At 40.4% G+C, this 144,179-nt stretch overlaps 1 protein-coding gene across 1 annotated transcript; it reads right to left on the bottom strand.

The window, feature by feature from the left end:
- Positions 1-29,664: 29,664 nt before the first annotated feature.
- LOC124616536 (GPI ethanolamine phosphate transferase 2) lies at positions 29,665-121,399 on the bottom strand. The gene is made up of 14 exons (XM_047144853.1): positions 121,030-121,399; positions 120,634-120,832; positions 92,861-93,070; positions 92,593-92,781; positions 92,338-92,483; positions 84,750-84,964; positions 84,444-84,643; positions 84,190-84,346; positions 62,374-62,642; positions 50,683-51,043; positions 35,138-35,306; positions 31,299-31,632; positions 30,924-31,102; positions 29,665-29,928 (listed from the first exon to the last, which is right to left on the bottom strand). The coding sequence occupies exons 1-14, from the start codon at positions 121,200-121,202 to the stop codon at positions 29,688-29,690; spliced, it is 3,042 nt and encodes a 1,013-aa protein (XP_047000809.1). The 5' UTR covers positions 121,203-121,399; the 3' UTR covers positions 29,665-29,687.
- Positions 121,400-144,179: the final 22,780 nt, after the last annotated feature.

Below are 144,179 nucleotides of genomic sequence, written 5' to 3'. Positions count from 1 at the left end.
TTAAATAAATGAATAAACTATATTCCAAACACCACCTCGCATCTCATAAACTGTTTAAATAAACAATATTCCATACACTGCAATCAGTTTCCGCCAAATCAGCAGTCAGTTGAGTCTCCCCCCCCCCCCCCCCCCACCCCATCTGGAAAGATGGTGTGGTGAGCTGGGGGGTTCCCAGAGAGGGAAGGGTTCATTAACTGATCAATTCAATTGATTAGTCAATCAAATTGGTGAGGGGGAGGGGGAGGGGGAGAAGGAGGGGGAGGGAGTGACGGGTGGGGTTGACATGGATAACCACATAACCAAACAATAGGTTAAGGACCTGTCAATAAAAAGGACGGATTATTCCTTGAGGGGTCATAATCCACTTAGCAGAACAATAGGTTAAGGACCTGTCAATCAAAAGAGGACAATAGGTTTGCCTCCGAATGTAAATTTGCCTCTGATGTAGGCAACCTGCGATGTCTGCTGATCTCTCTTTGCTCCCCTGCTACAGCTTTTATGCGTGTCACTTATAAAGATTGTCAGTAGGCGGCACCTTCTATATTATTTTTATAAAAATGTTTTCAATGTAAATTTTTTTCACTAAAACATTAACTTTAAACCATTTGTATATCTTTTGTTATTAGTGGTGCACGAAAACTTGAAAATGATGTCTCAACCTTTAATTCTGATAAAGTAATACCGGAGATATGGCGTACGGACAAAAACCACCGTTGTGAAATTGTTTATGATTTCCAAGTGTCGTAGTTTTAGTAGCCAGCCTTGTAATTCAGGGCATTCGGGCTCCTTTCCATAGAATGGGGAATGTACTCTCTCAGGAGACAGTGAGAGCCTTAAACCTTCTCTAGTAGTGTGGGTGGTGTCCATTAGCCAGCACTCAAAGTATCTTACTAGTACCTAATATTAGCTGAGTTGACATTTCTTTGATATCCAGTGTCTTCTTCCCAATCGGCCGAGTCGTCCGGAACGTTAGACAAGACGTCCGCGCATTCATCGTAAATAATCGCATCGTCTCTTTCGTCTGCCATGATGAAAGGGCACAAGTACTTATACAAACAAAAAACTTGTTGACGTGTGTAACTTATTGTTACCTAAACGAAATACCAACATAATGCAAAAGACACGAAAGTACTGCCGCCGGCCACTGCGCGATACTATGTTCACGACACCATTGTGGTGTCGCCGGACGGCAAAGTGTTAAAAATGCACAACCACAAGTATTTACTTCTACATTTTATTCATTATCCTTTTATTTATGAGTGGGAACAACGACAAAAATAAAATGAGAAAAAAAGACCAATTAAACGAGAACTTCGAAATAATTATACATGCGAGTCGAATGAAAATTTAATGTAATTTGCAAGCCTTTATTTGACTGGCTATTTGTGCAATGTCTGATACAATTTCTGTTGTAGAATTTCGCTGAATGGCACTCAGATACTCATCTGTGACACAAGAACAACATTTATTTTTTCTGTAATTGAGAATTGAAAAATTTTGCTTACATGAGTAAGTGCTGCCAAAAATGTAATCATTTTGTGGGCAAACCTTTTAAGTTCTCCAAAAATAGATGGCAAGATGCCAAAAAATTTAACAAGATCATTGATTTCATAGAAAGAGTTTTTCAGAATGCCATTAGACTGAAGATCAATCACATTCATTTGTAAATTACCCGGTTCGTCCTCAGTATCACTCGAAAAAGCGTTTGTAAAAATCTTCAGTTTACCATAAACCTTGTAGTAGTCACAAAATCTCTCGTTGAACTGATTTTATAGCTGCATTTAGAGGCATTTAATTTTATCATTTTTCCGATGAAAATTCGTCGACAGCTTTTTACAATGTGGGAAACGGTTCAGCTTTTCCTCGTCAGTACGTGTTATGAAGAACTTCTTTTTTTCATGTGGAATGCCTTTACGTCTGTGTGCATATCAAACAACGGGTTTGGCTTTGATTGAGAAAGTTGTTGGATGTCCTCCTGAGGGACATGGTGCCAAATTCTGTCCAATTGGCGCTTTAGCTCGTCAAAATCTCGAGCTGGTTGGAGGGGCCTGACCATAATGCTCCAAACTTACTGAACTGGGAAGAGACCCGGCGACCTTGTTGGCCAGGACAGGGTCTGGCAAGCACGAAGACAAGCAGTGGAAACTCTCGCCCTGTGCGGGTGCGCAGTATCTTGCTGAAATGTAAGCCCAGGGCGGCTTGCCACGAACGGAAAGTAAACTGGGAGTAGAATATCGTAGACGTTCCGCCGTGCTGTAAAGGTGCCAAACAAAGGGTCCTGCTATGAAAAGAAATGACTCCCTACACCATCAATCTTGCTTGTACGTCGTGCGAAACGTTGATGAAGGACAACAAGCAGATTCCATATTCCTAGTTTTCCGGATAGCGTTTGACACGGTGCCCCACTGAACACTGTTAGCGAAGGTGTAGCATGCGGATTAGGTCCCCAGATACGTGAGTGGGTCGAAGACTTCTTGAGTAATAGAACCAACTACAACGTCCTCGACAGCGAATGTTCATGAGAAGCAAGATAACGCGAAGATTACCCCAGGGGCCGGCCGGAGTGGCCAAGCAGTTCTAGGCGCTACAGTCTGGAACCGCGCGACCTCTACGGTCGCAGGTTCGAATCCTGCCTCGGGCATGGATGTGTGTGATGTCCTTAGGTTAGTTAGGTTTAAGTAGTTCTAAGTTCTAGGTGACTGATGACCTCAGAAGTTGAGTCGCATAGTGCTCAGAGCCATTTGCATTTTTTTTTTTTTTTACCCCAGGGAAATGTCATAAGACTGCTCTTAAATGAAGTAACTGACACGGTGAGCAGCAGTCAGGGGCTGTTTGCTGATGATGCTGTGATGTAAGGGAGAGGTGTCGTCGTTAAGTGACTGCAGGAAGATACAAGCTAATTGGTTCAAATATGGTTCAAATGGCTCTGAGCACTATGGGACTTAACATCTGTGGTCATCAGTCCCCTAGAACTTAGAACTACTTAAACCTAACCTACGGCCAGCACACACATCCGTGTCCGAGGCAGGATTCGAACCTGCGACCGTAGCGGTCACGCGGTTCCAGACTGAAGCGCCTAGCTGATTGGTTCAAATGGCTCTAAGCACTATGGGACTTAACAGCTGAGGTCACCAGACCCCTAAACTTAGAACTACTGAAACCTAACTAACCTAAGTACATCACACACATCCATGCCCGAGACAGGATTCGTACCTGCGCGGTTCCGGACTGAAGCGCCTAGGACAGCTCGGCCACCGCAGCCGGCTGATACAAGCTGACTTCGACAGAGTTTCTAATCGGTGAGACGAATGGCAGCATGGTCTCATTGTAGAAAAATCTTAAGTTAATGATGATGAGTAGGAAAAGCAATTGTGTAACGTTAGAATACTGCACTAGTAGCGTGCTAGTTGAAACAGTCACGTCGATTAAATATCTATGCGCAATGTTGCAAAGCGATATGAAATTAAACGAGCACCCAAGGACGGTAGCAGGGATGGGAAATGGTCAATTTCGGTTAAGTGGAAGCATTTGAGGAACATTGATTCATGTATAAATAAGAATATGTATAGAGCAGTAGTGACACATTCTTGAATATGTGTGGGATCCCCATCAGGTCGGATTAAAGGAAGACACGGAAGCAGTTCAGTGGCGTGGTGCTAGATCTGCTACCGGTAGGTTCAATCAGCATGTAAGTATTACAGAAATGCTTCGTGTACCCAAACGGCAATCCCAGAGGGAAGACGATGTTCTTTGCTCGTGGCACTATTGAGAAAATTTAGAGAACCGGCATTGGGGGCTGACTGCAGAACGATTCTACTGCCGCCGACGTAAATTTCGCCTCAGTACCACGAAGATGAGATAAATTAGGGCTCGTACGGACGCGTGTAGACAGTCGTTTTTCCCTCTGCCCATTTGCGAGTGGAACAGGAAAAGATATGACTAGTAGTGGTACAAGGTACCCTATGCCATGCGCCATACGGTGACTTGTGAAGTATCGATTTACGTGTAGAGGTAAATGTAGATTCATCAGACTGCGCCATCACTTGAATGTGATTCTCTCTGATGAAACTCTTTGGGGTCGACAATGAACTCGACGACTTGTAACATGTTCGTACTCACAATAATGTAAAATGTCTTATCAGTTAACAGGTTTTCTTGCTCTACGGTCGACTCCAGTTGTCTTCTGCGTACTGCTAACGCAAACTTTGTAGGAATGTAACGGGACGGCACTTCGAAGTTTAATACGAAATGCGCGTGCTTTACTGGGCCTGACACTGAAATCGCGAAATAATTTTACTTCTTATGCATAGTATCAACGAATTAGAAAGAGCTACTTCGTTGCTAATGTATCCAGCATAAAAATTTGTGCGGTGCGGAAACAGTCTCACGTTAAACGCAACACTAAAAAGGGACACTTCCCATCTCCCCCCCCCCCCCTTTAGATTTAGTGCTAAGATGCCCCAGTGGACAGCTCTTCAAAAGATGAACACAGATCAAGCATGAAAACAAGAAGAAGGTGTACTGAACTGCGAACAAAAAAAAAAAAAAGCAAAATAGAACAGATCACACTTAAGAAGCGCAACACTGAGTTAAGAGGAAAATCCGTGACGTTGTCGTTAAGTGGGCAGGGTGTTGGACTGCAAACCGGACGAGCCGCGTTCAAAATTCGTTGAGCCAGTTTCTTTTATTCAAAAAAATCATGAACTGTCCGTTTGGTCATTGAAATGTTTGTTCTCTTTCTGTAGTCTTCAAATTAGTCATACTATATACACTGGTTACAGAATGTGAGTCGTGTGGTAAGAATACATTACCGTCGCAAGTAAATGTGACGAATAGAGAGAGCAGGCGAGATACAACACGTCTCACAGAAATGAAAACAACAAATAAACGGATGTGAACTCCGTTACAACAAAGGGATTCAAGAGTCAAAACTTCCAATATGGAACGCAACTTCAAAAACGTTAAAAACGTAAGTTTTGATAATAGCACAGGTAAAACTGTACGATTGTGAAACTGTTGCGTTCATTTGTTGTAGCTTATGTGACAGACTATTACGTTTTCCTCATTTCTCCGGGTTTGATCACATTCATATTCATACGAATACCTAAATTAGGTAAGGAGGCATATCTTACTCACTCTCCAGGCGTACAACTTAGGTGCGTCAATAAAAGATTCCTGTCATATGACACACGTACTGTGTCTAATGCCGTCTGTGACAGATCAGACGAGTTTTCCGGTGGAGGATTCGGTTGACTTGTCGCCTTGTCATAAAACGTTTGCGGTTCGCACTCGAAAGCCGCTTCCTTTCGCCTGTTAAGACCGAGCGAAGTGACGCAGTGGTTAGCACACTGGACTCGCGTTCGGAAGGAGGACGACGGTTCAAACCCGCGTCCGGCTATCCTGATTCAGGTTTTCTGTGATTTCCGTAAATCGCTTCAGGCAAATGCCGCAATAGTTCCTTTGAAAGGGCACAGCCGCCTAACTTCCCCATCCTTCCCTAATCCGATGGGACTAATGATCTCGCTGTTTGGTCCCCACCATCAAATCAACAAGTCGGCTGCTAATAGAGTAACTGTGCAAAATCAAATTTCATTATAGGTCCCTTCGTTACACCTCGCTTTTACAAACGGAAGTTACACCACGACATAGACATAAATTTGAATACAGCGAACAGACACGTCAGTGACCGAACGGAGAGTTCATCATTTTGTGAAAAAAAAAAAAAATTAACGTGAGGGTGCTTTGAAGTCCAACACCATGACCACGTGAAGCTCTTCACATTTGTTCGATGTTGTACTTCTTCAGCTTGGATCGTTCACTTTTTCTATTTTGCCACTTTTTACAATTCTGTACACCTTCTTCCTGTTTTCGTGCTTCATTTGTGTTCAGCTTTTGACGGGCCATCCGCTAAGCCCCCTTACCACTAAATCTGAGGGTGGTGCGATGGGGAGTTTCCCTTTTAAGGAGCCCCCCAATCAAATATTGCCCATCTGTCTGTAACGAGATTAGCTAACAAGCTGTCTAGGACAATATGTAATTGAATACTATCAGACATGAAATAGTTCCCTTCGAAAAGCCACACTGGTATTTCAGAAGCAGTGTGGCAGAACATGAAATACAACAGAAACAAATGGTAATCACCATACTCAGTGTACACAACAATGAATCAAAGCAAATTCGGATCACAGCACAGTTAAGAAATCGCTTTGAAACACTGAATGCAAAATAAACACACTGACTTCTTGATACGTATCAGCAAAGACATATTACATTCATATTCATACGCCTGAAATGATCAAAATAATAAAAAGATAATACAGCTAGCACTTAATCACTCTGACCGGCCACGGTGACCGAGAGGTACTAGGCGCTTCAGTCGGGAACCGCGCTGCTGCTACGGTCGGAGGTTCAAATCCTGCCTCGGGCATGGATGTGTGTGATGTCCTTAGGTTAGTTAGGTTTAAGTAGTTCTAAGTCTAGGGGATTGATGACCTCAGATGTTAAGTCCCATAGTGCTTAGAGCCATTTGAACCAACTCTACAGACATAATGTGATGTGGCTTTCCAGCAATGCACGGAACAATTTAAACAGACTACACAGATACAATACACCATAAAAATTATCTCATTACGTGTAACAGCCCTGGCAGAGTTAAACATGGCTGAGGCTCTGAAATTCCCTTCCACCTCTTCCTTCTTTCTCAATGCATGTCTAATACAGTTTCTTTCCCTTCTTTTCATTATAATCTGTATTTTTATTTGCTCTTCCACTCTTCTCTTGTCTCCTCATTTTTCACTCTATGCATCAAACTTATTTTTTACATCCTCCGCCATGTTCACGCCTCAAAAACCTCCAGCCTAGCTCTGCCTTTCTTCCTCGGTGTTCACGTTTCGCCACCACAAAGGAGGACACTCCGTCTGAAAGATTTTATTAGACTCTTCCTCAAATCTTTCTCTATGTTGCTACAGAAATTTCTTATTTTCTCGTGAAATGCCTCTTCCGTTTTAATTTCTGTTCTGCTCTTCCAGTGGGTTTCTATGCTGCTTCTTGGGTGCTTAATGTCTACAATATTGCAATATTCTGGATTGAATTTAATAGTACTTAAATGTCGTTTTTATTATTTTTTATTTGGCATTTGAGCTGAACTCCTGCAGCTACCATCACATTTAATACGTTGCAGACCAACGATCACGTAGGATTTAATGTATTGTACATCGGCATCAACATAAAATAACATCTGAATCATAATGAAATTTGACCTGTCCTTTCGTACACGTTACCGCGGTCCTCTGGAAACAGTATAAAAAAATGCTTACATGCTACCATCATCGAAGCGATACAGATGTTGTGGTCGGCGCTCTCTCCCTCCTTGAAAAATTAATCTAACCCACACTCTATCAGCAATCGTGCATGTGCTTGGCTTCGACGGAGACCGTATTCGCTGGGCAACGAATAACACTGATAGGTTCACTGCAACCTTCCGTCCACTCCAGTTTTAAGTCCTTATTGTTCGAGGTTAAGCTTCGTGGAATAAGATGAAGGAAGACTGGGGTTTAACGCCATTGGCGTGGAACACGTGCTCTGACTGGGGGTGGAGAGGAAGGAAATCGCCCGTGTCACTTTCAAATGAACCGTCCAAGTAATTGCCTTAAGTGATTTAGGGGAAGCACAGAAAAACTAATGGTGGACGGTCGGATGGAGAATTTGAACCACCACTCTCCAGAATATTAGTCCAGTCAGTGTCTTACCACTGCTTCACGTCGCTCGGTGCGCTCTAATGATATCTGCTAACAGCTAAACATTCCAATACTCCCGTATACAGGGTGGTCCATTGATCGTGACCGGGCCAAATATCTCACGGATAAGCGTCAAACGAAAAAACGACAAAGAACGGAACTTGTCTAGCTTGAAGGGGGAAATCAGATGGCGCTATGGTTGACCCGCTAGATGGCGCTGCCATAGGTCAAACGGATATCAACTGCGTTTTTTTTAAATAGGAACCCCCATACTTATTACATATTCGTGTAGTACGCAAATAAATATGAATGTTTTAGTTGGACCACTTTTTTCGCTTTGTGATAGATAGCGCTGTAATAGTCACAAACATATGGTTCACAATTGTAGACGAACAGTTGGTAACAGGTAGGTTGTAAATTAAAATACAGAACGTAGGTACGTTTGAATATTTTATTTCGGTTGTTCCAATGTGATACATGTACCTTTGTGAACTTATCATTTCTGAGAACGCATGCTGTTACAGCGTGATTACCTGTAAATACGGCATTAATGCAATAAATGCGCAAAATGATGTACGTCAACCTCAATGCATTTGGCAATACGTGTAACGACATTCCTCTCAACAGCGAGTAGTTCGCTTTCCGTGATGTTCGCACATGCATTGACAATGAGCTGACGCATGTTGTCAGGCGTTGTCGGTGGATCACAATAGCAAATATCCTTCAACTCTCCCCACAGAAAGAAATCCGGGGACATCAGATCCGGTGAACGTGCGGGCCATGGTATGGTGCTTCGACGACCAATCCACCTGTCATGAAATATGCTATTCAATACCGCTTCAACCGCACGCGAGCTATGTGCCGCACATCCATCATGTTGGAAGTACATCGCCATTCTGTCATGCAATGAAGCATCTTGTAGTAACATCGGTAGAACATTACGTAGGAAATCAGCATACATTGCACCATTTTGATTGCCATCGATAAAATGGGGGCCAATTATCCTTCCTCCCATAATGCCGCACCATACATTAACCCGCCAAGGTCGCTGATGCTCCACTTGCAGCCATCGTGGATTTTCCGTTGCCCAATAGTGCATATTATGCCGGTTTACGTTACCGCTGTTGGTGAATGACGCTTCGTCACTAAATAGAACGCGTGCAAAAAAATCTGTCATTGTCCCGTAATTTCTCTTGTACCCAGTGGCAGAACTGTACACGACGTTCACAGTCGTCGGCATGCAATTCCTGGTGCATAGAAATATGGTACAGGTGCAATCGATGTTGATGTACCATTCTCAACACCGACGTTTTTGAGATTCTCGATTCTCGCGCAATTTGTCTGCTACTGATGTGCGGATTAGCCGCGACAGCAGCTAAAACACCTACTTGGGCATCATCATTTGTTGCAGGTCGTGGTTGACGTTTCACGTGTGGCTGAACACTTCCTGTTTCCTTAAATAACGTAACTATCCGGCGAACGCTCTGGACACTTGGATGATGTCGTCCAGGATACCGAGCAGCATACATAGCACACGCCCGTTCGGCATTTTGATCACAACAGCCGTACATCAACACGATATCAACCTTTTCCGCTATTGGTAAATGGTCCATTTTAACACAGATAATGTATCACGAAGCAAATACCGTCCGCACTTATGCTTATTTCGTGAGATATTTGGCCTGGTCACTATCAATGGACCACCCGGTAGAAGGGCTGGAAAAAACTAAGGAGACGCCGCAGAAATTCGGCAAATTGTTGGTGCTCGTACGGCGGGCGCTTCCGTAAGCAAGGTACCCGAAGTTTTGGTGTTTCAAGAGGCATCGCATCGGTGATTTACAGTGCACATAAGGAAAACAGAAAAACATCATCCGCTACGTCACAACGCGGACGAAAGACTTTGTTAAGTGATTGCGACAGACGGTTAGTGAAAAGGATTGTGACGAAAACTAAGAGGGCGTAAACTGCAAAAGTCACTGCAGAACTGAATGTCGCGTTCACAAACCCTGTCAGCACCAAAACCATATGAAGGGAGCTCCACGATCAGAGAATTGTAGGGTGAGCTGGAATTCCAAGACCACTTGTTAATGATGCAAATGCCCATAACAGGAGAACATAGTGCCGAAGCTATAAAACATAGAGTGTGTAGCAATGGAAGAGAGTCATTTGGTCAGATGAGTCTTGTTTCACGGTGTCCACAACTTCTGGCCAAACTTGTGTCTCAAGACTAAAATATGACGCGGGTTCGACAATGATTTGGGCAGCCATACCGTGTTAATCCATGGACTCCATCGTTAGGGTAGAGTGGGGGAAATACACGCACCTAAGGAGAAATCGATGTGAGCCATTCGTTACGTCATTAAAACCTACGAATATAAGTACATACAATGGACATTTCTCCACGTATTCCATACGTCTGTAAATTGTTATATACAGTACCCTAATTTTGAACATTAAAATAAAAAAAGTGCAAATGCGTGGTATTCCCCACACCTGAGGGTAATGACACGCAAAGTACTGGTAATAACACGTAAAACAAACAAACCATAAAAATGTACAATAATTGCTATTTTTATTTGCTTATTAGTTACTACAAATAGTAAACAGTATATTTAAGAACGAAATAATGTAATTCTACAAACATCTCTTATAATTTTCGTTTTTTACATTTTTATTGATGTGAAAAGACTTCATTTCTCATACAGCAAAGATCGCACTTGTAACCTTTTGGAGTGTTCCAGCCACTACATTCTTCATGACTCCATCTGCTACAATAAATACATCGATACCATAGTTCTCCATCCTTCCCAAACTCTCCACAAACTAGACAGACATCTTCTGAAATCGCCAATGGATCAATATCATCCATTTCATCGTCATCACAAATGTTCTGCAAGTCCAGATTTAGGTCATCCTCGCTGCTACTTTCACTTTCTTGGTGGTGTTTCTTCTTATATAATGTCTGTTTCTTCTTTGAGCCTTTTTTAAGTTGCAGATTTCTGCACTTATCTGCTTTATCCTTTACATTTCTTTTTTTGTTTCCTTCAGCTTTCTTTTTCATTGCTTCTTTTCGTTTCTTTATTGATAACTCCGTTAGCAGTTTATTCTTCTCTGGAGTTGCTGTAAGGATCACTGACTTTCCCTTCGGCTTTCCCTTGGCTTGTTTCGTCTTAGGAAGAACTTGTTTTTGTTTTGGAACAGGAGATATGTCAAATACACTAACGTGCTATGCACTTTTAGTTGGTGTTGTGACCTCTTCCAGGCCTACTAGAAGTGGAACATCTTCTGCTGAAGATCCAAGAATCTGTTCTTGACTCCTTTTGGGGATATGCGGCTCGTTTGTAGATGCAACCACTTCATTTCCATTTGTTGCATTCGGAACCTCTTCATCTTCAAGGACAACATCTCTGAAGATCTCACATTGTTGTAAGTCGTCATGCTGAAATTTCTTTGGATTGAAAGGGCAAATCCCACATGCCTTAAACCCTGACTGCCCTTTGTCCATGGTAGGGACCTTAATATATGCCTTATTAAAAAGTTCTGCTAACTCATATGGTGTAATTTTTTGATACACCTGTGACTTCATATACATGTAACATTCACGATTGAAGGCTGATTTCAAAGAGGAAAAGAATGTAACATCTAGTGGTTGAAGCTTGTGAGAAGTGTGTGGAGGTATGGTTACCATGACAATAGAATGTTTTTTGCAAAATTCAAAAAATCAAGTGAAATGTGGCTGCTGTGATTATCTAAAATCAGCAGCACAGGGTCATCAATAGTTGATTTTACATTATTCTGAAAATGTCGGATCCATTCGAAAAATAATGACTCATTGGACCAGCCATTGACGGAACAACCATATATTGCTCCAACTGGTCCACCTTTACTTAAGAGATTTGACATCCTCTTCCTGGTGAAGATAAACATAGGGGGGGGGGGGGGGGATGTAGGTACCAGCAGCACTGAAACAACATATCACAGTCACGTTTTTCCCCCTTCCCCAAGACGTGGCCCCACCTATTTAACACCTTCAGGAGCCAAAATTCTGTCAGGCTTTTCAAAAATGGTTAAAATGGCTCTGAGCACTATGGGACTTAACATCTATGGTCATCAGTCCCCTAGAACTTAGAACTACTTAAACCTAACTAACCTAAGGACATCACACAACACCCAGTCATCACGAGGCAGAGAAAATCCCTGACCCCGCCAGGAATCGAACCCGGGCGCGGGAAGCGAGAACGCTACCGCACGACCACGAGCTGCGGACCTGTCAGGCTTTTGTACAGTATTTATGCCCGTTTCATCGACGTTGAACACTCGCCCCTCTTTAAATTTATATTTTTCAAAGACACGTTCTAAATTTTTAAAATATGCATTAACCTCTTCTTCATTAAATGCCTGTATTCTGTTAATGCTAGTTGCTTCAGGTTTTCTCATGCTAATATGTGGGTTTCTTTTTAAAAATAGAGCTAGCCAATCCTTTCCAGCTAACCGAGATGACTTATCAAAATTGTTTGCAATGTTGTTAGCCTCTGCATACTCAAATGCAATCTTTCGCAGCTGGATGCATGTAATGCCATAGAACAGCTTGGCCATTGTAATAATATGATCCCTAATCTCAATTTCCTGTTCTGTCGAAAATGTTGGGTTTCTTCCAAGTTTTGGACCCTCGGTATTTTTAACCTTCATTCTCGTTCGCAGTGTAGCTTCATGAATCCCGAAAGCTCTTGATACTTCTCTTATTTTTCTTCCAGATTTGATGGCGTCAAGAGCCTTACAAAGTTCCTCTTGCGTCCATTTTGCTTTCTGGGTTATCTTTTAATGTATCTACCCATCTGAAATTTAAAAAAAAACCCTCGTTAGTATTGAAAATATAACCTGCAAGGGGGAATACCACGCACTTCAACAGCTGCGTGGCATTACCCCACCATAAGTTCGAAGACTAACCTAAGCATAGCTCGGCACTTAATTCAAATAATGGGACAAATCTAAGATAAAATTAAAGGTTTCATCTAGGGTTAGTAGTTGATACGCAAGAATTACATTAAAGCAACTTATAGTAGCACTTACCTTGCAAAATAGAGCTGACCAAAATTACATCAGACACGCCGAAAATAAACAATACTTCACTGCTCCAACAATGCCACTGGAAAATGGCTGGCGTAAGCTGCATAGTAGTTTTTACTCCTGCCGGCAGGGTGTAGCACCAACTGGGAACAGCTTGCGCCATTCAAACTGCATAAATCAGCCTGCGTGGGATTACCCACATGCGTGTAATTCCCCCACCTTCCCCTACTCTGCAAGTTCGCATTACTGCCAACCATTGTGTGACATTTTGACTGATAAGGTTTGTACCATGGTACAATGTTTGTTCCCCAGTGGTAATACCGTGTTGCGAGACAACAGAATCCCTGTTCTCACAGCTCACTCACATCGACCAGGATTGGTTTTGTGAGCGTGAGGACGAATTGTCGCATCTTCCCTACCCACCACATTCACCAGAAGTCAATGTTATTGAGACTCTCTGTGGTCTACTTTGGACAGAAGGCTGCGCGATCGCTCTCCACCTTCATCATCGTTGCCTGAACACGCCCCTATTTTGCAGGAGAATGGTATATGATTCCCTGTATTTATCCATTCCAAAACGACTGGAAGCTGTTTTTACCCACCTTGCACGTTCAAAAGTTTATAATCCAATCACAGAACTGGTCGTTAGGTATCCTCCAAAACAATGAAAACTTGCAGCGTAATTGTCTGGATCTCTCCAAGAGATCACGTTTGCCTTTTTTGTGCAGGACGCTTTTATATCTGTATCTGATATATACGATGGTCTTCAGTAACGCCAGTTATGAGTGCAGTCCGAGTACTTTTGGCGACGTTTGAAGCAGTAAACTCAAGTCAAATCAAAGACTGGCGAAGAGAATGCTGCCATGTGTCAGTAAAAGCAATATCTTTTTATACGAGTTGTAGCATATTAGAAATATTCTTGGTTACAATAAATGAGGCAGGCTGACATGTACCTAAAAACGTTAGTGGAATCTCCTCAAAAATATTACACTTTGAGAGACTGCTGATGGCCAAAGCACTGGCCTCGATATGTGATCATGGCTCTCCTATCCAGGTAAGCATTTCCAATAAAGAGCCCTTGTGCATGATACTCACTGCGCAAATGTGGGCAGGTACACATTTCCAGTCACCTCATGAAGTGCCCTCTTTGTCTGGATTCGTACCCAGGTTTGGAACTTGCACTGGCTAAAAGCTTGCTGTCAATGGAGCCAAACACTGGTCACAACTTGTGTAAATATTGTATATATTGTAAATACAATATCTGATTATGTCAATTTGTGTTCTGTGCCCTTTATATCCTTTTCCTTTTACTTCTTTATTTATAAATTATCAGTTGACTAATTTGTCCAAGTATGTTTCATATTCTTTATATTCAGCATCTTTTTTTTGGTACTTCTGACACGAATAAAGAAGAGCATTTCCTCTGATGATGTAGAGGTTAAGTTGCTGGACAGAGTAATTTTTTATTATAGTGTATCACTAGTTACCAGCATAATTGCTTTGGATGTAACACACCTAAGATTCTAGTAATAAAATCCAAACAACAGTACCACAGCCCATTTCCAGTCTTGTCCATTCGAGCTAGTTCTCCATTGCAAACCACTCCGATACCGACGGAACATTATAAACTCTAATCATCCTTCTTCCCTAAGGTTGTTTCACATTTGTATATTTGTTTCAACATTTAAGAGGAAAATGAATATTGCTGATAAGAAGCAAGGGTATTATACGTTGGCGCTTTCACAACTAATTCGAAACGGCACGCGTATCTACAAGGCATGATCAGAAAGTAATGCAACTGGTTGTTTCCAGATATTCCTAATGGCCCAAGAGTTACCCTGACACTGGGGAATGGTGGAGGGGTGTACCAGTTTTCCAGCGTTGCCTTCCGCAGTTCGCTTCGAGCTGTGGAAGCGTCAGCATTATTGTTTGCATTAACTCTTGTTCAGTGCTTCTGTCATCTGCAAGATGCAGTCAACTTTGGAGCAACGCTATTCAGTCAAGTTTTGTTCGGAATTCAAAAAACCTGTGGCTGAAACTTGCAAAATGATTCAAGAGGCCCACAGGGAATCTGCTATGTCATATGCGAAAGTTTCCAGGTGGCTAGAATAAACGAGGGCCGGGAAAATGTTACTGATGAACCCCTCCCCCTGGATGGCCGTTACCAAGTTCAGTGCCCAGTAACATTACCAGTATAGACATGTTGCTGAATCTTACAGATATGTGAGTGTTTGTAGGATAACGGATGTGCTAAACATTTCATAAGGGGCTGTGTTTAACATCATTACCGATGAGTTGAACATGTGTAAAGTGTGTGCCAAATTGGTTCCAACATGTTGAGTGCCGAGCAGAAGCGCAACCGTTTGGAGATCGTGATAGGACTTGTGGAATGACTGGAAAGAGACCGAAATTTTTTAGCCAACCAAAGCTCAGAGTAGCACACTCCCACGTCTCCCAAGCACATGAAAGAAAGAATGAGCAAATAGAAAATGAAAACCATGCCCATCACCTTCTTCGATGTGAAAGACATTCCATTCGAAAATGAGATTTTCACTCTGCAGCGGAGTGTGCGCTGATATGAAACTTCCTGGCAGATTAAAACTGTGTGCCCGACCGAGACTCGAACTCGGGACCCTTGCCTTTCGCGGGCAAGTGCTCCACCAACTGAGCTACCGAAGCACGACTCACGCCCGGTACTCACAGCTTTACTTCTGCCAGTACCTCGTCTCCTACCTTCCAAACTTTACAGAAGCTCTCCTGCGAACCATGCAGAACTAGCACTCCTGAAAGAAAGGATATTGCGGAGACATGGCTTAGCCACAGCCTGGGGGATGTTTCCAGAATGAGATTTTCACTCTGCAGCGGAGTGTGCGCTGATATGAAACTTCCTGGCAGATTAAAACTGTGTGCCCGACCGAGACTCGAACTCGGGACCCTTGCCTTTCGCGGGCAAGTGCTCCACCAACTGAGCTACCGAAGCACGACTCACGCCCGGTACTCACAGCTTTACTTCTGCCAGTACCTCGTCTCCTACCTTCCAAACTTTACAGAAGCTCTCCTGCGAACCATGCAGAACTAGCACTCCTGAAAGAAAGGATATTGCGGAGACATGGCTTAGCCACAGCCTGGGGGATGTTTCCAGAATGAGATTTTCACTCTGCAGCGGAGTGTGCGCTGATATGAAACTTCCTGGCAGATTAAAACTGTGTGCCCGACCGAGACTCGAACTCGGGACCCTTGCCTTTCGCGGGCAAGTGCTCCACCAACTGAGCTACCGAAGCACGACTCACGCCCGGTACTCACAGCTTTACTTCTGCCAGTACCTCGTCTCCTACCTTCCAAACTTTACAGAAGCTCACCTGCGAACCATGCAGAACTAGCACTCCTGAAAGAAAGGATATTGCGGAGACATGGCTTAGCCACAGCCTGGGGGATGTTTCCAGAATGAGATTTTCACTCTGCAGCAGAGTGTGCGCTGATATGAAACTTCCTGGCAGATTAAAACTGTGTGCCCGACCGAGACTCGAACTCGGGACCCTTGCCTTTCGCGGGCAAGTGCTCCACCAACTGAGCTACCGAAGCACGACTCACGCCCGGTACTCACAGCTTTACTTCTGCCAGTACCTCGTCTCCTACCTTCCAAACTTTACAGAAGCAGAGTGAAAATCTCATTCTGGAAACATCCCCCAGGCTGTGGCTAAGCCATGTCTCCGCAATATCCTTTCTTTCAGGAGTGCTAGTTCTGCATGGTTCGCAGGAGAGCTTCTGTAAAGTTTGGAAGGTAGGAGACGAGGTACTGGCAGAAGTAAAGCTGTGAGTACCGGGCGTGAGTCGTGCTTCGGTAGCTCAGTTGGTGGAGCACTTGCCCGCGAAAGGCAAGGGTCCCGAGTTCGAGTCTCGGTCGGGCACACAGTTTTAATCTGCCAGGAAGTTTCATATCAGCGCACACTCCGCTGCAGAGTGAAAATCTCATTCTGGAAACATCCCCCAGGCTGTGGCTAAGCCATGTCTCCGCAATATCCTTTCTTTCAGGAGTGCTAGTTCTGCATGGTTCGCAGGAGAGCTTCTGTAAAGTTTGGAAGGTAGGAGACGAGGTACTGGCAGAAGTAAAGCTGTGAGTACCGGGCGTGAGTCGTGCTTCGGTAGCTCAGTTGGTGGAGCACTTGCCCGCGAAAGGCAAGGTTCCCGAGTTCGAGTCTCGGTCGGGCACACAGTTTTAATCTGCCAGGAAGTTTCATTCCATTCGAAGTTCGTATCCCATGGAACGACTTGTGTACGCAGCCTGCCACCTTGGAGCATTAAAAAAACTAGCAGGTCGCGTCATCTGCACAACGCACATGCCCAATTTAATGTGGGCGCTGCATTAGGACAACGCACTATGCCACACCACTCTGCTGAGTCAGGAGTTCCTAATAAAGTGCAGCTTGGCAATGCTGCTGTAGCCATAGAATATTCCCGACATGGCACCGTCAGGCTTTTCCTGTTCCCACACGTCAAAGCCAAGATGGAGTGGCGCCAATTTGATACCATTGCGGACATACATAAGGGGACGACATATACTTAAAGGCATGGGGGAATCACTGGAAGAAGTGCATCGCTGCTCAAAGCAACTACTTTGAAAAGTTTTAATAGATTGTATAACAGAATTTATTGATCCAAATTGTGCAAACACAACTGCATTACTTTTTCATCACATTTTTTATGTTACTAAATCAATATTCTGGAACTAATACCAGTTGCTGGTTGCGTATATAAGGGCTTCTAGGGGCAACTGATAGATTTTAAAACTTCAAAATGCTGTCATAATATCCTCGTTATGAGGTGTAATCTTTTAAAATAAGTTTAAAACAGCAGGACAAGTATTACTGGTAGAAACTGTCTGTCTTGAGGTAGCATAACTGACAGCCCGCAAACGCCCAGACTTTACTTATCTGGTATTTGCGAATGTGACGCTTTAATGACTTCCAACAAACTTTACACATTATTTCAAACATTTTTTCTCGCTGGCACTCCAGCACAAAATGAAGAACATATAGTTCACGAGATACGACGTCATTAACTTTTTTAAACGCGTGAGAAACTAACCTGCTTAAAATGATGCACAGTAGGACTTCAACATCAGGCGTGATGTTTCCATGTATTACTTTAAAGGAAACGGGAATATGGATAACTGTATACGCAACAAACTGTTCCCATAAATGTCTCTACATACATATATTTCGGCACAAAGAAAGATACACATGTACAATGTACAAGGTACAAAGGCTGACTGGAAAATTAACATGGCGGCTCGTCAGAGCAGTTAAGAGTTCAAAGATCATGCTTTACGTGGTCGATGTGACCTATCAACGCCACAACTTCTTCACTACCACCTCTATTCACAAAACACTTTGTAGACAGTATGTACATACAACATTGAACATACTCCAAAATTGTATCATCATACAACACGTAGTTCAGGAGATATGACACCATAAATATCGAGATGCGTCGAAAATAACTTTCGCTTAAAATTGTGCGCATACTAGCCCGACTATACTTATCCAGTGTTTCATAGAGAGAGCACTTAACCACTTCTAAAAATACTTCAAGCGTGATTTCAAACCTTTCCTAAACTTTTCCCGCTTACACACTTGAAGTCAAATATTTGTGTAACACAATAATTCATTTTCAAAGTAATCAGAGGTTTATAAACATGGGAGTTCGAGTTTTTGAAGAGTCGAGGGTGTACTGTTAAAATAACATTACACAAATGAACGAATACTATTTCATTTCTGAAAGTACTTCTATAAAACGTCAGACTCAGATAAATACCGCCAGAGTTGGAAGACACGCAGAAACAAAAACACAATAATTGGGTAATTGTGAAATCAACCGCATGTGAAGCGAATAGGAATTATCTTAATATATTAGCTTTTTCCGATTCTATGATTCTAACATGTAAGAATGAAAGTGTCTCCTGACAGTAGCACTAACTAAAATGTTCCCGGGTAAGCACCCACGTCAAGACGTAAAATACCACAAGCATCCGATCAAGAACCTTTTGCCATTGCCAAGTGGAATGACTGCTGACCGGTTGCTGGTACGGTTTTATATGCTGCAGCTTCTGGCTGTAATGTCACTGGCGTCTGTAGCATCGCCATATACGACAAGCATTGACTCCGTGTTTGATGTGCCCGCTTCAATCTCACGACAGCTGGATAGCAGGGCATGGTGGGCTATAGGCCACTGTCTATTAAGGGTGTGGTTAGCGATTTTTATTTCAATGGTTTCTTTAATCACACTGTCCCAGAAACCGCAAGTGCAAACTACGACAGAAGTTTCATCAAATTTGATCTGGTGGCCGTTTCCATTAGCATGCTCAGCTGAATCGGAGTTTCCGTTTGTGCGACACAAGTCTGGCCACACTCGCTAGTATAATAAGACAGAACGACTGGAGAGTTTATTACTTATTCCACACAAAATTGTACGTCCAAACAACATTATTGTTCCCTGTCCTACAGATGCTAAACATTGGTGACTGAATTTTGTCTCCCTGCAGCTACACAATAGGCATGAGGCCTAGGCTCCAACATTCACTATGTGATCAAAAGTATCTGGACACTCACAAAAGCCGGCCACGGTGGTCTAGCGGTTCTAGGCGCTCAGTCCGGAACCGCGCGACTGCTATGGTCACAGGTTCGAATCCTGCCTCGGGCATGGATGTGTGTGATGTCCTTAGGTTAGTTAGGTTTAATTAGTTCTAAGTTCTAGGGGACTGATGACCACAGATGTAGTCCCATAGTGCTCAGAGCCATTTTTTGAACACTCACAAAAACATACGTTTTTCGTATTAGGTGCATTGTGCTGCCACCTAATGTCAGGTACCCCATATCAGCGATCTCAGTAGTCATTAGACATCGTGAGAGAGCTGAATGGGGCAGTCCACTGAACTCACGGACTTCGAACGTTCTCAGGTGATTGGGTGCCACTTGTGTCATACATCTGTACGCGAGATTTCCACCCTCTTAAACATCCCTAGGTCCACCGTTTCCAATATGATAGTGAAGTGGAAACGTGAAGGGACACGTACAGCACAAAAGCGTACAGGCCGATCTCGTCTGTTGACTTGCAGAGGCCATCAACAGTTGAAGAGGGTCGTAATGTGTAACAGGCAGACATCAATCCAGCCCATCAAACAGGAACGCCAAACTGCATCAGGATCCACTGCTAAGTACAATGACAGTTAGGCAGCAGGTGAGAAACTTGGATTTCATGGTCGAGCGACTGCTCATAAGCCACACATCACGCAGGTAAATGCCAAACGACACCTCCCTTGGTATAAAGAGAGTAAGCATTGGACGGTTGAACAGTGTAAGAATGTTGTGTGGAGTGACGAATCACGGTACACAATGTGGGTATGGCGAATGCCCAGCAAACGTCATCTGCCAGCGTGTGTAGTGCCAACAGTAAAATTTGGAGGTGATGGTGTTATGGTGTGGTTCTGTTTTTCAAGGAGGGGGCTTGCACCCCTTGGTTTTTTGCTTGGCACTATCGCAGCAAAGGCCTACACTGATGTTTTAGGCACCTTCTTGCTTCCCGCTGTTGAAGAGCAATTCAGGGATGGCGACTGCATCTTTCAACATGATCGAGCACCTGTTTATAATGCAAGGCCTACGGCGGATTGGTTACATGACAATAACATCCCTGTAATGGACTGCCCTGCACAGAGTCCTGACCTGAATCCTACTGAAAACCTTTGGGATGATTTGGAACGCCAACTTCGTGCTAGGCCTCACTGACCAACATTGATATCTCTCCTCAGTGCAGCACTCCGTGAAGAATGGGATGCCTTTCCCCAAGAAACCTTCCAGCACCTGATTGAACATATGACTGCAAGAGTGGAAGCTGTCAACAACGCTGTGCCATGAACTTGCAAGTCATTTTCAGGCAGGTGTCTGGATACTTTTGATCACATAGTGTAGGTCAAAACCATTGCTTAGTTCTTGATGGATAAAATGCAATATGTCATTGACCATGCCACTTTTCACAAGAAACAAAGTTGTCAGACCCAAACCAAGAAGAAAAGATAGACTTTTTCTCGTGTTTAGTAAATGAAATATCTATTATGCAGAGTTATACACCTTTAGACCATTCACTGACAGTGCACTGTTGAAATATTGTGCCAGCTGTGCTTTTCATCAACAGTGATCAATGAGAGCTCCTATCCCTCACACCGCTTCTTCATAGCCAATTCTCCATGCAAGATATTAAGCACTCAGTCAGTTGAGATGCCTACAGTCTCAGCAATCTCACGAATTTTTATTGATCAGTCTTGCATTATCATGTCATGGAGTTTGTCAAAAGTTTCTTTTTGATGACCTCAATTGGATGGCTCGAGTGCACCTCATCTTCGGTGCTTGTTCAACCATATTTAAATTCATTAATCCAAAATTAAATTATCTCCAGTGATGGTGCAGAGCTTCATCCAATTCTGTTTTGATTTGTGCAGCAGTCCAAAGCTTCAAATGAAAATGTTTAGTAACAGCATAAAACATTGTTGTCTCAATTTTCAATCGTAATCGACACACTGACCATTTCATACAGCTATCAACAATAACACTGTATGCTGTACATTGTTTAAATTCTTTATACAATCCTTGAAATAATCAAGCTTACCAACCATAAAGGTACAACAAAAATGTTCCATTCTTCCATGGAAATTTACCAGACTTATGAAACCACACTTGTACTTCAGTCGCAGGACTTATCCATTCCTTGCCTTCATTTATGTTCAATTTCATCCTTTCTTTAAGGAGTAAAACAAGACTCAAAGTGTTGTAGAAATACATTGCTTCACAAAACAAAGTTGAGTATGCAGATGAGGAGAAAATGAAATGAAATTTCATGAGTTTAGAGGGTATGTGATTTCATTTCTAGGATTACAAAATTGAGTCCAGTTTACAAAGCATTTGTGTTGTGTTCACCAAACAAGCGTGGCACTCAACAAAGGCTGCAGGAAGTTGCTGTATTGAGGTGGCTTGCTGTGCATGCAGCAACTGACTTGTCACAGAGCAAAATGGAACTACAACAAAAATAATTTAATAAAATCACTTGCCGCATACTTAACTTTAGCATGATCACTAACTATGAACACTGGTCTGTTCCTGAAACCAGTAAATGATGACTGACTAAACTAGTAGCATGTCCAGTCTGGGTCTGCTGGCGGTGACAGTATATAGTCCAGGTATTGTTTGTTCATAGATTCACAACTATGATAGCTCTGGCTGAATGAAGCCAAGTGTGCAGTTTTATCCACAATTGGCGGATCTGACATCAGCAGGCTGTAGTCCCTGCTTTGAGCACCACCTGTGGCACCAGATGATAACTATGGTGGATGGATAGTACCATCTGAAGGCTGTATGGGGAAAGTATAACGTAATCTGAATTGTGTGTATGCTCACTAGGGTGACTGACCCTTTGTGACACCACAATGGAGACTGGCCTTGCCACAAGGCATCCTCTGTATGTACTGCTGTGTACCATATACGAGTATACTGGCTAACACAGTGACTTCGCAGTAGGAGCCCACTTATCAGCATGACGTTCAGGCAATGATTCAGTTGAGAAGGGTGTCATAAAGCCACTTTCATTTTCTCCTCTGAGGCAAGCTTGTCCACAGTTGTTGTAACTGTTTCTGTCCAGCCTCATCCTACACATATTCTATCAGGACAGATGTGGAAGCATATAGACAGACATTTCTCCCTCACTCAGTTTGCGAGAGAAACAAGAAAGGGCATGACTAATGGTGATATGCAGTACCCTTTGGGATGCACTGTATGATGGTTTGTGGAGTAAGTATATCGATGTGCATTTGCGTTTCGTGGGTGGTTTGAAGGGTACACATTTTTCCAAATTTTATGTTTATTGGAACTTGGCAAAATCCAAAATCAGTTTGATACATTAAGCAGTGCTGAAGAATGAAACAGCAGCAAGTAGCAAGATGGTTCCCATGGATGCAGAGGTTGTGACCAGATCATATGCCATTGTGATGAATTGAAAGAGTGGGAAAAGGAATGCGGGCCTTGAGAACAGATCTTACTCAGCACTTCATGCGTAGGGGAACCACTAGTGTTCTAGTATGAAACACCCATTTTATTCTATTAAATATTAATGATTAAACTCCTTTGGCATAATCGGTTCTAGGAGAAATGTATGTGTCACCAGAGCTTCAATACAATATTACACTGTGCAGTAAACCAGTAAATTCAGTAACCAAATTAATATTGTTAACTTGGTAGATATATGAAGGGCTATGAAGTGTTACAATGCAAGCAAGAGATTTTGGCTGTGTGACAATCTTGACAGTTAGTGATAAGACTGTTCACGTGTGATAGTCAGCGATGAGATGTACACGGAACTTGTTCTTGTGTGATAGTCAGCTTTACCATGCTCTCAAAAAAAAAATGGGTCTGAGCACTATGGGACTCAACATCTGAGGTCATCAGTCCCCTAGAACTTAGAACAACTTAAACCTAACTAACCTAAGGACATCACACACATCCATGCCCGAGGCAGGATTCGAACCTGCGACCATAGCAGTCACGCGGTTCCGGACTGAAGTGCCTAGAACCGCACGGCCACCGCGGCCGGCACCATGCTCTCAGAATTTATTAATTTTTTGAGAGGAATCTTTTCATAATACTAAACTATTACTATTTTATTGAGTTTGTGAGAAATGATTCATAATGGCACCCCACAACTTATTTCACATAAACTGGCTACCTGCACACCAATTAAAAATCCCTGGTCACCTGCTTGCACCTTCTAAAGAATCAAATTCACTACAAAAGCTGTTTTGGCAGACAACATCTGAGAGACCTTAACAGAAAACAGGTAGGAGGAAACCTTATGCACTGATTCACTAAGATACTCCATGAAAGGATCTTAACTAGTGCAGTCTCCGGATGGAAGGCTTGACCATTATATTGTACGTCAGCTATACTATGTGGGTGGTTTGAAAAGTTCTTGGAACAGAATTGAAAAAACTACTTACATCACTGAAACACTTTATTTTTCAATTTAGTCTCCATGTAGATTAATGCACTTGGCCCAACGATGTTCCAGTGCCTTGATCTCATCTCGAAAATGAGTTTCCTCCAGGCCTGCAAAATAGTTGTCAACTCCAGCTATCAGTTCTTCCTTTGAAGTGAATCTTCATCAACCACCGAAAATTTTCAGTTTTGGGAAGAGATGGAAGTCTGACAGAGCCATATCGGGCGAATAAGGTGGGTGTGGCAGCAATTCATACCTTAGTTGATGTAATTTTGCCATGGCGATGGCACATGTGTGCAGGCACGCATCAAGAGTCACAGCACCCACCTTGCAGATAATTTTTTTCATTTCTAATTCTTCAGTTAAAATGTGGCATACCCTTTCAGATGACATCTGGCAAGCATGAGCAATTTTACGCATTTTCTATTGGCAATCCTCCATGACCATTTTGTGCACTTTTGCAATGATTTCTGGAGTAGTGACACATCTTGGCCGACCACTGCGCGGATCATCATCTAACCTCTCCTGACCAATTTTAAAATTTAAATTCATTTGTCCACTTGGCAACAGTTGAATATTTAGGAGCAGAGTCTCCCAGGGTATTCGGGAAATCAACATGAATGTCCTTTGCATTCATAACTTTCTTTATGAAGTACTTAATCACTGCTCAAATCTCAGTTCCACCCCCCCCCCCCCCCCCGCCCCATCTTTGCAAATCACTATGCGGAAACAACAACAGAGCCATGTCACTGCCACAGCTCTTTTCCAAGAGCACTGACATGGAAGAGTTTCCAAGTAACAGCCCAAAAAATATCACCTGAATGACTCGTTGCACTAGTGCTGACCTCCCGTGGTGATTCTGAGAACTTTTCAAACCACCCTCATACTTTTCAGGGAATCACAGTAGAACAGAGAAACTTGTATGAAGGTTTGCAACCGTGAGGGGAGTTTGTAATATGAACTCATGAGGATCCTATATCTCGGCACATTTGAATATTTATTTATTTTTTTGGCATGTTGCATAAGCTTTTTGCTTAGCTTTCTAGCTGAGTATGTGTTATACTGATGCAGCTGCCACTGGTTTGGTCATGTCCTACACAAAGGAATCTTTGCCTGCTGACAATGAGTAGACAATGAATAGTTATTGTTGTCGTATTACGTGCACATTTGGAGTAGCAAAGTTACAGTGGCAATAGTGTGTGTAAATCTGTTACTGTTGTTGGTCAGCCACACTCGTGTGAGGCATGGATGTTCAGAACTAATGGATTCAGTCTATTCTTGTCATGTTTCTATGGTCCCAGAGATTAAGTGTGAAGCAATTAATGTTGTATTGTGGGGCACAAGACATTGCTAGACTGTGAGTAATTAAAGTGGTTTGTAATAAGTAATGACTTCAGTATTAAATCACATAATCTGGTATTCACTGGTAACTTATCATTTGAAACTGTCATAATCCACTTCTTAAAAATAACCAGAAAAATAAAGCATATGATGGGATATTTGGAGGTGACGAGGAGTAATACAGCACTGTCACTGATCCACAACCGATCCCGTTGCATTATAAACTTCTGCGAGCTATATGACACACACTGGCCTTGTGGAGAAACAAGTTTTCTTTGAAAAAGGCAAAAAAGCTGTAGTCTTCAAAGAAGGGCGGAAGATCAGTTGAGATTCCTTGAGAAAAAAGGACTCTGGAAGGAAGGGAGGAGAGGCAAGAGAGGGGGTGGCAGGGGGAATGCAGTAGGCTTGAACATATCTCTATACTAAGCAACAGATCTGTAAAGCATTTCACATGAAAGCAGAATACAAGTACGAGATTTGGAAGGTGGGTCATACACTCAAGTCTACCACAATGTTGGATGGGTGACAAGTCAGGTGAAAGTGTAGACAAGATAAACAGTGGCACTCATCAGATAATCCTAGGAAATGACATGACAGCAGTAACATAAGTGGTCTGGTTGCATTTGTGTGCCGTTCATTGTAAGTAGCGACTCCACAAGAATTATAGAAGACAAATGTAATGCGACCCTACATGAACTTGAGCGCTGGTGTCTAAGTGTTAAATTGTCGCTAGCCCCTCACAAAACAACGTACCTCCTGCTGAAAGGGAACCTAATAAGAAACCCTATAATAAAATTAAATGATTTAACAATTAGAAGTAGTGTAGTAACAAGATATCTAAGGTATTTCTGGATGAACTTCGTAACTTTGCCAATGATGTAGAGGAAGCAGGCAGGAAAGGTACAAACGTAATGAATCAAATTATAACCATAGCAGATAGGCAATTTTGGCTTCCCTTTAAGACAATTAGAGTATATCACCAATCTATATAAACATCAGTCTTAGGATATGGTGAAAGCATCTGGGCTCAGACTGCAGCTAGTGAAGCCAGCCTCAATAGTGAGAAGAGTTCAATGAGGTGTGCTACTAAGATTAATAGGGGCCTAAGGCACTACCACGAATGATGCTTTGTAAGTAATTTTAGGAGTATGCCCACTGGACTTGGAAATTAGGAAAAGGGAGTCTTTCACTGGTTAAAGAAAGGCAATCAAATGGAAGTATGAAGGGTGCTTGGAACTGAAGTCAGTTCGAACAAGGCAATAAGGGATCACATATTACAACTGCAGCAAAATGAATGGGACACTTCAGACACTGACAGGACAACATATGATTTTCTTCCTAACATCAGGAAGAGATCAAAAATGATATTTCTTAACCAATTGAGTGGATTGATACATTACCTGACTGGCCATGGCCCTTATGCCATGTGTCTATACAAAATCAGAAGACAGATGAATGATAGCTGCACCTGCAGTGGTGTGGGTGCACCAGAACACACATTGTGGGACTGCGCACTCTATGAAGATGCAGCAAGTAATGGACATCAGGTATTAAGAATGTGAGATCCAAAGCAGCACTGAGGAGCGATTTGATCTGGTGCATCTTGGACGATACTGCAACCGCAGTATCCAGGAAGGCCAAAGTAGGCTTCAGGAGGCGTTCAATCATAAGCCACATGCTTCTGTCCAGTGTAGACAACATAATCTGCAGATTGAGAGAAAATGATGAGGTTGGTGACCACCAAGTGAAACACTGCCGCAAGAATCTGTATTGTGTTGGTGCAAGAAATCATGGAAGTGTGGACTTTAAAAAGTAACACTGATGGATGGAATTACACGCTACTGTGGAAACGCTGCTGACATGCGGCCCAACACCCAAGGAATTCAGCAGACTATGGATGTTGACCTGAGTACCATGAGAACAGATCCAGTAGCAGAAACAATCACATATAAGTTAAATGCACCAAAATAAATGAAAAAAAAACAGATAAATTCTAGTGTTTGTAGAAGATAGTAGCTGTGTGATTGGATAAGGGCTTTAATGTAGTTTTGTAATAGTAGAAGTGGTTGTAGGCGTTTTTTTTTCTTTTTTAATGTCTCTTTTTCTTAAAAAAAATCAAGCATCAGAAATAAATAATTAAGACATAACTTATAGTTATCCAAGGTAATGTGATTTGTAGGGCATATTTTAGCTTTTTAGATAATGGGCTGTAATTATGAAGAATTTATAAATAAATAATAATCCTAGGAAGTACTAGTCCTATACTGGGCCACATTTCAATATGTATTCTATGCAGCAGCTTAATCAACACATTAAAATTTTTTTATATTTTCATTAAAATTAGCTCAGCAAGTGATTTACACTAATTGTTATAAAAACCACACTGTTCGTACAGACACCACCATCACCCATTGTAAGTAGTAATGGATACAGAAACATATGCAAACACGACTTCTGACATGCACTACGAGAAAAGAGGACTGACAGATTGTCCACCACGTGCAAACAGCTCCAGTGACAATGATGGGGGCCATTCAGTTGGATGTCTTGCTCTCCATCCGACATCCCATAAGTGCTAGTAACATTGGCAAGCAGTTGCATGCTGCAGGACTCTAAGCATGTAAACCATTACCACTCACATCCACAAACATGCTCAATACACTTGGTGTTGGCAACAACAGACACGGGACCCCACAGACCATCAGTGATGAGTTCCACCTCTGCCTCAGAGGCAATACCCACCAGGTTTGTGTCTGGAGGCGCAGTGGAGAGCACTATGAAGAACGGTTTGTGGTCTCCCATCACACATCCCACCAGCTTGGTACAATCATGTGCAGAGCGATATCATATGGTTCCCCCTCATTGTTAGTATTCCTAATGAGCTATGTGACAGCCACAAGGTACACGGAGGAGGTCTGGCAACCGGTGGCTCTACCATTTGTAAGCATTCACACCCATGCCCTATTTCAATAGGACAATACTCATCCTCATGCCACTGCCATCTCGCAAGCATGCCTTGCAGCTATGGATACTCCACCATGGCCAGCAGATCCCTCCCCTGTCAAGAATGTGTGGGGTGTCACAGAATGTGTCATCGAGACTCCGCGTCCAGCCATCAATCATTTGCACTCAGGTGCAAGCGGAAAGGAATGGAGTATCACAGGACTACATCCAAGACCTTTACAACTCTATACTCTGAATCTAGGTGCTTGTGCTCACAACCTTGCAGACCCGACGTCATACTAGCACATATGTTTTATGGCCATGTGCTGCAGTAAATTTTGGTCCTTTAAAGTTGAAAGTGTATTCATTTCATATGTGTTGTACCAACTACATGGCTCTCAATTATGAGAGCAATCTGCTTTGTCCTTTTTGGTGCAGCTCTTTTTTTATGATGAGCAATGTACTTGGTGAAATAAGCAAAACACGTCACCAAATGCCAGTGGCGAAGTGGGCATAGTTAGATAAACAATGAAAAACTTTTAATATTTATCTTTGATATGGGATCAATAGGATCTGGGTTTTTATTTTGTAACAAACCAACACACTTTTCTTCAAAATTTTCTTGGAGTTACACACTTCAGTGTAAAGTTAGCTTCCCTCTCAAATTATGCAACAATCAATTTAGAAGAAAAGTAAAAGCACACCTTCTTACCCCACTACACCAACAAATTACATTGTTATTAATATTGAAAATCCCGTTACCTGCATGGAAAGTAGCAATGTTCTAAAGGTGCAAGACACTGGTAGTGTATTATAAATTGCTCATTGTTGCTACAAATGTACGTAACTATCTTCTCTTAAAAATACAAAAATATACATATAAATACAAGCTACCAGCATGATTAAAAAGCAGCTAGCTAATATAAATGGGGAAATAGTAGCTTTTTTTCCGAAGCAGTAACTTTCCTTCTAATTTCTTAGGTCACATTTTGCAGATATCACATACTGTAGTGACAGCTTATTGTTAATACCATACACAGGTTAAGTTTTTAAGAGTTGCTTCTCTTTTGCTCATATAGATTGATTCATTCCATAAGAACAAAGGTTCTCCTTCCAGATAGACTCCACAGATAAATGAATGAACAATCATTTGTAACTAAATTTTTCTCTACAATATCCAAAACAAAAATTGTATACCAGGTATTATCTGTAATAGGAGAACAATTATAAATAATGGAGATGGAAAATGAGTTATTTCCCTCTGTATTTACTAAACTGGAAATCAGTGTATGGTGACTATATTGCTTCTGAGGTGTTCTCAGAGTGATGGTTTGTGGCATCTTTTTAGGTTTCTGGCCAATTTGCTAATTCCACTTTGCACACAATATTCCGACAACTGATTTAGTCATTATCTGCAGGTGATCCAAACAGTTGTCTAATGTGTGCTCAACATGTGCACTCCACAACTCTTACAGGACTTGAAAAAGTCCACAATATTCCGTCAAATGTTCTACAGCAAACACATGAATGATAATGCAGATCATTAATGAAAATTTTATTACACTACTTCCATTGTTTACATTTTTGTTCTTTATACATTACTGACTGAACAATGAAAAAGGTAAAAAGCAGCTTGACAAGAGTGCAAGTTGTAAACATAGCTTCATAAAGCAGTTTAGGTGCAAAAACTGTCCACACAAATAAATGATGCCTTTGGAATGTAAGAAGTATAGAATATACTGTAAGAAGCAGTGATCGATGTGAAGCCACAAACCAAAACAATCTGTGCAGCTGGTCATCAAGCCTAAAAGAGATAAGAAATATAACTTTTTTTACAATATTTTGCAGCATATAATATTTTAACAAAAAAAGAACACAGTACAAAATAATAAAGAAGATTTTGAACACACAGAATTTTTTCTAAATTATTTTAATTAACACATTTCTGTGTTGAATAGGTAAGTTAATATCGGAATTTAAGCTATTGCTTTCCTTTCAGCTTTTTCTGTCTTACAGAAATCACTATGTGATCAGTTATGCAAGACACACACAAAAACTAACACAAATGTCATGTCCCTGTATTGTCACATGTATTATTAAATTTTATTTTTGTTAATTTAGTTTACACAGACAAACGTTGGAAAGATAAAAAATGTGAGTCTAATACCTTACCACCATGCCAGCTCTCTCTCTCTCTCTCTCTCTCTCTCTCTCTCTCTCTCTCTCACACACACACACACACACACACAAACACACAAACTGGACAGTAACTGCTTTCATTTGTGGACAGAAGATACCTCTGACTGAAGTGCCAGATAGCAAACAAAACTGATACAGGGGTGCACAGGTGTGCTGTGTACGTTGAGTTGGTGGCAAAATGCTATTTTGTAAAATAAGAGTAGGATTTTCAGATGGATAGCTTTATAACATGACGTTATTCATCTTCCCTCATAAAACCCCTTCCCACTGAATTCAAACTCGCAGCTATGAAACAAACAAACACTCATGACCTTAAAATCAATCCAGACCCAGTCATTCATCCACTTGAAGAGTTCATTCCTCCTACTAAAAAGCTTCCTCAAAAGCTCCAGAATTTTTCTCTGTTTGCACTGCAGGCAAATGGTTATCCTTCTTCATTTTTGCTTGTCATTATTAAGAAGTCAAACAATGGGGCCAATATATTCCTCTTTCATAAATGTAACTGGTTAACTGGTTAGTAACAAATGTTTAATACAAAATCAAAATAAATTGCTTGCAATGGTAAATGTCAGGGCTTCTTAAAATTTGATACAAGCTTACCATTCTTTATCATGTTGAACTGAATGCTTGCAAATATTTCTTATTAAAAGTAAATAAGAAAGAATGGGAGCACAATACGTATGTGCAATAAGGAGTGCCCCAACTGAAGCAATGTTGTATTCTTCTTGTCCTATGTATCCTGCAGCGACATCAATACTTGCCAAGCTGTTTGAATTGCCCTATGAAAAGGCCAAATTTCAATCACTCAGAACAACAAAAAACAGCACACACTCAAATATAAACATGGAGTTAACAACAAGTCTTACATGGTTCAAGTAAAGTAATTTATCAATATCTGAATGGTGCATTTGAAAAATCAAGGTACAGACAATGATACAGCAAAACTCAGATGCTTTATAAATGAAGATTATCTACCTGATAGAAATAGAAGACCATTCCAAGCCAGTAATGCATAACTGGTAGTGAAATACAACTGGTCGTGCCATATGTAACAGCAGTATCATATATCAGTTGACTTATACACACATTACAACCAAGCAGCAGCACATTATATGGTCTGTAGATCAAGGCACACAGTATCATCCAACAAACAGTAATTACAGAAAATGTTTTCTGTAGTATGTTTGCACAGACTGTCCATCTTCTGGCATAAAAGCTCTGATGGTGTGATGTGAATAAAACTTCCAACACCAATTTAATCATTATTACTCCTAAAATACACCACGTTCCGAATGACTCGTACAGACCCCTGGAAAAAAGTTCAGACAGTATAGTTAGCATTTCATAAAAATAGGATGTAATGTCATGACACAATGTGAAAAGCAAGTAATTTTCATCTAATTATGAACACGACACACAGCGTGATCACTACGCAAATGCAAATATGCACACAGGCATAAATATAGCCAATATTCCATACCTCAAATGACTGTGAACAATGTCTAAGTGGATGAAGACAGTAGGACCTTTAATGAAGCTCAAAGCAAGAAAATAACTATTTAATCAGTAACAAATGCTCTCTCCAATCACAATGCATAGTTACTTAGGATAAATAATGTAGTGGCTTACAGTATGATTACTCTTCCATGGAAATCAGTTAGAGTAATTAGTGACTCCAAGGCAAATGTTTTTAAGAATAGTTTACAGAAGGTGAACCAAACATAAAATTTAATCTATTCCATCATAAACTCATATAATCATCTGAAAACAGCTTTTCGCATAAGCTAACAGAAAGAACACTAAACAGCCATGTAAACAACCATGGCTCACAAGAGCGATTAAAGTGTCTTGTGAAAGAAAACGGGAAAATTTAGCTTTTGGTAGTAACAGGTAGGGATCAGGCAGTAGTTGCACACTACAAAAAATACTCAAAATTACTAAGAAAGGTTATTAAAAAATCAAGGAACATGCATATAATGTCGTAAATCAGTACTTCCGACAACAGACTTAAAGCTATATGGAATGCAGTGAAATGAGAGACAGGACAACCAGCCATAGAAAAAGACATCACTATTGGACTGAATGAAAGGGTTATACATGATGAGTCACAGGTAGCAAAGGCATGTAACACTTTGGCATCCACTAGTCTCGCACAAATGTATTCGCTTGGTGCCGGCAGCACTTATTCGGATTACTTGGGTTGTTGCCGGCCGTTCTTGACCTTATTGGGAGATTATAAATTGTTAAGTTTTACTAATCTCGCTGTTAGTTCTCATAAGTTCTCAACCCTGTTCCCCTACTTTCATGAAACTTTGGAGATATAAATACGTAAATAAATACAAAATTTGTTTGTTTCATATATTTGCATTGTCCTTGATACTTAGTATTTCTCTTTCATACGATATGCAGCAAAACAGACTCCATGATAACGCAACTCTACAAGACTTGCTGTTTGTTTGTTCTTTTTTTTTTTGTTTTTGGAACATACATGGCAGTTTCTTTGTTTTGATTTTTCCGTTTCGGAAATAAGTATTAGTTGGTGTTACTTTATGTGACCAGAAAGTCTGTCAACCAAATCATGATGAGACGTATGCAATGTAGTGGCAACCTCCAAGTTTTACTCAGAAGCAGGTACATGGTCTTTTATCCACGAATCAGACACTTTAAATAAAAAAATCATGAATTCTGTATTGAAATATTGACATGTATGGAATGCATTAAACAATGCATAATTAAAGAGGTACATGCAAACCTTTTTTGACCACTTGATAGTTTTTCTTTATATTGGGTAATAACTCAAATATTGGTCTGCCCGATCCACTCCTTTCATGTATTTGTTGTAGTCTAATACACTTTCAGGTTTTTTTATTGTGTAATTGGTTTTTCTGCATTTTCTTTGAGTGTCAGTCAAAGTGGCGTTATGTGTTGTAGAGATCGTTCCTATTATTTTACTTTTCGAAGCTCTCCATACCTATGCGAGTACTTCATCTTTCCGTAGATGACAAGCTTCAAACACATTGACTTTTGCACACTTTAATTTTTCCGGAAATCCTCTATTTTGCTGTCTCGTTCCACAAACTCTAATTTTCTTTTCAAGTAACTTGTTTACTGCTCACGCTAAAACAATGTGCTGATGAATCAATATTTGTGATAATTAACCCCTACTGGTTAACAAGACTTGGTGGCTCTCTCAAAAGTATGTACAGAGACAGCCCTGTTAAGTGATCTGAATATGTTAAGTGTTTTGTACATGTACTAGTGCTTTTTACACACAACAATCCTTGCTTACTTTTAGTAAATAATTTACAGCACATTTACAGTTATATGAATAAAGAGAAATTTATGCTTCTGCCAACAGTTCTTAGCCCAACTCCGCAGCACATGGCAATGAAGATTTGTAATGAGTTAAAGATCATAAATACAACCAAGATCTAGAGTAGTTAGCTGAAGTGAAAATCGTACTTTAGTTCAAAATTGCCCTTACTCAGCAAAGGAGTTGGTGAATGATAATATTATTATCTGAGCATGATACAGCAAAATGAACTGAAAAATGTAAAACTACGAATGTACTGTGAGGAACTGAATGATATATTATAGTTAGACTGGATACCAAAATACCTAAAACTATAATTTAGCATCGTACAGTGTTGATGAGGTAGTTCTACAATAAATCACTGATTTAACTTGTATGTTATGAGACAAACATCTCACACTGATTCTCAGTCCACACTAAAACGTGGTTTTTCAAACTGTATTGTAACTTATTTGTATTGCAAAAAATGTAAGTGTAAAGTTTAAAACTTTCCTGGTGTACAAACTGTCCCATAAAATTTTGCAAAAACTGATAGATGCCTGCAACTTCCCACCATGATATTTCGGTGCAGAATCTTCCATCCATCATCACCTGAGTATTCACATGAAGATGGCCAGAAGGCATTGAGCCAAAATATAGTGGCACAAAGTTGCAGACATTCAGTGGGTCTCCTGAAATTTTATGGAATCTTCAAGTGTACATCGTATTTTGTAATAATTTCAGTCTCTTCGTGACCAACCAAGGCAGTGTAATCAAGTAATCAAAACTGAATGCAAATGAGATATTTTACAAGCCCATCAATTTTTCCTATGACTGTTTTTAAAATGTTTTAGATTAATGTTGTTGGCGAAGTTTTTATAACTGACAACTGTAGCTCTGTATTCTTATTCTCTTCAAACTCCCTGGACACCAAATGGATAATACAATTGTTTAAATTGTGCTTCTCTGGAAATTAGATGTCATTCATGTACGCTGTGGAACATCATTCACACTCTTGATTCCCACACCAAACTTGACAAGCTAAATCACTCACACTTTCATATGCCCTGCCAATGTTTGTAAAAATAAATCATTTACTTATGCAATAAATCTATTACTTATGCACAATAACACGTTATTACTGTGTCACATGCTCTCGTACTCTTTCAGGCATCCTGTGTTACATTTCTACAAATGACACATTGTTTTCAGAAGTCCATAGATTTCCTAAGAAACTGAACTAGAAGCTTTGCCCAATTACAAGCTGTCACTTCAATATTTTATAATAATTTACAGAGTATATCATCATTTTCCTAGTCTTGTGTACAACAACAATTTTAGCCAGAGTATAGACTGACGGAATTGCAACTAAATTGTCAGACAATACTATACAAAGACTGAGAGCACTGCAAAATAGCTTCCCTATTGCCTATATTGCAGGCTCACAAGTTATGTTATTTTTCAATTCAAAATTAATGTAATACGAAAATTGGAAGACAATTGGCGGTATAAAAATGCTTACCTTGATTGTGGATAATCAAAAGGAAGTAGAACACTTCCAATGGCTGCTCTATACAGGTAAATACACACAGCTGCTGCTGCATACAAGCTGAGATCAATCAGTGAATTGCTTCGAGATTTGTAAGGAGTGATGCTGATATTGAAGCAACACAGAATCAAAGCAAATAAACCTGAAAGAAATTGTAAAACCTAGTTAAAATATTGTTTTAGTCTAAGATTATGAATGTAACACAATTGTTTTAGTCTAAGACTATGAATGTAACACAATGACAGAATATAGCATGTAACTGCATCCAAACAAAAAATTGCCGATTTGTTTCTATGTTTTCAGCTGCCAAAATGAAACATATGAATGCCGCATAATACTACTACTACTACTACTACTACTACTACTACTACTACTGGTGGCTCTGACAGTGAACACCATAGTAATACCCTGATAAAACAAATATTATGTGCTGTTAACTAAACATTGATATTAACACATTAACATCATGGAAAATAAAATAAAATGCAGTAACAAACAAAAGCTGCCACAGTCTGCTTCAGCTAAAGTCATGTGTGAACATATTCTTAAATTTGGTTCCTTTTGCCTGCTTTCACTCTATTATGATGTTGATAACATACATAGTATGGAGCAATGTGGCATTAAAGTTCTTTAGTTTATTGAGGGAACTTAAGACTGTTGACAGCATCTCCTATGAACTGCGGACTGTCTGGTGGCAGGGACGTTTGAATGCCTGAATGACACAGACAGTCGGATAGTAGTTGAAACTGCAGCAGAAAGATATCTGCTGCAAACCCCTAATATATGATTCCTGGAGAGGGGGGCAAGTTGCCTTTTTTGTAGTTACAAGAGGCATCAGTCTGGATATTTGAATGAATAAGCCTTGTAATATAAGCCAATTGGCCTTGCTTTGTTGTTACAATGGCAGAGCTGAAAGCAGCAGAACTCTATAGCTTGTATATTTCCCAAGCCCATGCAACTCTGTCACACAGTTTATTAATGATGGCATATCATCTTGGCTAAATTATTCAAATGTACAGGCATAACCTACTCAGGAGGATGTCATCAGGGGAAAAAAGATCTGGCACTCTAAAGGTTGTGCTGGTAGGTTAGAGAACTTGAAAGGGAAATTGGTAGATTGCAGTTAGATATAGTGGGAATTAGTGAAGTGTGATGACAGAAAGAACAGGATTTCTGGCTATGTAATTGCAGGGTTGTAGTAGTTTGATGCATATCTTCACACTATTCTGTTCTGTTGTAAAGTACCTTTGTTTTACACGGGTCTTTGGTTTGTGTGGTAGTTGAGTTGGGGCAGGTGTTCGAGTTGTTGAGACCACTGGTAGTAAACAAAAATCTGTGAGCTAGTCGAAGAAAGAATATGTAGGTATATTCTCTTGTGGTAAAAAACAAGTTTCGGTACAATAAATAGTTTCTGTGCTAAATGTGGTGAGTGAAGGATTATTTTCTCTGAACAACCAAAACAGTGAGCGACTTGATAATTGAATGCTCAGTAATTACGCCCCCTTGCACTATTACCTAACACATGATGATGAGTGAGTGGAAAATCTTTCATGAAGAAGTATGCAGGGGAGAATGATATTAAAATTTAAAAAAGTGATTGTGAAAGAACTGGCGACATGTGCAGAGAATAGGTGGAATGATACCCAAAGTGGCAAGGAGGTGCAATGTAGCAAAGTACTTGGACAGAGCAAAGATTTTTTTCCTTCATGAATGGATAAATGGAATGTGTTCACATGACTGAATGGCAGAAGGAAGCAGTGGTTTGGCCACTAATGCAAATAATCTAATTGCTGGGAACTATCATATTTTTCCTGTTTATTCCAGCAAATGGACGATTGTTCACCTAATACTATCACAAACTATTAATGCAGCTGAAACAAACACAACATTTGGATTGTGGAGTAATGAACAGGAAGAAAATAAAGTGAAACAAGGAGATAGATCTAAGAATTCAAGATTTTTTGAGAGCAGTGAAATTAAAATGGAAGATAGTATAATATAAAGCAGCACACCTTCCTCAGGGACATGTGAAGGTCAACAAAGAGAAAAGACAAATCTCAGTGAATTTGGAATACAAAGTTAACTCAGTACATTCATGGATTTCATAAATAAAAAAGAAGAGGGAAGCACAAAACGCAGAGGATGTAGAAGAACTTAAAGAATTAATGAAATTGTGAGTAGCTGAATGCGAGGAGTTAGGAACTAACAATGACAAAATAATTTCCAAACTGAAAGGAGGATTACATAAGCGAACCAAAACAACCACCACAATTAAGGAGGAGATCACAGCAAATACAGAATCATCTAAGAAAGAACAGGAGTGGAAAGCGATCTGTGTACACTGTATAGTAATATGACCAGGATCGAGGATACTGTAATGGAAACAAGCAAAAAGTGTGACGGACTGCATGACCTAGAAGAGACCCGATCAGGAAATGGAAATGCAGGGGCAGCACAAATACTAGTGACACATGTTGACAAGCTCAAAGAAGAATTACAGGAACTGATGTCAGAACAAGGTGCAGCAAAAAGAACAAGTCACCAACAATAGATATGAAAAAATCAAGGATTTAGAAGTGCAGCCCTTTATAGGTTCAGCAAATGATGTTTCTTCAAGTTCTGAAAATCTAATGAAAAGCTATTGAGAAACGAAAGCAAGGTAACATATTTTTTCGTATATGGATACAAAACTGTAGGTGCAATCAGAGTTATAAGCAAACTTATAAAATACCATGTGTTACTGGATGTCATGGCAGAGAGAAAATTGCATGGAATGAATTCTTTGGTGTTGTAACTGCGACCGGGATGGTCGCGGGTAGCAATGACGGAAAGCACGGCGGGACCTGAGGAGAGGGCCGCGAACAACAACACAACGGGAGAGGACGGACACGACCAACGAAGGACAGAACAATACAACAAGATCAAACAACGGAGTCACAAGGAAACAAACACATCCACTCATACACAGAACAAGGAAGTAAGCTGTCTAACGTGAGGCGAGGTGTCAACCGACGTACACGAGATTAGACTGCCTGGCTGAGAGAGGCAGGCGCTTAAGTACGCTACCACGGGCGTCACTATTGGCCACTGGAACCATGTGTTCCACTGTGGCACCCTCACACTAAAAGCGGGCCAGGAGGAGCATGATGCCACAGCTTACGGCACAATGGTGCAGAGACCTCTATGGGTCTTCGAAGTCTTTGAAGTCCATGATGTCTGGCGCGGATTCAAATTCCGCGGCACGGTACCAGATTTGGTACTACCACATTTGTGTGTGGATCGTATATTAGGAGCAGACTAGATGCCGGAATGTCAAGTGGAGGTTAATTTTGGGAAAAATGATGCAAAGATTCAGAAGGGTCAAAGAGAGCAAAGGGCTGCATTTATGGAGATTATACAGGATACTGTGACATTTACAGGGATATATTGTGCTATGACAGAGGAAGACAATAGAAAACGGGAAAAAATAGATTATGCACAACACAGTGGCTTGAGACAGCATCTAGAAAAACACAAAATTAAAGAAGAGGAAACTATCCAGAAAATTACAGAAATAATAATTATGTGTAATAGAATGAATAAATTGGCCACCCTACTTTTCCGGGAAGCCAGGTGGTAGAAAAGCACTCCCATATAAAACAGAAATAAAACTGCACCAACCATACTGCAAGAAGCTATACCCAATACCAGAAGTCAAGAAAGCTGCAGGGAACAGAAGAATACAGTGGAATTGCAGTCAGCAAAAACTAAAATTATTAATGGGAAGGAGCACACCACAAACATCAAAATCTATTATGCAGAGAAGCAAATGAAGTAGTACAGGACAGTAATGACAGTGACACATCGCAACTGACAGAGAAATTCCATACTCCTTTTTGGGTTAAATCAAGCAGCATTCTAGGGTTAAAATGTCATGCATGGGAAGAAAAATAGGTGTATAGGAACACACCCACAACCCCACCCACTTCTCAACAGGACAAACAATGAGTGATCAATGTGAACGACAGGGAGATGCTGCATGCTCATGTCAGATAGTGTTATCAGTACCCAACAGTGTTTGACAGGGGTCTCACTGTGGGCCTCCACTTGGCCAACTGTCGAACAGGGCAACATCTGGAATTCAGATGTGACAGTGGCCCAGTGTTGGCCTGCGAGGGAACATGAGGGCAGCCATATTCCCCATACAGGTTCTGACCGACCGCGTCTGATCAAAGCAAGAGGGATTACCGTATTGCACATCAAGCACATTGTAATCCTTTTACATACGGTATGTGCCTGCAATGTGAAAAACAGTAATGGACTCCTAGCACCAATTCTGTGTCATCCCACACCATTGGTTGAAGACTAGCAGCTGCCAGAAAAGGAAAGTACCACACTATGCGTAATCTGCTGTTTACACCACAATGTAAAGTGCTGCATTTGGAGTAGTGCCATGACTGGGAAACACGGATTGCTGACTAATGGCATCACATGGTGTCAAGTGACAAACTGTGGTTGTGTTCTACCCCTGTAAGGAGGTGGTGACCTGAGGAGAGGTCCCATTCTTCCAATGTTTTGGGGTGGGTGGGTTGGGGGGGGGGGGGGGGTCACATAGTGGGGGAAGCCACTGTGTGTGACTTCAGGTCAAGGCTGGTAGTGAGTGAGAGAACTCTAATGGCACAATAGTACGTCTCAGACATCCCGCATCCTCATGTGTTACCTCTTATATGACAGTAATGTGGTGCTCTTATATCACAGTAATGTGGTGCCATTTTTCAAAAGGACAATGTTCATCCACACACTGCACATGCCTCTATGAATTGTCTGGGTGATGCTGAGGTCCTCCTGTGGTCAGCAACATTACTAGATCTGTCCTTGAAAGAACATGTGTTGTTGGACCAGCTCGGACAATAATTCCGCCCCAGTGACAGTATCCAGGTTATATAGGACAAACTACAACCAATATGAGCCAGCTTGTCTCAGGAGAGGGTACGACGACTTTATGACACCCTTATCAACCAAATCAGTGCATACATTCAGGCCAGAGAGAGTGCAGTGTCATACCAATAAGTTGGCTCATACGCCAAGTTCTTTGTAAATGTGATTCAATTCTGTAATATATGTGATGTCCTAGTCATTATGAATTGTGACACAAAGGAATTAATGACATTTAGCTGCTAATGGGCATTGATTTACATCAATGGGGAATTTTGAAAATTTGTGCCAGACTGGGATTACAATCCGGTTCTCCTGCTCACTAGGCAGATGCTCTGACCACTAAGCCATCCGTACACAATGGTCATCGCAACTGCATGGACCTCCGTAGCACACCTACTGTCGGACCCAAATTCTCAACTCATCCACATACTACTGACATTGTGCCCCTGCCCATTATCCTCATTACTCGCAATGATCCGCCGATTCCTGTAAGAGTTTGAGCGTCGTGATCACCTACACTGAAAGAATCAATGGCAAGCTTCACGTTAATTATATATGTGGTGTTTCTTCTTTCAGACATACCTTCACTGCAGATGCACACAACACTCGAACTTTCTCAGAATTCGGCAAAGTGCTGTGAGTAATGACAGTAATGGGCATGGAAACATCAGTAGTGTGTAGATAAACTGAAAACTTGGGTCTGATGGGAGGCGTGTTAAGGTAGCCCATGCAGTTGCTGGCTTAACAGTCAGTGCATCTGCCTAGTGAACCCAACACCCAGGTTCAAACTCTCGTCCGGAAGAAATTTTTAACTTTCCCCACTGACGTAAATCAGTGTCCACTAACAGCTAAATGTGTTTAAATTCTGTAATCACTGTAACGACATCATGTACCCTCTCAACCCATGAAGTTTCATTTCATTTCCTCCTTACTGATCAATTGCCGACACTGTTGTCCCGACAACTACTGAACAGTCTGCTGTTCCCCTTCAGGGACAATATGTTAAGTCTGGCCTCCAAAGATACACAGCTCATCTCACTGCAGCGAGATTCCTGGTTTGTTGAGAGTTATTACAGAGTTACAAACACAAAATCAAATACAGGTAATGCAGGTGTAGGTATATTAATAAACAACAAACAGGAATGCAGGTGAACTGTTATGAGCAAAATAGTGACTGGAATATCATACTCAAAATAAAACCGTGACACACCACAGTAGTACTAGTGTCCTGTTTGTCTACAATAAGTCGACAATCCACACGATGGAAGTAGATGTGCCATGCCATTACGTCAGGACTGCTGAGGGAAGAGGAGCAGCGAGATGAAAGCAGCGTCAGCTGCTTCTCGCAGTGTTGGCACCATTACTCTTAACTATGTATACAGTAATACTTTGCATTAAGGGGCAGCCTAACATTGGCAGCATTCAAACACACGTGAATCTCTTTCAACTAGTACCAATTTTCTCCCATTCTGGTTGCACCAGTGAAACTGTCAATTTTCGTGGACACATTACATCCCTACTAGCTCCATAGACTGTGAAGAGATTGCAAAAATATGATGAGATAAAAAAAATTTCAGTACTTTTAGGGACCTGAAAATTTAATTGAGATGGAGAACTGGAATTCAATAACGAGAAAAGGAAGGAAGGGAAAATAGTACAACAACACATACTGAAGGAAAAATGGAAGAGGAACATGCACAGAGAACTGTTTAATTACTGCAAACTCTTGGTTATGAAAGAAAGTTGTGTACATGGAAGAGGAGTGAAAACACCAGAACGCTTCGGGTACATTACATAGTGACATGTCAAACGGCGCAGCCAGAGTGGGAATATACAGTAGTAAACTAGGCATCAGTGTTGTGTGCATCTCAGTCAGTCAGTATGACAAATACAAAAGAGGGATCTGTCTATACAGGTAAAGAGGTGGCTACTTGGTTAAGCAAGGGAGTTTTCAAGTCCAGCAATAGGTATGACAACATTAACCCCTTAACATAAAACCCCAAATTATCTCATTTTTATTATTCTGACAGATACTTGAAACCCTGAGTATACTCAGGCAACTTAAGAACTGACCTTCAAAAAAATAAGAGCCCGCTTACATCCATTTCACCACTGATAGTTACGTGTTCAGCCAATAGAGAGCATATGGTCCTACATTTGTAGCTTAGCTGTCATGTCTTGCTTTAGATGGTTGCCACTAGCTGTCATTATGTGTGCAGCTTTAGATACTCTCGTTATCAAAATGCACTCTTTCAGCATCTCTCTTGTATTATTCAGATAACGCTTTCAAAAAGTATGGCTAAGGTGATCCAGAGTTTGGCATTGAATTTAGAGGCTTAAAATGTGAAGGAGAATGTGATGTTACTCCATTAGAGACACAAAGTGATGACTGTTCATCAGCTGAGTGACAAGTGCTTGCAACTGGTACAAGATAAATATATCCACTGTGCTCCAGCCAGCTCCTTCAAGATATACGTTCACAGGAAACTGTTGTGAAATACATGGTTAGACTCCATAATGACACAGAAACTAAAGAAGTACCTCAAGTTTCAGGATATTTTAGTCAAAGTCTAATGAACAAGTGTACTCGGAATTTTATTAATGGTGAGCTTCAAAATTTTGTAACTCATAATATTGAGCTTTAAAAGCTGCCTTTATATGTCTATGTGTAATGTCATTCATTATAGGATGCTATTCATTAATAAAAAAAATAGTTTAACACTAAGAACAGCAGAAAACTGGCAGTCTACAGAATTCATATTGGTAATCACTATCAGAATCATATGAACCTCAATAAAACCAGATACACAATTGAGAAAAAAAATCTGGTTTACAGAGCTAAATGATCAGATGAAAATCTCTGGAGTTATTACAGTTTTAAAATAAATACAAGTGTTATCCAGAAAGTACTCTCTGTTAGGCTGTAATACTGTAATAGCCAAAGAAAATTTATTAGATAAATCTTGAAATTACACGTTAGCTTACTTGTCTACTTATCCCAATTCAGATTTAAACATTAGTCACAATTTAAATATCAATCACCTCACTTACTGAATTAATAAATCCCTTCTACATAAAATTCTGCTACTTGAGATAATAACAGCCTCTGACAGCTTCTTGTTTTCTTAAGTCAAGTGTTGAGAGCCTAGGCTTATTTTCATGTTTAAGAAGAGGTGAAAATTACTTTGAGTAAAGCCTGGAGCCACAGTGTAGATGTTCGAAAACATCTCATTTGAAGACTTAAGAGTTCTTGGTTTGCCAGACAGATTGTGGCTAAGCAGTGGCATGTAGAAACACATTGGTAGTCAACAGCTTGCACTACTAGTTTTGTAATGGCTCTTCTCAGATTTCTTAATGGCACAGAACTGACTGTCCTTCCACATTCCCTAAAATCCACAAACAAGATTCTTTTAACATCTCAGAAAATGGTAGACATAAGCATTCTAACAGAGCGAGTTTAGCATGCCCCTTTGTTTTCTTTTATTTTTTATCCAGGTGATACCACACCATTACCTATGGCTTTGTTTAAGAATTATCATGGGGAAATGCTTGTTACACCATTGGCCATGATTCTGTTCAGTAGACATTCCCTTCTTCAGCATCATAACAAATTAGAAAGGCCAGAAAAACTACTCTACACACACTAACCTAAAGAGTAGCAACTGTTCCATTCCCCACCACCACCACCACCACCACCATACCCCAGTTACTTCCCATGCTACATGAAAATGGGAATTACTTTCTGGGCAGCCCTGATAACTAACTAATTTACTAGACAATTAATATCGGGCAACCAAAAATTTATACTCACTATCATAATATAAGATAAGGTGATGGACTACCCCTACTTCTGCTGAACAAAGTACTCGATAAGATCATCAAAATTTGGGAGCAAAAAATTCATGGAATAAGTATGGGCAAAGGAGGCTGTATGTCCTCAAACCTCCAACCTCCAACCTAAATCAGTATCTGTTGATTTTGTTTGCAAAGACCGCTGCCTCTTCTGTGTTGGTGCAGAGGACTGTGTTACAGCAGAGGAACATTGTCTCTTGGAAGTTGTTTGAACAGCAGCTTATTCATTATCAGATTCAACTAAAAAAACACGAGACGAAGACAAATAAAACGTAACTTATTCGTAATTGCAGTGCCAGAAACTGAAGCAACAGTACTAGAGATGACAAGTTATATCAGTCTGTAACATACCTGAATTTAAATCTCCTTCAGAGTGTTCCCACTCAGATATTTCTCCCACCGATCCAGAATCAATCAATTCTTCTTCCAGTGCCACTAAAATTTCTTGATCACTCAATAAGCTTGACATGTTTGTAGCAGGATCACAGACAGCGATAAAACTGAATGAAACCGCGCGCGAGCACACGAAGGCTCAGTCTAGCGCAACAGCAGTGCTAAAGTTTGCTACTGCTTATTTCCAAGTAATTCTAGAACCTGACAACAGAGGGCATCACCTGTCATGGGAGAGCCAGCCAGACATCTATACAATGTTCTCACACGAAACGAGTCATTTTTGAGCGACAGGAGGCTTGCACACAACATGAAACATTGCGGCCCGAGCTACACTCAGACGTGGTACATTGAACTCAGTGCCATGGCCCAAACTACACTCAGGCTTGGTTGCCAAAGTGTTAAAGCAAAGAGGGCATTCCTGCCCAAGAGACATCTGCTAGCATCAAATATCAGCCTTAATGTCAGAAAGAAATTTCTCAGACTGTACGTTTGGAGCACATTATTGTATGAAATTGAATTATGGACTGTGGAAAACTAGAAAAGAAGAGAACCTAGGCATTTGAGATGTGGTACTATAGAACGAAGTTGAAAATTATTTGCACTGATACAATAAGGAATGAAGAGGCTCTCTGCAGAATCTGTGAAGAAAAAAATATAGAAAACACTGACACGTAGAAGGGACAGGGTGATAGGATATGGGTTAAAATATCAGGGAATAACTTATGTGGTATTAGAGGGTGCTGTAGAAGATAAAAACTCAAGGTGAAGATAGGGGCCAGAATGCATCCGACAAGTAAATGAATCACTGAGAATGTAGGGTGCAAGTGCCACTCTGACATGAAGAGGTTGTTACCAGAGGAACTCGTGGCATGCCATATCGAGCCAATAAGAAGAGTAGTGATCTATGCTACTATACAAAGACAAGTCATAGATCAATGTTGTTACTAAAAATCTTGTAAAGTTCTTGACTTAACATTTCTCCATGATACTCAAATACATGTTCATGCATTCATATGGCAGGATTTTTTTTAACACACACACACACACACACACACACACACACACACACACACACACACACACACTTACAAAGGGGAGAGGTTTTTAGCAAAAATCTTGGTAAGTTCTTGACCAATTTACTTCTAATTTTTACACAATAATCGAATAAACCTTCAGACTGATATAGGCTACAAATTTTTTAATATATAAGGTAAAGGAGGTACGCTGTCACCAAAATTCTCAAAAAGTTACTGACCAAATTAACTTAAAACTTTTGCATGATACCCTATTAGACATTTGGACAGACATGAGCTACATAATTTTAAACAACACTGTACAAGTATTCTGTTAAAACAGATTCTGAGAAAGAAAACCCTGTACTGCACTCTGTCATGAAAATTTGCGGTTTGTTTTCTTTCTCTCAATCAGACAGATTGTTTCCACTCTATACATTCTTCCTTATTATATATATCATTAAAAAAATTGTATACACAACAATGTGTAATTTTGTTTTCTTCCCTGCAGTCGGTTTTCACAGACAACAGAAAAATCACAGACAATAGACTCGGTGGTGAAAGAAGCAGCTGAAATTTGTTTGGCAAAGTACTTAATCAATAGAGATAGCAGTTTCAACTTGGACAAATCATGGAATCCGACACCTTCTTTAATAAACTTGCAAAGACATCACCACAGTGCAGTTCAAAATGATATGGCAATAGCCCAGAATGCTTCAACAACATAGCCACAGATACAATTAATACATACTGCTTTGCCATTGATCACTGTCTCTTGTGCTTGTGCCTGCAGCCACATCCATAGTGGCCTAGTCAACAGTTTTAACATAATGGAGTGAATGCTGTAGCTTGAGTGTTGGCTCACTCTGAAGATGTCCAGAAGGTTTACAGCTGAAATATTAGGAGCAGAAATAGGGGTTTATGCGGCTGCACACTCTAAGTTTAACGGATCAGTCATTGCGCTATGCAAAAAATATAAATGTTTAGTTTTAATGTAGCTTATACAGTTTACTTTAAATGTTGTAAAACAAATTGCTTACTGGTGTAATCTAAGAGGCGGTATTATTATTTAGGGTAGTGGATATGAGTTGTGTGGAAGCTAGGAAGCAGACTTGTCAGTCTGAATGGTGATAAAGCCACAAGTGTTAGCTGAACTTGAAATGAATCCTTGTTGTAAACTGTAAGGACTTAGACACTGTCACTAAGTGTGACAACAATACTTATGAAATTTTCCAAATGACAGCTCTGGAATCACAGAAGCTGACACGAGTTTTCATTAGTGCCGCCAATTGATTATGGATTTTAAATTATTTTGAGGTACTCACTCTCAGACTTTTAACATTGTTCTGTAGTGTTTTGAACTTAAGATTTGGATCATATGAAGTGCTTTGAATTCAGAAGTATTTCAGTGGTTCATTTGTAACATTACTAGCACAGACTTATTGAAAATTTGATCAAGTTGAAGAGTGACTAAGAACTAATGAACTATTATGCCAAATTCGGGAACACAGCTGATGTGCTCCTACAGCATCAAATAATTCATAACTGTTCAATACTGTGTGCACAATTAAGCAGTCATCAGTACCAGTTCAAGGTTTTGTTGTGAGGGGCTGAATAAACAGTCATACTAAACATTATTTGAAAATTCTAGCAGACTAAAAGAGTGTGCTGGACTAGCAACTCAAATCTGGGACATTTTCATTTTGTGTGCAATTGCTCTGCTGACTGAGTTGTCCAAGGATGACTCACAACCTGTCCTCACAGCTTTGCATCAATAAGCACCTTTGTTGTCCTGCCTTCCAAACTTCAAAGTAGTTGAACTGTATGCCGTTCAAGTTGACCACTCCTGGAAGAAGGGATGTTGCAGAGAAATGTCTTAACCACAGATTACAGGTTTGTTTCATAGTGAAACATGATTTTGCTTGTGCAACGTAAAGTCAGTTCAGCCATGATCCTATATTTCTATAACTGTACATTACGACTTAGGCAGCTGCAGATAACCAATTTCAGGCAGTATTTTGGCAGTATATAGCTGCTGCTTGACCATCAGTGAGACACAGTTATTCATAGTGATCACACGTTATGTCATCAAGCTTTTGGCAAATCAACAAACACTTAATTCTATTACAGGTGTTAATTAACACCACAGGTTGATATGTGGCACAAGTTTTAAACTGCAAAATATTTCCAATAGTAGATGTGGAGTCTGACAATTTATTTCTTGTGAAATGCAGACTAAAGCTACAGAAATTGAGAAACAAGAAAATTAAGGAAATGGGAAATGGGCACATTGAAATAATCAGATTGTTGGCAACAACTAACTGAAATGAAAGAAAATCCAATACAAATAGAATGTGTAGCTTTAAAAGATGAAATAATGAAAGCAGAGAGGAAATCTAGGCACAAGGACAGATCCTGAAGAAATCCTTGGGCAAACACTGAAACATTAAACTTAACTGATGAAAAGATAAAATATAAAAATGCAGTACATGAAGTGGGCAGAAGGCAATACAAATGCCTAAACCAGGCATAATCAAACTGTTTGTACATCATGCAAAATTTTTAATTGTTGTATAAAAGACCCAGTCAAATCATTTATGTAAGCCCACAACAGGAGCAGTGCAACTACTAAACACTGGAAGATACCATGCTTGATATACCCTGTTCCAAGTTTGATCCGACTGCATGTTATGTAATTAAGACTCCATATCACATATACTAAAATAAATGACAAGTATCACCAGCAGATGTGTTGTGAGTGGTGAAACCACTGCTGACCACACACCGCACTGTGCTAAGCAGAAAAAAGGCTCACAGTGCATTGTGGTGTAACATATCACTTTGGTAAAGTGATTAATCGCACAATGTCTACAGTACTGATGAAAGATAATTGCCACCTTGACAGTATTTTCTAGCTTGAATAGTGAGTTTAGATGTGTGCATTGCTTGGAAGTTTCATCTTGTTTATGCCTGTAACCTGGTACTGATGCAAGACGGGAAAACGATAGATGCTTTATCACACTTTGTGGTACCTGCTGCTACCTTGACAGTTTATTCCACACAGCCTCGTCCTGCATCAGCACTGCACTATGCACCATAGAGCTACCATGACAATCAATATTATGTCATGGGAGCAAGAGATAAAGCTGAGCAGTCATTCTAGAAAGAATTGTCAGTCAGCTTGTACTGAGGGCAAGTAATAACTCATATTGTATTCAAACAACGTATGAGGTGTTTCAGTACTCTACTCTATGTATCGATATAATCTTATATGAGAAGAAATGTTTTCCATTAACTGGTAGAAAGTACAAGTCACTCAAGTTTTCAGCAGAGATACAACTGCAGCAGAGAAGTCATCCATCAGAAGTACACATTTTGGCAGAATGGCAATTCAAGAGATATAAGTTCAGAATTTAAGGGTATTTAAAGGTATTGAAGGTCATAACGTAACCTTACACATTTTCCATTTAAACATACCTTTGGATCCAAATTTAACTCCCACAGAATTGTGAATCGGGAGTTTTCATGTCACAGATTATCTTCATCATCATCATCATTGCTGGATTGTCTGACCAAGATAGCCAGTGCAAAAGCACCACAGGCACAAAGATGTGAGCTGGTGCCAGTGCCACTTGCGTGAGTCCCACCAGCTTCACGGGCGGCACTGAGGATAAAGATATCGACTTCGCCTTGGCCAGTTACCGGCCGAGTACAATCCGCCAATGCTCAGAAGACAGAAGAGCAGCTCTCATGCACTCGGTTATAGATCATCGTTCAGGGCTGACTTAGACAGGGTACATTATTTAATGAACTCTTAGAAGTGAACAGACAGCAGTTGTAAATTGCATTTGCTATGTACTGTGAAGTTTACCTATGATTATTTGCACTTAGCCACTGAGGGCCTTTTTTGTGTTATATTACAAGCAGTGTTGCAGACTTCATTATTCAATGATTCACAAAGATAAGTAAACCTTTTTAACTCATTTGTGTGACTTTGTTACTAATCTGTTGGAGTGTTTAGAACCTTTGTTCTTCTATCTTGTTACTTGACCCTGGGGTACAGCTGTAAAATAGTGGCAGGGAGAAACTGTCTTAGTGGTGAACTGCACCACAAGATATTTCATGAACTCACAAACTCGGCCTCCAGAGCAGTAGCGATGAGGCCTTTACAAAACTGGTGACAAGGGTTTACAAAAATAATTATTATTATTAACAACTTATTTATCAGTTAAACAAATAAATTTTCCTTTACTTACAAACATAACATTTTGTAAGACATATGACAAACAATTTTTAGCTCTCACAATTGATACCTTTTGGACAGTCAGACAAAGAAATCTCAATCATTATTTGAAATTTTTTTATTGTAAATTACTTAACATTACAGTGAGAAACATAATTCTATAAAGCTGTATTCTTTCGCCGAAATTCTTTCATTTCCTTCTCTATGATTTCTAACTGTTGGTAGAAATGTGCAACATTAAATTTACAGCTTTATTTGTTTTCATATTTAATGCTTTCTCTCCTAGTAGTTTCTTCATTAGTCGCTAATGTACCTACCTTTAAAATCTCTTCTATTTCATTGCGGTAAATTCTTCTCATGTCCAATTTTTTCTCTCACTATTAGGCTCATTATCGCCACCTACATCAATTCAGTGGGACGGATGATACAGAGCTGGAAAGACTTCAACTTGTGTTTTGGAGGAAAATTCAACAAGTTTAGTTTTTCAAATCCTTTCCATAATCCCAAGCATCAAAATGATTGTTTACTGAAAACAATTGAGAACATACTCCCAGAACTGCTCAACATACTGATTACTGTATTGTAACTTTGCACTTAATCATCAGAATTCACATTCATGTAGACAGCCTTGTATTCGCTGAAAAATGAAATGACAGCACAATACATTATGGCATTGGTGGCTTCTGACCCTTGGCAGGATTAGCTGTCATCAGCATTACAGCATCCACACATCCTATAATTCTTACCATGTATTCTAGCTACCATGACTTCGAACATACAAGCCAGGTGCAATCAATAACAAAACATTGCAGTTTACCTTCAAAGCCGGATGATGAACACTGTCAAATAGCCTGACACTGTCACAGACGAGACAAAAGGACATTTTTCTCTTGTTGGTTATCCAATGTCAATTTGTGCTATAGAATTTCAGCATTTACAGAATAATAGAGGATAACGAAAACTATAAAAAACCGAAGAATGCAGTCAAACTGAGAGGCCATAGAAAGGGACAATTCAGTGTCAAAATAGATTTCACTATTGCAGTTATTGTGAGAGTCATTCTGATACTCAAGAAAGTGAAAAAAAAAAAAATTACTTACCAAGTAAAAGTACACCAGATAAGAATGTCTTATTTTCATCAAGTGTCAGCCAGTCTCCAATATCTGGCAAATGCGCCCATTTGTCACCAGTTTGATTTAATTTTCTGAGTACGCAATGGAATGTGACTGCTAATAACCATCTGCAGACTAACTGTTTCATTTTCTGTTTTGTTACATTCTCACGTGAAATGCTTCCCATTTTGGAAGTGTAAGATACAATACACTCATACAATTTTGCAAGTGCCAAAGTGCTCCACAAAAAGTACCATATTTGGTGCTCTTCTTCAATGAAGCTGCTGGATCCCAGGCTAACAATATGTAAGACTAAACCTATCAATAAAATTTGATTTTCACATTTTACCTGCAAACAGTATGAAAGTAAATAAATATTTTCAACTTGTAACCAGTAATCATTGTGATAATGAGTAACAGTTAAGTGTTTATGTCCGACATTTTAATTTTCAAATACTGCGAACAATAGCTTTCATTGAAAATTATACTTTCACAGTTCTGATTTAAAGTTAACACAATGCAACACCAATAAACAAATGAAATATACCAGTGTCTGTAAAAATTTAGAAAGAAAGGTGTATACAAACTTGGACAATTTATTGAAAAGTGTACCAGCAGCAAGTGATTAAAATGGAATAGAGATTGTCTTAATGTAGGTCCAGCAACACCTCTTGTGTAACCAGAAAGTTTTGTAATAAGAGACATCAGCAAGTGAGAGCTGTCCAATGCAGTGAAAAAGTGAAAATAGGTCCAAATATGTCTCATCAACATCAGAGTGCAGGAGAACAGCAAAGGTATGACTTCTGCTGGAACATGATGATTGGTCTCAAGGAAATGGGTTTGACATTTTGGAAGATCCTGCTGCAAAAGTATGTGTATGTGAAACAATGGATAGAGGGGAGTAGGACAATGATGAGCAGGTACTTCAACACAAACTGTGACCACAGAACATATAGAAATGGTAAGGATGCAAGTAGATATTCTAGAAATCAGTGAGATGTGGCGGCCAAAAGAGGCGGCATTTTGGAGTTAGTATCGTAGTATTATTCATAATAAGTCAGAATGATACAGCAGAGTAGGGAAAATAATGAAGAGGGAAACTGACAACAAGGTAAAACGTTATATGCAGCAAAGAGAAAGAACATTGATGTTGAATGCAAGTCACAATTGGAGTCTGGAATACAATCACAGGTGAAGGTAAGGTATTACAGACATTAACACGGACACTGATTTAAACACCACAGTCCTTCACTCTGCATGGTCCTACTGGAGGTGGTATACTACTGACTTTTTCCCACTTTTTAACTGTCTTGCCCAGCCAGTTATTGAGGGACCTACAGTTTAATGCAGACTCCAGACTTTGGTGCAATTTGGTAGTTTTCATATTAACAAACGTTGCCAGAGGTCAAAGAATTGATAAATAACGCATGAAAATTCTAGTACTGGCCAGATATCGAATTCCATACATTTCAATCAGCAGTCTCATGTTTAACCCCTGAGCCACAGAAAAGTTAAGCTAGAGATCAAAAATAACAGATGAGCTTGGCATCAGCAAGAAGGGTTAATTTAATTCTATGCTGGACATGACTCAGTCATTGCACATGCACATTTTGAGAACCTCCTGAGCAAGAAATATACATGGAAGATGTCAGAGAGTCAAAGAAGGTAACAAATTGACTATTCTTGGGAAAAAAAGATTCAAGCATAATGTTAAGGACTTTAAAAGTTATCCAAGTATTGACAACTGGTAGCAACCATAACCAATTAAGAAGGAAATACCAGTTGACATTCAAATAGTTAAGCAGAAATCAGAACTTTGAAAACCAACAAGTTGAAAGAACCACAAACACAGGTTAAACAATGTTAACTCCAGTACGGAATAACAACAACGTAAGGAAGAGATATATTGCTACTTACCTTAAAAATAACTTGTTAAGTTGCAGAAAAGCACAACTAAAGGTACTTACACATTGTATTTTAGTTGTGCCTGTCTGCAACTTAACATGTCATCTTTATAGTAAGCAGCAATCTTCCTTTTCCTTACAAATTTAGGTTACTATGAAAGAATGTGAGACAAAAGAAATAATGACTTTTCACAGAGTTTGGTGTGGAGAGCCAATGGAATGGTCTTGAAAGATATGTAAATGCAAGTGAAAAGAGGCATTCCGGCCTGCACTGCCTGAACTGGTGGTCATATATGTACAAGGTGTGCTTGCTTGTGAGTATGAATGGCATGTGTTTCTCTTTTGCTGGTGACAGCTGTGGCTGAAAGCTTTATGAAAGTGTCCTTTAATTGTGCCTGTCTGCAACTTAACATGTCTTTTTTTACAATAAGTAACATGTCTTTTTTACAATAAGCAGCAATCTATCTTTTCCTACATTGCTGAAAAAGTACTAGGACTGAAAATAGCAGAAAAGAGGCAGCCATTGATAAACTGATGTGGAACTAGAACTATAAAGGAACAATGAAAATGTCAATTGTTGACTGTCAACAGCTAAAACATAGGGCACTTGGACATGAAGTTATCCAGAAATGTAGAAAAGTTCTATAAGAATGGATGGAGGAAGAACGTCACGAGATAGATACAAAACAAACAGGGTAACATACATGCTGCACACAGACTAATAACCAGTCACTTTAGAGATGACAGAATAAGTAATAAAATGATTTGAAATGAAAATAGTATTTCAGTAATGGAAACAGAAAATAAGGTGATAAGATGGGAAGAAAACTAGGAGAATCTATATAGTTGCCAGGAGAAATTAGGCCAAGTGAAAATAAGGACAGGATGCAAGAAGATGAAAGAGGGAGATGTGACAGCAAATTTCTGAATTTCAAAATAATTTGCTTGAACTCAGAAGAAATAAATGCCCACAAACCGATGAAATACTAACAAAATTCCTGTGGACATCAGGCCACGGGGCAGAACAGCAACTATACAAGCCTGTGAATAAAATTTATGGAACTGGAAAAATCCCAAGAGATTTTGTAATGAATAAAGGGAAGTAAAAGCATATAGATGTGTACAGTGTCACATGTATCAAAAATACTCTCAAGAGTACTTCAGTGGAGGACGGATGGTAAAAATGAAAGTAAGGATAGTATCAGTTTGGTATTACAAGCAGCAATGGCATCCAGGAAGCTCTTTTAGTACTGAGGGTAGTGATAGAGGGCATATTTGAGAAAAACAAGGACACATAAATTGAATTCAAAGAATTTGAGAAGGCTTTTGATAAAGAGAAATGGAATAAAATGATTTTAGCTCTTAGATATTGGGCATCTACTACAGGGACAGAAGAGTAAACCATTCTCTTTATAAAAATCAGACTTAAGTGGTCATCATTTACAAATAGATACAAGATATCAGAATCAAGAAAGTTGTTCAGCAGAGTTGCACATTGTGACCACCGTAATTCAATTTTTAGATAGAAGAGGCAAATAGGTCAGGAAAGTAAAGAACTATCTTGATGTAGGAGTTATTGCAGTGACGGTACTTTCAAAAGGCCGCACATGCAGCAGTGTTATTTCATCAGCAGAGGAAGTCTCAGACTGTGTGGGTGCGCGTGCGAGAGAGAGAGAGAGAGAGAGAGAGAGAGAGAGAGAGAGATGACCATCAGAGCCCAAGCCCACCACGGTCCCCAGTCTATTTAAGGCTAGCCAAGCTACACTTGGCCTCAGTTCTCTATAGGTACTGGTGTACTGCTACTACACCTCTCTGTGTACCTAGTTGGTTCCTGCTGAATGTTACTTAAACACTGTGCTCAAGCTGTTAATGTTTCCGTAGCATAAAGTTGTGTTCAGTATACTGGGCATGTTGTACTTATACATAATTACATCACAACTGGCGATGAGTGTGGTCCCGCTCACCACGCAGATTTCTACTCTAGTTGGTTCTCCATTTTTTCTCATGATGACTAATGGTGTTATGGAGGACATTTTATGTTAGTTGGTCAAACAGGAAGAATCATTCGCTACAGCATTGCACCACCAATCACAAGCACGGTACAATCAACTCATGTACTTCAATCATTGCCTACTGTTTTGTCTAGTCAGCAGCTTCTGTTTTGTCTAGTCAGCATGCTCCTCAGTCTGTGTCATCTGCTGTTTTGCCCTCCATGGCCCCCATTGTTTATCTGCCTCCCTTTTCTATGTACGATGAGTCCAGTGATGAATGGGACACATAAGATAAACGTCTGCGAGAACACTGTCAAGCTTTTGGGATTACTGGAGCTATTTTATGTTGTGCCTTGTTCCTTTCATGGATATCACCAAGAATGTATTAAGTCCTACGTCAACTCATCCCTTTGCAGGATCTGTCTCTCTTTATGTTTGACCAAATGTGTGAACTACTTTCAAAATACTACTGTAAGCATACCCATGTTATTGCATCCTGACTTGAGTTTTACCACTGTAGAAAGGAACCACATCAATCCTATTGAGCATGGGTGGCTGAGCTCCGTGGGTTAAGTTGTTGTCGTTATTTTGTGTCCGAGGTGCACAAAGAGCCGTATGCTGATCAGATGGTGAAAGATGATGTCATTCATTTAGCTCCATATCGTGAGGCACGAGAGCATGCCCTCCAGTGCATAAACCCATTCCTCTCCATGGTTTTAGCTATTGCATGGTTGTTCAAGGTGTTGCAAGCTGCAGGTAACCAAACTGAGTCTTGGTGTGAGGTATCAGAAATCCAACACACTCCTTCACACCAAGCTTCAGATAGTTCGTAAGGGGAAGACGTGGTTGCAGCAGTCCACATATGATCACAGTGTCAAGATGGCCGGCCTCACTCCCAGCAGCAGCAGCAGCACCAACACAGTAAACAGGTCAGTAAACAGCAATGTACGAGTTCCATTCTTCTGTCCTGCCAAAAACGCTGGTTTACCTGTCATAATTGCAACAAAAAATGTCACATTGTTTCTGTTTTTAATGCAAAACTTGAGCGCAGCAATCCAGATGCAAATATGATGTAAACATTGTATTTCTATTTCCATTGTGCCAAACAAGCTTTTCATTGATTTTATGGTTTTTCATAAAGTTCTGCACATGCAAATGGATACAGGATCTGCAGTAACCTTTTTAAACTCATAAACTTATATGGACTTGGGGTACCCTCTGCTTCTTGCTGTGTCACGGAAGTTAGTAAATTATAATGAACAAGAGTATTCCTATTCTCAGCCAATTCTGTGCTCCAGTGACCTACAAGTCAGTAGACCGGTCACTTAAATTTTTTGTTGTAGATAACACACACATGGAGAATCTTTTTGAATTAAATGCTTTTTAGCTGTTTGGTTTTACCATTTCAGATGAAGTGATTTAGTGTCTGAACAAGTGCCATAAACATAGTTAGATGCATTACATTCCAAGTTTTTTCATTGTTCTCTCATTGATTTGGAAGTGCCAACAATTTTCAAGTGCACATTACCATAAAACCTTTTGCTTGGCCTCATTCCTTCTGGGCCCATCTGCCTCCAGCAGTACTTACGCAACAAGTCAAAGATGATTTAGATCACTTCAAGGAATCCGGCGTCATTTGGCCTATTGAGTCAAGTGAAGGGTCTATCCCCTTATTTATAGTAAAGAAACTGTACGGCCTATTAAACTTCCGCAGTGATTTTAAAGTTTCAGTGAAAGCACAATCTACAGTGGATGCATAACCGATAACACATCTGGGTGAACTCTTTGCAAAGTTATCATATGTCAATATTTTTCAAAAATTGACCTGTTCGATGCCTATTTACAACTCCCTTTAGATACAGAGTCACAACATATGTTAGTTGTGAATACCCCTTTTGGACTGTACCAATATTTGCGGTTGTCTTTTGGAGTCACCAGCATTCCCACTATTTGTCAACACTTTCTGGAACAACTTACAGCATCTGTGCTGGGTTGTGCAAACTATCTGGACGACAGTCTAGATTCTGGTGGCTCCACTGAGGAACATTTGCAAAACCTCCATACTCTTTTTTTTTCAGTTCTCCAAGTAGTTAAGTTTAAGTGCAACTTAGAAAAACTGTCAATTTTTTCAATCTTCTATTATTTATCGTGGGTTTGAAGTTTGTTGGGAGGGTCTCAAACTCCTGCATTGCTGTGTTTCTGCTATTGCATCACTTCCACCCCCTATGTCAGTCAAAGAACTTCAAGTTTTTCTAGGCAAAATCGCATATTACCATAAATTTTTGTCAGGGCAGCAATAATGTGCAGCCATTGCACATGTTGCTGTGCAAAGAGACTCAGTTCCACCCTTATGACCACGTTGCAGTTTGTGCCCTGTTTAGTGACATACTAACCAGGCCTCCACTTGGTCCTTACAATGGACTCTTCAGAGTACAGGTTGGGGGCACTGCTGGCTCATAGATACTCCAATGGCGTACTGCTTATGCCTCAAAAATTACTGACTCCTCCTCAAACTACGTACTCTCAGATAGAAAAGGAAGCCTTGGCTATTGTACATGTTGTGAAGAAATTCCATGTTTTTCTCTACGGTGCCAAATTTCACCTGGTCACTGATCACAAACCATTGTTTTATTTATTCAGTGCATCTGGGTCATTACCAGATAAAGCAGCACATCGCATTCAACGTTGGGTTCTTTTTGTTTTGCATCACAACTACGAAATTCACTTCTGCCCTACGAATCAACATGCAAATGCCGATGCTTTGTCCCGCTTGTCGGCCGGTCCGGACTCAAGAGCTGATCCGGACGAATTGCTTTATTTCCACAGTGGTGTCGCTGCATAGCAGACGGTTGTCACTAGAACATGGATTGCAAAGGCTGTAGCTCTGGATCCCCTTTTGCAGAAGGTTATAACATTTGTACAAGATGGTTGGCCAGACTTGCCACCTTCTCGTGCATCCTACCCCCTCCATAATTACTACATCTTTCAACATTGATTCTCGGTTGTGGATGGTGTTTTGCTTTAGATGCGGATCACATGGTCCCTCAGGTAGTGATCCCCTCAGTGTATTGCCCAGAGGTCTTCCATTTATTATATGCAGATCATTGGGGTATATCATGCACAAAAGCATTGGCCTGTCAACACGTTTTGGTCCGGCTTGGAGGTGGCATTACCCGCCTGATTGCCTCCTGTTCACAGTGTGCTATTCACCAAGCAGTTCCCCGGGGTGGTTGTCTCCTTAGCCCACGCCACTGCACACATGGGACAGTATACATGTCGATTCCACTGGCCCCTTTCTCAACACTTATTGGCTGTTGGTCTCTGACACATATTCTCATTTTTCATGTGTCATTTGTTGTTTTTCCACATCCACAACTGCCACTGTCACAGCCTGTATGTTGCCAGTTCTTTGTAGAACACTGCCTTCGGTTGGTTTCTCTCCTTGCACTGTTTCACACCGTTCAGCAAGAAAAGTCCAGTGGCACTACTCCATGGTCACTAGCTGCAGACAATGCTACACCTACTGTGTCCTCCATCTAGACATCAACCTGTGCAGCCGCCATGCCTCTACCAGCCGGGTGTGGATGTCTGAGTGCACCATTTTGGATGTAGCCCTAAATGGAGTCCAGGTGCTGGGGACAGCATCTGCAACATCTGTACAGAAGCTCAAGGCACCATAATCAGCTTCACCTTCATGTGGATTGCCAGGTGTCCCCTGATGTCACACAGTTGCCTCCAAGCCCATCCACATTGGGTGCCACACCACCTGCAGCTGCCCATTCTCCACTGCTGTGTGGGTAAGGGTATCTGACCTCAGTGGCCAACCAGCAGTTCCTCAACTGCTTCCAACACTACTGTCAATGATTCTATCACCCATTCCTGGGCAACTGCTGATACCCATATCATCAGCACTGCAAGCACCATCACCAATGCCCATGCCTGAAGTCAACATGGAAACAGTCCCGATGTCACCAGTGTTGCTGCATGGTTTGACATGGGAAGGTGGGTGCAGGATGTGTCCGCATCCAAATCAGGTCAGAATAGAGCCCAGCAGATGAGGAGGAAAGCATGGACTTCTAAAGAATCATTGATCTCCCTAAGAGAGGAGGAATGTCATCCGCAGAGAACGCCTCAGACGTACGCGCAGGGCTTAACAACTGGCCGGTTTTGAGCACGAGTACTCACGTCTGCTCAGGCACGTGCTCGCGAGCAGGTGCAAAGTCGCGGAGTAGGGAGGGAAGGGAGGGAGGGGAAATGCGCGCGCACGTTTGAATAGGAGCGCAGCATGCCTATTGAATTCGCGCCAACTGTGTAACATTTAAAGTACTACGATCAGCTCTAACAGTCACTTCGCTTGTTAAGAATCATGTCAAGTCGCCGTTGTGTAACCCCAACCATGCTTTCGCAGTTCAACCTCCATTGGGAGGAATTCTATCTGTTTACAGAAAAAGATGGTGTTGCAAAATGTTTAGGATGTCACAAAACGCTGAATTCTTTTAGGAAATTTAATTTGCACCGACATTATATGTCATACCACGCGAAAGACTACGGAAGTGGAAAATGTGATGGACCAGATCGTGCACAGCAAGTTATTAAACTTAAAAGGAAGCTATCCGAAGATGATCTGGACGACGAAGAAAAATCAACTGAGGCAGCTCTCAGAGTGAGTTACAAAATTGCTTTGCTTTTAGCAAAATCCCTGCGCCTCTTCACTGATGGCGATTTAATAAGAGAATGTTTGGTAGTTGCAGCGGAACATTTGTGTTCATCTCAAGTTGAACAGATTCGGATTGTGCCATTATCTAACATGACCATTATGCGTTGCATACAGGACATGGCAGACGACGTCCAGAGCCAGCTTGCAAATATCTGTAAAAATTTTGTGGCGTATTCTCTAGCTCTGGATGAAAGTGTTGATATCACTGGAACAGAGCAGCTTGCCATATTTATTAGAGGTGTTAGTAGAGATCTTCAGGTGAGGGAGTAGCTCCTCGATGTAGTAGCCATGAAGAACACTACAACAGGAGGTGATATTTTAAGTAGTGTTGAAGAAAGTGTTGAAAATATAGGACTGTCGTCGAATTCTTTAGTTTCAGTGTCTACAGAGGGTGCACCAGCGATGACAGGGAAAAAAATCAGGTTTCGTTGCGCTGTTGAAGGAGAAAATGCAAAAACTGACCGTGCCGAATGAAATAAGGGGCATTCACTGTGTGATCCACCAGGAAAACTTACGTGCAAAGAGTATCACTAAAAAATGTGATGAGTGTTGTTGTTCGTACAACCAATTACTTAAGGAAGCATGGGCTACAACCCAGGCAATTTAAAAGCTTTCTTGAGGATGTAGAAAGCCAGTATGGTAGCCTGCCTTATTACAGCGAGGTCCACTGGCTTAGTCGTGGCGAATTATTAAATTGATTTTTTTGCCTATTAGGTGAGATAAATATGTTCATGGAAATAAATAACATGTGTGTTCCTGAATTGAAAGAGCCTTCATGGAAATGTAACCTCGCGTTCTTAGCAGATTTAACTAGCCATCTGAATGCTTTGAACATTTCACTACAAGGTAAAGATCTGCTAATTACTCATTTCATAGATCGAATACGAGCTTTTAAAATGAAATTGACACTTTGGGTGAGTCAGCTGGAAACAAGAAATCTAGCTCATTTTCCTAAATTATCACCCATGCAAGATGTTCACAAAGACTGTGAACATTATTCACATAGTTTAGTTGTCCTTAAGGAAGAATTTGATCAACGCTTTCAAGATCTGACAGCACTAGACAGTGATTTTGACCTGTTCTCCTCTCCATATTCAGCGAATATTGAAGAAATTCGTCCTGAGCTGCAACTAGAAATTATTGACCTGCAGTGTGACAGAAAATACAGAGACAAATTTCAGAACAAGAAAAACGTTTTGGAATTCTACAGACACTTCCCTCAGGACAGATTTCCTCATTTGCATAAACTGGTGGCTACAATAATATCAATGTTCGGTTCCACGTATGTTTGTGAACGACTGTTCTCTGCAATGAAATGTAACAAGACGCGCCTGAGAAACGCATTGTCTGATCAAAACTTAAACTGCACGCTGTGCCTACAATGCACGAGAACAATTACTCCAAACATAGACGAATTGTAAAGGGCAAAAAGTACAAGATAACCGAGAATCCCACACTTCAGTGACACCTTTTATTGTGTAACAGTTCACAAATTAATACGAATGTAGAGGCATACACTAAGCTAATAAAATTATGTGGCACTTGTAAATTCTCCTTTATTTGCTTCATTTGTCGCAGTAATAATTCGTGAGTGATATGCCTGCAGGTGGTCGCGGATTTACATTGACTGGCGGCAGCTATTATGTGCCCTCCCTACGTGACTCTCCCCACTCTCCGCTCTGGTCCGGTAGTGGGGGTAGCGTGCTCGCGCTGCTCTGTGCTCGCGCCTTGCTGCTCACAGCTTGCTCCGCGAGCACGTATGTTGTGAAGCCCTGCGTACGCGCATGATCGCGCGCTTGCGCGCGCATGATTGCGTGTGTGTGTGTGTGTGTGTGTGTGTGTGTGTGTTATATATATATGTCAGAGCCCACCACGGGCCCCACTCCATTTAAGGCTAGCTGAGGTATGCTCAGCCTCAGTTCTCTATGTGTATTGCTACATCTCTTGTGTACACCATTGGTTACTGCTGAATGTTAATTTATTACTGTGTTCAAGTTGTTACTGCTTCCGTGGAATGAAGTTGTCTTCAGTCTACTGATTGTGCTGTTCTTACACCTAATTACAACAGTTATTTATCATACACAGAAAATCAGCGTGATATGGTTTGCTAATGACATTGCAGTGGTCACCAAAAGTGAAATGGAATTTTGCAAGTCATTTAATAAAAAGGGATATGTGCTAGCTGATAGCTATAATATGCACTTGTAAGTGGAATTCATCATCAACTGTATGATATTTAGAGGCCTTCAGCAGTGAGCAAAAGAAAAATTAGGTAATCTTGTCCTTAAATTCAGGAAGGTCATAAAAGCGTACACGTACACAATAAGGAGAGAGGGAGAAGGTCAAGCATTTTGGCAGAAGGTCCTGTGGAGTTTGTGAATAGAAATGTGCTGCAAACAATTTTCTTTCAATCCATTATCTCGCTACCAATTTTCAGCAGGTGCTCCAGGCAACGATGTACGAAAATATTCTTGAGGAAATGAATTACCAGAAATGGTCCAAGTGTACATAAATGTTGATAGATGCTGAAAAAAAGAAAAGAATTGCATATATGCATCTCTCTTTTCCCGCGGTTACAAAAGTATGGCAATAAGATGGAGTAGAATTACCTCTCATATTATGAAGTGAAGAAAATTATGTTACACAAATATGGAGTCTAAACAGTAACATTAGTTACATTCACCACAGCCAAAATGTTCAGAGAAACAAAATAAATGTAGATCATAGTAAATGTGGATATGAGGATAAATGAGGGATCACTTCTCCCACATTCCACAAATTCTCTTTCACAATATTGCAGCAATGCATGTGTAGGACAATGGAAATTTTGGAGAGTTGGATTTACACAGGATAAAGTTTGTAATTCTTCCACTCCTGATAAAGTATACATTGCACCCAGACCAAAATACAGTTTTGACTAGCCACACATAACCAAAAGTGTATACTCTTCCATGGTAAATAATTTTATCTAATGTTTCATCAGCTCATCTCACCATTAAAGTAACACAGACAGTAAAGACTCCTCAAAATTAAAAGACAGTTTAGGCATATAAGTACATGTACTCACCATCAACTTAGATCTATGCTGGAGACACTCTCTTATCATTACTATATTGAATGATGTCAATAACGCAGCAAAAAGTCGTACAAAATATGATTTGGTGCTTGGTGTGCAGAGAAAACTGTCAGGGCTGTGGATGCAGCACGCAGAATTAAGCACAATGACCAAGACACTTAAAACCAATATTCTTGTGGGCACAACTTTAAAGCTCACCAGTCTCGAACATGGAAAAATAAATAGTACGAACGTGCTCTGCAACAAAGGTATGGAAAAAACTGAATTAAAAGTAAGTTAAATGATCAGTGATTTATGTTCTCATTAACTTTAGTGAAAACAAACATGAATGTACAGGTTGCGGCAAAAACATTCTGCCTAATTTAAAGTTCAAATAAAAACAGAGGAATCAAAATAAAGAATCTGTATTAACATGAATTATATCGACACAGTGGGACTTTCATTTTTTTAAAAATGTGTCACTCAAGTGATATCCTCCACTATAAATGCAATGTTGAATGTGATTTCGAAAATTCTGCAGTATTCTAATTTGCATTCCTTGAGGAATAAGAGTAATTTCTTCTTCTTGTATTGCACTTCTAAGGGTAAGCAAAGTCCACAGCTAATATCTGAACACCTCAGTATTAAGATGCTCCCACAGATAAAAATCTTTAGAGTGTAAGTTCTTGTGATCGTGCCGACCTGGGACTGCTGCCATGTGAAGAAATCAAGCAGCTGGGAAACATCTGTCCCAGGAGTTGAAAGAAATCTGAGGTTTTGTGAACAGTGGTTCCATCCTCCTAGAACCATAGTTGCTCAATCTGCATTGCATTCAATCTCAGTGCAAAACAAGTGTTTATCATGAGACTGTATTGATGAGAGTTTACTGTCCAGTAACATAATCCTCTTCAAAAAGTAAGGAACAATTAACCCGAGTCTTCTTATTGGGCACCATACAGTAATACAATAATTATGTAGTGGTATTCCATAAGGTTCACAAGGTTCTGTCCACTCCAAAACAGGAAATTTTGACGATTAACGCATGCCAATAAGTAAAAATGGGCCCCATCAATGCAAAGGACCACAGCACCTTCAGGCAAGGCACAGTTTGAAAGATGTTTTAAAACGACAACACACGACTGCCACAATCACGTACAAATAATTGTAAAAGAATGACCATTTTGTATGCACGAAATTGCAAGTCCTGTTGCAAACCATGTCTGCACTTTCTTTAAAGTTTGATATTGACAAGCTAATGATTTTCTGTTCTGGAACTGCCCCACAAGAGGGAATCTGGAAGCATTTCCAGAAGCAAACTTGCCAGCAACAATGGAATAACCATTTACCAGACATGTTTCCACAACGTAAGCACATTCTTCACTCATCCACAGCTTGGTTGGAATTACAGATTACAGTTTGCACTAACTGAATGTCAATTCCAGGCACTCAAAGTCCAATTCAATCCTCGTTGTTGTTATTGTTTCGATATCATTATTGCAACCTATCACTACGGCAACGTATGTAAGCAAAACTTCCCATTGCACAGGTATCATTCATGTTAACACAGTTTCTTCATTTTGATCCATCCAATATTTTATTTGAAATTTACCACCAGGTGTAGAAATATGAAACTGGAATTTGGTTGCAATAATTAAATGTCTGTTGTTTGAAACTGATAAACAATGTTTTATTCAAAATAATCTCCATTGCTATTTATACATTTCTCCCACCTCTCTGGCAGGTTATGAATGCCATGACAAAAAAACAGTTCTTCTTTCAAAGCAAACCAGTCAGCGAGCCACTTTCGTATATTTTCATATGAAATGAAGTGTGTTTCAATCAGAGCGTGTCCCAGTGATGCAAATAGATGATAATTGGACCAAGCCAATCTCCAGAATAAGCCGTATGCCCTAGTATTTCCCAACTGAATACCTTGATCATTTCCTTGACCAATATGACTTTGTGTTGCCTTTTTCCATATTCCAGTCTTTTTCACGTAATGCTAGATTTAAATGGATCATTTACTGTTGGTAGCAATCAGTGTTAATAGTTTCACCAGCTCATATTAGATGACACCCTTCTGATCCCAACAAACACAGAATATTGTCTTCTTTCCAAATGGGATTTGGTCTTGCAGTGGATAGCAATGGTTTGCCTGGATTCACTCATAATTTACGACACTTATTGTTGTTATGGTCTTCAGTCCTGAGACTGGTTTGATGTAGCTCTCCTTGCTACTCATTCCTGTGCAAGCTTCTTCATCTCCCAGTACTTACTGCAACCTACATCCTTCTGAATCTGCTTAGTGTATTCATCTCTTGGCCTCCCTCTACGATTTTTACCCTCCACGCTGCCCTCCAATGCTAAATTTGTGATCCCTTGATGCCTCAAAACATGTCCTACCAACCGGTCCCTTCTTCTTGTCAAGCTGCACCACAAACTCCTCTTCTCCCCAATTCTATCCAATACTTCCTCATTAGTTATGTGATCTACCCATCTAATCTTCAGCATTCTTCTGTAGCACCACATTTAAAAAGCTATTTTCTTCTTGTCCAAGCTATTTATCATCTATGTTTCACTTCCATACATGGCTACACTCCATACAAATACTTTCAGAAACGACTTCCTGACACTTAAATCTGTACTCAATGTTAACAAATTTCTCTTCTTCAGAAACGCTTTCCTTGCCATTGCCAGTCTACATTTTATATCATCTCTACTTTGACCATCATCAGTTATTTTGCTCCCCCAAATAGCAAAACTCCTTTACTATTTTAAGTGTCTAATTTCCTAATCTAATTCTCGCAGCATCACCCGACTTAATTCAACTACATTCCATTATCCTCATTTTCCTTTTGTTGTTGTTCATCTTGTATCTCCTTTCAAGACACTGTCCATTCTGTTCAACTGCTCTTCCAAGTCCCTTGCTGTCTCTGACAGAATTACAATGTCATCAGTGAACCTCAAAGTTTTTATTTCTTCTCCATGGATTTTAATTATCACTCTGAATTTTTCTTTTGTCTCCTTTACTGCTTGCTCAATATACAGATTGAATAACATCGGGGAGGGGCTACAACCCTGTCTCACTCCCTTCCCAACCACTGGTTCCCTTTCATGCCCCTCGACTCTTATAACTGCCATCTGGTTTCTGTACAAATTGTAAATAGCCTTTCGCTCCCTGTATCTTACCCCTGCCACCTTTAGAATTTGAAAGAGAGTATTCCAGTCAACATAGTCAAAAGCTTTCTCTAAGTCTACAAATGCTAGAAACGTAGGTTTCCCTTTCCTTAATCTTTCTTCTAAGATAAGTCGTCAGGTCAGTATTGCCTCACGTGTTCCAATATTTCTATGGAATCCACACTGATCTTCCCCGAGGTCGGTTTCTACCAGTTTTTCCATTCGTCTGTGAAGAATTCGCATTAGTATTTTGCAGCTGTGACTTATTAAACAGATAGTTCGGTAATTTTCACATCTGTCAACACCTGCTTTCTTTGGGATTGGAATTATTATACTCTTTTTGAAGTCTGAGGGTATTTCGCCTGTCTCATACATCTTGCTCACCAGATGGTAGAGTTTTGTCAGTACTGGCTCTCCCAAGGCTGTCAGTAATTCCAATGGAATGTTGTGTACACCCGGTGCCTTGTTTCGACTCAGGTCTTTCAGTGCTCCGTCAAACTCTTCACCCAGTATCGTGTCTCCGATTTCATTTTCACCTACATCCTCTTCCATTTCCATAATATTGTCGTCCTCAAGAACATCGCCCTTGTACAGACCCTCTATATACTCCTTCCACCTTTCTGCTTTACCTTCTTTGCTTAGAACTGGGTTTCCATCAAAGCTCTTGATATTCATACAAGTGGTTCTCTTTTCTCCGAAGGTCTCTTTAATTTTCCTGTAGGCAGTATCTATCTTACACCTAGTGAGATAAGCCTCTACAGCCTTACATTTGTCCTCTAGCCATCCCTGGTTAGCCATTTTGCACTTCCTGTCGATCTCATTTTTGAGACGTTTGTATTCCCTTTTGCCTGCATCATTTACTGCGTTTTTATATTTTCTCCTTTCATCAATTAAATTCAATATTTCTTCTGTTACCCAGGGATTTCTACTAGCCCTTGTCTTTTTACCTACTTGATCCTCTGCTGCCCTCACTACTTCGTCCCTCAGAGCTACCCATTCTTCTTCTACTGTATTTCTTTCCCCCGTTCGTGACAATTGTTCCCTTATGCTCTCCCTGAAATTCTGTACAACCTCTGGTTTAGTCAGTTTATCCAGGTCCCATCTCCTTAAATTCCCACCTTTTTACAGTTTCTTCAGTTTTAATCTACAGTTCATAACCAATAGATTGTGGTCAGAATCCACATCTGCCCCAGGAAATGTCTTACAATTTAAAACCTGGTTCCTAAATCTCTGTCTTACCATTATATAATATCTATCCGATACCTTCTAGTATCTCTAGGATTCTTCCATGTATACAACCTTCTTTCATGATTCTTGAACCAAGTGTTAGCTATGATTAAGTTATGCTGTGTGCAAAATTCTACCAGATGGATTCCTCTTTCATTTCTTACCACCAATCCACATTCACCTACTATATTTCCTTCTCTCCCTTTTCCTACTCTTGAATTCCAGTCACTTATGACTATTAAATTTTCGTCTCCCTTTACTACCTGAGTAATTTCTTCTATCTCATCACACATTTCATCAATTTCTTCATCATCTGCAGAGCTAGTTGGCATATAAACTTGTACTACGGTTTCTAATCTACCTGCCCAATAAAGGCATCTGACATTCCACACTCTGACTCGTAGAATGCCAGTTTTCTTTCTCCTGATAATGAAGTCCTCTTGAGTAGCCCCACCCAGAGATCCGAATGGGGAACTATTTTATCTCCGGAATATTTTACTCAAGAGGACGCCATCATCATTTAACCATACAGTAAAGCTGCATGCCCTCAGGAAAAATTACGGCTGTAGTTTCCCCTTGCTTTCAGCCGTTTACAGTACCAGCACAGCAAGGCCATTTTGGTTAGTGTTACAAGGCCAGATCAGTCAATCATCCAGACTGTTGCCCCTGCAACTACTGAAAAGGCTGCTGCCCCTCTTCAAGAACCATATGTTTGTCTGGCCTCTCAACAGATACCCCTCCGTTGTGGTTGCACCTACGGTATGGCCATCCGTATCGCTGAAGTACGCAAGCCTCCCCACCAAAGGCAAGGTCCATGGTTCATGGAGGATTAAGGCACTTAGTAGTCTCAAAATATAACCATTTTTCATCACCTGTCACTATTCGATGGAGAAACAACTTTCTTTTGTATCTGGCAAGGAGCTATTCACAAGTGGTCTTTCAGTTTGCTTGCTGTCTTTCATTCAGTTCATGTGGAACCCATTTTCCCACTTTCTGCACCTTTCCCTTAGCTTTCAACCAAAGAGAAACAGCTTTTTGCATCACATTCAATTGTTCCGCGAGTTTCTGTTGAGTCTGAGTATCATCTTCATCCAATAAGCCCTGCAATTCATTGTCTTCGAACTTTTTTGGTGGTTTCCCATGCTCGTTGTTTCTCACGCCAAAATCACCACTTTTGAATTTTTTGAACCACTCAAAAGACTGTTTTCCCAAGAGCATGTTTGCCGAAAGCTTCGATAAGCATTTGATGCGATTCTGAAGCAGTTCTCTTCTAATGATAACAGAAAACCAATGCTGTCTGCAGATAGTAGTTCGTAGGCACAAAACTCGACATGTTTATGGGTCTGAAACAGATACCGATGTATGAAACTTGGGTTACTGTGTGTTGACATTCGTCCTCAGTCATTATAGGAGACCGATGGTGCTGTAGACGAGGTCTCAAAGGCCCTACACTGACTGCTAGCACCATCTACAGGGAAACTCTGATTTCATACTTCTACACCTGGTAAATTAGGGAGGCCATTTCACTGCACCCTTAGATTAGCTTCTAGCTTGTACACAAATGGTGTTTGTAAGATATTATAAAACTAACCGACATCTTACTCTATAAAATAAATATGTTTATGTCTAAAGCCAAACACACGGGCAAAGGCAGTATTAAATTTAGCCCATGACTGAATACATCAAGAAAACAAAAAATCTTATCAAATTGTAGAGGTAAAGGCAATTATTTAGTCGTGGGGCATCATATGGGGTTCTTACAGCAAACAATGAAGTAAAATGAGAGAACAACAATAAAGAAATAAACGGAAAGACATTTGCTAGAAACACAAATATATGACTGCAAGTACTTTTTGCAAGATAAATGTTAAACTCTTTGTTTGTGAGCCTATCCACTACCCATGCCTTCATTAAGTTTATTTTTATTTATATATTTATCTGTGGACAATTGGCTTGTATGGGCAACATCAAAAGCGTCCATCACTTACAAAGACATACAAACATATAAAATCTGCAAATAGTTTAAAACCACAAAAATGTTGTTGTGGTCTTCAGTCCAGAGATTGGCTTGATGCAACTCTCCATGCTACTCTATCCTGCGCAAGCTTCATCATCTCCCAGTACCTACTGCAACCTACATCCTTCTGAATCTGCTAAGTGTATTCATCCCTTGGACTCCCTCTACGATTTTTACCCTCCACACAGCCCTCCAATACTAAATGGGTGATCCCTTGATGCCTCAGAATATGTCCTACCAAGCGATCCCTTCTTCTAGTGAAGTTGTGCCACAAATTTCTCTTGTCCCCAATTCTATAAAATAACTCCTCATTAGTTATGTGATCTACCCATCTAATCTTCAGCATTCTTCTGTAGCACCACATTTTGAAAGCTTCTATTCTCTTCTTGTCTAAACTATTTATCGCCCACATTTCACTTCCATACATGGCTACATTCCATACAAATACTTTCAGAAACGTCTTCCTGACACTTAAATCTATACTCGATGTTAACAAATTTCTCTTCTTCAGAAACGCTTTCCTTGCCATTGCCAGTTTACATTTTATATACTCTCTACTTTGACCATCATGAGTTATTTTGCTCCCCGAATAGCAAAACTCATTTACTACTTTAAGTGTCTCATTTTCTAATATAATTCCCTCAGCATCACCAGACTTAATTCGACTACATTCCATTATCCTCATTTTGCTTTTGTTGATGTTCATCTTATATCCTCCTTTCAAGGCACTGTCCATTCTGTTCAACTGCTCTTCCAAGTCCCTTGCTGTCTCTGACAGAATTACAATGTCATCGGCGAACCTCAAGGTTTTTATTTCTTTTCCATGGATTTTAATTCTCACTCTGAATTTTTCTTTTGTTTCCTTTACTGATTGCTCAATATACAGATTGAATAACATCGGGGAGGGGCTACAACCCTGTCTCACTCCCTTCCCAACCACTGCTTCCCTTTCTTGCCCCCCGACTCCGATAACTGCCATCTGGTTTCTGTACAAATTGTAAATAGCCTTTAGCTCCCTGTATTTTATACCTGCCACCTTCAGAATTTGAAAGAGAGTATTCCAGTCGACATTGTCAAAAGCTTTCACTAAGTCTACAAATGCTAGAAACATAGGTCTGCCTTTCTTTAATCTATTTTCTAAGATAAGTCGTAGGGTCAGTATTGCCTCACGTGTTCCAATATTTCTACGGAATCCAAACTGATCTTCCCTGAGGTCGGCTTCTACCAGTTTTTCCATTCATCAGTAAAGAATTCGTGATAGTATATTGCAGCCGTGGCTTATTAAACTGATAGTTAAGCAATTTTCACATTTGTCAACGCCTGCTTTCTTTGGGATTGGAATTATTATATTCTTCTTGAAGTCTGAGGGTATTTCGCCTGTCTCATACATCTTGCTCACCAGATGGTAGAGTTTTGTCAGGCTATCAGTAGTTCTAATGGAATGTTGTCTACTCCCAGGGCCTTGTTTCGACCCGACCAAAAAAATACATAAAAATAATTTTAGCCTTTTTGTATAATTTATGCCACTAATCTATTTTACAGTATTTCAGAATCACAATAGTTGTCTCTTAATGTTTGTCTAAAAACAGCATGTCATTTTAATTAATCCTCAGTGATACAATATGTTCAAGATAAAACAACATGCAATTTTGCTACTTCCCATTTCAAACTCCAGTATTCCTGCAAATATGTTGATAACAAAATGGCATTCCAATGAGGATGCCTCAAGAAAACAGGATTGGGTATTGTGAGAGATTGCTTAAAAAGCTTGTGAGTGGCAAACTTGAACTGTCACTCTATTTTATGACTCACAAAATTTGGTTTCACCTTTCCAATCATCTGAATGGCTAGACTAATTGCTATTTGTCCACCAGAAACATTCCCATTGTGTTTAAAAATTCCTATTCAGGATAAAAAGATTGGAATCTGGCACATGGTTTCTGGTAATCGAATTATCATATTGAGGTTCTTTGGAAGTGCAACCAAAACAGATGTTTACCACCCAATTTTTTAGAATTTCTGCTCTCAGTTAAAGGAAAATGAAATTAAATGCTGTTTCTTCAAGCTATATGAAGTTACGTACAACATGCCTCTTCTAAGTTGTCCGATATTCATAAAGTCTCCACGGAACACACAATAACTGAAGGGCTGCAGCTGCTTCATCTGTCAGATATGCCTACTTACGATTTTTATCTATGGGAATACTTAAAAAGGAAATTAAAGCAGAGTCCCGCTAATCTGAACACTGGTAATCCAAACATGCTCCCTGCCGCCGTTGGATAAGCAGCTGCAGCAGCAAGTCATATACTCCTAGCTCACTCATTTGCTACATAGTTTAATTCTTAACTTCTTTGCGTGTTTTTGGTACTTGCATTGTTTAATTCATAAATTTCGGGCGTATTATAGTATTTGAGAGTGTAGCATCGTGTTTTAGTACCTGAATAGTGTAATTTCGCTTAGTCTCCTTCCGCCGCCGAGCAGTGTCAGCAGTGCGCAAGTAGCAGCATTACTGCATTTACTAGGCAATCTTGTATTTTAATAACCGTTTAAATTTTGTCGATTTGTTTGCGCTCTCTGTAGATTAGTTCAGACGTTCTTTGCAAAACAGTTTTTAGCATGGATAGGGACTGCAACTGCTGTGTTCGGATGCAGGCTGAGTTGGCATCCCTTCGCTCCCAGCTTCAGGCAGTGTTGGCTTCGGTCACACAGCTTGAGGCTGTTGCCAATGGGCATCACTGTGGGGGTCCGGATGGGGGTTTGTCAGGGACGGCCAGCTCGTCCCACGCATCCCCTGATCGGACTAAGACTGTGGTTGCCCGGGATACTGCCTGCATTGAGGCTGATCCCTCACCTGTGGTAGAGTGGGAGGTCGTTTCAAGGTGTGGCAGGGGGCGAAAGACATTCCGGAGGGCTGAACGGAAAGCCTCTCCAGTTTGTCTGACGAACTGGTTTCAGGCTCTGTCTCAGGCTGATACTGATCTTCGGCCTGACATGGCTGCTTGTCCTGTTCCAGAGGTTGCCCCTCAGTCTGCAAGATCCGGGCAGTCGCAGAGGGTGGGCTTACTGGTAGTTGGGAGCTCCAACGTCAGGCGCGTAATGGGGCCCCTTAGGGAAATGGCAGCAAGAGAGGGGAAGAAAACCAATGTGCACTCCGTGTGCATACCGGGGGGAGTCATTCCAGATGTGGAAAGGGTCCTTCCGGATGCCATGGAGGGTACAGGGTGCACCCATCTGCAGGTGGTCGCTCATGTCGGCACCAATGATGTGTGTCGCTATGGATCGGAGGAAATCCTCTCTGGCTTCCGGCGGCTATCTGATTTGGTGAAGACTGCCAGTCTCGCTAGCGGGATGAAAGCAGAGCTCACCATCTGCAGCATCGTCGACAGGACTGACTGCGGACCTTTGGTACAGAGCCGAGTGGAGGGTCTGAATCAGAGGCTGAGACGGTTCTGCGACCGTGTGGGCTGCAGATTCCTCGACTTGCGCCATAGGGTGGTGGGGTTTCGGGTTCCGCTGGATAGGTCAGGAGTCCACTACACGCAACAAGCGGCTACACGGGTAGCAGGGGTTGTGTGGCGTGGGCTGGGCGGTTTTTTAGGTTAGATGGCCTTGGGCAAGTACAGAAAGGGCAACAGCCTCAACGGGTGTGGGGCAAAGTCAGGACATGCGGGGACCAAGCAGCAATCGGTATTGTAATTGTCAACTGTCGAAGCTGCGTTGGTAAAGTACCGGAACTTCAAGCGCTGATAGAAAGCACCGAAGCTGAAATCGTTATAGGTACAGAAAGCTGGCTTAAGCCAGAGATAAATTCTGCCGAAATTTTTACAAAGGTACAGATGGTGTTTAGAAAGGATAGATTGCATGCAACCGGTGGTGGAGTGTTCGTCGCTGTTAGTAGTAGTTTATCCTGTAGTGAAGTAGAAGTGGATAGTTCCTGTGAATTATTATGGGTGGAGGTTACACTAAACAACCGAACTAGGTTAATAATTGGCTCCTTTTACCGACCTCCCGACTCAGCAGCATTAGTGGCAGAACAACTGAGAGAAAATTTGGAATACATTTCACATAAATTTTCTCACCATGTTATAGTCTTAGGTGGAGATTTCAATTTACCAGATATAGACTGGGACACTCAGATGTTTAGGACGGGTGGTAGGGACAGAGCATCGAGTGACATTATACTGAGTGCACTATCCGAAAATTACCTCGAGCAATTAAACAGAGAACCGACTCGTGGAGATAACATCTTGGACCTACTGATAACAAACAGACCCGAACTTTTCGACTCTGTATGTACAGAACAGGGAATCAGTGATCATAAGGCCGTTGCAGCATCCCTGAATATGGAAGTTAATAGGAATATAAAAAAAGGGAGGAAGGTTTATCTGTTTAGCAAGAGTAATAGAAGGCAGATTTCAGACTACCTAACAGATCAAAACGAAAATTTCTGTTCCGACACTGACAATGTTGAGTGTTTATGGAAAAAGTTCAAGGCAATCATAAAATGCGTTTTAGACAGGTACGTGCCGAGTAAAACTGTGAGGGACGGGAAAAACCCACCGTGGTACAACAACAAAGTTAGGAAACTACTGCGAAAGCAAAGAGAGCTCCACTCCAAGTTTAAACGCAGCCAAAACCTCTCAGACAAACAGAAGCTAAACGATGTCAAAGTTAGCGTAAGGAGGGCTATGCGTGAAGCATTCATTGAATTCGAAAGTAAAATTCTATGTACCGACTTGACAGAAAATCCTAGGAAGTTCTGGTCTTACGTTAAATCAGTAAGTGGCTCGAAACAGCATATCCAGACACTACGGGATGATGATGGCATTGAAACAGAGGATGACACGCGTAAAGCTGAAATACTAAACACCTTTTTCCAAAGCTGTTTCACAGAGGAAGACCGCACTGCAGTTCCTTCTCTAAATCCTCGCACAAACGAAAAAATGGCTGACATCGAAATAAGTGTCCAAGGAATAGAAAAGCAACTGGAATCACTCAATAGAGGAAAGTCCACTGGACCTGACGGGATACCAATTCGATTCTACACAGAGTACGCGAAAGAACTTGCCCCCCTTCTAACAGCCGTGTACCGCAAGTCTCTAGAGGAACGGAGGGTTCCAAATGATTGGAAAAGAGCACAGATAGTCCCAGTCTTCAAGAAGGGTCGTCGAGCAGATGCGCAAAACTATAGACCTATATCTCTTACGTCAATCTCTTGTAGAATTTTAGAACATGTTTTTTGCTCGCGTATCATGTCATTTCTGGAAACCCAGAATCTACTATGTAGGAATCAACATGGATTCCGGAAACAGCGATCGTGTGAGACCCAACTCGCCTTATTTGTTCATGAGACCCAGAAAATATTAGATACAGGCTCCCAGGTAGATGCTATTTTTCTTGACTTCCGGAAGGCGTTCGATACAGTTCCGCACTGTCGCCTGATAAAGTAAGAGCCTACGGAATATCAGACCAGCTGTGTGGCTGGATTGAAGAGTTTTTAGCAAACAGAACACAGCATGTTGTTATCAATGGAGAGACGTCTACAGACGTTAAAGTAACCTCTGGCGTGCCACAGGGGAGTGTTATGGGACCGTTGCTTTTCACAATATATATAAATGACTTAGTAGATATAATGGAAGGAAACATTCCACGTGGGAAAAATTATATATAAAAAACAAAGATGAGGTGACTTACCGAACAAAAGCGCTGGCAGGTCGATAGATACACAAACAAACACAAACATACACACAAAATTCAAGCTTTCGCAACAAACTGTTGCCTCATCAGGAAAGAGGGAAGGAGAGGGGAAGACGAAAGGAAGTGGGTTTTAAGGGAGAGGGTAAGGAGTCATTCCAATCCCGGGAGCGGAAAGACTTACCTTAGGGGGAAAAAAGGACAGGTATACACTAGCACACACGCACATATCCATTCACACATACAGACACAAGCAGACATATTTAAAGACTTAAATATGTCTGCTTGTGTCTGTATGTGTGAATGGATATGTGCGTGTGTGCTAGTGTATACCTGTCCTTTTTTCCCCCTAAGGTAAGTCTTTCCGCTCCCGGGATTGGAATGACTCCTTACCCTCTCCCTTAAAACCCACTTCCTTTCGTCTTCCCCTCTCCTTCCCTCTTTCCTGATGAGGCAACAGTTTGTTGCGAAAGCTTGAATTTTGTGTGTATGTTTGTGTTTGTTTGTGTATCTATCGACCTGCCAGCGCTTTTGTTCGGTAAGTCACCTCATCTTTGTTTTTTATATATGACTTAGTAGATAGTGTCGGAAGTTCCATGCGGCTTTTCGCGGATGATGCTGTAGTATACAGAGAAGTTGCTGCATTAGAAAATTGTAGCGAAATACAGGAAGATCTGCAGCGGATAAGCACTTGGTGCAGGGAGTGGCAACTGACCCTTAACATAGACAAATGTAATGTATTGCGAATACATAGAAAGAAGGATCCTTTATTGTATGATTATATGATAGCGGAACAAACACTGGTAGCAGTTACTTCTGTAAAATATCTGGGAGTATGCGTACGGAACGATTTGAAGTGGAATGATCATATAAAATTAATTGTTGGTAAGGCGGGTACCAGGTTGAGATTCATTGGGAGAGTGCTTAGAAAATGTAGTCCATCAACAAAGGAGGTGGCTTACAAAACACTCGTTCGACCTATACTTGAGTATTGCTCATCAGTGTGGGATCCGTACCAGGTCGGGTTGACGGAGGAGATAGAAAAGATCCAAAGAAGAGCGGCGCGTTTCGTCACCGGGTTATTTGGTAACCGTGATAGCGTTACGGAGATGTTTAATAAACTCAAGTGGCAGACTCTGCAAGAGAGGCGCTCTGCATCGCGGTGTAGCTTGCTGTCCAGGTTTCGAGAGGGTGCGTTTCTGGATGAGGTATCGAATATATTGCTTCCCCCTACTTATACCTCCCGAGGAGATCACGAATGTAAAATTAGAGAGATTAGAGCGCGCACGGAGGCTTTCAGACAGTCGTTCTTCCCGCGAACCATACGCGACTGGAACAGGAAAGGGAGGTAATGACAGTGGCACGTAAAGTGCCCTCCGCCACACACCGTTGGGTGGCTTGCGGAGTATCAATGTAGACGTAGATGTAGAACATTCACTTAATCCGAACATGAAAACTTTCGTCTAAGTACGGAAAATTGTGCAGTAAACTGCTGTACATACACACTATTTTAATTTACACAGTACAGTAAACATATATTAGAAAATTTGGCAAGAAAACATTAGGTTTAAATAATCATAATTTTAAAAAAGCTGTCAAACTTACTAAAATACAGCGGACATTCCATCCCTGCTTTTTATATACAAAAACTCATCGTTTTTATGGTGTAATGAAGACAGACTGTTATATGATGCATAGTTGCTCCATCGTCTCATAAACATGAAATCAGCAGGTGTAGCAGTGAGCTGTTGCTCCAAATAACGTAGTGCGAGGTCAGGGGCTTCTGCTGTGTCACTGTGTAGCACCAGCTCTCCTTTGTTGCTTTCAGGCTCATTGTCACTTCTGTCACAGCAGTCCACTTCTTCCTGGTCTTGAGTCACAGCAGCAACTAAATCAGCATCAGTAAGGTTTTCCACACATGCCCCATCCACTCATCTACGTCTCCTTCACTACCTTTTTCACATCCAGGGATTTTCTGTATCATTTGTAGTAGATTTTCCTACTCATTTTCAACTAGGTTGTCCTGAAATTCAAGAGATGTCCACAGTTTTCTCCATGATTTTCTCAGAGTATTTTCTGAAATATTCTGCCATGCCTCAGTGGCCCAATAAACAACGTCCTTCAATTGGTCTTTTTTATTTTGTCCACTAAAGGAATGCTATCATCTTGGATCAGCATTCTTAAAAATTGTTTTCTGTAAAACAGTTTTAATGTTTGCAGTATGCCCTGGTCCATCAGCTGTAGAAGTGGTGTAACATTCGGATGCAAAAACTTTGACACAATTTCTCCATCACATAATTCCTCAGTGCTGGGGTGATATGGCACATTATCAATCAAAAGGATTGCACAGGCAGACAAATGATTTTCCTTAGAAAACCATCGAACAAAGCGAACAAATTGGCCATGAAACCATTCTTTGAACAGCTTACCATCCATCTACGCTTTTTTTCTGGTTGCGATAACACATGGGCAGAGACTTCATGTTGCAGTTTTTAAAAGCTCTGGGCCTAGCAGATTTGTCAATCAGCATTAAAAGCAGCTTCTGATTATCAGCAGCGTTGCTGCACACTAATAAAGTCAAACGACCTTTGCACATTTTAAAACCAGGAGCGTGGTCTTCTGCTTTTGATTCCAGGTTTTTTGTTGGCAATGCCCTAAAATTAAAGCCAGTCCCGTCATCGTTACAAATTTGTTGGGGAGAATACTTTCCCTCTCTTATCATTTTTTCAAACTCACCCAAGTATTCCTTCGCTGCATCATGCTCAGAAGAAAGCTTCCCTCCAACAATTGTTAGCTGATGGATTACATGAGGGTTTTTGAATCTGTCCAACCAACCCATACTCGCACTAAAAGACACATCACCATTCATTAACTTGTTCAAGTAAACAGCGTTCTCCTGAACCAGTGCTCCACTCAAAGGAGTTCCCCCTTTCTCTTTCCTGCGTAAACCAAAGGAAAAGAGCTTCATCCACTTTATAGTACTGGGACTGTTTCAAAGTCTGTCGAATTTCGAGTGTTTTTCCCGAAGACGTTGCACAGGACTGTTCAAGCTTCACACGGTTCTTCTTCCAATCACAAATGGTTGCTTTACCAACACCCAGTTCTGTTGCCAGTTTAGATACATTCTCACCATTGTCTACCCGCTTCAAAGCATTCAGTTTTTCTTTGAGAGTTAACATTGTATGTTTCAGTATACTCATGACGAAAATATGTACAACAGTACACCTGAACGAATAGAATACAATTGTTACGCGTGCCAGCAATCGATAACTAACATAACCAAGCACTTTGCGAGTCAACTGGCAGTGCACTGACCTCAGACACTACAAAGGTCTCAACAACGCACAACAACAGGGGCAAGGAGTGAGAGTGAGCCGTTGTTCCCACACTTGTTCCCATTTGTTACCATGGTGTACCTACATATCTGCTTGGTATATTTCATTCTAGAAACTCGTCACCATAATTCCGGCTAATCGGAACAAATCGGTAATCTGACCAAGGTCCGATCCCAATTAGTTCGGATTAACGGGACTCTACTGCATATGATAATAACACTAAAACAGTAGACTGGCTGTAGAAAAACATACATCAGACTACTGGGACAACTGAGTGAGTTTAAATGTGATTTCACAAGCACAAAAAATGTCTAGAGGTACAGAATGACCATTTTTGACATATGTCATGACTTTTAATTGGTGCAATTTTTTTATCTTTTCTGATGTTAAATAAAATGGTCCATTTATATGATTGGACGTGTGTATTATTGACGTGGGGCCACTTTTTTCTTTGATACACTGTACCATTCTCAATTTAACCTTGAGCAGGTGAGCCATTTTTGGTAACACAAGCAGGCATGCGGTGCACTTCACATACACACGAAAAGAATAGCTGTCTTTGTGTTACCAACACGTATGAGTAAAATCATAGTTTAATTTAGTTTAACTAATGAATGGTAAAATAAACTTACATTAAATGAGCTGAATCATTGTTTACTTGTACAATAATAAAGTAAACCACGTACAAGTGTTACTCCGCAGAAACGACATACTTTAAGATTAAAGAGCGAAGCTGCATCAAATTGCAGCCAACTGTTTATCTTGTATACAACTGCCTCATTGAGGGATTGTGCTGCTAGCTTGCAATCTGGATCATTTTCTTGTAAAGACTGTATATTTTTCAGCAGCTAGCTTTCTGTTTATTTTATAAGGATTTGAACTTTAATAGTGGCAACTATTTATTTACAGCTCGTACAAAATAAATGTTTCAAAGTTTTACTGACATTCAAAGTAGTCACCAGCATTGTGTATAACCCGTCGCCAGTGATGTGGAACTCGTAGGATACTCTTAGCAGTGCCCGTTGTGTTGACAGTTCGAGCGTTGCAGTCTACTGACCAACGAATTTGTAGCAGTTCTGAAGCGAATGCCATGAAGTGTTTCCTTCAGTTTCGAAATCGAGCTGAACTCACGAGGACTTAAATCAGGGGAGTGCAGTAGGTGGTACAGCACTTAGGAGCTCTATCAGTCAAACAAATCAGTAACAGCTTGCACTGAACATGCTTGAGCATTGTCCTGCAAAATGATGGTCACGTCCTGCAGAAAGTGTCATAATTTCTGTCTCTAAGCTGGCCGTAGGTTGTGTTCCAAAAATGAACAGCATAGAGACAGAAGTGATGACACTTTCTGCAGGACCTGACCATCGTTTTGCAGGACAATGCTCAAGCAAGTTCAGTGCAAGCTGTTACTGATTTGTTTGACTTATGGGGCTGCTAAGTGCTATATCACCTACTGCACTCCCCTGACTTAAGCTCTCGTGAGTTCAACTCGATTTCTAAATTGAAGGAAACACTTCACGCATTCACTTCAGTACTGCTACACATTCATCGGGCAATAGACCACGCTGTTCAAAATGTATCCTACGACTTCCACATTGCTGGTAATGGCTTATACACAATGCTGGTGACTACTTTGAAGATTAGTAAAACTTTGAAACTCGTATCTATTTTGTATGAGCTGTAAATGAATAGTTGCCACTATGAAAGTTCCAACCTTCGTATATTACTGCTGCTCCCTAGGATATGTGACAGTACAACTTGCTACTGTGTTAGCTGAAGCAATAATGAAGGTATAGTATGGGCTTTCAACTGTAATACAACAATGGAACAGTACAGGACAATATTATCTGCAGTTAGTGCACTTTATACATAGACGCAACCACTTGAGGGTTAATAGGTTTTTGTGGCTTCCTTGAAGACAGGAGATTCAATTTTTTTTTTTACGTCTACTGTATAATTTTATTCCATTATAAAGAATATTAATAAGTTTCAATTTGGCTATTTTTCTATTTCTATTTTCTCATGTATGCTGAATCTAATACTGCTGGTTTGATAACAGTATTGGAAAGGCTATAAGGGAAAGAATACAGGCAGGAAACAGAGCTTACTTTGCAAATATGCAACTTTTCAAAAATAGCCTTGTTACAAGAAAAAGTAAACTGCTAATATATAATTCCCTAGTCCACCCAGTTATCATATATGGGTCAGAGGTATGGACGTTGACAGAACACGATAAAAATGCACTAAGAACCATTGAGCGGAAAATACTACGCAAAATCTATGGGCCAGTAAGGGAGAAAGAAGGCTGAAGAATACGCTACAATGTCGAATTACAAGAGTTAATACAAGGCAGGGACATAGTAAAATTTGTGAAATCACAGCGAATATGATGGCTAGGACACTTCGAGAGAATGGCAGAGGATAGAATTCCAAAGAAAATGATGAAAGGTGTGATCCATTCAGTTAGGCGAAAAGGGATACCTAGAAGAAGATGGATCAACAAGGTAATAATGTATATCACCAGTATGGGAGTCCGGGGGAGGAAAAGAGCAGCAAATAACAGGGAAGTGTGGAGAAAGATTGTTGAAGAAGCCAAGGCTCACCAAGGGCTGTAGCACTACTGAAGAAGAATAATACTGCTGGTTTTTTATATAAACTGCTCAAAGTTTTGAACCATCATCATGACTTGCATAGTTTGAGGTTCCTTTTCATAAATCAGTTTCTCAATACTCTCCCAGGTACAGGAATCATTACGTACAGCCACCTGTGTATTGGAGCCAACAGTAAACCTGCATTCTAGGTGCACTAAAGCAGAGCACACTGTGACTCTAATCAATAATGCCTGGAGAGTGCAGCTTGTGTACACTGTTGAATCTGTCAACATTCTCCAAAGGATTAACTCAAGCTTAGACTATGTGCAAATTGTCTCTTTAGGGCAGGAAGGATTGGCAGCATGGAAAGTTGCCTGTCTAATTGATGCACACCAATGGTTTGTTATTCGAACACTCAAATGCTCTCATGTAACACAAAACAATAAAGATAAGCCTTGTAATGGTCATCTGCAAGTCAAAAACATCAGATGGCGATTGCTACCTATGAATTATGGCTCCTAGGTACCAGACAAGAATACAAGAGAACTGTGCACCACTTTTTTAGAAGCAAACCATAGCATATGAGCTTACATCGATGATTCTGATTTCAGATTTGGATTTGATCATGATTATGTCGTGACAATAAGAAATTGAATAAGAACGAGTAATGGACTCCCTGTAACATACTGTGTCATCCCGCACTGTCAATCGGAGACACTCAGCGGCCAGACTAGGAAAAAAAGTTCCACGTGTAGTCTAGCATTAACACAACTCAAGCTGCTATGTTTAGAGGGGCGCTGGACTGGGAAGTATGGACTGCTGGTGAGTGGCATTGCTTTGTGTTTAGTGATGAATCACAGTTCTGCACTACACCAATCGGCAAGAAGGGCAGAGAGATCCCATTCTTCCTATGTTTTGGAAAGGCACAGTGGCATTACTTCTGGCATGGTAACCATCAGGCATGGATACAGGTTGGGATGGTAGAGACTGAGGGAACTATAATGGCACAATGGTGTGACACAAACATCCAGCAACCTCATACGTTACCTCTCATATGACAGCAGTGTGGTGCCCTTTTTTAAAGAGGACAATGCTCATGCGCACATGGCACATGTATCTAGGAACTATCTGTGTGGTGCTGAGACACTCCCATGGTCAGCAATATCCCCAGAGCTGTCCCCAATGGAACATGTATGGCGCCGGTTAGGACATCAAATACATCCAACGGCAGTATGCAGGATACCAAGGAGCAGTTACAACAGATGCAGGCCAGCCTCACTCAGGAGAGGGTACAAGAGCTTTATGACACCCTTCCCAACTGAATCAGTGCATGCATCAAGACCAGATGGTGTGCAATGTCATGCTGACAACTGGGTTCACACTGTCCAGTTCTTTGGAAATTTGACTCTCAATCTGTGACGTTTCATTTTGTTTCCTCCTTCCTTTATGGATGCTTCACTTTTTCATCAGCCAGTGTATATCCTTTTTAAGGCATACATGAATTATTGCTTCATACAAAAATTTCATGCTTATTAATGAAAAACAAACTGTGGGAGTTCTGGAGTATTACTTTATTTCTTCAACTGGTTTTTGACTTACAAGACCACCTTCAAACAGTTGTCTAAAGTGACTGTTGTAAGTGAAAAACATTTTCAATTAACAAAATTAATACTGCAAAACCATCACAGTTTGAGTTTTTCACAGATAATCTTTTATTCTGTCTATGTTAAAGAAAAAGAGAGCAAAACACAAGTCATGTAAGGTAAATGTTGTCAATCTGATGAAAGTGGTGATTCATTTTGAAATGAACCTCACAAGCTACTGAAAGCAGCAGAGCGTCACACTGGGCAGCAGGTATGGTAGGTTGCCTAAAAATTAATGTTCTAATTAACACTAAATCTACACTACATTTGAAGGAAATAAACAAACAAAAAACTCGTGGTGCAGACACCAAAATTAAGCCTGGGTGACCAAAAAATTGTGTTTTAGAAAGAAGATTTCAAAAAACCAAACTGATTAATTTAATATGCCAACACAAACTCTATATGCTGAAGATCAGCCACTATCTCAAATTTATTTTGATAATTTGATGTTGGTGAAAATAATCCACAGTGGACATATGAACTGGCAACAATCAGTGTAGCATAAAGTGGAGGTTTTGTCTGGATACTGACACTTACAACTAGAAAGTTAACAGGTGACCATCTACATCCTTACTGAATTGTTTGTTAGACCGCTACTTCATTTTTTATAAGGAAGGATGGAGCTGACTAGTAGTTCCTCTGGAGGGAGGGAGGGAGAGAGGGGAGTTGGCATACAATAAACTGAAGCATTTCTCTATCAAGTGGATCAAACTTAACAGTTTGGCAGAGAATTGATTTGATTTGATCTGATCTGACAGGATCAGAGAGACAAAACAACTTTGGTCTTGGCCCTCTGTTGCATAAACCAAAACTAAGCTTACTGCATCTTATCTCTCCTTGCCATTCTAATAAATAAAGAACAGTATGACACCTTTTACTAGGCTAGCAGAGGGTTCACAGTTCAGACTATTTCTCGATCATTCCACTCTCAAATTCCATCCACGTCCACATCCTGGTATGCCCATCAGTACCAACTGACTGCCATGTCATTCTCTGCTGATGGTGTCACTGGATTTGGTATGGAGGGGCGTGGGGCCAGCACACCAGTCTCCTGGCCATTATCAGTTTTTGTGAACTGGAGCTGCCTCTACTCCGTCAAACTGTTGGCACATTTATCCCATTGCAACACTAGCCAGTAGACTGCTATCAGATCCAGACCTGGACTCAGTCACACACTTTGTCATGGGTGGTGCCCAAGCAAAAACCAGTAACCGGTGATTTTGCAGCTGTCCAAGACTAAAGCATTCACTTCCGCAATCATTTCCGGTGTGATGACATGATGAGCCTGTCCAGGACGAGCATCGTCTTCTAGTGACTCATGCCCCTGACGGAATCGTTTGGATCATTCCACAACACTTGAACGACTCAGACTGTACTCACCATACACAGCCTTCATCCGTCGATACATTTCACGGGCTCCAACTCCCTCCATCGCCCTCCACCACCAAAAATTGATTCATTCCTCCTTGATCCCACTTACTCATCTACACAGTGGACGATAAATTGTCTCTTCGGCATGAAACAACACTGGTGCTATGCAACATCAAACGGTGCGCACACGTCAGTCTCTCTACCAATTGATGGCGCCACCATACCCGCAGTTACATGGTGCCATCTTACGTGTAAGACAAAGGTAGACACACTGACCATTCTTCATTTGAATGAACCTCATATTTCATGCAAGATGGTTGGATGTAAAAGTAAATTATCAATTGCTGTTGCATTATATCCTTCTATTCTATGTTACTATTACACCAGAGTTAATGGGGTAGTGACATAAACATGTCACACAACAAATTACTGAAGTAACATGTGATGACTATTCTTATGGCAACAGATGTTCGTCTGGAATAGCGGAAATCGATTTTAATTCATATCTGATACTCCAAGAAATATGCACTGTACTTATACTGAGACTCAGACTGTTAACCACATGATGTACAGTTAGAAATGACATTAGGCATCAAATAGATACTTTGCCATATAGCTGTTTGTGGTATTTCCACGATCTTAAACCTAAAGTTGTTAAAAGTAGTGGAGCACACTATTCAAAAAATAGCCTGAGAAAAAATTGTTTCAAAAATGCTAAGCAAAAGTCACAGTAAAGAGCACATTAACAATAAAATTTTGAACAGAAGAAATGTTACCTGGAAACCAAATGACAAAGAGAACAATTTCATTAAATATATAGAAGCAATAAAAAAATGGAGTGCAGAGGGAAAATGACTGCTGCATGAAGAAGAACACTGAGAGCATAGCTGATGGATGTGAACATTTTGTTACACACATTCCATACGCAAAGGCCTTTCAACACAACAATGGTCTCAAATAGATTCAGTGGTAATTTCTGTCCTGTGATTGTTGTAATTATTTTTAAAAACATAAGATACAGAGGTCTTACCTGCAACAACACCCCAATGGCAACACAGATTGTGTGGATGTCATACTTTATCAGAGACTCCGTAAGTTTGAAACCCATGCATGACAGTGCAGAGTAATATGTTGCAATGGTTGTTTCAATGGCTGTGTTCTTTTCTTCTTGTTCATAAATTAACCATTTCTCATGAAGTTGAACAGCTTTTTGATATTCTGAATGACAATCTTGCATTATAGAAAAATAATACCATTAGTTTTATACACATTTCCTTATCTAGTTGTTTACACTTTTTTAATGCACAGTACATTGTCAAAATATTTGTTGGCATACCTGATTCTGTTATCTCAAAGGTTTTTCCAAATAACTCAGCCATTTGTTGAGCATTATAATATAAGAAATACAACTGTTTGTTTGTTGGTAGGTGATGCAACAGTCCATACATGGTTTTCCCCAGATTACCAGCTGGTATAGGAACTCCAAGAAGAGCAGACAATGTAGGAACTAAATCAATTTGTGAAATAATTCTTTCATTATCAAACACAGAGCTGAAAATACAAATATTTCTCTGCTGTATTTATAAAGTGAATCATGCTATAAAAACAGAAATGTGTTTTCCTCACCCACCCAATTCAAACAAAGCAAAAATGGGCTAAAAATACAATTTTCTCTCGAGTCAGTGGAAGTAGCCATCACATTTAAAAGAACAACTAATTAACAGCTGAAGAATTAAGAGCAAGGAACAAGAATGGAATCAACTCAGTTCATCTCTCTGTTGTTTGACTGGGAGAGAGAGATAGCAAGATGCCAGGCAGAACTTAAATAAAAACTTCTGTCTCCATAAGACTGCTTGCTAATTTAATGTCAACAACTTCCTCAGTAACATTATCCCAGTAACTGAATGAGTACACCAAAATCTCTGTGTAATTATATTCCATAAGATGACCATAACCAAGGCAACATTGCATATCTCCTCGGCTATCGTAAGGATACGTAACACTCATGTTCTGTATCCTGTCTTCCACAGTTCTGGTAAGTGGCCTACAAATGGCAAGCCTCTGGTGCAAGGGGTACGGTAGACACAAGTCTTCTACAAACCAACATCATCCTTAACAGTCCCTAAAATGACCCACAACTTAGGTAGTGTTTGAAACACACTCCATATCACGTTACCTCAGAATACAACTAATCCTGTTACAAATATAACCGGTGTAAGGGAAGCAAGCTGTAGACTTAGGAATCACATTATTATTCTCATTTTCACATTATTCAATGTGTGTATGATTTGTTCTCATTATACCCATTTCAGTGAAAGGTAACTTCAAACTGATAAACTTCCAGGATCGGAGATGACATGGACCCTACGAACAGAAGTACAAAGTACCTCTTCAAGCCAAGCTGGATGGCTACAAGTATCAGCCTGAAGATTCAAATAAGAGTGAGTTGACTTGACTAGCACATCAAGGAAGGAAGGTGAACTACCCTTTTCCAGCTCCACAGCCAAGCAAATATTTGGGTGAATGTAATTAATATGTTCTGAAAAGTTCTGCAAACTCCCACTCCCATAAGACTCAATAATAAAATTATTGTCTACGTATCTAAAAAAAAGCATGCAGGTTTCAATGCCACTGACTCTACAGCAAATTTATCACACTTTTTCATAAAAATAATGGCAACAATACTTGACAAAGGACACCCCACTGCAACTCCATCTCTCAGTTCATAGAACTGGTCATTGATTAAAAAGTAAGTGGAAGTCGACACAAGTCAAAACAGGCTAGTTAACACAATACCGAACCTAACCTCAACTAACTGTAATAAATCTGACATAGGCACATGTGTGAAGAGAGACCACATCAAACCCTACCAAAAAACCAGTCAGTCAAACAATCCCTTTAATTGCCATATGAAATCTACCAAATTCCTATTGTGATGTACACACTGACTTATTACTGGGTTCAACAGAGAAGAGTTTGTTTTGGGTGTATTGTATTCCACAACAACACCTATATTACTGACAACAAGCCTCAGAGGAATCACTTCCTTATGGATCTTCAAAATGCAATACACTCTAGGAGGTACAGAATAGTATGATTTAAGACTCTTAATAATATCTTGTGACAAATAACTTTTCTCCAAGATCTTCCTATTACAACTATTTGTCAGGCCAGCACTGAGTCTCAGGTACATGGGCTCATTCAGTAAACACTGCATCTTATGAAAATAATGCGGCTTCTGTAACACAATCATAGTATTGGCCTTGCCCGCAGGTAAGATGATAATATCAGGATCCACTTAAAGAAAACACAAAGCAAATCTCTCTGCTGCTGTAATACAGGATGCGGCAGCATACTTAAAGAAAACACAAAGCAAATCTCTCTGCTGCTGTAATACAGGATGCGGCAGCATTCATACCGTAATTTGACTTGCTTAGTACAATGACGTACTGCAGGAATGCACAGCATCATGCCTTTACTGTTGAAAGTTATTTCAAGAATAACGACTCTGTTATTGCTACCCAACGTCTATTTCGGCAACATTTCAATCTGGGACGTCATGGGAAAGTTCCAGATGGACGGACCATTGTGAGGTGGGTACATGCATTTTGAACAACAGGTTATGTTGGCAATGGCAAACCACGAAGAAGTGAAAGAACTGTGCGGACACCAGAAGCCATGGAAAATGTTTGTGCTGCAATATTGTGTAGCCCAAAAAGATCTGCTCATCATCATGCGCAAACTGTGCATATGTCTGATCACTCATTCAGGAGAATATTGCACGAACAGCTCCATTTTCACCCATATAAGCTGCAGATTGTCCAGGGAATTAGGCCTCGCGATTGGGTTTCACACGAAACATTCTGTTTAACCATGCGTGATCTCCTTCGCCAAAATCCACAAATGTTGCACACCATCCTGATGTCAGATGAAGCTTATTTCGAGTTATGTTGTTCAGTGAATAAACAGAATATGCGTTATTGAAGTGATGTAAACCCGCACGAACTGCACCTCGAGCCCTTGCACAGTTCTCGTGTCACAGTGTGGTGTGGAGTTGCTTCCTTTGGGATTATTGGCCCTTACGTCTTTGAGGATGACAGCGGTGCAGCTATAGCTGTCACCAGTGAACGCTACCTAAAGATGCTGCAAGACTTCATTCTTCCCCAATTAGGTATGGTCAATGTGGATGTGGGACAATCATGGTTTCAACAAGACGGAGCGACCTCGCATACAGCCAGAATTTGCATGGATTTCTTGCGACAGAGATTTCCCAGTACAGTAATTTTTCGTTTTGGTGACATTTCCTGGCTGACTCGCTCATCTGACCTTTCATGTGCAGACTTTTTCCTTTGGTGCTACCTGAAGCAAGAAGTGTTCCGAACAACTTGTGCCACCATTCCTGAGTTGAAGGATCGCATCAAAACTGCCGTCGGCAATGTCCCAGGGAATACTTTACGTCGAGTTACGGAAAGCTTCCAACGCCACCTAGATGAATGTGTTGTGCAGAGGGAGCATCATTTGACAGGAGTTTTATTCAAAAAGTAATTCACGCAATGGAGAATGACTTGCACATTAGTAAATGGCATATCTTTAACTATTACTTGACAAAAGAGGTAATAAATAAATTACAGTTCTGCCTGATGGTGTGTTTTTAATATCCTACTACGAACGCTACCGCACCCAATACTACACTTGGGCGAACATGCCCTTGTCAACACATTACATACTTCTTTCCTAATCTCCTCACGAACATCCGCAGGAAGTTTAAAAACAGCTTGTTTGATAGCTCTTATAAAATCAACTGGCAAATGTTAGGTAAGGTTTGTTGTCGGATGAACTAACCTGTTTCGGCATGTATTGGCTTCCACTCAAAAGTAGGTAACACGAAAGTTAGATGTGTTCTCATATGTAGATGTGCAATACTTTCCCGGGATTCCGCCACTAAAACTATCCCCCCTCCTCTCTCTCTCTCTCTCTCTCTCTCTCTCTCTCTCTCTCTCCTCCTCCCCCCCCCCCCCCCCCACCTCCCTCAATCACTCACACACTCATTCATTCATTCCAGCACAGTCATTATGTTTTAAGTTAGACACGTTTTAGGTTTCTCCTAACACAGATATACAGGTGTAATGGGTATAAGTGCAGATATTTTTATACATGGTACCTTAATACATACATACATCAGTGTTGTGGTTGCTTTTTTCTCATCAGTTTTCCCGCAAATATGTCACAAACTTTACAATCTGATGTTTTCTGCATGGGCATACCTACGCTGTGATGTGGATGACACCTGTCAGTACAGATTATCTGTTTTGCGTCCATAAATCCACACTTTAATGTTTGATCTGCTGCCCCGGGGAAAACAGACATGGCTTGCTTTTGCCACACATACGTCGAGATACTATCCAACCTGAAAACATGTGACTTGTAACAGCTACAATTATTAGTCTGCAAATGACTTAAATACTGATGTAGTTTTGTCAGTACACCATCCTCATGCACCCATAGAATTTTCAGCACTTACACTCATTTCACCCTGTATATCTATAAGTTTTTTAAAATTATACTCCATACAAACATTTACAAAAACTTCAGGCTACTGCAATCAATAAATTTACAATAGATGTGTACTTAGAAAAGGGAGAATTCTGTAGCACACTCAAAATATTACTCAAAAAGAATTCAGTCAATAGTCAAACTAAAAACATCAACATCAGAAATTATGAGTGAGCTTCAAGAGAATTCTTTCATTGTCCTCTGAGCCACTTCTTGCAGGACGAGATCAGATTCCAACTGAACCTAATTTTATGGAAACCTCTGCACTATTTCAGTTTTGACAAAAATTTCTGTTCAAGTTGTACATGGCTTTCTTGGTACAGCCAAGTGGAATAATTTTGGAACAGTCACCAAAATTTAAAGCAAATGCCAAGTCACAGGGAATCAACATTTCACCATCAAGTTTTAGTATAGAACCTCTCCTCAAAGTGTTATTCTTTAAAAAAAATTGAGAGTCAAGCAGTGATTAAGTACTTCATAAAGAAAGGTATGAAAGCAAAGGACTTTCATGCCGATTTCCAGAATACACTGGGGGACTCGGCTCCTTCATATTCAACTGTTGCTAAGTGGACAAATTAATTAAATTTGGTCGGGAAAGCTTAGATGATGATCCATGCAGTGTTCAGCCAAGATGTGTCACTACTCCAGAAATCACTGCAAAAGTGCACAAAATGGTCATGGAGGACTGCCAATTGAAAGTGTGTAAAATTGCTCACGCTTGCCACACGTCATCTGAAAGGGTATATTACATTTTAACTGAAGTATTAGAAATGAAAAATTATCTGCAAGATGGATGCCATAACTCTTGAGGCTGGATCAAAAACACCTGAGAATGGACATATCGGAACAATGTTTGGCCTGTTTTAGGAGAAACGAACAAGATTTTTTGCACCAGTTTGTGACCACAAATGAAACTTGGGTGGACTTCTATACCCCATAGACAAAACAAGTTGAAGTAGTGGAAATTTGCTGATCCTCTGCCACCAAAGAAAGCAAAGGCAATTCCTTCGGCGGGAAAGGTCATGGCATCAGTGTTCTGGGGTGCAAAGGGAATTCTATTTGTATATTTTCTCCCTACTGGGCAAGCAATTACTGGAGAATACTATGCTAACCTCCAGGACAAATTGCAACAAAAGATACACGAGAAAAGGCCACGTTTAGCAAGGAAGAAAGTCAGCTTCCATAAAGACAATGCGCGCCCGCACACATGTGTCGTCGCCATGGCAAAATTACACGAACTAAGGTATGAATTGTTGCCACACCCACCTTATTCACCTGATATGGCTTTGTCAGACTTCCATCTCTCCCCAAAACTGAATATTTTTCTTGGTGAACAAAGATTCACTTCAAACGAAGAATTGACAGCCGGAGTTGACAACTATTTTGCAGGCCTGGAGGAAACTGATTTTGAAGATGTAATCAAGGCACTGGAACATCATTGGACCAAGGGCATTAATCTAAAGGAGACTACATTGAAAAATAAAAAAGTTTCAGTGATGTAAGTGCTTTTTTTCTAATCCATTCCGAGAACTTTTCAAACCCCCCCTTGTAATTTAGTCACAGCAAACAAAATAATTTATTTAACTTATGAAGTACAAAGAAGATTACAGAAACAACATACCAATACAGTCCACTTAAATGAAAGGATATGAAAAAACAAACACTATAATCCTGAAGAAGTAGAAATATCAAATATTTGTTTTCCAGATAATCCAAGAGTGGACAGAGAGTAGGAATACGCAAGATTCCCCATGGCATCAATATATATGAAAAAACTGCTGCTATAGAAGTAGATGACACTGTGATGAATTTCTAACTGGAAGCATTCTGCATGTTACATATTGTACAACTAAATAATAGTATAACATACGTAGTCAACCATTCCCAAATGGTGAGAGCTTCAGAGAGGGCTAAAATTTAGAAGTCTCTTGTAGCAGTGTGCAAACAACATGCACAGAGTCACTTTTATTCAATTAAAATATTTTAACAGCTGTACAATTTGTCATACCTCATCTCTAACTACCATCAAGGCATATATGCAACTGCAATGACTAGGCACTCTCAGGACAGACAATGTGATTATTTTGAAAATGAATTTATTTTCATGTTCAGAACAGATTTTAAAATTCACTGACAAGAAAAAATTTCAACACCAAAAAATAATTACTGTAGAGTAATGAAATTTTAGAAATACATTGGTCTCTATAACATATTTAAGTTACTAATGTTGCAAGATCACAGGTTAACGTAAGCTCGAGATAAGCTATTGCAAATGTGAAATGCCAGTACATTATTGACTGGTGTAACTGCCAGAATGTTCAATTCAAGCATGCAAACATGTATGCAATGTGTTGTTCAGGTGCTGGATGTCAGTTTGTGCGATGGAGTTCCATGCCTGTTGCACATGGTCAGTCAGTACAGGGACGGTCAACACTGTTCACGGATGACACTGGAGTCGTTGACTACGAACATCCCATATATGCTCGATTGGAGATAGATCTGGTGATTGAGGCTGCCAAGACAACATGTTGACACGCTGTAGAGCATATTAGGTTACAACAGCAGTCTGTGGCTGAGTGTTATTCTGTTGGTAAACACCCACTAGAATGCTGTTCACGAATGGTGGCACGACAGGTCGAATCACCAGATTTACATACAAATTTGCAGTCAGGTGCATGGGATAACTAAGAGAGTGCTCCTGCTGTCATACAAAATTGCAACTCAGACCATAACTCCAGGTGTAGGTCCACTATGTCCAGCACACTGGCACACAATTGTCTTCCAACTCAGTTGTGGCACGACTGTCCAGAGCCCGGTCTTCTAGTGAACGTACATTCTCATGACCACTGCTGTGAGCAATCGTGTACAGTGGTCACATTCCTGCAATGTCTTCCTGCAATGTCGCAGAAGGAACATTCAGCTTCTCATAACCCTATTACACAACTTTGTTCAAACTCAGTAAGGTGCTGATAATAGCACCTTTGTCGGCTTAAAAACATTCTTGGCTAACATCAACTCACCACGTCCAATCTCAAAGGTAATTAATGTTCACATCCACTACGGTATGCATTTAAAGCAAACCTCATTTGCATTCTCACAGCGGTGCTACTAGTGCCACTCTTATGCGATTGGTGGGAAATTTGAACAGACATCATCTTTCAGATCTGGAAACAGGCCTACCAACTTTCATTTATGTCGTACAACTCCTCCTTGGTGTTGCGATTTTTTTTCCCTCTCAGTGTATGTAACATGGCTATCACATGGTTCTGAGTATGCACTTGTTTTTCCCTTTAGTAAACATATAAAAATCATCTAGTTTAGTATTTACAAAGATAAGGAAATTAAAAAGATGCATATAATGATTGCTATACCTGGAATATCTCTGTACACAGCTCTGCCCCACAGCAATAATTGGTACTGTTATTTCAGGTAGTGATGCACCACCATGACCACCAGAATCTTTCATTCCATGATCTCCACAGATGACCATAAGAGATGGTTTTCCTCCATTGGTATTCTAAAACACAACTGCAAATTCCAGACAAATGGAGCAATTTCAGGTTGTATAGTACACATTTCCTCCATGATTTGGAGAACAGAAGTTAAAAAAATATTACTGTTCATACCTTGACAACAAACTGTTCATGTATTTTTTGTACAACACTGTCCATTTCATTAAGTTTTGTTCTTATATGATGGCTTTCTGGTCCCTCAACATGTCCAATGTGATCTAAGCCCAAATAATGGAGTACCATTATACTCCAGTCATCGGAATTCAGTTCAGATGGTAAGTTACGTGTAACATTGCTATCAACCTTCAACAATAGATCATTAAATTACTGATTGCACACTATTTGAATACATGCTACACACACATTTGCAGAAACCTCTTACCTCCCAGAAATCAGATACAAAAAATGATGAAGTTCCCTCACTTCTCACAAATTTGTCTGGGTAAAGTTTCAGCCAAGTGTCATCGCCATAGAAGACAATCTTCAGTCCATTGCTGACTGCCTGATGTAACAGGTTATCATCAGTAACAGCACTACTACCAAAATTGAGGATAACATCAATGAAGTTGGGGACTGAACCTGTTGTAAGAGCCTGCAATATTGAACATACTTTCATTCATATGTGGTGGACATCAACACTCACTGAGTCATACATACAATAACTGTTGATTCTTCAGAGAAAACTTTCATGGGCTCTACATAAATGCCTTCTCTCTGTCTTTTGGGCCACCTTCCAAAAGTATACTGAGTATTACATTATTATTATTTATTTTCATTCACTCACTGTTTTCTGTAACTCACAACATGAAAGAGAATTTTTATGGATGTGGAACAAGTCAAAGTACATATTAGCAAAAGAAGGAGCTGTTAGCAACTGCAATAATAATTATCTGTCATTAAACTACCATGAACTATTTGCATCAAAAGGAAAATCCACTTGAAAAAAAGTATAAAATTCTGAGATACAATTGATGGTTAGTACTTACCTTCATTAGGCACAATATCAGTACGCCCGATAAGCTGAGTGATGTGCCCTTAATTTTGAACATCCCCCAACCTATTCCTTCTCTCCTCCTCGAAGAAGCAAATACTAGTTTTAAAGCTAGAGTAGTATCAAATATTTTTATACATGCCTATCAGCAGTACTGATAATTCAACCCCTGAAAATAATTCCAGACCAGAATTTCTCTCACATAATTTTATAAACTATAATTTTATAAACTATTTGCACTCACTCCAGGTTTTTAATTTCATATTGCTAGCTTAAAATCCATATAGCCATATTGACATTTATCACAGGACAATAATTAGGTGTGTACCATAATTGAATGTAGTTGAATTAAATCAGGTGGTGCTGAGGCCATTAGATTACGAAATGAGACAGTTAAGGTAGTAGATGAGTTCTGCTACTTGGGCAGCAAAATAACTGATGGTGGTGAGTAGCAACTTTCCTTTTCTTGTATTATTACATTCCATCCTGGATTTTCCATTGTTTGATGGTGGTCAAAATAGAGAGGATGTAAAATGTAGACTAGCAATGGCAAGAAAAGTGTTTCTGAAGAAGAGAAATTGGTTAACATCAAGTATAGACAGAAGAGTTAGGAAGTCTTTTCACAAAGTATTTGTGTGGAGTGTAGCCACCTATGGAAGTGAAACATGGATTAGAAACAGTTAAGACAGGAAGAGAATAGAAGATTTTCAACTAATGAGGAGGTACTGAATAAAACTGGAGAGAAAAATTTGTGGCACAACCAGATAAGAAGAACAGATCAGGTAGTAGGACACAGTCTAAAATATCAAGGGATCACCAATTTAGTACTGGAGTGAAGCATCGGGAGTAAAAATCTTAGGGGGAGACCAAGACATGAATACAGTAAGCCGATTCATAAGGATGTAAGTCGTAATAGTTACTCAGAGATGAATAGGCCTGCGCATGATAGAGAGCATGGAGAGCTGCATCAAACCAGTCTTCGGACTAAAGACCACAGCAACACCATAAGAACAGAGATATGTTAAAGGTCAGCATAGCCACCAGTCATGCTGGTAAGAGAAATCTTTTACATCCTTCGCAATTTTTTCTTTATTAGCCTTAGACAGTGGTCCAAGGCATATTTCTTTTACAATAACCGTTATGAAAAACATCTTAAGTTGCACAGGATGAACATTTATTTATTGATGACCAGTTCTGGACTGATGATGCTGATAAGGTCCCATACACCAACCACCCAAGTGCAAAAAGCCATGAATCAACAAGTGTGAGAGTAAACATGTGGCTCCACATGAGCTCATCACTAACTCCAGCATGCTGGAGATACAGCATATTTCTCTGCCTAATGTTTCATCTTCCAATGCTGGAGATGTCATCAGAGGCAATCAAAGTAAAACATGCTAAGTGAGCTGAATCATCTACACATTTCCATGCAACTATCAGCGCCAGCATGGTAGCTCAGCGTGTTCGGTCAGAGGGTTAACTGCCCTCTGTAATAAAAAAACTGAGTTAATCGATCAACAACGAACTTCAACGGATGTCTTACGACGTCCGCCCCGAGCAGATGCAACGAACAAACACGAACAAAATGAGATTTAAAAAAAAAAAAAAAAAAATCAGTTTGTAACATTCATCAGGGCAATACCTAAGATCACAGTCATACTGAGATTGTGTAATCTACATTGACATCTACACTCTGCAAAGCACCGTGAGGTGCATGGCAGAGGACACATCCCATTGTATCTGTTACTAGGGTTTCTCCCCGTTCCATTTATATATGGAATGTGGGAAGAATTACTGTTTGCAAGCCTCTGTGTGTGTAGTAATTATTCTAATATTATCCTCATGGACCCTATGTGAGCGATATGTAGTGGGTTATGGCAAATTCCTAGACTCATTGTTTAAAACCAGTTCTTGAAACTTTGTTATTAGACTTTCTTGGGCTAGTTTATGTCTATCTTCAAGAGTCTTACAGTTCAGTTCCTTCAGCATCTCTGTGACACTCTCACATGGATCAAACAAACCTGTGACCATTCATGCTGCCCTTCTCTTTATATGTTCAATATACCCTGTTTGTCCTATCTGGTATGAGTACCACAACCTTGAGCAATATTATACAACCAGTCACAGGAGGACTTGTAAGCAATCTCCTTTGTAGAATGATTGCACTTCCTCAATATTCTACCAGTAAATGGAAGTCAACCACCTACTTCACCCACAACTGAAACTATGTGATCATGCCATTTCATATCCCTACGAAGTGTTACATCCAGGTATTTGTACGAGTTGGCTAATTCCAACAGTGACTCACTGATATAGCCATACGATACTATGTCTTTCATTTCATGAAGTACACAATTTTATATTTCTGACTATTTAAAGCAAGTTGCCAATCTTCTGCACCACTTCGAAATCTTATCAAGATATGACTGAATATTTATGCGCCTTCTTTCAGACAGTACTTCATCACACACAACTGCATCATCTGCAAAATGTCTGAGGCTACTGTTAATATTGTCTGCAAAGTCACTGATATACAGTATGAACAGCAAGGGTCCCAACACACTTTCCTGGAGCACACCACAAGTTACTTCTATATCGATACCTCACAAGATTTTACTTTTGTCAATAAGTGTAGGTGTGGTAACGATAGGGATTCCATTGGGCACTGGAGCTTTGTTCGATTTTAATAACTTCTGCTGTTTCTCAACACCAACGTCAGTATCACTTATTTCAACCATATTTTCAATGGTACAAGGATTAAAATGGGGCAATCCTGGGTTTTCCTTTGTAAAAGAACATTTGAAAACAGAGTTAAGCATTTCAGTTTTTGCTTTGCTAACCTCAATTTCAATTCCTGTCTCATTCATTAGGGACTCAACACTAACTTTGGTTCCACTAACAGCTTTTACATATGATCATAGTTTCTTTGGGTTTTGTGAAACGCATTGCTCTCTTGACAGCCAAACGTGTTTCATTCAGCATCTCTCTATCTATAGCCCTATGTTTTGTTTTAACCTATTATGTCGTAACCTCTGTTTCTTTTGAAGTTTCTTTACAGTGACTGGGAGGATCCCTCCCATTATGAACTGCTCTCCTGAGTTCATATCTATCCAGAGCAGGTCAACTTTTCTTTTGAACTTGAGCCATAGTTCCTGTACTTGCTCCTATCCAGTGCTGAAAGTTTCAAGTTCCTCACTGATGTATGACACTACTGATATTTTATCTAGTTTACAGAACATATATATCTTTCTGGTTGTTTTCATTGTCCTTTCTACTTTGGTAACCATTGTTGCCACAACTGTGTCATGGTCACTGATATCAGTTTCGATGTGGACATCCACAAAGAGGTCAGGTTTATTTATTGCCAATAGATCCAATATATTTTCATCATGAGTGGGGTTCATAACTATCTATTCTAGGTAGTTCTCAGCAAAGGCATTTAGTAACGTTTCACAGGATTTCTTATCAAGCCCACCATTAACAAAACTGTAATTTTTTCCAATTGATTGTTGGATGATTAAAGTCTCCAATGATAATTACACTATGAGTGCAGAATTTGCACAAGTGAACTGAGGTTTTCTCTAAAGATATCGGTACATTAACAGATGAGTCTGATGGGCGATACAAGGATCCAGTCCTCATTTTATGCCCACCCCTGATACTGAGTCTTCCCCAAACAATCTCACACGCAACTTCAATTTTCATCTCTGTGGATTTGAGTTTCTTGGTTACTGTGACAAATAAATCACTTCCATTTTCTAATGGCCTATGATTTTGATATACACTCCAATTTTCTCCAAAAATCCCACTGGCATCAATCTCAGATTTCAACCACCTTTCTGTACCTAAATTTATGTGAGCTTCACTGTTTTTCAGGAGCACTTCAAACTCTTGGCACTTTGTTGGAAATGCTTCAGCAGTTAACTATTAGGAATTTAATACTCTCACCAATGGCAAGTATTTCTTTTGATCTTGCACTGATACTTCTGGGTTTCCAACAAGTATCGTTATCTGGGTGGAAGCGGAGTCATCTAATCTAAAAGACACTTGTGTGCATACCGCACAGAGCCAGCTACCTGCAGTTCTCGGCCTATGGCATAAGTCCAGGAACTCTCAGGCTAGCCTGTCACAGAACCTTTGAAGTATCTGGTTCAGTCCTTCCACTCTACTCAAAACCAAAGGACCACAATCAGTTCTGAGGACAATGACAAAAATTGTGAGCTTAGTTGAAACTCTATGCACAAGGTTTGTTTTTTCAATTTTCTGTGCCAGTCATTGGAATGACCCAAGTGTGTTCTTGGAGCCCAGATGACCGGCTTCATTTGTTCCAGTGTGCACCACAATCTGCAGTTGGTTGCACCCTGTTGCCTCACCTCAATGGCTGCTGGAATAGCCTCTTCATCATGTTAACCCTAGGACGCCTAGGAGGGGTGGGGGGGGGGGGTCGTTGAACCCACAATTTTTTTATGTCCCCTGCTTTTGGCCAAGTAACTTTCATACTACATATTCCCTTTGAGTTATTGTTTGTTGGCTATTTTATGGAATGTTAGTGTCAATATATTTTATAGAAAATTCCTGCTTTGAAAGAAAAAATAAATAAACTTATTATGGGTCCAACAAACCCCCCTCAGGCTTCCATGCTATAGAAATTTCCCTTAGTAGGATTTCGTATTTCTCATCTCTACAACAATGCAAGTTTGTTTCTTGTTGGTTGGTATTCTTGATATTCACAACAATCATTTTACTTTCAGAGGAAGTGATTGCTGTTGTCAGTCAGCTGTTATTTATCTTGTAAACTTGGAGTGAGTTAGTGCAATTCCCAACAGGTAGGCCTCCAGTAACTTTGGTGTCCTACATAGCAAAAACGAAACCAAGTAAAAACTTACTGATGTCAACAATGCACCAAGATAAAGGCACTGTTGGAGGAGAGAAGAATAAAACCGAGATAAATGCATATCATAAATCCACTAATGGTGGAAATGATACCATTGATGAAATGGCACGTATGTACACCTGCAAGAGGGAAACTAAGAGATGGCCTCTATGTGTATTTTACACTCTCATCGACATTTGTGCTATCAATGCAACCACCATATTCATCCAACAACAGCCAAGATGGAATGAAAGAAACACGACAAACGGAAACTTTATCTTCAGCAAGCTGGGATGGAACTAGTGAAATTGCAGGTAGAAGAAAGAAGTGCCAATGCAAGAGGGTTATCTAACCAAATTGTTCAATCAATGGAGACTATTCTACAGAAGAAAATCAAAGAAGTGACAACAGAAGCACGTCAGCCTCCTGCAGAGAAATGTCGGTGCGATGTTTGTGTAAGAAAAGCTAAAGCAAAGAAGCAGAAGTACAACAATCTAAGTAAACCAAAACAGTATTGTCGACAGTGTCATAAACATGTGCGTAACACACATTCAGAAAAAATTGTGAAGTGTGTCTCTTGCCTTGAAGTTGAAGACTTAGTAGTCTATTGTATATGAACACATCTGTATTTTGTATTGTAATATGTCAATTTTCTTATTCACTCAATCCAATATTTATAACAATTAACAACATTTATAAACCTATGCCTTAGTTAAAATACATAAACGATTTTGAAAGTTGTAATTTTTCGTCAGTAAAGTTATTTAATACCTGTAGGCTCGCTGAACCCCCCCCCCCCCCCCCCCTTAGGCATCCAAGTTAGAGAAAAAGGCTTGGGCGTCCTAGGGTTAAATGAGCCCTCCAAGTATACACACAATGTGCACCTGGTGTCCTTTCCTGTCCCTTGCTGCCATTTGAACTGCCAATAATAAATAGACTCCTACCCCTTTGTATTTGCCTCCTCTCGACACTGGACAGAACAGGTTTCTCCAGAACAGGTGACATGAGTCCCGGTGGCTCAGTTACAGCAAAAGACAGTAATTCAAATTTGTTGGTTACGGGGATCAGTACAACACCGTAAGATGTCCTTGGTCCCCATCCATCCTTTACCGGACACCTGGATCTACCATTGAGATGCCACCCCCAGTGGACAAGTAATGACAGATCCTGCACTTTCTGCAGAGGAGATTGGATACAAAGGAAAGGGTAGTTCTTGAGGTATCTGTAACGGTATCACTGGTACAAGACTCTCGGAAACTCTTACAACACACCGGTTTGCAGCAGCTGCCAATCATTTGACTGTAGTCAAGGTGATTTCCAGCTGCTTATGAAACCACTCATCCCATAATTTGCTATAAGAATTGAAACAAATACACAAAACGAGATTTCTATTCAGGAAACACAAAAACCTAAGGTAAAAATTACTTGTTTCCTAAAAGTTTTGGGATTAATTGTAGTTGCTAGCAAACTCGAAAACAGAGTTAATTTACAATGAATGTAAATAATATGCAGGGCTACTCCTCTTTAAGGGAAAACTTGGTGTAACACAATATATTATTTAGAACATCTGCTACATTACCTAAATCATGAACGCTAATTTACTACAAATTACTCTTAGATTATGCAAAGGACAATAGCAGCTTTGGAAATTCTCAAAAATGCACATTTATTTGCACTGATATACAAAGTAATTCAGGAGTGATATACTCTTAGGCAGCAACTGTGAATCACAAATGCTAATTTGCTATGAGATAGGTTACGTATCCAAAACACTTAACAGTCTGTTTTGTAACCGTCTGAAAATTCTCAAAAATAACCTACTTCTCACTTACTTGAAGAATGAAATTATAGAAAAATTGTTTTGAAGAATGACAGACCTATTGTTATCCAAAATTTTAAAAGAGCACGATTAAACTTAGGCCTAAAATTGATGATAACAATAAAAGTTCATCACAACACTCACAAATGTTCAAATTTCACAATATAATCAATATTGATACAATCAACAAAAGAGTATGCAGAAGCAATGTAAACAGTAAGAGATGCAAACCTAGAACTTCAAATACAAATACACACCCTCTCACACAAAGGAAAATTCCAAAGTCAGCTTTTACACATACACAAAACATGCATATTGCATGGATTTTTTGACTTAGCTGTTTCTGCACACATTTCTATACTGGCCTGCCACAGAAGAATGTGTGTAGCGTGTTCGCTTCCTTTGGCACTTGGGCTCACAGCTTATCCAACTTCAATCCTCCCCCTCTTCTGTTGAAGTTTTTTGTGCTTTTGAATTTCTATGGCCTCTCTAGATTCTAGCATAGTAACAATTGGATATTGATAAAATCATAGTATCGAAGACACAAATTTGGTGGCTTCCTGGTCCCAGGGCTGAGCTACTACAATCAGTTTATTAGAGTTCCCCTGATGACAATTGCTGTTGCAAGCAGCTTTGTAGGTCCTCTGCAGCGTTCAAAGATTTGCATACATTTCTTGTGCATATACACATAGTGTCAACACTGCATCTACTTAGTATTCTACTGATGCAATCTGTGACGGTTTTTATGAAAGAGGAAAACTCTCTCTTTAGTCCATTCTTTTGCACTAGAAGCTCCTGACCTTTTAGGGTGTAGTGCACTATTTATCTCTTTGTCAGAGTCACTATTTCTCCTGGAACTGGTTCTTAAATGATTGAGCTCATCCTCCAAGTACTGTAGTTCATAAATTCTTTTACCCCGATCATCCAATATTTTGAACAGCTTTAATATATAAAAACAGATGGGCTCAATAAGATTCTTTAAATTTCAAACTGCTATCTAAGTTTTATAGCCTCTGATGATGTTTCCAGCATTGGAAGACAAAATATTCAGGCAGAGAAATATGCTCTGCACCATGGCCTAATTCATATAAAATAAAAATCATCCAGGATGTAAATACCAGCTATGAAAGATTGCATTTTATGACGAATCCTTTATTCACAAATCTAGACAATCAAGTAATCTTGAGTGGTTAACAAAGTGTGTTTTAAACTTTCTTATGAAGTGATAAGGATTCTCAGTTTATTGTTTCTAGATGGTAGGTTCCTGAAGACTTTCACACAAGACTACGGAACTCCACTCTGCACTCTCAACAAGCAAGCCTACACAGAAATTTTTTTTTTTTTTCTGCCTTTTATTGTGGTTATACGCGAGGTCTGTTCAAAAAATTCTGGAAGTTTGTCCACAAATTTTTTCTATGCTTACCTTTTATTTACTGTGCATTGTCTCCTTCAAAATATTCTCCTCCATAATTTATACACATCTCCCAACACCATTTCCACTTCTAGAAAGTACAGAGGAAGAGGCAGCACAATGATTTAGTTTTTTGTGCAATAGTCATGCACCAACAGTAATAAATTTGTGGGTGCATTATTGTGATGAAAGAGCCATGAATTGTCTCACCATATTTCAAGCCATTTCAGTCTCTCATTTTCTCGCAGCCATCACAATACGTTCCAATAGTACCACCAATTAACAGTCTGTCGCTGTCAGATGAATTCATCATGATCTAATCCTTCAAAATCAAAGGAAAATATCAGCATGGCTTTGACATTTGACCTGACCTGAAGAGATTTCTTTGGTCTTGGAGAACCTTTCCCGACCCATTGTGAAGACTGACCCTTGGTCCTTGAGACCATGTCTCATCACTGCATATGATTCTCTTAAGGAACATCTTGTTCTCATTTTCACGATCCAAAAGGTCTTCACAGACTGTGAGGCAAAGGTCTTTCTGGTCTTGACTCATGAGCCATGGGACGAACTTTGTGGCAACAAGAGGCATTCCAAGATGCTGTGTCAGAATTTCACAACATGGTCCAACTGAAATGTTACATTCTTCTGCAATCTGTCAGTCAGTCTTCAAATGTCATGCACAATGTTACTGACGTTCTTGACCCCGAACAAGGGTCCTCTTTAACTTCCATCCAGCCATTTTTAAACCATGTGAACCAGTACTGAGTATGCCTTAAGCATTCATCTCCATAGGCTTCCTGCATCACTTGGTGTGTGTATGTATGGGTTTTCTTTAATTTCACGTAAAATTTAATGCACAAGTGTTGCTCCTCTAACTCTGTCACCCAAAAATTTGCAAACTGTGCGACACAACATTCTACTCAATACAGCACTGAAAAATAACATACAACAATGAAACTTCCGCCAGTTACACATTAAATACAGGCGGTGCAGGAATGCCAACTGCATTTCACTCCAGCACACCAATAGCACAAAATTATGAATGTTCTGGAATTTTTTGAAGAGACCTTGTAAATTAGAATTCACCTGAAACTCATTTTGTGTTAGGAACAAATATCATTACAGGTAACAGAAATGGCAAGTGAGTACAAGCATCAGGGTTGGAACTGATGTACGCTGTATCCACTATTGGACTGGGCAATGGAGCAGTCCAAGAAGTAGAAAACGTCACTGAGAAGTTGGACTGGGTCAAGATCAAATCTTTATGTGAGGCTCAGAGGAGAAAACCTCTTAATGAACAAAAAGAAAAGATATGCAAAGAATTACTTCCTAAACATAAATGGTGGCAATTAAAATGTCTCAAACCTAAGACCTCTAAAAAAAGACTGCATCAGAGTGAAAGGGTTAAACAGACCACTTTTGCCTCCAAGACAGGGAATAAGAGAACAAGGGAGGTTTCTAATACTTCCACTTCTCAAGATAATTGGACCCAGAAAAAGCCAAGGGAAGAAATAAGGAAACAGATCACTAGTATTGCAGTCTCAGTTTTCCGGATGGTGGTTATCTAGGGGGGATATCCACAGGTGAAGTTAGTTTAGATGGCTCTCTTTGACAAAATTGTCTCAGTTTTCAGGATGGTCATTATCCAAGAGGGATATCCACAGGTGAAACTTATTCAGATGGTTCCCTTTGATGGAACTCTGGGGAGGCAAGTCCAGGTCCAAAATTTAGAAGGGTTCATCTGGGCGAGGCACTCTAAGCTTCATGAGGGGCTGGGAACAGTGGACTGGCTTAAGGAGATGGGATCCAATATATCTCCTTGGGAGGAGGCCAAGCTGCTGGTCAAGACAGCACCTGAGCTCTGCAAGACCACAAAGACATCATAATTTTGGTAATGAAACTTCTTAAGGATATTCCTGCAAAGACTTTTCCAGGAAGTACGGGCACAGAACCAGAAAGTCTCAACAGAGGACTGAAGGATAATCAGCTGAAAGGTTGTATTGGAGGACCAAACCCTTATGGTGCAGGCCAGTAAAGAGTCTCTGGGAACATGACAATAGGGCCCAAAAATGACAGTATTCTAGCAGGTAACCATCACGATGTTCACAGACATTGGAAGCAACCATGATGGCAAGCTGGCCACTCAAGTGTTGCAGATAAACCTGCAACCATACTGAGTCATCTTTTGGGAAGGCAGGTGGTACACATGGCCCTGATTCGGACACCCTGTTTATATACAGGAGGCATTTCAAAGACCTCACAGGAACTAGAGGTTAAGTTGACTTATGCTAGAAATCCAAAGAATCCCAGAACATACATTTATGTCAAGAATGAACTTTCATTCCTGCTGATGGCAGACTTTTGTTCCACGGGCCATCAAGAGGACCCAATGAAAGGAAGGTACCATGATAGAAATTGTACTGACCTCAATTTATCTTTCTTATAAGGGCAGTGCTCCTCCTTCCCAGAAAGGGAGGAGACTGGCAGACAGCTGTTCACAGCTGAAGGAATAACTTCTGAATGGTTGTGAAGCCAATTCCTACAACTTCATCTGGAGAAGCAGTGACACCAACAGCAGATGTAAGTACTTCCTCGAATATTTAGTCAAGAGTAACTTAGACATTTGGAATAGGAACAAGGTACCTACCTTCGACAACATAAGAAGGGAAGAAGTAACTGACACAACTTAAGGGTCCATATAATGGGAAGTTATGTCGAACAAAGGCATTTGGCATTGGAGCCATCCTTAACTGACCACATGTACGTCAAGTTTGAGGCTGAATTGGGTGCTAAATAGACCACCACCTATAGGAAACAAGGGAAAATAGACGGACTCGCAGGAAAGACCTAAACTCACACCTATCTGAAATCTGAAGTTCAGTAACGATACCAGTAGATCTCGAGAAAACTGCAGATGAAGTGATGTCTGTCATTACGACCTCATAGAAAACTGACCTATCACCAAGATGTGCACAAACACCAATGTGCCTTGGTGGAATGATAAACTGGAATTGCGAGAAAGCAGATAAGAAGACTTTTTAACACTTACCAGGAGTGTGTTGTCAAATACAATCTTTCAACTAAGCAAGTAAAATATCATCATGGAAGGTATTCTGGAAGGAGGTGGGAGGTCAGCTACCAGCACCAGACATTATAAAATCCAACCAATCCAGGAGTTCCTCTCAGGAAGGAGGACAGTGAGTATATAAGGACAGTTCACGAGATGCTGGATGTTCTCCTCAAAACTAACTTCCCTCGATGCACTCTTAGCCCACTCAACAAAGGAAGATTAGGGGGGAAAAAATCATGCAGTTGCAAATTTTTGTACAGTGGTAGAAGGGAGTGTCATGAACAGCATAATAAAAATCCCCATTGATGGGGTGTGAGTGTAGGGGGGGGGGGGGGGGGGGATTTCAAGGCCTCTTTTAATATATTTTTCTAGAATAACTCAAAAACCGCAACTTCTAGCAAAAATGTTCCCCTGTACAAAATTAAACTGCGTTAAATTTCCTATGAAAAAGATCCTATTCATTTTTAATTTATTCATTTATTTTTTTCCTATGACGAATTGTAGTGACCTGCTAAGATTCCACACCTGAGATCCAGGCATGCAATGGTAAGGATCACCATAGAAGTCAGAAGACACTAGAACCGTCAGGGTCCGCTACTCATGGATATGTGCACAGTCTCTCCTCTGTGGAATGCATTGGTAGGCCAACAGCTTATAGAGTTGGGCCCAGCCAGCGTTGCCCCAGTTACATGTTGACATTCTGACTACAATTGCCATACTAGTAGTGTAGCCATTCCATGACAAATGACTTCCTGTACAAGTTATTGGTAGATGTAATAAAGTGTTGTGTCTATCACTGACTGTGTGTTCTTGTGGTCAGAACACAATGAACCTGTCAGCTGGACAGTAAAGTGCACAAAGGAGAGGCTGCATGCGCATCCATGAGTGGCAGCCTCTGATGGTTCTAGCATCTGCCAACTTCTCTGGCATGCCTTACAATTGCACACCTAGATCTTAGGTGTGTAATCTACATGGGACACTACAATAATAGAAGATGGAAAAACTGCAGATTATTAAAACTTGTGTTTCAATGGTACAAAATTAACTTTCAGTGCTAAGTGAAGTGAATATTAAAGGTGTGTACCATGTCCAAGTGCACTAGAGTTGGTTTTGGGGTGTACCAAGGTGGAGGGGGAGGGGGGGAAGGGTGGAAAGTAGAATTGTGATGGAAGGTAGGTCATTGGTTTGTGGTCAGACACTTCCGTTTTTCCTTGGTCTGTAAAGTGAATATCGAGCAAGCAAGTGATTCTCCACTCTATCCACCGCACTACATCACAAGAAGCAACTACAGAGTGTTTCACAAAGTTATACAGACCCCCTCTGCAGCACGCCTTATGAATCATTGGTGATGCAGTGCACAGACATGCCTGGGGAGTGTTAATACAGGCATGAGTTACTAACAATATTAACACAAGAAACACACACACACACACACACACACACACACACACACACACACACACACAGGATCTATGTAAATCTCTGCACCCTAGCGAAGAAGATAATTCTTAGTCATCCTGTACAGCAGCTGTAGTGTTCATCTGGAAAAGGCAACTTCTCCAATCACAAGTGCTGGTCGCTTTTCATTTTGCGGACAGACTATATCTCTCTAGCCTTTGCTATCCCTTTTTCTTATGAGAGTAGACAAAATAAGTTCACTGCGCTTGTGTTTATGTGGTGGACTGATTTTCAGTTTATTACACAGTGTATAACTTTGCTTCTGCCGTTTGCCGATAGGTGGCGACAACAGTAAGTAGCGGTCAAAAGAAACAGATTGCAGACGTCAGGCAATCAGCTTTAACCTCAGTCAACATAACCTCATTCAAACATTAGTTGATTCGTGTCTGCATCATAAAGTTGTTCTTGATTGAAAATGTTAGTTTACAAACCTAATTCTTGTCATTTGCAGGAGGTGTTAATGTTTTGTTTCAATATGAAGAACACAGTGGCTGAGTCTCACTGAATGCTCTCAAGTATGTATGGTAAGGACGCTATCAGTGAAAGATAATGTCATGAGTGGTTTCAACGCTTCAAGAATGGTAATTTTAATGTCATAGACTGGCACAGTGGTGGGAGAGAGAATGTTTTCGAAGATGCAAAATTGGAGACATTGCTGAGTGAAGACTCACGTCAAACTCAAGAAGCACTGGCACGATTAGTGGGAGTGACACAACAAGCCATTCAAAACGTCTCGAGGCTATGGGCATGATTCAGAAAGAGGAACTTGGGTTCTGTGTGAGCTGGAACGAAGAGATGCTTTAAAGCATTTGTGTGTTTGTGAACAGTTGCTACAGAGGCAAAAACAGAAGCGATTTCTGTGACCAGGGACAAAAAATGGGTTCATTACGATAACCCTAAACGCAAAAAATCATGGGGATATCCCGGCCATGCTTCCACGTTGATGGCCAAACCGAATACTCACGGCTCCAAGTTCATGCTTTGCATTTGGTGGGACGAGCACAGCATCACATACTATAAGGTGTTAAAATCAAGTGAAACAATCACAGGTGCTCATTATCAAATGCAATTAATGCATTTTAGCAGAGCATTAAAAGACAAACAGCCACAATACAGCGAGAGGCACGATAAAGTGATTTTGAAGCATGACAATGCTCGACCCCACATTGCAGAAGAGGTCAAAAAGTACTTGAAAATATTAAAATGGGAAATCCTATCCCACCCGCCGTATTCTACAGACATTGCTCCCTCTGACCATCACCTGTTTAGATCAATGGCACACAGCCTGGCTGACCAACACTTCTAATCTCATGAAGAAGTCACAAATTGGATTGATTCATAGATCGCTTCAAAAGGTGAACAATTTTTTTGACGCGGGATTTGAAGACTACCGAAAGATGGGAGAACGTAGTGGCCAGCGATGGAAAATACTTTGAATGATACATGTGTAACCAATTCATTTCATTAAAGCCTCAAATGTAACGTTTGGAAGGTAGGAGACGAGATATTGGCAGAAGTAAAGCTGTGAGACCGGGCGTGGGTCGTGCTTCGGTAGCTCAGAAAGGTCCCGAGTTCGAGTCTCGGTCGGGCACACAGTTTTAATCTGCCAGGAAGTTTCATATCAGCGCACACTCCGCTGCAGAGTGAAAATCTTATTCTGGAAACAATGTTGAAGTTTCCCATGTGAAATTTAATGGCTATCGTGAAGAAAGATGGTACACTCATGGTAAAGTTGTTTCATCAGAACGCCTGCAACAGCACTGCTGCGTTACGGAAATAGCATCAACAGAGGCAGCTGCGAAGAGCCCCCATGTCAATAAATGGGCTAAAGAATATGATCTAGAAAATCGAAGAAACAGGTGAATTAGGTGGTGCAGCAGCAAGATGACCAGGCTCATTCCCACAGCAGTTGTTGATGAAGTTCCTGTAGCTACAACCGACCATGCATCACATGCCTCAAATTCTGCAACCAGTGCTTGAGCTGTGTCATGGGAATTCTCTTCCCCCTGATCAGCAGTTCAAAAGATTTCGTGGTGCATTGTACACTGGTATCCCTAAAAGATTCAGAATGCACCAAATGAAGCCGCAATGTAGGTTACAATGCCCTACATTGTTTTTTTTGTCACGCCTGGAAATGGATGACATGTGGCCAAGGGATATTCTTTGGATGGGCAAAGCACATCTTGCTCTGCACGGTGCCTTAAATGCACAGAACTGTCACATATTGGATTCAATCATGTCACATGTTGTACTGGAATGTACTCCGCATTCAGCTTATGCGACTCTTGAGGTGTGACTTCACAAGCTCCTTCATTCTTGATCCATTTTTCTTCAACGAGATGACACCTCACGGCCCTGTTAGGTGTACAGTGATTTCTGCACATTATCAGGAACTCCTTGCACATGCGATTCCAGCTTTGCAAAAATGCAACTGTGTCCACACCACTATTTTCCTGCAAGATGGGGCAACACTAAATGTCACTTGCTACATAAAAGATTTGCTTCGAGAAACCTTCCACAACAACCACATCATCTCAAGGCAATTTCAACAAGTGTTGCTTTCCAGAGTCCCTGACCAAAATCCATGGGAATTGTGGTTGAGGGGTATCTAAAAGATCATGTCTAACAGGGATGTATGTGGACTATTCCTAATCTGAAGGATAGCATATGATGACATGCCACTCTGATTGCACAGGATATGTAGCGAGCACTTGTCAACCATGCAGTGTTATGGATGCAGCATGTTGATGAGTCAGTAGCCCTTACTGAACAGATGATGGAAATTGTTACCACATTCTAATAAATAAGCCACAAGCACCATTACCATGAGTTTGATTGTTCCTCCTCTTTTATTGTGCCACACCAGTCTGATTGCTTCCAGCACCATATTTTCACCTCGTGGCAGAATGTGGAACTATTATTTTCTTCAACACACTCCATGAGCGCACTGGTTAATGAACATACCTAAAATGTTTCAGCATCCTGTGATGTGTACAGGTGACATTGAAGCACTCAGAACAATGCCAGTTTAATTATAACAACCCAGTACTTGTACTGACAATTATAAAAGAAGTGTAAATGTATAATGCTTAAAAAAAGCACTTATGTAACTTTACACAGAACATTATCAGCTGTCTGTACAGAAGAAGTTAATAGCTAATCTTTTACTTTGTCTTTCAATTTCTGGGATTCCATTTACTGATGATGCCTATTAGCATCCTGTTATAAACTAACTGACCAAAATATAAAACTCCATTCTGAATCCTAGGCAGGGAAATTAGTTTTACTTCTAGTACTGTGACAATGAAAGTTTAAGAATCATCTGTAAAATATTTGGTAATCAACTTTACCTTATATTCTTCCTATTCCCGTCTGTAGAATATATACTTTTTTGACCTTAGCTGTATCCCACTCACCAATACATTATGCAATATGAGAGTACTGAGTGAAAGTAATATGACTGCATGTAAACATTTTGGATGCCCAGAAATTTCACACATGGAGTCTCGGCCAGTGGGAGTTGACTGATCTCTACTTCTGCCAAATATGCCATTATATTTCTTTGGAATTGTATAATATGAGGGTCTTTTTTTAATGAAGGATTCAGCTTTTTGCTTTGAATAATTTGCAAGCCAATTCCATTTGTGGTGGTTATCAGTACACTTCTGCAATACGTAAATGTCGCAATTTTTGACAAGTCCGCAGTGCCTCCTTTGAACAGTGATTGTTATTAAAATAAAGTTAAGATACTTTACGACTTTCAGGACTGTTGAATGGCCAGCTATCTCTGGCTTTATAAAATTTTCTACAGGAATTCCACGCTGATCCCTTGCAAAATATTACAGACCCACTTTCCCTGTTCCCCACCCATTATTCACAATTTGAAATTTATTTATTAGGCTGTCCCACTATTATTGTTACAACAACTGCTGCTATTATTGGTCAGTTACTGTCATGAAATATTTTAAAATAGCTCTATGGAATTTAACAATTTTTTTTTTTCTGAAATGTGAGGTTGCTACACCCACAAAGTGTTATTTCATGACAAATGATGTTGGTCACAGGCATACTGTGACAATACACCATTTCTTTCCGAGCAGTAAAAATGATTGCTGAATCAGCAGTGTTCCTACACTATAATTCAGAGAAGCATAGAGGAAATGCTGCTAGACCATAAGCTGCATACCCTAAATGCTCGCCGGCCGGAGTGGCCGAGCGGTTCTAGGTGCTACAGTCTGGAACCGCGCGACTGCTACGGTCGCAGGTTCGAATCCTGCCTCGGGCATGGATGTGTGTGATGTCCTTAGGTTAGTTAGGTTTAAGTAGTTCTAAGTTCTAGGGGACTGATGACCTCAGAAGTTAAGTCCCATAGTGCTCAGAGCCATTTGAACCATTTTTGAACCTAAATGCTCCTAAACAGTTTGCAGATGATGTCACTCCAAGGCAATTAACACTTAAACCTTACAGCAAGCTCTGAAGATGACTGGGCTCTGTCAACAGATATTTGGGGATGTCACAGTGGGACAGCAGCTCTCCTCCATGTTTCACATTTACTTTTCTATTTGTTTCTCTGGTGGTAAGCACAGATTTGTCTAGTGCCAAGTGTTCATATCATAATAATTTGCGAGATTTTTAATTCAATTTTGATCTACTCACTTGTTTGACGCTGGGCAACAATTATTGTGTCACCTATTAAAAATCTCATCTCATGTCTGACTGATCATTCACTTATGGAAAATCCAGGTTGGAATGTAACAATATTATGAGAAGGAAAGTTGCTACTCACCATATAGTGGAGATGCTGAGTCACAGATAGGCATAACAAAAAGATTTTCACACTTAAAGCTTTTGGCCAATAGCCTTTGTTAACAATACACACACACACACACACACACACACACACACACACAACTGCAGTCTCAGGCAACTGAAACCACACCAGTTACCTGAGACTGCAGTCGTGTGTGTGAGCTGCGTTTGTGTGAGTGTGTATGTGCGTGTGCGCGTATGTGTGTCTATTGTTGTCGAAGGCCATTGGCCGCAAGCTACAAGTGTGAAAATCATTTTGTTGTGTATATCTGCGACTCAGCATCTCCGCTATATGGTGAGTAGCAACTCTCCTTCTCATAATATTGATCATTCACTTAACAATATCATGCAACTGCAGAGCCAGCACATAATCCTAAGAGAGCCCTTTCTGATGCTTCCATCAGCAATTATTGCTCTTCAAAGTGACATCTTTCCAATGAACATTATGTGATGGTAATTCATCAGCAATCTCCTGAGAAAGTATATAGGTCCCTGAATAATGTCTTGTGATTGTTCCATAACTTGCTCCTAGGTTAATGAATGTAATGGCTGTGAGTTCACCTGTATCAAATCTATAAGGCAGACAATATTGTGAAAAGGATGCTTTCTTACTCGTCATATATAGGAGACACTGAGTCACAGACAGGCAAAAGACTGCTATACATATGAGCTTTCAGACAAAAGACCTCCTTCTAAAGAAGAAAGCACAGGCACTCATTTACACATGCACATGCCCACTGACTCTGGTCACTGAGTAAGGACTGTGAACTGCAACAGCTTATCAAGAGAGAAACAATCTGGCATGGGTTGTGGAGATAAGGGGGATGGGTGAGGAGGAGGAGGGATGGCAGGTTTGGGATGGAGGAAGGTCGGGAGTCAGGAGAGAAAAAAGAATAATGGGTGTGTTGGTGGAATAGAAGGCTGTTTAGTGCTGGAATGAGAGCACGGAAGGGATAGGTAGGTGAAGGACGTGGACTAACAAGGTTTGTCAGGGGGTTACTGGGAACATAGATATATTGCAGGGATAGTTCCCACCCGCATAACACAGAAAAGTTGGTGTTGGTAGGAAGGCTCCAGATGGCACAGGCTGTGGTCATTAAAGTGAAGAACATTGTATTGGGCAGCATGTTCAGCAACTGGGTGGCCCAACTGTTTCTTGGCCACAGTTTGCCAGTGGCCATTTATGAGGATAGGCAGCTCGTTGATTGTCATTACCACGTAAAAAGCAGCACAATGGTTGCAGCTTAGTTTGTAGATTGCATGACTACCTGCCTTTGATGGGATAGGAATGCCTGTAACTGGACTGGAGTAACTGGTGATCAGATGATGTATGGACCAGGTCTTGCATCTAGTTCTATTGCAAGGATATGAACCATGAAACAAGAGGTCGGGAGCAGTGGTGGAATAAGAATGGACAAGAATATTGCAAAGTTTGATGGGTGATGGAATACTACAGTGGAAGATGTGGGAAGGATAGTAGGGAGGATATTCCTCATTTTAGGATACAATGAGATGTAGTCAAAACCCTGCAGAGAATGTGATGCAGTTGCTCCAGTCCCAGCTGGCACGGAGTCACAAGTTCTTTTGTAGCCAGGTGTGTTAAGTGACTGGAGATACAACACGTGAGAAATCTGTCCCTTGGCACATATGTAGAGGGGTTGTTTACCACTACAGACGTGATGGCTATGGGTAGAGGACCAAGAGAAGTGAATGGGGTAGAAGATTGAGATTTTGGACAATGTTGTCAATGAATCTGAACCAGGTGAGGAGTTTGAGATTCTGGGTGGTTAGGAATAATTCCTCTAGTTGGCCCAAGAATAGGTTGGCATTGGATGGTGCCATGCAGGTGCCCATTGCTGTACTACAGGTTTGTTTGTAAGTGGACAGTTGGGGATAAAAATAGAGTTTTACCCTCTTGAGCTGGACCCATACTGTTGCTTTATATACAGACCAGACTAATATATTCCAGAGAAACAGTTAAACAGTTATATTTCAATGGCTACAGATGTGAAACTGACTTCAACCACTTTGTGACTGATAGTTACTTTCTGTATTTTAGTAAGTCTGCATTCTTTGCTTTGTGCTGCATCTTCGGCATTTCTAATTGTAACAGACAACTGGTTTTTAGGTTCAGAATCCAGTCTTTGTGAAGTAAAGCCAGACGTTCCATATTAGTGCATTCTACATGAGCAAATTGATAAAATTACGTAGGACAATTTGGAGCTATAGGAAAACAATTACAGTTCTCAAAGAATATTGCAAAAGTAAACCGCTCAACTAAATGCCAATAATTTTACTTTTTGCATATCAATAATAATTGTATTTGTACCGGTTACATTCCTGTTTTGCTGCAGCATTTTTTTTACTGACACCAGTCTTATGACTGGTGATGACATCATACATTAATTCCTACCATGTATTATTCTCTACATCTCTGCATAGCGTTCTTTTCTTTCAGATTTCTCTAGTTTTGTCTGTCCTTACAAGTTTTCTCCTCTAATACTAATGCAAACTTAATTATTACTCATAAAAAACATTTTTGCCACATATGTACATACAGAGGAATGGTCAATATTCAGGGATATGACAGGAATGATCAGTTGAAAAAAATAAATAAATAAATAAAAAGCCTTTGTATGGACTTGTTTCCTATTCTGAATGTTTTCCAAGATAGAGCACAATTAATGTACATTGTTATTTTTTCTTGTTTTATTCAATACTGTGTCAGGTTAACACAGGATGCTGGGGAAAAAAATAGTAATAATTCCACTATCTGCCACTAGATGAAAAAATGACGCAATAAGCAGTAAGAATGTGGTGCGGCTACACAAAAAGGAAAGGAACAATCAAACCCATAACAACACTGGTTCTAGCATATTTATTAGGTTATGCTGCATCGATAACATAGTATGGTCGACAGTTGCTCACTGCATACCTGCTGTAATCAGAGTGATATGTCATCATATATTATCCTTCAGATTAGGAAGAGTCCAGATACATCCCTGAGCAACATGATCTTTCAGGTACAACCTTAACCATAAGTCACAAGGATTGCAGTCAGAGTATCTTGAAGACCACACATCTTGAAACTGCCTAGATATGATGTGGTTGGTAGCAAAGGTTTCTTGAAGCAAATCTTTCACATGGCAAGTGACATGTTACCACCCAATCTTGCACGACAATAGTCATGTGGACACACTTGCATTCTCACAAAGCTGGAACCACATGTTCCACAAAAAGGGCCTTATAATGTGAGATGTCACTGTACACATAACAGACCAGTGACGTGTCATCTCCTCGAAGAAAAACTGATCGCGAATGAAGGAGCTTGTGAAACCACACCACACAGTCATGTTAACTGAGTGCAATGGATGTTGCTGCACAGCATATGGCAGAGCAAAACCCAATACGTGACAGTCCTGCGCATTCACAGCACTGTGCAGAGTAAAATGTGCCATTCATTTCCATGCGTAAAAAAGAGCGAAGGGCAAAGTCATGCCACTGCAGCCTATCTTGGAGTTTCATTTGGTGCATATTCTGAATCTTATAGAGATACCAGTGTAAAATGCACTGCAAAATCTTTTGAACTCCTGAGAATGGTGAAGAGAATTCCCATGACACAGCTCGAGCACTGGTTGCAGAATTTCAGGTGTGTGCTGCATGGTCAGCTATAGTTACAGCAACTTTATCCACATCTGCCAAGGGAATGAGGCTGACCCTCTCTGTGCCCCACCACCTAATTCACCTGTTTTTCCACATTTATAGGTCATATTCTTTAGCCCATTTATTGACATGGGGGTCTTCATAGCTGTGCCTGTTGGCAACGTTCCTGCAATACAGCACTGCTACTGCTGCCAATCTGATAAAGCAACATTACCGCCAGTGCACAGTCTTTCTCATCAATAGTCATTGTGTGTCACATGGAAAACTTCAACATTCTTAGCCCTTTGCACCAACAATCACTTCACAAAAGAAATCAAAACACGTCACTAAGCAACAAACAGTATACTGACATCAAAACGGGAAAAATTTCGCATTCCAACTGCTTATAGTATAATATTTTTGCCTGCTGGCAGAAAGTGTTATTATTATTCTTTACAGCGTGCTCTGTGAATGCAACAATTAATTAACATATCTGCGATGTTTCAACAAAGACCTCATTTGAATACAGTACGGCGTGACATCACACAGCTCTCCAAGACATTGATGGCTTTCCAGACTTTGGAGCCACAACTTCCCATTCAAGTAGCTCCTCAATTGACATCATGACATTGAAAGGACATTATTCCAGTACTCACACCCAGAAATAATCCCTGGTGATGCCAGGAATTGCACATGGGTTCTGGGCGTGGTAGTCAGATATGCTGACCACTCAGCTGTGGAGGTGAACTATTATTCATAACACCAAACACAATTTTCTATCTTGGCCTGCTCTTCTCCATTTAAACAGCAAGCTCGCAATGTCGACATTCTTACACATTACTCTTGCATGATGGAAAAGCTATGATGAAATATAATACGCAAATAAAAAATAATCACTAATCATAAAATAGGAGACAGCAACCCTTTTAATCGGTGAGTTGCAATGCAATACTTATTTACATATTTTGCTTTCCTCTTTGGTTACAGTTTAGCATCAGTTCAAAAGAGGGCACATTTGAACTTGAACTTTGAGTATAGCTCTGGATTCAGGTGAAATGGTATAGACATAGTGGGACAAACATTTGCAAGGGTAGTTAGATGGTAAATACAAATCTACCCTGACAGTTCATCCTTTGTACACACATTCTTGTCTGAAGCAGACCTTAAAATATAGGCATTTCCAAATGCTAGTAATAGCAGAGATGTTAGTACTAGCACTGGTAGACACGTCCATGCAATAGCAGTTATGATAGATGAAATGAAATGTCGTGTGACAAGGGCCTCCCGTCAGGTAGACTGCTCATCTGGTGCAAGTCTTTCGATTTGACGCCACTTCGGTGACTTGCGCGGCGATGAGGATGAAATGATGATGATTAGGACAACACAACACCCAGTCCTTGAGCGGAGAAAATTTCCGACCCAGCCGGGAATCAAACCCGGGCCCTTAGGATTGACAGATACAAGAGACTGAAAATGGGCAGCTCATGAATTATTCTACACTTCACAGGTTCACTCATCAGACCTACTCTAGTTTAACAATAAGCATTAAAAAATAAAAAAAACTGAATTTCCATACAGTTAGTAAAGAGAGTGCTACGACTTAAATTTTAGGTAGGTGAGTGCAGAACCTTTGATACATGTAATTTAAAATTATTACAATTAATTTGGGGACTTTATTACACACACACACACACACACACACACACACACTATATGCACAATAGAATTTGGCCTCTTTTGTGGGGATGCTGGAAGCATAAACACATTATCAGTGCCTAGCCTACTGGCTGCTGTGTGTGTGTGTGTGTGAAAGGGGGGGGGGGGGGTGGTAGCAAGCCCCACCTCTTTCTTGTGTGGCAGGCAGCACACTGGAATCAACACTGCATCACTGCATTTCACAGTGCTTCCTACAATGTTACAGCATATTGTATTATTTAGTAGCTAAAAATGGCCACAGGCGGATTCACAGAAAACTGAACTCATCAAATTTTCACAGATTCCTTCACTCCCAGAAAAGTGCCAAGTTTTATTGTGTTTACAGGACACTTACCTGCTATAATCATCATCATCATCATCATCATATTATTATTATTATTACTATTATTATTTCATTAGCCGGAAAAGGGCCATAAATTCTTAAATATACTACCATTGTCATATTGTGTAAGACGTATTTACACAATCTGTCATTAACAACCAGTAACAGGTTCTACAAACATAATCTCAATACTTCAAAAAAAAAAAAAAAAAAATATCCCATAGTGCACCTTCCTGAGGTGGTACAATAAAGAGCTAATTTTGGTATGCACTTTTCATCGATGCTCATCTCCAGAGCCCAGATTTGTAGGTTTTAGCCTTAGAGAACCTAAAAAGGCCTTAAAAGGGCTAAACAACACTATCACAGAAAATTAATACTAAGGAAAATCAACAATGTCGACTCTCACACTTTAAGAAGAGACATAATAAATTTGTACACTGCACTGAAATCAAGAATATGTATACCACACTGTCACTTATCTTTATAACATGATAATGTGTCAGCATGCTGCTCTATAAGTGACACCAGAGACCAATATTTTAGTAGTTTGGAAGGTATAAGAAATACAGGTTGCATTGAAACCAACACTGTGCATTCATTTTGACATTTCCACATGCCACCACATTGGAACAAACCCAGCCAGCCCTTACTTAAGTGCCATCCAACAATAGGGAGGCGTACTAAAGGAACAAATCGGTGACACTTGAATCAATCTATTTTTGTAGTTATGCAGTAAAGTTGTGTGGTGGGTTGGCTCGCATTGAGTAGTGTGCTCTAAATGAAACTGTCATGCCTAAACAGAAATCATCAATCTGGTCTTTTCTGGCTATGGACTGCTGAAGACTCCAATTTCATGACTGATGGCAGCATCATTTTTTACAAAGCCTGTAAAAAAGTAAGTAAACAGACGTTCTTTTATACCATTTCCATCATCTGCTAATCTTCCTGCTTGACTTCTTTCCTTGGATTTTCAAATTGGAATTTAAAATTAGTTTACCGACATGGATATTCGATTCAATTACAGTTTACATTTTACATTATCACATTCTTATTTTTTTGTTACTACCATCTTCTTAGTCTTTGTTTGTTTGTTTTAATTTTAGGTAAGTCACAATAAAAAGCCATTTTTCCTTCAACACAAAGATTCTGTAAAAGTGTCACTAGAAAGAACAAACAACAGATTCAACCATCAATTTCGTCTATGACAAACAGTGCAGTGGGCAGCTTTACTCCAGACTTGTCTGATGATTTAGTGTTGGCTAATGTGCCTTGGAATACACTACAGAAAACTAAATTTAAGGGTCCACATTTCTATCACTGAAAGATGCGGGTGTAGATTTGTTTTCTGAGTTGCAAATGTATCTGGCAGAAACACCTGGTTCAGTGGGTACAGCGTGCGTCACTAAACTAAGGAATATTATTCTGAGGAATCCTGGATATGAAGAAAATGTCCGCCATTATTCAGAGGGACAAGTTCAAATGCGGACTGCATAGGGGCCACAAGGAATTGCATTGATGAAATATGCACTATTGATCTCCTGTGTTGTAGAAAGGTAGTAATTACCTATGCTAGTTCAAAATAAAAAGAGAATGCAGGAGAAGGAGTTCCAGGTACATCCCTTCACTGCTGACCGTGACGAATGGGTTATTTCACACACTGTATAATGACAAGAAATTACAGTGCTACAGTTCATCTGTTTTGTGAGAATTTCAAGTTGGTGGGGTTCCCGAGATGAAATGACAAAAAAGGACACCATTTTAAGGAAAGGAGCTTGCCAGAAAAAAGAGTTTCCACCTGTCTCCTTTGTAGCTAATATTTGTAAACTGCAGTGACGTTTACAGCTCTAGATGTAAATTTATAGTACACATAGGAGTGATGTTTTAGTTTTTATTTGAAAAGTGTATTATTATAAATCGAAATTCAATTTACAAACGTTTTACACAAAAAGTAGGAAAACTGCCCCTTTGGTTTATAACTCTTACATCTTAAAATAAATCTACCATGTCTGATGTATCGGACCATTAGCATCACTTGCTGCAGCAGGACACATAGCTGTGCTGTTTCAGTCCAGAAGTTTAGAGGAAAACCCATATCCTGGATAGTAAAATGTGCTGTCTGTGATGTAAAGTTCTTGTGATTGGAGTGTAGCATCAGGAACAGACTGAGGAAACTGCGGATTGATAATTTCCATGATTTGCAACAGATCCGAGTCCAGTAAGTGTGCTGTTCTAAGTAGTTTCAATGTGATTGTAAAGTGGAGGGGCTTATTCTTTGAGTTGGGCTTCATTCATTGCACTTATAATTACCCAAAACCTTTCCCCCCAGGTTGTGGTTTGAATAGCTCAGAGATAGTGTGTCCCAAATTGTTGATCCCACCTGAATCTTGCAGATAAAATACTTCGTGTCAAATCTATCCATAGTGCTCACATGGGTGTAAAAAACTAAGTCGCAGGTAGCGCTTAGCAGGTCTGCTGACCACCTGGTGTGGGAGCAGCCATAAGACGTCGTCTTCAACTGGCAGCACCAACAGGGCTGCCAATAGACCCTTATGGCTGCCGTTCTGCCGGCAGAGACGCCACACTCAGTTAGCTACCTGGTGCGACAGGCTCCATGGTATTTGGTCTGGCATCTCTGCTATCAGACCTGCTGTGGCATCCCAGTGTGGTAGGACTCTTAATGAAAATATTATGGCTCACAGACTGTCTTGAAACTTGAGAAGAGCAATAACAGTGCAAGAGCAGATAACTATCTAGACATGTGACATACATGTAGGTGACATTTCAGAATCAATACATGCAAATGTCACTGTCTGTTGTGATACTACTGGGAAAATTCCAGCAGTAGACATTACTTTGGCATTAGTTATACTATTATAAAGAAAAACTTTTACTCATATTCAGCTCCTCTTATGTTCCATATTACACTTGGAAACTTCTTGAGAAATAGTGAACAGTCCACTGTTCACCTATTCCGAAATTGTGATCATTGTAGTGAGTATTGTATTGTTATTCTGTGTCACTTACAATAGTCATAAAGACATTTAATTTTATACAATTCTGGACAAAACTGAGGCTGTCAGTTTCAGGTATCACAAAATGTTAGTTGGCTACACATATTAGTTACATTAAAAAAAATTAAGGCAGAGGGATGATAAATTTGGCTTATGCACAAAAAAAAATGTTGAAGGTATAGGCAATTTTTGAGTTGTATCACAAATGGAGATGAGCCATGAATGTGGCACTCAACGCATAAAACCAACTGCCAGCTATCAGGTAGAGACCAAAATAACATGAAATTTAGGAAGCTCAGTACTAAAGAAGCCTATGTGCACAATGTTAACAATATTAATACTGCTAAGTGTCATTGTGAAGAGAACTGAATTGTAACATGACAAAATTGAGACATGATCTGTGGAAAATAATATATTTGCCAAGGCTGTTCTTGTGAGTCATTACAGTAGTCACTTACATTTTATAACTACATCACATATGTAACACCATCCCTACAGCTCTGACCTCATTGCCACCCATTTTCCCCTTGGTACCTCAATATCCCTCGTTGTTAGACTCCTAGTCCATGACTGACAGACTGTCAGCCAGTTATCACAAATGGCTAAAAGTCACTGATCAAAGAACAGCAGTACGCAACTGCAATACACCAATAATAAGTAATCGAGTAGAAAATAAATGACAATACAATAAACATCTCTCTATATATTTAACCTCCTCTTTATCTTTAGGCTCCTTACGTCAAGTAGGCAATTACTTTCTTGATAACACTAATATATAATTTATTTATAATCTATGGACAAATGAATTATTTATTTAGGATTGTAGACATACATAACATGTCATGTCCTTTCAAAGTGAACAGAGAGATGAAAATATGTACAAACATATACTTCCTTTAGCCCGGACTTCATTCCATTTCTAAAAGTCTCTGTTCATTGGTATATGTTGGTTTGATTACGGTAAAATAGATGGAATACTTTTGAAAGTCAACAGATTCACAAATACTTGTGCCTCTACTTTTAATCAACATACCTTAATCCTTGGCATTGTTACTGTGGGTGGGCTAACTCTTCCTACGTACTGGCATGCCGCACTTTCTTTAATCAAAGATGCAGTGTAAGGCATGTTTCTCAGCCCAGTTTCCCCTTCAACAAAGTCCACTCTTAAGGCATCTATTATGATTATTATCAATTTTTTTACAAGCGGTTTGTATAAAGCACTTGCATTCACCCTACAACACAAACGCAGTCTCTGAATAATGCGGTACATTTTTTGTTCTATAGTTATTAGATTCTAATAACATTCAGATCTATGAGATAGGAAATTTTTCGATGCCTTTAATATGTAATATTTACGAATCTATAGCCTCGAATTTCAAGACACAAACGATCATACAATATTCATTAAAGCTGTTCTATATTTACGCACCTAGTATTGCCGACAAAATAAGGAATATCATCTTTTGTTGCCTTACGGGATTGCAAGTATGATGTCGGGAAGAAACCAAACATAAACAATGCCATGAAACAAACCACTATTAGAAGATAACAGAGAGAACCACATTGCTTATTTCTAACGTCGTTACCAACAACAAAACTCATTTGTACACTACACGGTCGTAAGAAATCCCTGCATTCGTAACCACCACTACACACTTTCTTTTCCTAACACAGGGGAATGCGTGACAGTGACATGCTTCAAAGCCGACCACGCTGTTGTGTTGATTAGATAAAGATTACAAAATTCGTCGTTTGAGACGATGGTATCGATTGACGTGAATTATCGACTACCAACGCAGCGCAACAACCAGCTCTGTCAACACGGCACAACAGTCAACCATCATTCAGTCATGATTCAGCTCACTGTACCGTCACTGATCTCTGTTAACTGCTTGCAACAGGCAGATTCGTCACTCAACGGAACTGTATGCTTACAATATGGGAAACTTAACAGAAGACGAAACCAAAAAATTAACAGTAAATATGCCACCGGTGAAACGAACAAATGGCAGGGAACTAGCACAGAAGACAATATCACCACGTAAAAAGACTGAGGAGGAAGCCGTACCAGAGCCGACAGTTAAAAACAATAGATCACCACGAAGCACCAGGCAGAAGTTAGCATCCAAACAACATACGAACAATTTTTTATGGCCCAATCCAGTGCAGAAGAAAACAACCAAGAAAAAATCCAGGACCCCCAGGAGCTGAAAATCACGTCAGAAACAAAAACACTAAAGCCTACTCTTCAAGGAAGTAGCCAAGCAAGAAACATACCTCTCATACAACTGAATAGTTCCTTAACTCTCCTTATAATAATGTACAGGGCTGAACTAATAAGCTATATGAGCTAGAGCTCCTTTTGAATCGTTAACGAAAGTACATTTCTATCATGTGTATAACTGAACACTGGTTACAAGAACTACAAAAATGTGCAGTTGGGATTTCAGACTTCCAGTCGATCGGCAGCTTTTGTAGGGAAACATACAGAGGGGGTGGAACATGTATATATGTAAGAAAAAGTATTAAATCAAACGAAATTAGGGTTTAAAATGTCTGCTGTATTGAAAAAGATCTTGAATATTGTTCATGTAAACTAACAGATAGTAAGATTATAATTGCACGTATATATAAGTCCCCATCTGGCAATTTTTAATTATTCTCTGAAAATTTGGAAAATCTTCTGAACTATCTAAACAGACAGTCAAAATACATAATTGTGCTTGGGGATTTCCATATTAATTTCATGGATAACTGTAAAAAAGGAAAAAAACTTGTTAATCTACTAAAAACATACAATATGGACATGTGTGTAGAAGACACCACCAGATACACAAGCAAAAATGAAAGCACAACAGACCAAATATTCATCGACAAATCAAAATGTGGCTTTAAATCCGAGGTATTGCATACAGGTTTCGCTGATCATCAAGCAGTGAAAGTGATCTTAGATTAATCTCATGAGAAAAGTGACAACAGGGGATATATTGAGGGAAGATTAATAATGATGACAGCATTAGGATCTTTAATGTTAAAAAAAATGTAAACTGGGATGTGGAAAGCAATAGTTCTGTAGATATAAAATTCAACAAGTCCTTGTCAAATTATAAATACTGCTATGATATTTCATTCCCTCTGAAGAGAATTAAAATAAACAAAAAATTTAATTCATGGAAATCAAAGATTCATTAGAAAGTCTTAGAATGCTACATAAGTGTGCAAAGCAAAATACTATCTTGAAACCATATTCCAAGTGTTATAGGAAAAAGCACAGGGAAGCTATAATTGCTGAAATAAGGAAATGATTCATATATCAGAAAGGGTAACAACAAAATGAAATCTGTGTTGAAAGTTATTAATAATCATGCAAGCAAACATGAAAGTGCAAGTAATAAAATCACTATAAAACACAAAAATGAAATTTTTGATGATCCACTTCTAATAGCTAATATATTTAATGATCATTATATTAATGTAGCCCAAAACCTGATCACCACTAAATGTAATCCAAAGACAAAGGTAACAACTCCAATAAATGAAAGGACAATGTATTTATATCCTGTAAGACCCAAAGAAGTACAATCAGCTGTCAGCAAATTAAAGAATAAAATGACCTGTGGATTTGAATGTATCCCTGACAAAATTATTAAATATAGTACCAATAATGTGTCTCTCAACTTGTTGACATAATCAATGACTCCTTTGAAGCTGGTGTGTTTCCAAGTAAACTTACGCAGTCAACAGTAATACCAGTTTACAAAAGTGGTGACAAGTTTGACATTAAAAACTTCAGACCTCTAACATTACTATCTGTATTTTCGAAAATAATTGTTTAGAAAGGTATTGTGGATAAGGAACTGATCTGTGGGTTGTTTTTGGACCTCTCCAATGCATTCAAACTTATAAATCATAATCTACTGCAGTTAAAACTGTATAATTATGATGTCTGTGGTATTTCCTGCGAGTGTTTCAAGCCATATAACTGAACAGAAACAAAGAGTACAAATTGTTCAGGATGGAAATGTGTACCATTCTGAATATAAAAAAGTTAATTATGTGGTGCCCCAGGGCTCGGTATTAGAACCATTGTTATTCCTGATTTTTATTAATAACCTACCTCATCAGTTTTCAACAGCAGTTTTCAACAGCAGTCATTATAACACGGAAGAATGATTATGAGATGCAGCAAAAAATCGACAAAACAGCAGAAATGGCAGAAAAATAGTTTGAAGATAACTGTCTACTTTATTATGACAAGAAAACTGTATGAATGAACTTCAACCATATAAGGAAAAAAAGTAGGACCAATGCAAAATTCACATTATCGAATAGCCAAATTCAGCAAAAGAATCACATAAAATTTTTAGGATTATGGGTGGATGAGAATCTAAGATGGGAAAAACAAGTAGAAATGCTTAACAAAAAATTAAGCAAGTACTGTTACATATTAAGAGTGCATTAAGACTGCTGCAATACCGAAACAGTGTTAAGTGCTTATTACGCTTAAATGCATAGTCTACTAAAGTATGGAATAGTGATCTGGGGAAATACCGCTTTTGCAAAGCACTCTTTTAAGCTCCAAAAGAAAGCTTTAAGATTAATAAGTGATGTTGCTTACAGTTCACCATGTAGAGGTATCTTTAAGGAATTAAAAATCGTGACTTTACCATCTATATTTATATTTGAAAGCATATGTGTCATTAAAAACCATCAAGTTTCACTTTTGAATAGTGAGATCGACCATTATCAATCAAGGATGAGGGATGACTATCATAGGGATGTGCACAGAAAATCAATATATCAGGAAGTGCTGTTTACAAAAATTTTGTACAGTTCATTGCTAGATAGGATCAAAAAAATACCAAACAGTAATACATTCAAAAAAGAACTAAAAAATCTACTAATATACAACAGTTTCTACACCATTAACGAATACCTGGAATTTTGCTCAAATCTGTGGATCTACTTCATAACTCTCTAAACAAAAATTCATAATTATCAACCATACCTAGATAAAAGCAAATTTCGTTCATTCATATATGTATATAATTATGCACCTAGCTGTTTTGCTGTATGTTGCTATGCCTAGTTAGCTAAAGTACTGGTATTTAATAGTTTCAGTAAAATCAACCAGAGGGTTCCACAAGCTTTTCTTCTATCTATATTTCGTAAGCAGAATAATGTTTTTGTTATAAAGATGTGTTGATGCCAATGATAAGATTTTGTACATGATGTAAATATGTAATATTTTGTAGTGTTCTGTACTTTGACAAGTCCAATATCGTGAATGTGATAATACGGGCGCTAAATAAATAAATAAACCAGATACAGCATCGTAATGTAGCGCCAAATTGTATTTGGGATTCGCTAGCTCAGTGAAAAATGTCGTCTGGAAATCAGCTGTTCCAGTTTCAGATTCCTCGAAGACCAATTCACACTGTCATGGGCACCATCACATCAAGGTGTGTTCACACTGTCCGTCACATCGCGTCATGGCACGTCATGTCAATTCAAGTCAGATGATCTCAAATCACATTGCTGTCCTCAGACTGTTCTTTTTCGCAAGAATTGCGATCTTCGCGAGATGATTTTCAACTGGTTTTCCGCGCAAAGTGCACATACATAACGCTTATATAGGTGGATGCTAGAGTCAACATTTGTACGAAAATGAAATGTATTGGATTCAAATGGTTTGCAACTTGCTAGGACAGCACGTATATTAGAGAAGGGAGACAGAAGTTCAAAACAACAGAAAGAAAATGTGTGGGTCCGAAAAATGTCATTACATGGTACAGAAGGGGTATTTCACACACTACACAAGGAGCTGGAGGAAGAGGAATCTACATTTAATAGTTTGGAAAGTAGAAGAATCAGTTGGTTGATTAGTTGGATTAAAAGAGGGGGAAATGGACCAAACTACGCGGTTATCAGTCCCTTGTTTCGAATAAAACAATGCAAGTGTGAAAATAAAACATTTGAGACTGACAACCCAAAACGAAATAAAAGGAAAAATCAGAAGAACGATGAAGGGCAACAAACATGTAAATGGACAAAAGGGACGAGAAAACCGCAGCAACGCAAGAAACTGGATGAAAAACGGGAGAAAAACAATAAAGCACAACAAAGCAGATTACCATAGCTGGCTGACCATGAAAATAGAAAAGGAGAAGCCAGCCACTCTGCAACACATTAAAACCTCCACCCTAGAAGCACTAAGGTGCAGGACACAGAGGGATAAAGAACAAGCACTACAACTTAGATCAAATTATAAAACCCACCTTCAAGAATAAAATGTAAAACTAAATCAGCCAATGAGGCATTGTCGGATAAAATTAGCGGCAACGAGTCTGGTAACCCAAGATTTCGTCACTGAGCAGTCAAAGTGGGACAGTGCACCAGAATATGGGCCACTGTCAACCATGCATCACACACACTCAGGCGGGTCTTCATAGCGCTGGAGGTAACCGTGGGTCGCCCAAGTGTGGCCAATGCAGAGCCAGCAGAGGACAATGGATTCCCTGTGAGAGGCCCGCATGGAAGACGTCCACACATTTATAGACTCCTTAATGACACGCATTTTGTTGTGTGTACTGTTATGCCATTCTGTCTCCCAAAGATGAAAAACCCTATGGCATAAGTCAGAATGCAGGTCAGGTTCAGAGATGCCCATCTCCAGAAGCAGTTTCCACATAGCCTGTTTGGCCAGCCTGTTGGAAAGTTCATTGCCTGGGATGCCGACATGTCCTGGGGTCCACACATACACCACTGAACGACGGGACCACTTCTGGGCATAGATGGACTCCTGGATGGACGCTGCCAAGGGATGGTCAGGGTAGCTCTGGTGAATAGCTTGTAGGGTTCTCAAGGAGTCTGTGCACAGAAGAAACGATTCCTCAGGGCATGAACGGATATACTGAAGTGCACGAGAGATGGCCACCAGAACTTCAGTGAATACACTGCAGCCATCAGGCAAGGAATGTTGTTCAAAATGGCATCTGTGGACGTAAGCGAAGCCAACATGACCATCAACCATTGAGCCATCTGTGTAAACCACTTCAGAGCCCCGGAACACGTCAAGAATCGAGAGGTCCTCAGGGTCATTCAAAAGGTCCGGACGAATCTGTGGCCTAAGTGTACACCATGGAGGCGTGTGCGAATGGACCTGTATGGCAGGTCGTAAAGGGAAGGACTCCACTTCAGAAAGAGGTGATCGCACGCGAACCACAATCATTAGCCCTGACCTGGGCCAACGATGCGAGAGGTGAACTGCCACAGGTGGAAAAAGGAGATGGTAATTCAGATGCTCAGGAGAACTACGAATGTGTGCAACGTAACTGGCAAGCAGTTGTGCTTGTCTGATCTGCAATGGAGGAACTCCGACCTCCACCAGAGCGCAGGTCACTGGACTCGTTCTAAAAGCTCCCGTCATTAGGTGAACGCCACAGTGGCGCACTGGGTCGAGTACATGCAACGCTGAGGGCGCCGCCGAACCATAAATCAGACTCCCATAGTCAAGGCGGGATTGAACAAGGGCTTTGTAGAGCTGCAGCAGAGTAGAGTGATCTGCGCCACAGTTGGTGTTGCTCAGGCAGCAGAGGGCATTGAGGTGCTGGCAGCACTTCCACTTAAGCTGACAAACGTGAGGTAGCCAAATCAATCGGGCGTCATAAACCAGTCCTAAGAATCGATACGTCTACTCTACAGTGAGTTGATCGTCACAAAGGTAAAGTACTGGTTCTGGATGAATGGTATGACGCTGACAGAAGTGCATGACACACGACTTAGTGGCCGAAAACTGGAAGCCATGGGCGAGAGCCCATAACTGCACCTTGTGGATGGCTCCCTGTAGGCGTCGCTCAGCAACACCAGTACTGGTGGAGCAGTATGAATTCCAGAAGTAGTCTACATACAGAGAGGGTGAGACGGACGGCCCTACAGCTGCTGCTAAACCGTTAATGGCCACTAGAGATACACTCAATAAAGAGCACTGCAGGACCACGTTCCCCTGGATATGGGGGGAACTATGGGAGGCGCCAACTTGGACACAGAAAGTACGGAGTGATAGGAAGTTCTGGATAAAAATCGGAAGCGGGCCTCGGAGGCCCAATCCATATAATGTGGCAAGGATACGATGTAGCCAGGTGGTGTCATATGCTTTGTGTATATCAAAAAAGATGGCAACAAGGTGTTGGCGTCTGGAAAAAGCAGTTTGGATGGCAGACTCGAGGAACACAAGATTATCAGTGGTAGAGTGCCCCTGGTGGAAGCCGCCCTGACATGGAGCCAGTAGACCACGTGACTCCAGGACCCAACCCAACTGCCAACACACTATATGTTCCAGCAGCTTACAACCAACGTTGGTGAGGGCGATGGGCCGATAGCTATGCACATCAAGCGGGTTTTTGCCAGGTTTGAGCACTGGAACGATTATGCTCTCCCGCCATTGCAATGGAAAGACGCCATCACACCAGATCCGGTTGAACATGATGAGGACATGGCGTTTGTAGCCAGATGAGAGATGTTTAATCATCTGACTGTGTCCGTTCCGGCCCAGGAGCTGTGTCGGGGCAATGTGCAAGTGCGCTGAGGAGCTCCGAGTCCTTAATGGGGCGTTGTAGGGTTCACTGTGGCGTGCAGTGTACGAGAGGACTTTCCTTTCCATCCACCATTTGAAAGTGCGAAAGACTGGATGTGTAGTTCTCCATTGCAGAGGCTCGAGCATAGTGCTCAGCCAAGTGCTCGGCAATGGCATTTGTGTCGGTACATAGCACGCCATTGATGGTAACGGCAGGGACACCTGTTTGGGTCTGGTACCCAGAAAGACATCTGATCTTCGTCCAGACTTGGGAAGGTGACATATGCCCAAATGGTCGACAGGTACGTCTTCAAACACTGTTGTTTCCAGGCCGCAGAAACGATTGTGGTAGTCACCTGCTCAACCATCACATCGATGTTACCATGTGGGGGAGAGTCAACGCTGACATCAGTCCACCTTTTTTAAAACCCATCTGGGCAGGCATCCATGGGCCTGACGCCGGGGCAGTAACAGGAAGATGGGGACGTGATCACTACCACACAGGTCGTCATGTGCTCTCCAGTGGATAGATGGGAGAAGTCCTGGGCTGCAAATTGATAAATCGATGGCCGAGTAACTATCTCGAGCTACACTGAAATGTGTGTCGGCCCCAGTATTTAAGAGGCAGAGGTCGATCTGAGACAGTAAAGTTTCGACATCTTTGCTTCGGCCAGAAAGTGCTGTGTCACCCTACAAGGGGTTATGGGCGTTAAAGTCTACCAAAAGTAGGAAAGGTATAGGGAGTTGATCAATTAATGCAGCTAATACATTCAGGGGTACTGCGCCATCTGGAGGAAGATAAAACATTGCAGACAGTTATTTCCTGCGTCATCTATATTCTGACAGCCACAGCTTCAGGAGGGGTTTGAAGGGGTACAGATCCACTACAGACTGAGTTTAGGACATAACCGCAAACTCCACCTGTCACTCGATTATACTCGCTACGGTTCCTGTAATATCCCTTACAGCCACAGAGGGCAGGGATACGCATTGCCGGGAACCAGGTTTCCTGGAAGGCAATGTAGAAAGCAGCTTAACAGTTGTCGTAGCTCAGCCAGGCGGTGGAAAAAACCACCGCAATTCCACTAGAGGATGACATCATCGTGAGACTGGGAAGGCATGGAACATTCAATGAGGCAGTGTACGCCTCAGAGTCAGCTGCTGCGAGCGGCTTTATGCCTGAGCAGTCTATATCCATTGTGTCTGAGGGTCCAGCGAGATCCAGGTCCTGAGCGGACGCCAGAATCTCCATCCCATCCTCAGATGCAGAGCTTGTAGGTAGCGGTGGTGACGATACTACCACAAGTTCCTTGTTCTTATGGGTATTCTTTTTCGATTTCTCGTGCTGTTTCTTGGGTTTCCCTGGATGGGAGGACTTCATTGAATCAGTCTCCGGGACTGAGGATGAGCGTGGAGCCCTAAGACCAGCTGCTTTTGGCCTCTTCAGCCTCTGGCGGGTGTCGTCTTTCCCAGTAGCAGAAACCTGGGAAGGCAGTGACCCAAGAGACCCCTTCCTAGCTAGAGGAGCCGAAGAAGTCGTACACTTCTCTGACTCAGAAGTGGGGACTGATGTCCCTGTTGGTTGGAGGGGTGTTGCTCCTGAAGTAGGTGGTGCAGGAGAAACAGGGAGGGAAGTGCTCCCACCATCAAGGGGGCACGTGTAGTTTCCCGGTTCTGAGAGGCAACAGGAATTCGAGGAACTGATGGGGATACAACTGTTCTCGTAGCAGCAGCATATGAGGAGGTCATACCCACAGAATGTAGTTGCTCCAATTTCCTCTTCGCCTCAGCGTACGTCAGTTGGTCCAGGGTCTTATATTCCATGATTTTCCTCTCTTTCTGTAAAATCCTGCAGTCTGGAGAACAAGGTGAATGATGCTCTCTGCAGTTGACACAGATGGGAGGCGAGGCACATGGAGTCCCAAATCTCGACAGGCAGGGCTCGAAGTACAGCGGTAAGAGATATGGCCTAACTTCCAGCACTTACAGCATCACATCGGGGCAGGGATATGTGGCTTGGCATCACAGCGATAGACCATCACCTTGACCTTCTCGGGCAATGTGTCACCCTCGATGGCCAAGATGAAGGCACCGGTGGCAACCTGATTATCCCTCAGACCCTGCTCTAAATTCACGCACAGCTGGTCATCAGACTGCAAAAGAAGGTCCCTGTGGAATATAATATGCTGGACCATATATAAGCTCTTATGAGGCGTGGTGGTAACAGAAACATCCCCCAACTTGCCACAAGCGAGTAATGCCTGTGACTGGGGAGAGGACGCTGCTTTTATCAAAACTGACCCAGAGCGCATTTTGGACAAGCCCTCCACCTCCATAAGCTTGTCTTCCAAATGCTCAACAAAAAACTGTGGCTTCATGGACATGAAAGATTCCCCATCAACTCTGGTACATACAAGGTCCCAGGGCGAATAAGCTTCACTGCCATCCCTAGCCTGGCGTTGCTCCCATGGTGTGGCCAGAGAGGGGAACGAGTTGCAGTCGTATTTCTTAGCATTTAAGTTAGACTTTGCTAGCTTAGAGACTGCCGGCGGAGGACCACCAGCAACAGATGACGTACAATGCTTCATGAGGTGTCATCCACCCTGATGCCATCCACTTGAACCAGGGGCCCTCCCCACGGTCGCCAGCCAGCAGCAACAAAGGCCACCTGGCAGGATAGCCATTGTCAGGAGTCCCAATGCCCCAGGGTGATGGACATCTGCTCCTTGGCATATGTGTGGAGTTAACAGCGCAGGCATCAGCAGAGTGATGCCTGTGTTGTCAGGGGGCTACAAACCGTCAGGGTACATTGTGGTCCCACCACAATGGACTGGCTACCATGCTGGATATGATGTGCAAAGAAGTCCATGGTCATCATTCGCACGGAAAGTGACACTGCATAGTGCATAGTCGAAAACACACCCAGGAAAGTGTTCTCACCCAAGAGATAGAGAATTGGCGGGACTGCAATGTGACAACGAGGAAGTGGGCTAAAAGTCTCAATGCATGATGGACACAATGCACCATGTAAAGTGCCCTTCCCCTATTGGGTTGCTCTTTGAGGAAATTTTGAAAAATGGAGGTCAAACCCCAAAGGGACCATCACATAAAGGCCAAAACGTGTGAGACTCCTTTTAGTTGCCTCTTACAACTTTGTTGTTGTTGTTATCTTCAGTCCTGAGACTGGTTTGATGCAGCTCTCCATGCTACCCTATCCTGTGCAAGCTTCTTCATCTCCCAGTACTTACTGCAACCCACGTCCTTCTGAATATGCTTAGTGTATTCACCCCCTGGTCTCCCTCTATGATTTTTACCCTCCACGCTGCCCTCTAATGCTAAATTTGTCATCCCTTGATGCCTCAGAACATGTTCTACTAACCTATCCCTTCTTTTTGTCAAGTTGTGCCACATACTCCTCTTCTCCCCAATTCTATTCAATACTTCATCATTAGTTATGTGATCTACCCATATAAACCTTCAGCATTCTTCTGTAGCACCACATTTCGAAAGCTTCTATTCTCTTCTTGTCCAAACTAGTTATCGTCCATGTTTCACTTCCATACATGGCTACACTCCATACAAATACTTTCAGAAACGACTTCCTGACACTTAAATCTATACTCGATGTTAACAAATTTATCTTCTTCAGAAACGCTTTCCTTGATATTGCCAGTCTACATTTTATATCTTCTCTACTTCGACCACCATCAGTTATTTTGCTCCCCAAATAGCAAAACTCCTTTACTACTTTAAGTGTCTCATTTCCTAATCTAATTCCCTCAGCATCACCCGACTTAATATGACTGCATTCCATTTTCGTTTTGCTTTTGTTGATGTTCATCTTATATCCTCCTTTCAAGACACTGTCCATTCCGTTCAACTACTCTTCCAAGTGCATTGCTGTCTGTGATAGAATTACAAAGTCATTGGCAAACCTCAAAGTTCTTATTTCTTCTCCATGGATTTTAATACCTACTCCGAATGTTTCTTTTGTTTCCTTTACTGCTTGCTCAATATTCAGATTGAATAACATCGGAGAGAGGCTACAACCCTGTCTCACTCGCTTCCCAACCACTGCTTCCCTTTCATGCCCCTCGACTCTTATAACTGCCATCTGATTTCTGTACAAATTGTAAATAACCTTTCGCTCCCTGTATTTTACCCCTGCCACCTTTAGAATTTGAAAGAGAGTATTGCAGTCAACATTGTCAAAAGCTTTCTCTAAGTCTACAAATGCTAGAAATGTATGTTTGCCTTCCCTTAATCTTTCTTCTAAGATAAGTCGAAAGGTCAGCATTGCCTCACGTGTTCCAACATTTCTATGGAATCCAAAGTGATCTTACCTGAGGTCGGCTTCTACTAGTTTTTCCATTCGTCTGTAAAGAATTCGCGTTAGTATTTTGCAGCTGTGACTTATTAAACTGATAGTTCGGTAATTTTCACATCTGTCAACACCTGCTTTCTTTGGGATTGGAATTATTATATTCTACTTGAAGTCTGAGGGTATTTCGCCTGTCTCATACATCTTGCTCACCAGAAGGTAGAGTTTCGTCAGTACTGGCTCTCCCAAGGCCGTCAGTAGTTCTAATGGAATGTTGTCTACTCCAGGGGCCTTGTTTCGACTCAGGTCTTTCAGTGTCTGTCAAACTCTTCACGCAGTATCGTATCTCCCATTTCATCTTCATCTACATCCTCTTCCATTTCCATAATATTGTCCTCAAGTACATCGCCCTTGTATAGATCCTCTATGTACTCCTTCCACCTTTCTGCTTTCCCTTCTTTGCTTAGAACTGGGTTTCCATCTGAGCTCTTGATATTCATACAAGTGGTTCTCTTTTCTCCAAAGGTCTCTTTAATTTTCCTGTAGGCAGTATCTATCTTACCCCTAGTGAGATAAGCCTCTACATCCTTACATTTGTCCTCTAGCCATCCCTGCTTAGCCATTTTGCACTTCCTGTCGATCTCATTTTTGAGATGTCTGTATTCCTTTTTGCCTGCTTCATTTACGGCATTTTTATATTTTCCCTTTCGTCAATTGTGTTCAATATTTCTTCTGTTACCCAAGGAGTTCTACTAGCCCTCGTCTTTTTACCTACTTGATCCTCTGCTGCCTGCACTACTTCATCCCTCAGAGCTATCCATTCTTCTTCTACTGTACTTCTTTCCCCCATTCCCGTCAGTTGTTCCATTATGCTCTCCCTGAAACTTTGTAGAACCTCTGGTTCTTTCAGTTTATCCTGGTCCCATCTCCTTAAATTCCCACCTTTTTGCAGTTTCTTCAGTTTTAATCTACAGTTCATAACCAATAGATTGTGGTCAGAGTCCACATCTGCCCCTGGAAATGTCTTACAATTTAAAACCTGGTTCCTAAATCTCTGTGTTACCATTATATAATCTATCTGATACCTTCTAGTATCTCCAGGATTCTTCCATGTATACAACCTTCTTTCATGATTCTTGAACCAAGTGTTAGCTATGATTAAGTCAGGCTCTGTGCAAAACTCTACCAGGCGGCTTCCTCTTTCATTTTTTAGCCCCAATCCATATTCACCTACTATGTTTACTTCTCTCCCTTTTTCTACTCTCGAATTCCAGTCACCCATGACTATTAAATTTTCGTCTCCCTTCACTACCTGAATAATTTCTTTTATCTCATCATACATTTCATTAATTTCTTCATCATCTGCAGAGCTAGTTGGCATATAAACTTATACTACTGTAGTAGGTGTGGGCTTTGTATCTATCTTTGCCACAATAATGCGTTCACTATGCTGTTTGTAGTAGCTTACCTGCACTCCTATCCTTTTATTCGATATTAAACCTACTCCTGCATTACCCCTATTTGATCTTGTGTTTATAACCCTGTATTCACCAGACCAAAAGTCTTGTTCCTTCTCCCACCGAACTTCACGAATTCCCACTGTATCTAACATTAACCTATCCATTTCTCTTTTTAAATTTTCTAATCTACCTGCCCGGTTAAGGGATCTGACATTCCATGCTCCGATCCGTGGAACGCCAGTTTTCTTTTTCCTGATAACGACGTCCTCTTGAGTAGTCCCTGCCTGGAGATCTGAATGGGGGACTATTTTACCTCAGGAATATTTTATCCAAGAGGACGCCATCATCATTTATCCATACAGTAAAGCTGCATGCCCTCGGGAAAAATTACGCCTGTAGTTTCCCCTTGCTTTCAGCCATTCGCAGTGCCAGCACACCAAGGCCATTTTGGACAGGCAGGATTAACTTGGGCCTATTCTAGCCCCGGACCCGCAGAGGGGCAAAGCGTCAGTTTTTACATTGGTCATGAACCATGACCTTACGGTTGTTGGGAAGGCTTGCATTGCTCAGCAATACAGATAGCCATACTGTAGGTGCAACCACAACAGTGGGGTATCTGTTAAGAGCCCAGACAAAGATGTGGTCCCTGAAGAGGGGCAGCAACCTTTTCAGAAGTTGCAGGGGCAACAGTCTTGATGATTGATTGACCTGGCCTTGCAAGATGAACCAAAACGGCCTTGCTGTACTGGTACTGCAAATGGTGGAAAGCAAGGGGAAACTACAGCTGTAATTTTTCGTGAGGGTATGTAGCTTTACTGTATAGTTAAATGATGATAGGATCCTCTTGGGTAAAATATTCCAGAGGTAAAATAGTCTCCCATTTGGATCTCCAGGCAGGGACTACTCAGGAGGATGTTGTCATCAGGAAAAAGAAAATGGGTGTTCTATGGCTCAGAGCATGGATGTCAGATCCCTTAATTGGGCAGGTAGGTTAGCAAATTTAGAAAGGGAAACAGATAGGTTACAGTTCGATATAGTGAGAATTAGTGAAGTCCAGTGGCAGGAGGAGCAAGACTTCTGGTTAGGTGAATACAACTTCATAAATACAAAATCAAACAGAGGTAATATAGGAGTCGGTTTAATAATGAATACAAAAATAGGAATATGGATAAGCTACTATGAACAGCATAGTGAATGCATTACTGTAGCCAAGGTAGACACAAAGGTCACACCGACCACAGTAGTACAAGTTTATATACCAACTAGTTCCGCAGATGAAGAGGAGATTGAGAAATGTATGATGAGATAGAAGAAACTATTCAGATAGTTAAGGGAGCCGAAAATTTAATAGTCATGGGGGTATGGAATTCGAGAGTAGGAAAAGGAAGAGACGGAAAAGTAGCAGGTTAATACTGTCTGGGAAAAAGGAATGAAAGAGGAAGCTGCCTGGTAGAATTTTGCACAGAGCATAATTTAATAGTAGCTTACTCTTGCTTTAAGAATCATGAAGGAAGGTTATGTACATGGAAGAGTTGTGGAGACACTTGAAGGTTTCAGATTGATTACATAATGGTTAGACTGAGATTTAGGAACCAGATTTTAAATTGTAAGACGTTTCCAGGGGCAGATGTGGATTCCGACCACAATTTATTAGTTATGAATTGCAGATTAAATCTGAAGAAACTCCAAAAAGTCAGGAATTTAAGGAGATTGAACCTGGATAAACTGAAAGAACCAGAGGCTGTAGGGGGTTTCAGAGGATGCATTAGGGAACAATTGACAAGAACAGGGGAAAGGAATACATCTTTGAAAGATGAAATAGTGAATGCAGGAGAGGATCCAGTAGGTAAAAAAACAAGGGCTTGTAGAAATCCTTGGGTAACACAAAAGATATTGAATTTAATCAGTGAAAGGATGAAATAAAAAAATGCAGTAAATGAAGCAGGCTAAAGGGAATACAAACGTCTACAAAATGAGACTATCAGGAAGTCCAAAATGGTTAAGCAGGAGTGGCTAGAGGACAAATGTAAATATGTAGAAGCATATATCACTAGGGGTAAAATAGATACTGCCCACAGGAAAATTAAAGAGACCTTTGGAAAAAAGAGCAGAAAGGTGAAAGGAGTGTACAGAGGGTCTATACGAGAGAAATTCGCTTCAGGGCAATATCATGGAAATGGAAGAGGATGTAGAGAAAGATGAGAAGGGAGATATGATACTACACGAAGAATTTGAAGAAGCACAGCAAGACTTAAGTCAAAACAAGGCCCCAGGAGTATAGAACATTCTGTTTGAGCTACTGATAGCCTTGGGAGAACCAGCTATGACAAATCTCGTCCATCTGATGAGCAAGATGTATAAGACAGGCGAAATACCCTCAGGCTTCAAGAAGGATATAGTAATCCCAATTTCAAAGAAAGCAGGTGCTGACAGGTGTGAAAATTACCGAAATATATGTTTAATAAGTCACAGCTGCAAAATACTTACATGAATCCGTTACAGAAGAATGGAAAAAGTCAGTATAAACTGGTCTCAAGGTAGATCAGTTTGGATTCTGGAGAAATGTAGGAACATGCAAGGCAACACTGACCCTAAGGCTTCTCATAGAAGATACATTAAGGCAAGTCAAACCTAAGTTTATTGCATTTGTACACTTAGAGAAAACCTTTGACTGTGTTGACTGGAATATTCTCTTTCAAATTATAAAGGTGGTAGGAGTAAAATACAGGGAGCAAAAGGCTATTTACAATTTGTACAGAAACCAGATGGCAGTTATACAGGTCGAGGGGCATGAAGGGGGAGCAGTGGTTCAGAAGCAGTGACATAGGATTATAGCCTTTCCCCAATCTTATTCAATCTGTATACTAAGCAAGCAGTACAGGAAACAAAAGAAAAATTTGGAGCAGGAATTAAAGATCAGGGAGAAGAACTAAAAATATTGAGGTTTGCTGATGACATTGCAATTTTGTCAGAGACAGCAAATGACTTGGAAGAGCAGTTGAATGGAATGGAAGGCATCTTGAAAGGAGGACATAAAATGAACATCAATAAAAGCAAAATAAGAATAATGGAATGTAGTCGAATTAAATGAGATGACACTGAGAGAATTAGATTAGGAAGTGAGACACTTAAAGTAATAAATAAGTCTTGATGTTTGGGAAGCAAAACAACTGATGATGGTCGAAGTAGGGAGGATGTAAAATGTAGACTGGCAATGGCAGGAAAAACATTTCTGAAGAAGATAAATTTATTAACATGAAGTATAGATTTAAGTGTCAGGAAGTCCTTTCTGAAAATATTTGTATGGAACATAGCTATGTATGGAAGTGAAACATGGACAATAAACCATTAGACGAGAAGATAATAGAAACTTCCGAAATGTGGTGCTAAAGAAGAATGCTAAAGATTAGGTGGGAAGATTACGTAACTAATGAGGAGGTACTTAATAGAATTGGGGAGAACAGAAACTTGTGGTACAACCTGACCAAAAGAAGGGATCAGTTGGTGGGACACATCCTGAGGCATCAATGGATCAAGAATTCAGTACTGGAGGGAAGTGTGTGGGGTAAAAATCATGGAGGGAAACCAAGAGATGAATGCAGTAAGCAGATTCAGAAGGATGTAGGTTGCAGTAGTAACTCGGAGATGAAGAGGCTTGCACAAGGTAGGGTAACATGGAGAGCTGCATCAAACTAGTTTTCGGACTGAAAACCACAACAACATATGTCAAATTGCACTCTGAATTACTAAAAGGAACACAGTGTTAAGAGATACCATCACATCGAGTAAAACTTTGGTTTGTTTTAAGGTTAACTTTAGTTGCTAGTCAAGTGCAAATTTTTGTGCAATAGTCATAGCTCCCACAACACGTTTCCCTTCGAGATCATAGATTTTTTTTTTTTTTACATGTTATATTTGATTTTTAACAGTTCAAGTTCGCTAGCGAAACCAAATAATAATTGACCACTGATGCTAGCAAAACTATATCACACACAATTAAGAGCGCTGCTTATCAACAAATGGGCTTGCCACAAATACACATTTAAACAAACAGCTTGCAGTGTCCAAAGGCTTTGGTGTATTTCTTTATGTAACTCTACAAATGCATGAGAACATGCAAGTAAATTCCACCTATTAATTCATCTGATTCTACCCACAGTACTTCTTTCATCTCGAGTTGCAGCCATGCTGCAGTCCTTTTCATTGTAAAATATTAAATACAGTACTGGTATCTATAAAGATCCACTTTACAACTGTAGCAGAGGGCAAGTAATTTAGTACACTCATGTCATACAATTGAGACTGTTTCACTGTTTTAATGAATCTGTTGTCATTCATTGCAAATTTTAACAAAAACAAATAACGAAACAATTTATAGCAAATAACGTACTACAAACAACTGATAACAACCACGAAAACCACAACGAAACGAAATATCGAGATCTGCTCATGGCTGTGTATCTGTAGAAAAGGAGCTTGTGGGTCACGTGATCAGCAATGGATGGATAACGTCAAAACTTTTCTCCAGAGAAACATTGACAATGACATAACGTGACGTGACGGCCAGTGTGGATGCTGCCATTTGAAATGCGTTGCAGAATGTTTTGACAGGATGGGATGTAACGTGACATGACGGCCAGTGTGAAATGGGCTTCAGTTGCCACAATCGCTATTTCTCTTTAGATAAATACTGTATTAGAAGTAGACAACTCCATGCTCAGTGTAATATTTCTACTTCTCCTTCACTGTGCAAAAAGTCACATCAGCCTTTCATTTTAAAAGTCATAATCTTATAGTCCAAGGACGTTCCAAAACCGGCTGTGCCTTTAAGGTGGATTCACACTTGCCGGAACGTCACCGTCACGTTTTTGAACGTCGACAGTCAGAGGAATTCCTGAGCATTCACACTAAATGGTACGTCAACGTTGAAAGAAAGCTGTGACCACAGTCTAACAGTCGCGACACTTCGCCTCGATCTTGTTGCCTACTGCGCCAGCAGACGACCATTGGCCAGTAAGTTCAACTCTTGAGTTCGGCGCGATCGTGAAAGCGAAAGGGAATAGTAATTGTTTATTTTGATTTGTACAATGGTTTTACATATGGGAGCGTAGCATAGCGCAATCAATTGCAGCAACAACAAGAAGAAGATACCACATGTCTTTTTTTAGATTTCCTAAGGACCCTGAAAGGTTTATACCATCATGTCATTAACTGCGTCGTCAGGATTCGCTTGAAAATTACATGCATATTGATGATTAATGTTTCGTTTTAGGCCCAGAAAATGGCTAGTGAACAGCAGTCGAGAAGATCTTATGAAAAAGGCCCTGTTTACCTTTATGATAATGTTAAGTTTTGTCCGCTACACTTTGAACAAAACCAGTTCATGAATGCAGACAATAACAAACTCGTGTGGAATGCAGTTACCCACATAGTTTGACATTCTAAATACGCCACCTCGACTGACAATGAAGAGGAGGCTGTCATAAAGGTTCGACAATCCGTCTAAAGCTGTAAAACACTCCTGTGGCACAAAAGCAGCCAGTTCAACTCTCCATATATCAGTGCCAGATTCACCTGAATCGTCAACATAGACCTGCTTTGACGATGAAGTGCTAAAATTAAGTGCAGTTATTCCTGTTTAGAACACGTGTGTGGAGTATCAGAACGTGCAGATCGCCAGACTTTGTACAAAACTGTTACGAGACAAGGAAAGTACCTATCATTTTAACTACAGACAGCAACAGAAACTGTATCAGAAGGATCAAGAGAAGAAGGACAAACAAATTTTGAAGACTACAGGATCCCAAAATTTAAAAAAAGATGCCCTTGGCTTGTCGTTAAACCAGATTAGCATGCCATCTGAAAGATGGAAGGACAAAATTAAGCTGTCTGCTCTAAATTTATTACATTACAGCACTCAGGCATACAGGTTTCGTCAGAACTTTTTAGTTTCCATCAGTGTGTGCATTACAGAGGGATATAGAAGGCATACAAATAAAATGTGGGACAAGTGACAATATGTTCCCCATTTTAAAGCAGAAGATACAGCATTTCTCCGATAGTGATAAACTAGCGCATAAGTCATTAGATAAAAAGTTTCTAATGGCAAATTTAACAAAAAAATGGTTCAAATGGCTCTGAGCACTATGGGACTTAACATCTGAGGTCATCAGTCCCCTAGAACTTAGAACTACTTAAACCTAACTAACCTAAGGACATCACACACACCCATGCCCGAGGCAGGATTCGAACCTGCGACAGTAGCAGTCGCGCGGCTCCGGACTGAGCGCCTAGAACCGCGAGACCACCGCGACAGGCGCAAATTTAACACATGACAGCACTTCTGACAGTGTTATTGGTTTTTAATGACTTGGGGTTCATACTCACAATACATTTCCCCCACAATTTGGCAGTTGCTTGTCCCACTTCGAATAGTACAAAGATGAAGGTCGTACTTGTGGCAAAAGGCTGCAATAACGAAAAAGCAGTTGGCCTATAGAACGACAAATTGGGGTGTCGATCTTTTCTGCATGTGGAGGTACATCTCTATTGTTCTTATGTGTGAATCTATGTGTTTATATTCCGTTGATATCAAAGTGGTAAGCTGCAGTTCTATCCTATGTCACAAGTGTTTGTTCACGGATGTATTGTGACTTGCCACTGGACTCATGAGTTTTATCCCTACTTGTGCTTATTTTAGAATCATTCTTAGAAATATCTATGTCTTCTGATACTACACAACGTCTTGAAGTAAAAAAAAAAAAAAAAAAAAAAAAAAAAAAAAAAAAAAAAAAAAAAAAAAAAAAAAAATTCAAATATTTCGTAAATCACGTAGGAAAGGGGTGCAAAACAAACGACGCATCTGAGGTTCACCTTTCTCGCCGCTTGGAGCGCTAGTGTCGCTCCAGCTGTCGAACAGTAACAACTTTTACAGCAGTGAGTGTCGCGGCTTTTATATTAGACCATAGCAGTGACATTCTAGCTGCTTCATAAAATACTCACCAGAGGCGCTACTTCATAGTTCATTGCAGATTGTTATAAAATGCCGAAATTTTGTTTAAGCAGTTTGCAATGATTGCTGTTGCACTTAATGATGATGAACAGAGAGCAAAAAGAGACTGGGTTAGAAAAATGTTTTGAAAATCGAGACCGTGAAGGAGTGTTCCACACACTTTCAAGGAGCTTGAAGTGGGGGAGATATCGTTTTATAAATATTTCAGAATGTCTAAATAACAGCTTTTTATCTGTTAAGCAAGATACAACAAAAAATTACGAAGAGAAATTCAAGATTTGTGCATCCAATATAATCTCGACATGTGACTGTTTGCCCACGTATGTCTAGATATGCCGTTTCACTGTACTTGAACTACGTTTACATACATTTCTGCTACTTGCTGTTCATCGTTAATTTATTACGACCCTTATTTTAAACTTCTATGTGCTGCATCAGCTTTATTGGTTCAAATGGCTCTGAGCACTATGGGATTTAACATCTGAGGTCATCAGTCCCCTAGAACTTAGAACTACTTAAACCTAACTAACCTAAGGACAGTACACACATCCATGCCCGAAGCAGGATTCGAACCTGCGACCGTAGCAGTCGCGCGGTTCCAAACTGAAGCGACTAGAACCGCTCAGCCACACAAGCCGGCTCAGCTTAATTCCCAGTTTTTCTTTTCGCTATTCCACTGAAAACTCGTGAGTACAGGACATTGGACAAAATATGTATGGTTTATTTTAATATGTACTCGTTCAGTGTATAAAATAAAATACTTTACCTTAGTGTTGTCTTTCAGTGCATATTAAGAACTTTTAGCAACAGCAGTTAATGAGGAATACTTTCGTATCACAGTGTATACTTAATGTGAGCGTTGCTCACCAAGTAGGCTACACTTTGGCCTCCGAAACATTCTTCCCGGGAAACCCTGACGTAACATGACGTGTCGATGACGTTCCGTTGACGGCGTGAATGCCACCATTGGAACTACCGAGGCGAATCTTTTGACTTGACAGACAGGACGTTGATATTCTGTCAAATGTGAATCCACCTGTAAATGGTAGTGAAAATCGGTAGTGGAAGCAAAACACCGGCAGCAAAAAGAGCGCATATTTCCTCGACAGAAAAATACATTCCATTGAGTCTCAACTATGGAGCTAGAATAAGGGAGATGGCCCTGCAGACTTAAGGCCCATCCACACGCAACGATCTGTCTGCGCAAATGTCTGCGCACATCACATCTGCGCAGACAGATCGTTGCGTGTGAACAGAAGATTTGCACCAACCTGAGGTGTGTGCAAACCTGGAAGTTGGAGTTGGAGGTTTGAGCGAAACCTCTCAAATCTGTCGGTTCAAACCACATCTGCGCAGACAAGTTGGAGCGTGTGGACAGGAGATCGTCGCAAATCTGGCGCGAAACAGCTGTTTGCTCAGTCTAGTGTTTGTATTTGTGTGCACAGGGCATTAAAATGGCTGATACTCGTCAGTGTTCTCAAGAGTTTGTAAGTGAATTCATTGAAATATACAGAAACCACCCATGTTTGTGGAAGATTAAAAGTAAAGAATATAGTGACCGAGACAAAAAGACAGCAGCATACAATGCTCTAATTGAAAAATTGCGGGCAGTTGGCGCCTCGTCAAACAGAGAAACGGTAATAAAAAAATAATTTCGTTGCGAACTGGCGAAATTATTTGCGGATGGATGTCGAAACTTATAATTATCTCTTAAAGCATGTAACCCCTCATATTATGAGAAAAATACTTGTATGAGAAGGGAAATTTCTCCTCATGAACGCCTGGCAGTAACATTAAGATTCCTAGCAACAGGAAGGAGCTACAATGATTTGGAATTTTCATCTGCAATATCGAAACAAGCATTGAGTGAAATAATACCCAACACATGTGAAGCTATTTACGCTTTCCTGAAAGATGAGTTCATGAAGGCAAGTCAAGTAAATTAGTCTGTCAGCGAACTGTTTACCGAAAAGAGTTATCCAAAGTTCAGAAATCTAGAAGATCTGGTGTAGGAGTAGATCAAGTATACCAGCCAACGTTATGGTATTTTGATCTACTTGGCTTTCTTAGTGATCAAGAAACGCCAAGACCAAGCAGGAGTACAATTGAAGATGAAATTGGAGTGCCAATGTGCGAGGAAATCGAACACGAGGTTATGTAAAACAAAACAGGTTCGCCCTGCAACTCTCGCAGTAAATTTACGTGACAAAACTGCTTTCGCTTTAGCAGCCACTGTCTGCACCATTTTGACCGCTTTCTCTGTTTCCTGCGGTTGGTCTGAATGTTTTTTGCAACACAAGTTGTGAACACAGACCACAACAGAACTTCCTCCATTTCTATTTTTCAAAATAACTGAATTAAATTTTGACGTTTTCGGGGAGCGTAGTCGCTTGCCACTGATATTTCTTTTCTACACCGACAGATGGCGGGCGAGTAGTAGATTGGGGTTTGTGTCGTGTGAACACACCACATTTGCAGCGATCTTTTGCATGTACAGACATCTGCGCCGATGTCTGCGCAGACAGATCGTTGCGTGTGGACCGGGCTTTACACTGTACAATTTGGAATATTATTAAAAGAGAAACAGGTCAACCAAGAGCAGAGGAAGACAGTATTACCATCAAATTGAATAAAAACTTTACGAACAAAAAGTCAGAAGTTGAAAATATTTTTAATAATCATTTTCTAAATGTTGTGGATATAGTAGGATCCAGGTGTTCATTAGAAGATGATAGGCTGTTAATGGAAGAGGCCATACCTATGCAATTTGATACAATTGAAATCTCACCCACTTCTCCCTCTGAAATTAGGAAAATAATAAACTTGCTTAAAAGCAAAAACTCACATGGAATTGAGGGCATTTCCAGCAAAATACGAAAAGCTTGTTCTCAACAGATAAGTAAGATTCTCAGCCACCTGTGTAATAGCTCTCTGGAACAGGGCATTTTCCCTGATAGACTGAAATATGCTATTGTTATACCTTTGCATAAAAAGGGGGATAGATCTGATGTCAACAATTACCGTCCAATCTCCCTTCTAACAGCTTTATCCAAAATTTTTGAGAAAGTAATGTATTCAAGAGTAGCTTCACATATCTGTAAAAATGAAGTACTAACAAAATGTCAGTTTGGTTTCCAGAAGGGTTTTTCAACAGAAAATGCCATATATGCTTTCACCAGTCAAATTTTGAATGATCTGAATAACCGAACAC

Source organism: Schistocerca americana, chromosome 5 (assembly GCF_021461395.2).
Source record: "Schistocerca americana isolate TAMUIC-IGC-003095 chromosome 5, iqSchAmer2.1, whole genome shotgun sequence".
Classification (NCBI taxonomy): Eukaryota; Metazoa; Arthropoda; class Insecta; order Orthoptera; family Acrididae; genus Schistocerca; species Schistocerca americana.
The sequence above is the reverse complement of the archived record's forward strand: the minus strand, read 5'-3'. Positions and strand labels throughout refer to the sequence as shown.

Excerpts from the sequence above, each read along its gene's own strand:
- LOC124616536 (XM_047144853.1), bottom strand. The coding sequence starts at position 121,202 with ATGAGTTTTGTTGTTGGTAACGACGTTAGAAATAAGCAATGTGGTTCT. Across the intron at positions 92,484-92,592 it reads ATGAACAGTTTGTTGTCAAG|AATACCAATGGAGGAAAACC; the intron begins GTATGAACAGTA and ends GTTGTGTTTTAG. Across the intron at positions 51,044-62,373 it reads AGCATAGATCTAAGTTGATG|GTAAAATGTGAAAATCAAAT; the intron begins GTGAGTACATGT and ends TACTGTTTGCAG.